The 134,355-nt window shown below is 37.0% G+C and overlaps 22 protein-coding genes and 2 pseudogenes across 36 annotated transcripts; 13 read left to right on the top strand and 11 right to left on the bottom strand.

Annotated features, from left to right (window-relative positions):
- The first annotated feature begins 677 nt into the window (after window positions 1-677).
- On the top strand, window positions 678-3,688 carry LOC133705906 (transcription elongation factor SPT4 homolog 2-like). Of its 2 annotated transcripts, none has more exons than XM_062131345.1 (5): window positions 678-825; window positions 955-1,041; window positions 1,181-1,236; window positions 2,428-2,489; window positions 3,456-3,688. In XM_062131345.1, exons 1-5 carry the CDS (start codon window positions 776-778, stop codon window positions 3,504-3,506), a joined length of 306 nt encoding a protein of 101 aa, XP_061987329.1. In that variant the 5' UTR covers window positions 678-775; the 3' UTR covers window positions 3,507-3,688. The 2 variants fall into 2 exon arrangements, with proteins under 2 accessions (XP_061987329.1, XP_061987328.1); XM_062131344.1 differs by having other exon boundaries at window positions 950-1,041.
- Window positions 3,689-4,439: 751 nt separating this feature from the next.
- LOC133705905 (pyruvate kinase, cytosolic isozyme-like) lies at window positions 4,440-7,266 on the top strand. Its single transcript, XM_062131343.1, has 4 exons — window positions 4,440-4,792; window positions 4,970-5,263; window positions 5,533-5,994; window positions 6,212-7,266. The coding sequence occupies exons 2-4, from the start codon at window positions 5,000-5,002 to the stop codon at window positions 7,022-7,024; spliced, it is 1,539 nt and encodes a 512-aa protein (XP_061987327.1). The 5' UTR covers window positions 4,440-4,792; window positions 4,970-4,999; the 3' UTR covers window positions 7,025-7,266.
- A 1,317-nt stretch (window positions 7,267-8,583) lies between these two features.
- LOC133705903 (transcriptional repressor ILP1) lies at window positions 8,584-14,807 on the bottom strand. 2 transcript variants are annotated; one of them, XM_062131337.1, is made up of 6 exons: window positions 13,423-14,807; window positions 12,787-12,954; window positions 11,042-11,730; window positions 10,546-10,828; window positions 10,147-10,436; window positions 8,584-9,243 (listed from the first exon to the last, which is right to left on the bottom strand). In XM_062131337.1, the coding sequence occupies exons 1-6, from the start codon at window positions 14,719-14,721 to the stop codon at window positions 9,048-9,050; spliced, it is 2,925 nt and encodes a 974-aa protein (XP_061987321.1). In that variant the 5' UTR covers window positions 14,722-14,807; the 3' UTR covers window positions 8,584-9,047. The 2 variants fall into 2 exon arrangements, with proteins under 2 accessions (XP_061987321.1, XP_061987322.1); XM_062131338.1 differs by having other exon boundaries at window positions 8,584-9,240.
- A 563-nt stretch (window positions 14,808-15,370) lies between these two features.
- LOC133705904 (WD repeat-containing protein 26 homolog) lies at window positions 15,371-19,676 on the bottom strand. Of its 2 annotated transcripts, none has more exons than XM_062131339.1 (5): window positions 18,675-19,676; window positions 17,570-18,320; window positions 16,857-16,958; window positions 15,951-16,580; window positions 15,371-15,779 (listed from the first exon to the last, which is right to left on the bottom strand). In XM_062131339.1, the coding sequence occupies exons 2-5, from the start codon at window positions 18,230-18,232 to the stop codon at window positions 15,585-15,587; spliced, it is 1,590 nt and encodes a 529-aa protein (XP_061987323.1). In that variant the 5' UTR covers window positions 18,233-18,320; window positions 18,675-19,676; the 3' UTR covers window positions 15,371-15,584. The 2 variants fall into 2 exon arrangements, with proteins under 2 accessions (XP_061987323.1, XP_061987326.1); XM_062131342.1 differs by having other exon boundaries at window positions 18,924-19,676.
- A 7,057-nt stretch (window positions 19,677-26,733) lies between these two features.
- On the top strand, window positions 26,734-32,538 carry LOC133705481 (serine hydroxymethyltransferase 1, mitochondrial). 4 transcript variants are annotated; one of them, XM_062130724.1, is made up of 16 exons: window positions 26,735-26,989; window positions 27,199-27,249; window positions 27,348-27,434; window positions 27,600-27,721; window positions 27,854-27,930; window positions 28,145-28,269; window positions 28,592-28,684; window positions 29,291-29,383; window positions 29,501-29,698; window positions 29,789-29,893; window positions 30,755-30,820; window positions 30,973-31,050; window positions 31,238-31,349; window positions 31,431-31,541; window positions 31,659-31,827; window positions 32,358-32,538. In XM_062130724.1, the coding sequence occupies exons 1-15, from the start codon at window positions 26,891-26,893 to the stop codon at window positions 31,802-31,804; spliced, it is 1,563 nt and encodes a 520-aa protein (XP_061986708.1). In that variant the 5' UTR covers window positions 26,735-26,890; the 3' UTR covers window positions 31,805-31,827; window positions 32,358-32,538. The 4 variants fall into 4 exon arrangements, with proteins under 4 accessions (XP_061986710.1, XP_061986708.1, XP_061986711.1 ...); XM_062130727.1 differs by having other exon boundaries at window positions 32,355-32,538; XM_062130725.1 differs by lacking the exon at window positions 32,358-32,538 and adding an exon at window positions 32,160-32,327.
- Window positions 32,539-37,274: 4,736 nt separating this feature from the next.
- Window positions 37,275-43,639, top strand: LOC133705053 (uncharacterized). 4 transcript variants are annotated; one of them, XM_062130147.1, is made up of 9 exons: window positions 37,275-37,699; window positions 37,962-38,208; window positions 38,327-38,586; window positions 38,798-38,937; window positions 39,688-39,865; window positions 39,991-40,573; window positions 41,133-41,245; window positions 41,608-41,851; window positions 42,205-43,639. In XM_062130147.1, the coding sequence occupies exons 1-9, from the start codon at window positions 37,524-37,526 to the stop codon at window positions 42,427-42,429; spliced, it is 2,166 nt and encodes a 721-aa protein (XP_061986131.1). In that variant the 5' UTR covers window positions 37,275-37,523; the 3' UTR covers window positions 42,430-43,639. The 4 variants fall into 4 exon arrangements, with proteins under 4 accessions (XP_061986131.1, XP_061986132.1, XP_061986133.1 ...); XM_062130149.1 differs by having other exon boundaries at window positions 37,559-37,699; window positions 37,816-38,208; XM_062130150.1 differs by having other exon boundaries at window positions 37,583-37,699; window positions 37,825-38,208.
- On the bottom strand, window positions 41,989-43,297 carry LOC133705055 (uncharacterized). The gene is made up of 2 exons (XM_062130152.1): window positions 43,025-43,297; window positions 41,989-42,865 (listed from the first exon to the last, which is right to left on the bottom strand). The coding sequence occupies exons 1-2, from the start codon at window positions 43,295-43,297 to the stop codon at window positions 42,734-42,736; spliced, it is 405 nt and encodes a 134-aa protein (XP_061986136.1). The 3' UTR covers window positions 41,989-42,733.
- Window positions 43,640-44,261: 622 nt separating the features above from the next.
- On the top strand, window positions 44,262-48,885 carry LOC133705054 (phytochrome-associated serine/threonine-protein phosphatase). Its single transcript, XM_062130151.1, has 10 exons — window positions 44,262-44,518; window positions 44,997-45,143; window positions 45,271-45,338; window positions 45,752-45,809; window positions 46,984-47,094; window positions 47,266-47,316; window positions 47,490-47,633; window positions 47,738-47,833; window positions 47,916-47,987; window positions 48,359-48,885. The coding sequence occupies exons 1-10, from the start codon at window positions 44,438-44,440 to the stop codon at window positions 48,440-48,442; spliced, it is 912 nt and encodes a 303-aa protein (XP_061986135.1). The 5' UTR covers window positions 44,262-44,437; the 3' UTR covers window positions 48,443-48,885.
- Window positions 48,886-49,807: 922 nt separating this feature from the next.
- Window positions 49,808-53,095, bottom strand: LOC133705052 (ABC transporter F family member 4-like). Of its 2 annotated transcripts, none has more exons than XM_062130145.1 (2): window positions 52,875-53,095; window positions 49,808-52,195 (listed from the first exon to the last, which is right to left on the bottom strand). In XM_062130145.1, the coding sequence occupies exon 2, from the start codon at window positions 52,176-52,178 to the stop codon at window positions 49,992-49,994; it is 2,187 nt and encodes a 728-aa protein (XP_061986129.1). In that variant the 5' UTR covers window positions 52,179-52,195; window positions 52,875-53,095; the 3' UTR covers window positions 49,808-49,991. The 2 variants fall into 2 exon arrangements, with proteins under 2 accessions (XP_061986129.1, XP_061986130.1); XM_062130146.1 differs by having other exon boundaries at window positions 52,948-53,084.
- Window positions 53,096-56,866: 3,771 nt separating this feature from the next.
- LOC133705811 (vacuolar-processing enzyme alpha-isozyme-like) lies at window positions 56,867-64,741 on the top strand. The gene is made up of 11 exons (XM_062131186.1): window positions 56,867-56,904; window positions 56,998-57,223; window positions 57,318-57,482; window positions 57,644-57,800; window positions 57,966-58,051; window positions 58,150-58,349; window positions 58,450-58,498; window positions 58,595-58,807; window positions 58,878-59,084; window positions 59,264-59,400; window positions 64,463-64,741. The coding sequence occupies exons 1-11, from the start codon at window positions 56,867-56,869 to the stop codon at window positions 64,596-64,598; spliced, it is 1,614 nt and encodes a 537-aa protein (XP_061987170.1). The 3' UTR covers window positions 64,599-64,741.
- LOC133705421 (pyrophosphate-energized membrane proton pump 2-like) lies at window positions 60,741-64,536 on the top strand (annotated as a pseudogene).
- A 209-nt stretch (window positions 64,742-64,950) lies between the features above and the next one.
- LOC133705810 (pentatricopeptide repeat-containing protein At3g29230-like) lies at window positions 64,951-66,327 on the top strand. The gene has a single exon (XM_062131185.1). The coding sequence runs from the start codon at window positions 64,951-64,953 to the stop codon at window positions 66,325-66,327; it is 1,377 nt and encodes a 458-aa protein (XP_061987169.1).
- A 2,751-nt stretch (window positions 66,328-69,078) lies between these two features.
- On the top strand, window positions 69,079-75,854 carry LOC133705419 (uncharacterized). Of its 2 annotated transcripts, XM_062130605.1 has the most exons (15): window positions 69,080-69,453; window positions 69,564-69,616; window positions 69,740-69,762; window positions 70,238-70,328; window positions 70,668-70,773; window positions 70,872-70,942; window positions 71,525-71,594; window positions 71,930-71,992; window positions 72,356-72,427; window positions 72,535-72,636; window positions 73,150-73,224; window positions 73,523-73,642; window positions 74,287-74,403; window positions 74,617-74,673; window positions 75,413-75,854. In XM_062130605.1, exons 1-15 carry the CDS (start codon window positions 69,316-69,318, stop codon window positions 75,470-75,472), a joined length of 1,218 nt encoding a protein of 405 aa, XP_061986589.1. In that variant the 5' UTR covers window positions 69,080-69,315; the 3' UTR covers window positions 75,473-75,854. The 2 variants fall into 2 exon arrangements, with proteins under 2 accessions (XP_061986590.1, XP_061986589.1); XM_062130606.1 differs by lacking the exon at window positions 69,740-69,762 and having other exon boundaries at window positions 69,079-69,453; window positions 69,564-69,597.
- A 1,395-nt stretch (window positions 75,855-77,249) lies between these two features.
- On the bottom strand, window positions 77,250-77,963 carry LOC133705420 (auxin-induced protein 6B-like). The gene has a single exon (XM_062130607.1). It carries the CDS (start codon window positions 77,897-77,899, stop codon window positions 77,498-77,500), a length of 402 nt encoding a protein of 133 aa, XP_061986591.1. The 5' UTR covers window positions 77,900-77,963; the 3' UTR covers window positions 77,250-77,497.
- A 4,731-nt stretch (window positions 77,964-82,694) lies between these two features.
- LOC133705507 (probable mitochondrial adenine nucleotide transporter BTL1) lies at window positions 82,695-85,756 on the bottom strand. The gene is made up of 6 exons (XM_062130760.1): window positions 85,560-85,756; window positions 85,267-85,461; window positions 84,843-84,937; window positions 84,012-84,345; window positions 83,452-83,689; window positions 82,695-83,218 (listed from the first exon to the last, which is right to left on the bottom strand). The coding sequence occupies exons 2-6, from the start codon at window positions 85,444-85,446 to the stop codon at window positions 82,968-82,970; spliced, it is 1,098 nt and encodes a 365-aa protein (XP_061986744.1). The 5' UTR covers window positions 85,447-85,461; window positions 85,560-85,756; the 3' UTR covers window positions 82,695-82,967.
- A 1,143-nt stretch (window positions 85,757-86,899) lies between these two features.
- Window positions 86,900-89,695, bottom strand: LOC133705508 (reticulon-like protein B22). The gene is made up of 4 exons (XM_062130761.1): window positions 89,292-89,695; window positions 89,001-89,142; window positions 88,275-88,344; window positions 86,900-87,198 (listed from the first exon to the last, which is right to left on the bottom strand). Exons 1-4 carry the CDS (start codon window positions 89,510-89,512, stop codon window positions 87,083-87,085), a joined length of 549 nt encoding a protein of 182 aa, XP_061986745.1. The 5' UTR covers window positions 89,513-89,695; the 3' UTR covers window positions 86,900-87,082.
- A 2,308-nt stretch (window positions 89,696-92,003) lies between these two features.
- On the bottom strand, window positions 92,004-98,308 carry LOC133704941 (pumilio homolog 5). The gene is made up of 10 exons (XM_062130007.1): window positions 98,104-98,308; window positions 96,827-97,539; window positions 94,996-96,392; window positions 94,749-94,890; window positions 94,517-94,624; window positions 94,216-94,428; window positions 94,021-94,131; window positions 93,338-93,532; window positions 92,431-92,602; window positions 92,004-92,306 (listed from the first exon to the last, which is right to left on the bottom strand). The coding sequence occupies exons 2-10, from the start codon at window positions 97,448-97,450 to the stop codon at window positions 92,284-92,286; spliced, it is 2,985 nt and encodes a 994-aa protein (XP_061985991.1). The 5' UTR covers window positions 97,451-97,539; window positions 98,104-98,308; the 3' UTR covers window positions 92,004-92,283.
- A 4,495-nt stretch (window positions 98,309-102,803) lies between these two features.
- LOC133704231 (uncharacterized) lies at window positions 102,804-107,285 on the bottom strand. 2 transcript variants are annotated; one of them, XM_062129008.1, is made up of 5 exons: window positions 106,791-107,285; window positions 105,581-106,301; window positions 104,535-104,939; window positions 104,164-104,369; window positions 102,804-103,376 (listed from the first exon to the last, which is right to left on the bottom strand). In XM_062129008.1, the coding sequence occupies exons 2-5, from the start codon at window positions 106,026-106,028 to the stop codon at window positions 103,131-103,133; spliced, it is 1,305 nt and encodes a 434-aa protein (XP_061984992.1). In that variant the 5' UTR covers window positions 106,029-106,301; window positions 106,791-107,285; the 3' UTR covers window positions 102,804-103,130. The 2 variants fall into 2 exon arrangements, with proteins under 2 accessions (XP_061984992.1, XP_061984991.1); XM_062129007.1 differs by having other exon boundaries at window positions 105,581-107,285.
- Window positions 107,286-108,684: 1,399 nt separating this feature from the next.
- On the bottom strand, window positions 108,685-111,304 carry LOC133705524 (uncharacterized). Its single transcript, XM_062130779.1, has 5 exons — window positions 111,145-111,304; window positions 109,939-110,196; window positions 109,485-109,636; window positions 109,196-109,332; window positions 108,685-109,050 (listed from the first exon to the last, which is right to left on the bottom strand). The coding sequence occupies exons 2-5, from the start codon at window positions 110,187-110,189 to the stop codon at window positions 108,883-108,885; spliced, it is 708 nt and encodes a 235-aa protein (XP_061986763.1). The 5' UTR covers window positions 110,190-110,196; window positions 111,145-111,304; the 3' UTR covers window positions 108,685-108,882.
- Window positions 111,305-111,553: 249 nt separating this feature from the next.
- LOC133705522 (two-pore potassium channel 1-like) lies at window positions 111,554-115,246 on the top strand. Of its 2 annotated transcripts, XM_062130778.1 has the most exons (4): window positions 111,554-111,963; window positions 112,109-112,150; window positions 113,264-114,221; window positions 114,379-115,246. In XM_062130778.1, exons 3-4 carry the CDS (start codon window positions 113,320-113,322, stop codon window positions 114,539-114,541), a joined length of 1,065 nt encoding a protein of 354 aa, XP_061986762.1. In that variant the 5' UTR covers window positions 111,554-111,963; window positions 112,109-112,150; window positions 113,264-113,319; the 3' UTR covers window positions 114,542-115,246. The 2 variants fall into 2 exon arrangements, with proteins under 2 accessions (XP_061986762.1, XP_061986761.1); XM_062130777.1 differs by lacking the exon at window positions 112,109-112,150 and having other exon boundaries at window positions 111,557-111,963.
- A 1,343-nt stretch (window positions 115,247-116,589) lies between these two features.
- Window positions 116,590-118,424, top strand: LOC133704534 (two-pore potassium channel 1-like). Of its 2 annotated transcripts, none has more exons than XM_062129381.1 (3): window positions 116,590-116,738; window positions 117,111-118,052; window positions 118,180-118,424. In XM_062129381.1, the coding sequence occupies exons 2-3, from the start codon at window positions 117,157-117,159 to the stop codon at window positions 118,271-118,273; spliced, it is 990 nt and encodes a 329-aa protein (XP_061985365.1). In that variant the 5' UTR covers window positions 116,590-116,738; window positions 117,111-117,156; the 3' UTR covers window positions 118,274-118,424. The 2 variants fall into 2 exon arrangements, with proteins under 2 accessions (XP_061985365.1, XP_061985366.1); XM_062129382.1 differs by having other exon boundaries at window positions 116,602-116,735.
- A 1,304-nt stretch (window positions 118,425-119,728) lies between these two features.
- Window positions 119,729-120,810, bottom strand: LOC133704718 (uncharacterized). Its single transcript, XM_062129644.1, has one exon. The coding sequence runs from the start codon at window positions 120,711-120,713 to the stop codon at window positions 119,886-119,888; it is 828 nt and encodes a 275-aa protein (XP_061985628.1). The 5' UTR covers window positions 120,714-120,810; the 3' UTR covers window positions 119,729-119,885.
- A 1,310-nt stretch (window positions 120,811-122,120) lies between these two features.
- LOC133705809 (GDSL esterase/lipase At1g29670-like) lies at window positions 122,121-123,947 on the top strand (annotated as a pseudogene).
- Window positions 123,948-125,984: 2,037 nt separating this feature from the next.
- Window positions 125,985-133,179, top strand: LOC133705401 (V-type proton ATPase catalytic subunit A). Its single transcript, XM_062130584.1, has 20 exons — window positions 125,985-126,307; window positions 126,961-127,087; window positions 127,291-127,346; window positions 127,433-127,489; window positions 127,697-127,808; window positions 127,901-127,938; window positions 128,068-128,169; window positions 128,500-128,556; window positions 128,651-128,722; window positions 128,814-128,915; window positions 129,008-129,070; window positions 129,151-129,283; window positions 129,859-129,965; window positions 130,469-130,663; window positions 131,175-131,261; window positions 131,404-131,508; window positions 131,982-132,079; window positions 132,201-132,279; window positions 132,564-132,652; window positions 132,756-133,179. The coding sequence occupies exons 1-20, from the start codon at window positions 126,230-126,232 to the stop codon at window positions 132,868-132,870; spliced, it is 1,872 nt and encodes a 623-aa protein (XP_061986568.1). The 5' UTR covers window positions 125,985-126,229; the 3' UTR covers window positions 132,871-133,179.
- Window positions 133,180-134,355: the final 1,176 nt, after the last annotated feature.

The raw sequence follows: 134,355 nt of genomic DNA, 5'->3' as shown, positions 1-134,355 counted from the left end.
TTTATCTCTTAGAATTTAATTTTTATATTAATTTTGGTTCTTATTTTTATAGTTTTTATTTACTTTTTCCTTGTCATTTTTTAATTGAAATTTTTTATCTATCAAATTTGGTTCTCACTCTTTTATTTGTTACTTATTTTATTTAAAATAATTTATGAAATGTTAATTATTATTATTTTAATTTCTTCATCTTTTAATTTTTTTTATTTTTTAGATTTGATCTTTATTATTTTTATTATTATTTATTTTATTTGAGATAATTTATGAAATTATATTTTTTTTAATTTTATTTGAATCAATATTTTAATTTAAAATTTTAATTTGTAAGATTTATTTTTTATTATTTTAATAAACTTGAAAAATTTATTATTTTTTAATTTATTTGGTATGATATAAATATGTGATCGGTTTCCCTCTGAATTCAATACAGTCAGACTATCGAGCAGCACATCAAAGACACTCTAGTTATCAACGAATCCTACTGTGGTCTGTGGGTTGGCACTTGGCACCATGCTGAAAGCAATATTGCAAGTCGAGACCATTTGGATTGCAGGCCGGGCAGGCCCAAATTAATCATTGAGCGTGAGGCACGCTTTCCATTCACTGGAAGAAGGACGACGTGTCTTTCAGTTCTAGATCGACGACATGTCTTGTCTCCGCGGCCGCCCCCCCCCCCCCCCCCCCCGCGTGACCACACACACAACACCTTAGAGAAGCGGAGAAGGAGGGAAGAGAATGGGAAGTGCAGCCGCGCAAATTCCGACGAGCTTTGGACATGAGCTCAGAGCCTGTCTTCGTTGCCGCCTTGTCAAAACTTATGATCAGGTTTTCTTCTTTGTTTCCGCACTTCTTTCCCTCCTCCCCCTCCTCTTCTTTTTCTCTGTTGTTGCACTTAAGGTTTTTGGGCCTATTATTTGTCGGTAAAAAAATAATAATAATAATTGTGCAGTTCAGAGAGTCGGGATGCGAGAATTGTTCCTTTTTTAAGATGGACGAGGATCATGAGCGTGTAGTTGATTGCACAACTCCTAACTTTACTGGGTAGGCTAGACACCCTCTTTTCTTCTCCTTTTCTATTAATCTCAACAACACTTCCCTTTTCTAATAATTATTTTTCTTCTGTTTTGTAATTCCTACCCCCTTTTCCTTCCCTGTCTTACTTTTCTTGACGTTGTTGTAGGATTATTTCTGTCATGGATCCGAGTAGAAGCTGGGCTGCTCGCTGGTTGAGAATCGGTACGTGGAACTATCATTTCTGACCGTTCTGCTCTTTTCTCTCTTTTTTTTCTTTTCAGATGCTTAAAACCGTTAATCATCCAATCTTCTGTTCTTTTTTCCGCGAAAGAATACATGGATTCATAAGAGTTCCTCCCGTGTTTTGTTTTTTTTCCCCTTACTTCTTTGTAGTGTTAGCTCATGTGATTTTTTGGAGCTGTTTCCAACCTTCCAAACATATAATTTTGAATAATTACAGGATTGAGGCTAGGAAGTATCCTTCCAATTTGCCCAGCACATGAATTCTTGAACGTGAGAAAGTTTAGGATATCTGAGGGTGATTTTCTCTTTAGCCACTATCTGTTCCACTAACTCCAATCGTTAATTATCACAAGAAATGTTTTCTTTAGGCACAAGTGGTCTTGATGGTCTGTATACTCGTTAAATCGAGAATCATGTGCCCAGCTTTGGTACTTGGTGAATTTCATACTCCATTAGAAACCAAAACAAAAAGATTCCATGGTTGTAAGTATTTTTCCTTCCTATCTACTTGATTTAGATACTTGAGCACTAAATTGGACATTGAGTGGCAAGAGCCACAATGCCTGATCTGTACCTGGCATTCACATGTTGATTCCAACACATATTGAGGGTGGAGGGAAGCTTTTTTATATAATGAAAGTCATTTTTTGTTGGTGTGGATTAAGAGTTGTTAGGATGGTTATAGCTCCTAATCAACACAGCATGTGTAAATGTGCAACACAAATAAGCTATTAGCTGAAGCATCTTTATTTGTGTAGCAGGTTCCACATACTAATACAAGTGGAGGATTCGGGAATCTTGATATTCTGTACATTGTTCTGTTAAGACTACCATAATTCCATTCATTTCTTTTGCTTAGAATATTTCCCCAAATTAATCTTCTATAAAACTGTCATTACTATGGACGATTTTGGGGTTTCCATCTCTAGGCTTAGATCGACTGGATGTCTAGATGCAGCAAGCATGGCTACACACACAATTCCTGTTCCTTCCAAGCCATCATTTGATACCCAAAATGGTTATCGATATTTTAGCACCTCAATATATTGCTCCTCCAATTCTTTAGGCTGTTTTGTTTATTTTTTTTGTGCCCATTTTCAATTTCTGATCTGAATATGTTATTGGAAAAGCAGTTCTTTTTGCTTAATTCTTCTTTTAAATCTGTTCCAGGAAGATTTGTACCTGGTTGTTACACACTTGCTGTTTCAGAGGCACTTCCAGAGGACTTACAGGTATAATTCATCATACCAAGTGCTATATAGATGCATTGTTTAAGCTTCACTTATATATACATCAATTTTGCATCTTATGCAACGATAACCCTTTCCAGTTAAGATAAAGTGTTAATAACTTTGTGCTTCATTTGCATGCTAATGGCACACACAATCTATCTATCTATCCTTATTAGTTGTTTGTGGACATCATGTGTTGATACGATGTTAAATGTTAAAGTGTTTTTAGTCGGTGTGAACTACTACTTGTTGCTACTCTTTGCTGTGGGAACCTGCAAAACTTCATAGAGACCATTTATGTTGAATATAAGTCAAGAAGTTGAAAATTTTATGGGTTCATTATAGCATCATCCACTCTCTTGTTTTACTGGTCATGCCATCTTGTGCATGTTAAACAGTTTGTTTTATAGCATCATCCAATCTCTTGTTCTACTGGTCATGTCATCTTTTGCATGTTAAATTGTTTGTTCCCGGACAATGAGCAGTTGAAATCTCTTTCTCCTCCTCATCTTCTTGGTTGCAACTTGGATCTGACAGCATATTTTGTTTCTCGTACCACCCGAAGTTAAAAGCCCATGATGCACTCATTCCCTGAACTGGGATTATTTAAAAAAAGGACTTCGCACTATATCCATTGGATTTCATGAGATGATGGTAATTGAAAAGGTAGCTGTCATCTTCTATTGGTGGTTAACTTTTTGAAATGGTCTTGGTTGTGATGAGATATAGATAGAAGATCGATGAATAGACTTCATGGGGATTTCGGAGATTTTAGTTTATGATTATTGTCTCTATACATGCTTATGATTTTTTTTCACCCTCATCAGCTGGTCTTGCATGATTTGCGTATCAAGAATAGAATGCGACACCACTGTTCATTATCTGCTGTACCTAATGAGTTGTTACATTCTTCGATTTGTATATTCTGCTCCACCTGGACTGACCATTATACTGGCTTTTTTTCAGAATTTATGTGAAGATGAGCGTGTGCCCTACATTCCTCCCAAACGTGTGTAAATGAATTGGTGAAGTTATCCTGCCTATCACTTTGTAACGTCTCAAACGATGAAGAATTTGCGTAGCTAGATCCATGAGACTCCTTAGCACAAGTATCGTACGGCTTTATTATCTACTCATGCAGTGTACCAACTATGTATAAAAAAGAGGTGGTGTACTGAAGCCATCATTTTACTCTTTCATTCGATGCTGCTGTGACTATGAGTGGAGACTACTTTTCTGAGAAATGGGCTCAACACTGCTATCGAGGTGAGAGTCTGGTGGGTGATGGGAAAGATGGATTTCAAGAAATTTCAATAGCTAAGGAGTCGCATGCTTATAGGATGTGGATTCGCAGAGTATATGCTTTGTTGGGCTATGGTGAGACCCATGCATTGGAAATTCTAGGCCTGATATTTCTATCCAATTAAAATAAAAAAAAGATTTAATTTCATGAGCAAAAAACGAATGCGAGGAATCACTGAAAAGCGATCATGGGCCACGTTTCTATTGTGAGCGTTTGGGAAAAGAAAAGGAAAAAGAAAAGGAAAAAGGCGAGAGGGACAGGGCGGTATTTATATGGGCAACGTTTGTTTTTTACAGAGAGAAAACCAAACGGTGGGCCGTTGCGAACCCGGTAATTGGAAAGCGATAGGACAAGGGAACATTACTATTTACTAGCTGGCACTTGCTTCATAATCCAAACATGCAATGCGAATATGCTTTGTTCATCTAAATCCACCACGTGTTTTTTTAAAATAAAAATGTATTGTTTTAATATATTTCTAAATAAAAAATAGTTTAAAGACGTGTTTATTTTTATTTTAAAAGCATTTTAAAAAAAATTATTTTTTTATAACATTTTAATACACTAATATTAAAAATAAAAAAATAGTATCTGAATATACATTATTATAAAATATCAACGATGCTATAAATCGTGTATGTGACCAGCCAGCGGCGGAGTGGTGAGAGGAAAGAAAACCAGCGGCAGTAGCAGAAGCAAGCGCGGTATTTTGTTTTCAAGTGGTGTGAGTTACATCACAATTACTGTTGGCGTTTGTTTAGTTTGGGGTTTTAGAAACAGAAAACTAGATATTTTTCCATCCATCCATAGACTTAGACTGAGGTAGTGAAATTAAATAATAAACATAGAGAAAGAGAGAGAGAGGTAGAGAGAGAGTAGAGAAGAGGCAGCCAGCAGCCACCTACCCACTCCGCACGAGCACCTTTTACTTCACCATTTCTTGTCAATCTCCTTCTTTTTTTCATAATTCATACTGCTACTTCGTTGTTGTTTTTTCACTGTAAGTTGTTGAACCTCAATCAATTATATTTGTTCTTCTTTTACTACTTTTGTTGTTGGATCTGTTGGTTTCCAACAAGGAATGAAATGGATCTATAAACTTGCATAGATGATAAATAGATAGAAGTCTTTTAATGTTGACTGTTTTTTTCCATCGAATTTTTTTTTTTTTTTGCAGAAATCAAATTAAAAAAGAAAATCAAATCGTATGGCCAACATAGACATAGAAGGACTCCTAAAGGAGCACCAGGATGATGAAGAGGGGCGTGTCCCCAGGACTAAGATCGTTTGCACTCTAGGACCCTCTTCTCGATCCGTTCCCATGCTGGAGAAGCTTCTCAGGGCTGGCATGAACGTGGCTCGCTTCAATTTCTCCCATGGCACCCACGAGTACCACCAGGAGACCTTGAACAATCTCAGGATTGCCATGCAAAACACCAACATCCTCGCTGCTGTCATGCTCGATACCAAGGTCTGCTCTTTCCTCCTCCTCTTTCTAATTATAATCTCTCGTTCTCCTCCTTATTTAAACCACCATTTATTTATTGAAATATCCTCTTTTCTTTCTATTTTTGTTAGATATTGAAGCATAAAATCTTTATTAGAAATGAATCAATCAGTGCATTGTTTTCCTGATAAAACACAACTTTCCCACTCCCTAATTTTTCCTGTCTTTCTTGTTCCTTGTAGTTGTACTGACAGTCCCAAGTTTGTGTTTACCTCTTAAACTTTTTGTCTCAGGGACCTGAAATTCGTACCGGTTTCCTAAAGGATGGAAACCCAATTCAACTGAAGGAAGGTCAGGAAATCACCATCACGACTGATTACAGCATCAAGGGTGACACAGACATGATCTCCATGAGCTACAAAAAACTGCCCGTGGACATCAAGCCTAGAAATACCATCTTATGTGCAGATGGCACCATCACCCTCACTGTTTTATCTTGTGATCCACAGGCTGGAACTGTCAGGTGCCGTTGTGAGAACACTGCAATGCTTGGTGAGAGAAAAAATGTTAATCTTCCTGGTGTTGTTGTGGATCTTCCCACGCTGACTGATAAGGATAAGGAAGACATCTTGAGATGGGGTGTTCCCAACAACATTGATATGATTGCCCTTTCTTTTGTACGCAAGGGCTCCGATCTTGTTAACGTGCGTAAGGTTCTTGGGCCCCATGCCAAGCACATTCAGTTAATGTCAAAGGTAGAATGCCCCCTTTTTGTATTCAGCTTGAAGACATAACAGAGCCCATACATGTGTGTTGAGGCATAATTGAGTTTATATATTCCTGAAACTGCATGTCTATATCGAGGATGTTAGTTTATGTAATTGTTTTCGCAAGTTCTTTTCTTCTTTCTCTATCATGCTTGTTTTACTATGGATCAAGTAATAAATAATCTAACCCTTCTGGTTTTGTCAGGTGGAGAACCAGGAGGGAGTGATTAACTTTGATGAGATCTTGCGTGAGACAGACTCCTTCATGGTTGCTCGTGGTGATCTTGGAATGGAGATTCCAGTTGAGAAGATTTTCCTAGCACAGAAGATGATGATATACAAGTGCAATATTGTGGGAAAGCCTGTTGTTACTGCTACTCAGATGCTTGAGTCCATGATCAAGTCTCCTCGGCCAACCCGCGCTGAAGCAACTGATGTTGCCAACGCTGTCCTTGATGGTACTGATTGTGTTATGCTCAGTGGCGAGAGCGCAGCTGGGGCCTATCCAGAGCTTGCAGTCAAGACCATGCGCCGGATTTGTATCGAAGCAGAATCTTCCCTTGACTATGCTGCCATCTTCAAGGAGATGATAAGATCAACTCCACTTCCTATGAGCCCATTGGAGAGCCTTGCATCCTCGGCTGTGCGTACCGCCAACAAAGCCAGAGCAAAGCTCATTGTGGTGTTGACACGGGGCGGGACCACAGCCAAATTGGTTGCCAAGTACAGGCCAGCTGTTCCAATCCTTTCCGTGGTTGTTCCTGTACTGACAACTGACTCATTTGACTGGACCTGCAGTGATGAGACCCCTGCAAGGCATAGTCTGATATACAGGGGCTTGATTCCCCTTTTGGCAGAAGGATCTGCCAAGGCCACAGATGCAGAATCTACCGAGGTGATTTTGGAAGCTGCTCTAAAATCAGCAACGAAGAGAGGATTGTGCAAGCCTGGTGATGCAGTTGTTGCACTTCATCGCATTGGAGCTGCCTCTGTTATAAAAATATGTTTAGTGAAATGAGGTGGACATGGTCAGAGAGGGCAGCAAGATGGAAGTTTATTCGTATCGGATAGTATCTTCTTATGCTTATAAATCCGTGTGAACAATTATTTGAGGACCGGATCATTTTCCTTTTTATCTTTCCCGAGTCATGTTATATGTACTCTTTTTTTATCTTCGTTTTGATCGGGTGGTGAGCTCATAAAATAAGGCGCGGAACCTTTCCATTTGCTTATAAAAAAAAGCATTTAGCTTTTTATTGAGTTGTTCATGCTCAAAATTATGATTGGAGCAAGCCAGAAGAATTCAGAAATGATATTTCAATAGCTCATAAAATAAGGCATGGAGCCCTTCCAGCCTAACTTGTTATTGAGGAGTTCATGCTCAAAATTATAATTGGAGCAAGCGATAACACTCCTTCCAGCAGAATTCAGAAATGATATCCCAAGAGCCCATAAAATAAGGCGCAGAGCCCCTTCCATCTGCTTATAAAGACAAGCGCCTAGCTTATTATTGAGTTGTTCATGCCCAAAATTATAATTGGAGCAAGCGATAACACTCTTCCGGACAAATTCAAAAAAGATAACCCTAGTCTTTTGATTACCTCACCATACTAAATGACTTCACCAGGTAGAGAGATAATCGAGCAAGGCATAAAATGTATTTCGTTAATACAAAAACCATCAAATTATGCGCAAGGAGAAAAGGCAAAACGATGCTACTTAAGATCATTCGCTGAAATTATCTTCAAGTAGATGATAAGGTAAAGTATCAACTCCACTGCCTACGATCCCATTGGAGAGCCTTGCTTACACTATCAAGGCTGACGGCAGTCAGCCCATTGACAAGCAGCTGTTCTATCGCATCTATGGTTGTTCTGTACTGCAGTGTACTACTGGGTACTGATTCATTCGATTGCTCCTGTGGTGATGAGACCATCCCGGCAAGGCATAGTCTGTCATGTAAGGGATTGATTCCCTCCTTGCAGAAGCATCAGCCAAGGCCAGGGATGCAGAATCTGCTGAGGTGGCTTTTGAAGCTGCTATAAAATCAGCAACAGTGTGTTACCTTGCAAACCTGGCATCGCGCATTGTAGAGGCCTCTATTATTAGAAAGTGGACAATGAAAAGAGCGCGTGTATGCAAAATGCCTTGGGGGCTTGGCTGGAGAGAGGGAGGGAGCAGTATCTTTTTGTGAACAGTATTCGAGGGTTTGATTGTTTTCTTGATCTGTCGGCGCAGTCTTATCGGGTAATTTTTTTTTTATATATAACATTTTTACCTCTTTGATTCGGCAATGCTGATGGTGGCTGGCATATGAAATAACAAGCAGCCCTCCATGTACCTGTAATGACTAGCTCTTGCTATAATAATAAAAAAGTGCGAGTAAAACGGGGCAGCTCTAAGCCTCTACTATGTCGAGCATTTCCAGGCCTGGAGAGCCAAAAGAAGAATCGCTACCTATTCCCCAGTCACATCTGAAAAGTGCAAGTTGACAGGATGTTATCTGATGATTGATTTCTTAAACATCTTGCATTCCAATCTGTGAAACATCACCTTACTCTACGTTGATGTATGAAATAACCCAAAATTATAAAGTCTTCGATTTTAACTGTAAGCATCGACATTTAGGACTCGTAGAATTCATGAGACATTAACAGTAAATCATGCTTAAATTTGTGATTTGAATCAAGAACACTTTCTTCCAGCAGAAATCACGTAATGGTCGCAAAAACTTGCAACATTTTCCAGAACAACCCAACGAGAGTTTCCAGTTAGAAAAGCATTTGACAGCAAACCGCTTCAAAAGCAGTTAAAATGCCAGAGCTCACTGTCTCTTCCTGCCATTAGAGATCCGCATAATTCCCTAGAAGTCCCCAGTTCCTCTAAATACAAAGCACAAGCCAAGTCACAGCATCTTCTTCTAGTTAGCTAATTCAAATTATGATCCTGACTGACCTGTTTGATCCATGTCTCCTCCAAATGGAAGGCAACTTCCAAATATGGATCACCTTTGCAAGTCTTGGTCACCAATTGCACCTGATTCACAACGCCTCCTTCAGATGGAAGGTTCTAGCCATGTCCCGAGCATTGTCATAATCATTCAGCTCAACGAGCATCTTCTTCAATCGACGAGCAAGTCCACTAGTCTCAGTCTCGGTGACACCTGATACATGTCTTTTCTCCAGTGTCCTTCCTATTGATAAAATGAAATCCACCAGTGGCTGCAACTTGTGGCTGCTGATTCATAAACAGGTAAATGTTAGACATTGAATCTACAAAAACATAAAACAAGAGGGTAAGGAAAAATTGGGAAAAGAAGCAGCACGTCAAAAAGAAAAAAACTTGAAACATAGTGTGTACTACTTTGTTGGGGCTGTAAAGCTCAAAAAGTTGACCAACTTGGACCTATATTTCCCATATATCATCTTTGTTTTGCTAGATTCTACTCCCCCACTTTTCCAAATAAGCTAAATTGACTTAATAATATAGACTTTTGAGTCTTTAAGCAAAGACAAAAGGTTCCCCCCAGAATCTTGGGCTTTGACAACACAACACAGATAAAGGCAAGAAAATGCTCTTGCTGATGGTACAGCCCCATCACCAAACTAACTGTTTGAACAGCCAGGACAAGGAAAGATAAGAAAACCGAAGAAAAATAAGAACACCATATCATCAATGCCAAAATCTTTTAATGGATGGGAAAAACAAAGGAGAAGATGACAAAAGAAGGGGAATATGACAAGCAACGGGATGGACCATGTCTGATGAAGGTACTTCTTAATTCACAAATTGCCAAAGCCCAAAATTCATCATCATACCATAATAAAAAAAAAACATCAGGCACCATAGTCAGGAATATTAAGAAACATCATAGAGAAAGGTATAATTCATCACCATTTATCTTAAACCCTAAAACAACTCGTAAATGGAAATATCTATTCTTGAAACCTGTGTCTGAAACTAGAAACCAGTGTTTTCATTAAATTAATTCTAATAAATACAGCAGCAAGGCAAACAGACCATACCATAATAATACATACTCAGTCAAATCAATGAATGTTGTGAAAGAAATTCATACAAATAGCAAATGCACCCAGTTAAAGTTCAATACAAGATAAGTTTTATGAATGTTCTGGGTACCTGTGATCACTGGTGGCACTTGGACCTGCCCAAGCCCCAGATAAAGAAGCAACGATTCTTTCAGTTCTTGTGACTGCATCATGAACATTTGATGCAATGCTTCGAACATGAGGCAGTACTTTCCCACACAAAAGCTCATCAAGGACAAGCTTCTCAAGAACTGGCAATGCCAGGATATCTTTCCACAAGCAGATATTCCTAATCAAACGAACAGACATTCCAAACCGGTATGCTGCAACTTGTGCAGCACTCGGCACAGCCTTCAGCACAAGCAGGCTCCATGTTGGGACCTGTGATACAGAAAATGAGTAACAGAAGTGCAATGAGAGTAATAGGGAGTGTGTCTGTGTGTGCAAGTCGGCGGTGTTCGAAAATGACTTCCAGGTTAAAGTTGTGTACCACTATACTAGCAACTGCATCAGCTAGACGGGTGCGGATTGCAGCTAGTAGCTCTGATAGAGCCTCACTAGCAGCCGGAACATAATTTATTACCAAGCTTGTGGCAGAAATGGCATTTTTCGTCTCTTGAGTGCTAAGCATGTCCCAACAATGGGCAATCTCATGATGCAAAATAGGAATTGCAATCTTCTCCACTAGTCCAGGTACAAGGTTAGCATCAACATCATCTGGATTGAGATCACTTCCATCTTCTGGCAGACCATAATTAAATAGTAGAGAGTGCCTGAATAGGAGGAAATAAAGAACAGTTAGTGCTAATTGAAAACAAAAAAGATGAATCTAAAGTATGTCTGTGGCATTGTCAAATTATTGGGAGCAGAATTCTATGCAAGTAGAATGAATTTACAACTCTGAGAATCAAGAAAAAAAAAACCTACATATAAGGTTGTAAAAATTCAGTATTTGAATGGAATTATTAGCAACACTAGAAGTATACCATTTCATATCAAAAAAATCTGAATCCTCATGAAGCGGGTCCCATTTTAGGAGTTCTAGTCTCACATAAGGAGAAAAAATAGCAGGTGCACTGAGTGACATGTATGCATCTCTATAGCTTGCAAAATATTCTTTCTTCCATGTTTCAAATCTTTCTTTCACCACTGAAAGTTGGGAATATTCTTCAGAAGCATCACTGAAGATCTCCTCAGCAGTCCGGAGCAACAAATCACGGGTTGACTGGTAAGCAGCATTTTTTTCACTGTCACTGTCACTCTCATCCGTGCTCAATTCTCCCTCGATTTTCTGGTCAGAACTATCCACCTCCATGTATGACAATCTCTTCGAATCAAAACGAGCTTTCCTGCGTTGACGAGCCTTAGCCCTTTTCTCCATATCCATCCGTTTCTGTAAGTTGATATCTCTGCCAAATTCATCTAACTTCACTGGCAGATTTGCTTGATCTTTCAAGGCAACTAATGCAGCTGCTGCAGCACTTTTGGCAGCATCAATTGTTGCTGCAGAATTACCTCTTGCACTGAAAACTGACATCGCTGCTTTCACTGCTGCTTCTACCTCCATCATTTCATCCTCATTATCAGCAGTTCTTCTTTCTAAGATAAGTGATGCCTGTTCTTCATGAAGCTTCTGCATCCTCTCTTCAAGTTCCTCAATTAAAGTAGCTTTATGCTGCAAGGAGAACAAAATTACATCAACCAGAAATTTCCTGCTTGCGGGAACCTAAAAATCAATATCATCAACTTATGCAGTTTCTAATGTTAACGATGTAGGAAGAATCTAAAGCTTGCGTTTGAGATTGGCACTAATAATTAACATGCAGGTTTAGATGTTAGCTGAAGTTCTGGTTCACTTAATTTAGTGGAAGAAGTGCACTGTAAATGTAACTCCCAAGTTTCAACGACCTGGCTCTACATGCTTTTACCTGGTTTTGTTGAATGGAAAAGATGGTGTAATCGCTAAGGTCTTACAGATGAAAATGAGATAAAACCTGTGCGCTAACCTAGACAGCATAGAACAAGTTTTTCAAAATGTAATGTAAATTGATTCCAAGAAAAACATGCAACAGGAAAGGTCTGCAAAAAGCACTACGCCTATAAACTTGCAATGGTTCAATTGATTAGAAATTGTAGGTGCAAAAATGACATATGCACAAAATATCAGCATTAATGTATATGTGACATGGCATTTTTTATTCTGATTGCTATAATATATTATTGAAAAATAAAGTAAATTAAAATATGCCTCCACTACTTTAAAATGGATTACAAGACAGTGCCATAAACCAATTTTTGGTATGCTCAAAGAACCAAGAAAATTGGAACAGGTTCTTCAAAATGTAATGTAAATTGATTCCAAGAAAAGTATGCAACAGAAAAGGTCTGCAAAAAGCACTATGCCTATAAACTTGCAATGGTTCAATTGATTAGAAATTGTAGGTGCAAAAATGACATATGCACAAAATATCAGCATTAATGTATATGTGACATGGCATTTTTTATTCTGATTGCTATAATATATTATTGAAAAATAAAGTAAATTAAAATATGCCTCCACTACTTTAAAATGGATTACAAGACAAGGTACCATAAACCAATTTTCGGTATGCTCAAAGAAACAAGAAAAATTGAACTGTTATGCAGGACGAATTCTTTCCTTCTTTCTTTCTTTCTTTTTTACTGGCAAACAAATACACATGCAGGACAGAAAATTAAATAAAACTCGTACCTGCAAAAATTCACATATAACAGAAACAAAGTCACGAAGCTTTTGCATAAAGATGAACTTCTCACCAGCAGCAGATATAGACTTTTCAAGAGCAGTAACATTCATTAGCGAGGCAGATAAATTCTCATCAGTCTTTGACAGCAATGACATCGTTCTACCATGAGATTCCTATAGAAAAAGTAATGACTTAGTTATACATATATTAATCCAGGTGAATATCATCTATATTAATCCTATAAACAAGTATGAATATGAATTTAAGCAATGCCTCTGTAGTGAAGTTGGAATTCAAGAATATTGAGTGATAGCCAAGGTGAGCTACAGAGTAAGACTATAATGACACTTGAGTAACTAGTGTGGCGTGGCTTCTCTTCGATCCAACTAGCCATTGCAATCTGTGTTTATATTAACACAAAATCTCCAATTCAGCCACTTCTGATCACAATAGGGATCAATTGACAGAAATATTACGTGGCAATATTACTATGATATGCAATTCTAGGACCCTGAATTTCATTATCAAGAACCTTAGCGTTAACTTTTGTATGGTTAAAATTACAAATGATTCTATTCTGCCATTAAGTTTGGCAAATTGTAAAATTAGCTAACACATTATGAAGTTGGAAATCGCATTACCTTAAGCCTCCTGAGGTTGTCTTGCAAAGCTTTCTTAGCAATATCAGCTTGTTGTGGAATAGATAAGACATCCAATCCTTGAGAAGATCCAAATGCCCCTCCAATGCTTGGAATTGAACCATAGGCTGGCGTCGGCCTCTGCTGAGGTTGCATAGGAATAGTACTAGAAGCAACAGCACCAGCAGTGCTGGCAAGAGCCCTATTAGCAACAGGAGCAGAAGCATCATCCATCCTCTTTCCTAATCCCTTCCTAAATTGTTCTTCCTCCCAAATCCTGTCCTCCTCATCCTCCTCATCATGAACAACAGAAGCAGCAGCAGCAACATTCCCATCATCCACAACAGCATGATGCTGATGAGTACCCATCATTGCCAATGCTTTTGCCTTGATGGAGCGATCATCATCGTCATCTTCATCGTCATCAGCAGCTGCATCAAAAACTCCTCCATGAGTAGCAGTGTCCTTGGTCATGGTGCCAATCATGGCAATCCTAGTCCTAAACTCAGGCTCCTCGTCACTGAATCCGCCTTGATGATTACTCCCAGAATCCAATGATATATAATCAGGAGCGGCGGCCCTTGATTGCCTCAACCGCTCTCTCTTGGCCCTAATCTTCTTAATAGTATCCTCGTCGGGAAAGCAGGAATAATCATCAGAAGTGGATTTCCCCAATCCCATAGAAGCCAATCGATTCTGTGCGTCGTCGGCACCGTTATCTTTATCCTCGTTCTCATCTTCCGACTGGTCGTCGGCATCGTCTTGTTGTTGATGATTAGAAGAATAATTAGGGTTAGGGTTAGGGCTAGGGCTAGGGCTAAACGAGGGTTTAAGGAGACCTTTGAGGATAATTTTAGGTTCAGACGCGGAGGCAGGGGTGGTGGTCTTTGTGGATTTAGCGAGGGTGCGGGTGTTTCTCTGGAGCTCAAGAAGGGCTTCCTTAGTGTAAGTACCTGCTTGGGGTTGGACATTGGATGCTGTCGTTAAGTAGGAGGTTGTTGGAGGAAGTCTATCTTGGGATACGGTCAATTTGTGAGAGGAAGAGGAGCTTGGTTTAGGTTTAGGTTTTGGTTTGGATTTGGAGGAGGGAATACGGGTGACAGCTTGTTCATCTTCTTCATCTTCGGCAAAACTTAGGAGCTTCTTTGGTTTTGGCTTTGTAGATTGGGGTGGTGGTGGCTTCCGGGTGGTGGAGAGGGTGGCTTTGGCGTTGGTGTCAGTGTTATTGGTGTTGGCGTCGGTCTTTTCATCGTCAACGTCGCCTCGCCGCCGGAAGTTTCTGGACTTGGAGGAGCTGCTCATTATTGACGGCCTCAGCTAACTGATTCTCTTTCTCTCTCTCTCTCAAATAATACATTTGTTGAATTTTTTTCCATTCCTTTTGCCTTTTTATGATTTATATATGTCGATCCGGTTAAGGATTCTAATACGTCCTCATAAATATGAAATTTTTTTTTTTTACAGTAACTGATTTGAAGTTTTTATTTTATAGAAGGATCTCTAAGTAAATAAAAATGAGACGATTGATATTTATAAAAAAAATTAATCTTTTTTTTTAATTATAAATTAGATGGGTTGATTTTTTATTAGAGTTCCATTAAAAACACGAATTTTATATACATACATACATACATATATACATATATATATAACATGTTGTTTGTTATTTATTTATTTTTGGATTCATTTAGAAAAACATACTGGCCAGAGAACGCATTGCTTTGCCACCGTGGTGTATCTGACTGATAAGTGTTTTAAAAATATTTTTAAAAGAATTTAAAAAACGTTTTAAAAAAGCAATGTTTTGCTGCCAATAAAGAAAAAGGTATTTTAATACAACGCAAAGATGATGATGTTGTTAAGAAGCAAGTTTCCTGTAGCGGCACAAAGAGATGATGTTGTCTGACATGTTAAACGGTGGAGGGAGACCACTTGAACAGTTCAGACAGAATAATCTCAAAGAGAGCATCAAAATTCCATGATAGAAGAACAAAATTACAATACAGTACGTATGTTGCTCCTACAAACAAGGGTAGTACTTTACCAGGAAGCAATCAGCTTGAAACAACATTTAACTGTCAGGACTTGAATTGTTTCAGTTTCCCATTCTGCTCGTCAATGACTTTGTGCCATCGCTCTCATCTCCCTGCAGCTTCGCTTCGCCTTCATGTGCATGATTTGAAACCCAGACCATATTGGTCCATCCTGGGATCTGGACCCCATATTCGAATTGCTCCATCATCGCTAGCTGAGGCCAGCATGTAAATATTTACCGGGTTCCAGCTCACACAGTTCACAGCTCCAGAATGCCCATCCAGTGCCTGAATTAGTTTCCCTGACCCTCTGTGCCATACATACACCTGCAATATGATATTATCACGCATGATCATCTTCTTACAATAATGAGCAGATATAGATAATCTGGGAAACAGTGTCTCATGCTAGCTATCTATTCTTCGATTGCATTATTTGTTATGGCAAAGATCCTTCATTCTTGTGATTTAACTCCGACTTCTTGAAAATAACAGTACCTGAGTATCCTCACTGCCACTTGCGATAAATGCTTCTTCACACCCACCAAAACAAGATCTGATGATAAACCGTGAGCGTGTGTGACCCTTATACCTGGCCACAACCTGGGGATAACCCTCTAAGCTCCACAGATGGATTTCTTGGTTTGTAAGATTAACTAGAAGGAATTTGTTGTCTTTTGACAACGAGAACGAAGTAATCACTTCCTCTTCCTGAATCAGTTTCCGACATCTTTTCTCTTCCCAGTCTAGGAATACTATTGTATCACCTCTGCATATGCTTACTATCATATCCCTCGTATCAGTTATGGCCATCTCAGATATCCTGAGTGTATTCTCTTCCCAACAGTCCAGCTCCGCTCCATTGACATCCCACAGGCTAAAGCTCTTGTTAGTCATACCGGCAAGTATAACCTGACCGTCAGGGGACCATGCACAGGAAATGAAACCGGCACCAATTTTTTCGTAAACATGGAGGCATTGTCCCAAATTGGCATCCCATCGTCTGATAATCTCATCTTCGCCACAGGTAAGTAGCTGGTTATCGTCAGGGCTCCATGAAACTGTCAAAACTGGTTTCTGGTGACCTATGAGTGTATGCTTCCATGACACTTTACCTCCATCCATAACCTGAATCAGATTGGTTAATTTAATCTCTTATTCAAAGGGGGAAGATTAAAGTTAAATTTAAATTAAAACTCCAGTAAGGGCAGTGGTATTTAAAAATAGAAAATAAAAGAAATAATCCGAGAAGAAGATGATGGTGATGATGAACCATGTGGCAGGAGATGAGCATTAGATCACCTTCAAAGGCATGCTTACGTCAAATGTCCATGTGCTATGCAAACACTCAACATAGGCAAGCATATATTCTTTTATTTAAAAAACATAAAGAGAGACACTTACCTGCCATATGATTGCTGACTGATCCTTGGATGATGATGCCAAATACTTCCCGTCATGTGAAAATTGCAGAAACCAAACTTCATCAGTGTGCACTTGCAGAATCTGCCCAATTAGCATAAAATTAGAGTATTCATGCAGCAAATTCACAGCAATGTGCAGTATATTCATGGGAAGATGTTGTGAAAAGCAGTAACAATGAATGCAAAAGCGGCACAGAATAAGCACACCACAAAGTTTTTATTGGCGATAGTGATGATGTGAACACTGTGAAAACGGCAATTTTAGTCTGAGAAAGAAATGTATGACATTGAAATATGAAAACAATAACAACGATGAAAGCAAGGGCATTAAAAATTATTACCTAACCTAAGATTCTTCCATGCACATACTGGAAAAAATTAAACCATGGAAGCTTTATAAGTAATATTTCAAGGCAAAGAAACATGAAATTGTTACCAACAACACACTACAGTCCAAAGTTTAATTTTTACCCTCGTGGCTCTTTCTTTAAACAAAAAGAAAGAAGAAAAAATACAGTTTGCAGCACCAAAAAAGAATTCAGATGAATCACTTACAATGAAAATCACAACCTATCAGTAACGATGATTAGATTCTAAATAAATATTTTGTTGGCCAGTCAAATGCCAAAGAAAACAGATATAGGACCAAAAAAGGCGTTAAAGAAAGGACCATCAACCTACAAGACATCTAACCTGCTTTATTGAAGAAGGAAGCCGACCTCTTCCGCACTGATGATCCGGGTACAAAGAGAGATTACTATCAAAAACATTGTGAAACAGGCAAGCACCACGTTGCAGATGAAGAGCCTCCTCGACAATACTTTCTAACCTTGTTGGAGGAATCACGAGTGAAGGGGGAAGCAAGTTCAGCAGTTTCTTCAGAATCTCTGACTTTGCACTCTCGGTGTCCTGATCAGTATTTCGATACCCTGAAGGAGAGATGATCCAGGAAGCAAGCTCATGAACACGGTTCAAATTGATTCCAAGAGGCACGATTTCTTTCCTCAGAACATTTAAGGCATCAAGCACATTGTTATCCATTCTCAGAAATTTGAGGAACTTCTGCTCCAATATCAAGAATGATGCCAGGGACCGAGTTGCTTTGTCCAGAAGACTGATTGTACACAACGTTTTCACACTTTCTTCCCAGTTCCCATCCAACACTTGCTTCTGAAGCAATTTAACCTCTGAGGAGTCCAATGGTATTCTTGATTCTTCCTGCAAAAGGTCTGCGGTCATATTATAATTGAGTGAGTACAGTGCCCTTGTTATGATTCTGACGTATTCATTTCTTTTTATGACTCCTTTTGAGCCAACTGTCTCCACATCCCTTCGGGACGTAAGAGACTGAGCCATCAGGTAACGAAGAGCAAGCAAGCTATAGAAATTGTAACGGGTGAGTTTTCCAAGAAGCTTTTCTATTCTCCCAAAAGCCACGTGTGATCTGTGATGAAAAGCAGACCAAGAATTAAAGAATTGAATCTTCTTAATTAGAGGCATTTATAACAAACAAGAAAAACGAACATAAATATGCATCAACCTAAAACTTGAACGTGAAGGTAAACAACAAGAAGAGACACATGCATGTTCAATTCAAGAAAGAAAGAGAACACCTAAACCAAACTAAACTAAAGATGCACTCAAACAGAGCAAGAATTCAAATAAAGCACCCAAACTGAAAAGAGTAAAGAAAACAATTTAAAAGAAAGAGGGGGAATTCAAGAAACTAAAACGATATCTGCTAATAAGAGGGGGATCAAGAAAGTCATGGAAACGGGAATTGATCAAGGTTTCTTACCAGAAAGAAATTACCCAGAGAGACAAGAGTGCGTTTCTCCAAATCTAATGGAAATGGGGAGGAAGAGAAGACAATGCGCACAAACAAGGAGAAGAAATAAGAAGACGCAAAAGAAGAACAGAAAAACGCAGCCAACACCAAAAGCTACGTGGAGGGGAAGGAAGAGTGCTGCTGTTTCTGCTAATTCTTTATTTTATGGAGTAGCATCTTTATCTTTTACTAGAGAGAGTAAAAAGATATTATATATACCAGTAGTAGGAGCAGTGTATGAGGAATGAGCAAGAAGATGATACACAGGGTGCCGCGCTCTCATTTGATTTCTTGCTATCCCTCTGTGATGTGAAACACATGTGGCCCTTCCCCTCCCTTCCATCCAATCTGTTTGCGTTGCTCGATAAAGAACCAGACAGATTGTCATTGGAGGTGGGCTATAAGCCTATAACTAACAAACAAACACACACACAGAGAAGCCCTCTACTTAACCGGCAACTAGAAGTCTAGAACTGCAAACGGCTTTTTGATTGGCGAAAAAGAAACAGAGAAAACCAACTACAATCGGCCACTGTCTTCCACCAACAAATGAATCAAGTGAAGAGGAAACGACAGGAAAAGGAGGCGTGCGCCTAAAATTAGAAAGAAAGGGTAGTTTGGGAATCCCGGGGCATTGACATTGAGAACAGGAACAAGCAGCAGTGGCAGTGGCAGCGGCAAGGGAAGCCATGAGCAAAATAAAGACCTCAGGCAAAATAAACGGTCTTTCTTTCTCCTCTCCAATTATCGCCTTCTCAGGTACCAAAACCACTTCCTCCAATTGGCATTAGGACATCCTATCTTTCTTATATTAAGCATGTTCTTTCTGAATTTCATTTAAACATATCATCTCCTCTGTCCAAAAAATTAGTATGTAATGCCTGCTACTGCAATAAGAGCCATAAACTCCCCTTCTCTAACTCATCCTTCCAATCCTCACAACCTCTTGAAATCATATTTTTTGATGTGTGGACTTTTTTTATTCTCTCACATGAGGGTTCAGATATTATATTATTTTTATCGATTATTTTATAAAATGTATCTGTTTTATCCATTACAAAAAAAAAATTAAAAATATTTTTATACGTTTTAAAACCATTATAAAAAATCATTTCAAAACAAAGATTATCATATTGTATTCAAATAATGGGAGAGAATATGTAGGTCTTTGAAATCTTCTAGCAACAAATGGCATCTCTCATCTCACCACCCCTCCACGTACATCTGAACACATTGGCTATTCTGAAAGAAGACATTGTCATATAGTTGAGACGGGACTCACATTACTTTCACATGCCTCTATCCCATTAATCTTTTGATCTCAAACATTTGCAACAGTATTATATTTAATTAACATAATGCCCACCAACTCTCTTGGTCTTTCCTCACCGTATAAATCAATTTTTGATATTGCTCCTAACTACTCCAAACTTAAGATTTTTAGGTGTCTGTTATTCTTGGCTTCGACCATATTCATTTCATAAACTTGATGCTCGTTCTAAACTATGTATTTTTCTTGGATTTCATTATCACAAAATGCTTACTTGTGTTTTGACTCAACCTCCACAAAAATATTCATTTCTCGTTATGTCAAATTTGTCGAATCTGTCTTCCCTCACAAGTCACTACATCATCAATTACCACGTCCTGACTCCACCACTATTGATTCCTGGGTTCCTCCAATACTTCATGTTTCAGTTCCTAATCCTACTCTGTTGGTGCAACATACCCCATCTACTGAATGCCTACAAGAGCTTCCACCGTGTGCTGGGTCCTCATCATCTTCCACTCCACATAGTTTACAACCAATCCCTCCGTCTTTACCAACCCCACCACAGCACCACCAAACAACCCAACATCTATACACCAAACTTTCCAACCTACTATATCTTATCGCATGACTACCCGCTCTCAAAACAACATCCACAAACCACAAAGAAAGCTTAACCTTCACACTCAACTTAACCCCAACTCTGTCACTAAACCTGCAATTGTGACCCAAGCTCTCAAAATTTCTCATTGGCGTAAAGCCATGTCCGAAGAGTATGATGCCTTAGTCCGTAATGAGACATGGGAACTTGTTCCACCAGCTTCTGCCTCTAACATTGTTGGTTGTAAATGGATTTTTTGTATTAAACGACATTATAATGGTTCCATTGATAGGTTTAAAACTTGACTAGTAGCCAAAGGATTTCATCAAAGACTTGGTGTTAACTACTATGAAACATTCATTCCAGTCGTTAAACCTACCACTGTGAAACTTATCCTTAGTATTATTGTCAACTGTGGGTGGCCTCTTTGCCAACTCGATGTCAATAATGCTTTTTTACAAGGTCATCTATCGAAAGATGTTTATATGTCTCAGCCTCTAGGTTTCATTGATTCTGATCATCCAACATTCGTTTGCAAGCTTCGTAAAGCCATATATGGCCTTAAACAGGCACCAAGGGCGTGGTACCATGAGCTACGCCAATTCCTCATTGCTAATGGGTTTCAGAATTCCCATGCGGATAATTCACTATTTGTCCTTAACACTGGCACCACCAGTCTTTACCTTTTAGTATATGTGGATGATATCATTCTCATCGATAATCAACCTGCTCTTATTAATCAGTTCATTACTCGGCTTGCTCAACAATTTTCTCTCAAAGATCTCGAGTCTCTCACATATTTTCTTGGCATTGAAGTGGTTCCTCACAGTCAAGGTATTTTACTTTCTCAGCGCCGGTATATTCAGGATCTTCTTGCTCGGACAAATATGACAGTTGCTAAACCTGTTTCCACCCCACTGCCTACCAATCCTTCTATTAGTATACACTCCAGAACAACTCTCTCTGATCCTCCAGAATACCGCACAATTATGAGAAGTCTGCAATACTTGTCCATAACACGTCCAGAAATCACTTACGCGGCCAACAAGTTATCACAATATATGCATCAACCATCAACTAAGTATTGGGCTCTTGTCAAGCATATCTTGCACTATTTATGCAGTACATTAGAAGAAGGGATTATCATTCATAGTAATTCTTCAATCTCTCTTCATGCCTTCTCTTATGCAGACTGGATTGGTGACAAAGATGACTACTCCTCGCCTATATTGTGTACTTAGACCATTATCTTATCTCTTGGAATTCAAAGAAACAAAAGATTGTTGCACGTTCTTCAACAAAAGTTGAGTATCGATCTGTTGTAGCTCCGGTGATCAGATCGGAAGTGGTGGAAGCGTATGGATAGTGGATGGTGGCAAAAAAGGTAGGGAGAAAAATCGGCAAAAGATCGGATTCTGGAGAGATTAGCAGGACGAGAAATCTGAGGAGATTTCCTCAGAAAGCCAGATCACAATCGGATTTGATGGAGGGAAATAAGGAGATAAATGGGGCAAAGTGATCTCGTTTTAATTTCTTACGAGAAGACAATGTGGAAATTATCATGGCTGAGAAAGCGAATAATAAGTATCAGGGAGTCGACATGAATTCAGGGAAGTAAGTCACGATTCAAAGGTTGACAAGGAGGCAATTGGCATTATAAGTCAGGTCAAGGCAGCAAGCAGGCTGATAGAGGAACCTTGGGCCACGGGCCACTAGCCCAAAAGAACATTAAAGGGGACTCTAATGGGAATGCTGTTGCAAACAAGAAAGAAGAGTTACTTACGCTCATTAGTCAGGCCTAACATCAAGCCCAAATCAATAAAATGAATACTGGAACTATCATTAGCAAGGAGACGTTTAGCCCTAATCATCTGCAGTTTGATACTTTATTCAGTTAGCAGAATGCAGGCAGAAGAAGCTCAGAGCTCCAGTCAATTTCAAGCTCCGAGACCTCCAGACGAACAAGGTAGAAATATGGTGATAGTAAAGAAGGTCCATGGTGATTAGGTTAATATTTCAACAGAATCAATGGATGACATTCATTGGGAGGATACAGATATGGTAGAAGGAGATGCTGTTACCAAGGAAACCGTAACTTTATCATGAAGTGGAACGGGCTGTTTCGTTTCTATCCTATATTTATGTTAATGATGAATATTTGTTTTTGGAATTGTAGGGGGTAGGGAGCAGCCGATTTTGCTCCATAGATGACCTTAAAAGAGTACGCAGATTTAATACCTTGGCTTTAACTGATCCAACGATATGTGGGCGATCAGGTGGCATTTGGATTCTTTGGAATGATTCGAGGGTAAGCTTGAAAATTATAAAGTCCCCTAGACACCTCACTCACACTCAAATTGATGATGGAGGCGGAAGGGTATGGTTTTGTACCATTGTGTATGAAGTTTTGTCGTGGAAATAAGAAGTATTCCTGTTAAAGGATTATAAATTTATAATCTTATTCTGAGTCAGGAAAAAGTATTATGGTGTCAGAAGTCCTGGTGTCAATGGATAACACATGGCGACAGGAATACTTCTTATTTCCACGCCAAAACTCTAATTCGAAGACAGAAGAACAAGATTCATTGTCTAAAAGATGCAAATAATAACTGGGTGTGGGAGGAAGATAAATTGAAACAGATGGCGATTGAGTACTACCGGAAGCTGTTCACAAGGGAGGAGAGTTCAGCTAATAATACTCCACAATCTCTTTTGAATTTTCCAGTGCTTGACGAATGGGATAGACACAAGTTGATGAAGCCAGTTACAGACGAGAAGGTGCAAAGGACGGTATTTGACATGAAGCCCTTAAAAGCCCCGGGTCCAGATGGCTTTCAAGCTCACTTTTAACAAAAACACTGGTTAGTGGTGGGGGATGATGTTAGTGAAATCATAAAAGAGATGTTCACAAACAGCAGGGATATTCCAGCAGTTAACCATTCTTATTTGGTACTGCTACCAAAGGTGCCTAAACTGGAATATTTTAGTGACTCAAGAGGTAGTTCATTCGATGAGGAACAGGATGGGCAGAAAAGGTATCATGACCATCAAAGTGGACTTAGAGAAAGCGTATATATGGCCGTCTCAGATGGGACTTTATTCGAGAAACTCTTATCCTGGCAGGCTTTCCAAGTTGCATGACAGAGCTAATTAATTATGAATTGTGCGGAGACAGGTTCTTTGAGTGTTTTGTGGAATGGGCAAGCTTCTGATCAGTTTGTTCCTGCGAGGGGAATCAGGCAAGGAGACCTTCTTTCACCATACTTGTTTGTTTTATGTCTGGAGAGGTTATCTTAGAGTATCCTCAAGGAAGTTTAGGCAGGTACTTGGCAACCATTCAGAGGCAGAAAGGGACCATCAATCTCTCATTTGTTCTTTGCAGACGATAAGCTTCTTTTCAATGAGGCTAGTGAACAACGGATGAGGAGAGTAATGGATTGTCTGAATTCGTTTTGTGAGGCTTCTGGTCAGAAGGTCAGCATCAACAAAACTAAAATATACTTATAATTATATCATTGAGAAGATGCCGCAGAGGTTAGCTAATTGGAAAGCCAAGATTCTATCGCTAGCGGGTAGAATTACATTATGTAAATCGGTGCTTGCTACAGTGCCACTTTACCCGATGCAATCTGCTCTGCTACCGGAATCTATTTGCAATGAAATAGAGAGGATTGTCAGAAGATTTATTTGGGCTGATAGTACAGAGAAAAAGGCAATCCACTTGATCAAATGGAGTACTCTTTGCCAACCGAAATTGGATGGAGGCATCGGGACGAGGAACATGCAGTCTATGAATAAAGCCTTTGTGATGAAGCTTGGATGGGGTATTTTACATGACTCCGATAGCTTATGGGCTAGTGTCTTGAGGAGCAAGTATATTAGAACTCAAGAGGGCACGGACCAAGTCCATGCTAAAGGTAGGGATTCTCCTTTGTGGAAAGCCATTTGTAAGGTTTTGCCAGATGTAATTACAGGAACGGCTTGGTCGGTTCGTAATGGCAGGAATGTAAAGTTTTGGAGTGACAAGTGGCTGGAGAACTTCGGTCCTCTTATTCAGTATGTTCCTCAGGTATCTTCGGTTAACAATATCAATGCAGCTGTCATGGATATGGTATCACCTCATAATCAGTGGTGCTGGGAGGCTTTCGCACATCTTCTACATGTGCAAGTAGTAATGGGAATAGCCAGTTACCAACCTCCAGCTACTGATATGAAGGAGGATACGAGGTTTTGGGGCAGTTCAGCTAGTGGTAAGTTTACAGTACTGAAGTCGGCATATCAGATGCAAGAACAGCCCTCTAGTAACCCGCGCCGCAAAGATCCAACTTAGAAATTTATTTGGGGATGGAGAGGACCTGAGAGAATCAAGAGCTTCCTTTGGATTGTTGATCATAATAGAGCAATGACGAACGAGATGGGAATGAAGAGGCATTTAACAGATAACCCGTGTTGCCCATCTTGCCAGTCTTCAATCGAAACAATTTTACACGTGGTTAGGGACTGTCCAGCAGCTCGAAACATTTGGAGAAGGCTGGTGGAACCTCAACATCACAGTACTTTTTTCAACGCCAACATTACACAATTTAGCTAATACGGCTGTCATGCGAGATGGAAGTCAGCGGGCTACAATTCTTGGTGTTACTATTTGGATGGTGTGGAAAGCACGCAATCAGAAGGCGTTTGGACAAGTGGAGGAACAGGGGGCTGACACTCTCAATGCAATCAGGTACATGGTAGCTGACATCAGGCGTGGTTACTCAGTGACAGATCAGGCCAGTGTTCGGAATAAAAGGGTTCACATTGTGGAATGGTTACATCCCCCACTGGAATGTTGATGGATGTAGCAGAGGTAATCCTGGAGCTGCCAGGCTGCAGGAGCTGGGGGTCTCATTTGGGATAGCACGGGCTCTTGGATTAAGGGATTTGCAATTAACATTAACACGGGCTGTGCACTTCGGTCTTGGCGGAGTTGTGGGCTGCGATTACTGGATTGGAACTTGTTTGGTTCCTTGGGTTGCGACGGTTAATATTTGAGTCAGATTCGGTGGTGACAGTCAACCTGATTACAAGACACAATGTCAAGGTAGATGCCAACTATGCACCGGTGGTTAGAGCCAAAGAAATCCTGGTGAGGGAATGGGAAGTTAAAGTCCAATATACTTCAGAGAGGCTAATGTTGCAGCTGTCTGGTTTGACAAAAAATCTTTTTAGCAGATGGGGTTATATTCTATTGATCTTATTAGATCAATATTACCTCGTTTAATCTAGTTCTTGTGCGTTAAGCCCAGAAATCAATAATAATTTTGTGATTTGTTTTTTCGTAAATGATTGGTCGAAACCTTGAGGTCAGATTTGTAATCTAATTTGCTTGTCACCTCTTACTATATTTCATAGATAATTATTCCCAACATGGCTTGTATTTTTCTTTTCCAAAGAAAAGCTGAGAAGGAAATGATGGCACGTACATGGAAATTAAGAAGAACCAGATCTAAAACCTCAATCATCAATTTTATATATTGCAGCTAGAACCAAGTTCTTCAGTCAGAGCAGAAATTGCAAATTTACATGTAGCCTCTTCTCTTTTTTTTCTTACCATTCATTGAGAAAACGACGTAACCTGACCGAGTCTTGCGGAGATGGGAGGAACCTTACAATGACAGTTATGACTACGAACAATTAATTTCCCTGTTTTTTTTTTTTTTTCCTTCTAGTGGATAAGAGCAACGTTTTGAGTGGAAGGGAAAGGAGAGGGAACAAGAGCCACTGGGAATTCCATCACTTTAGAGTTTCTTAGCATGACACTTGAAATGGAAAAGGGAAGGAAATATTAATTATATTGCTCTAGTTAAAATAAAAATACAAGTCACAAACCGAAAGCAATCCATGATGTTCGGTTGCAAGACGACTAGGTGCTTGCACTGGGGGAATACTTTTTTTTTCTTTTTTAACTTCATGCTGCTGCTTCATCTGTTTCTCTAATAATTCAATCATTTAATTTCAAGTATTTGATGAGTTATTAGTTTTGTGGGGATTTATTTTATTTATTGTTGTGGATGATATTGCATAAATAAATAAATAAATAAAACAGGGTAGGAAGGTGAGTGCCAGTGGGGTCCATGAGAAGGGAGCGAATGGCACAGATAGGTGTTGAGATTTGAGACACACACCAAGTGAACAAAGTGAAGATGAAGGGATAAAGTGATAACTAAAGAAGCCACCAAGAGGAGAGGAGAGGCGACAGAAGACAATCAAAATTCGAAAGAAAAGAAAACACTACTCCTAGCTAGCTTTGCATTCATTAATCAAGAACCAGAAATGGCAATGGCAATAGCCATGGCCCTTCGCAGGCTCCCCTCTTCCTTTGACAAGCCCCTTCGCCCCGCTCTCTTCAAAGCCACCTCCCTCTATTATATGGTGATCTCCTTCTCCCTCCCTCCCTCCCTCCCTCTCTCTTTATTTATGATTCTTTTTTTAAACTTACTCCTTTCTCTTTTCTTCACATAACTAAAGTTCATTTTTACATGTAAATCCATGTAGTTTTCCTTCTTCTTCTTCTTTCCTGGAAATTAATCAGGCCGCGAAAGCTCGAGAAAATATTGAAATGCTGGTTTTCTGTTTTGCAGTCTTCCTTGCCGGATGAAGCTGTATACGAGAAGGAGAAACCTGGTGTCACTGTACGTAAGATATTACTAATATATATACAAACTTTATATTTTTTCCATATCCTTTGATGACGAGTTAAGCTGCTCCTATTTAATTGTGCATTTAACAGTGGCCAAAGCAGCTAAATGCACCCTTAGAGGTTGTTGACCCACAAATTGCTGATATTATTGAGCTCGAGAAAGCTAGGCAATGGAAGGTACCTCCCTACCTTGCTATATAATAATTAAGTTCAACTCAATAATATATTTACTTTCCTTCCGACTCTATTAAATTACTGCTAATTTAAGATTTATCTTAAATCAAATTAATCACTGTTTATTTTAATTGTGATTATATATACGTATCCAATTGTGTGAAAAAGGGGCTTGAGCTTATACCCTCAGAGAACTTCACCTCCGTATCAGTGATGCAAGCCGTGGGTTCTGTCATGACCAACAAGTACAGTGAAGGATATCCAGGTGCAAGATACTACGGTGGAAACGAGTACGTCAAACTCAAACTACTTTCACCCCTACATCTTTTCATTCTCCTGTTTCTGCTGCAGGAGGATTTACTGCCTGCTCTGCTCACGATCGTCTCATTGTTTTTTAATGCTCTGTTTCCTTTCTTTTCCAGGTATATTGACATGGCAGAATCATTATGTCAGAAGCGTGCTCTGGAAGCATTTCGCCTGGATCCTGCTAAATGGGGAGGTACATTCATCTACTTTATCTATGCCAATAGAAACTTCAGATAATGCATTCTTCTGTTTTCTTTTCAACTATTAATTCTTACGAGAGATTGCTGGTAATTGAGTTGAGCTTGATTTTTGCAAAATTAATTCTCTCTGCTTTCACCTTCCTTTCTGCTTGTTTGTCATATGATCGAGCTTTTCTCTAATTCTATTCCCTCTTGTGCTGGCTGCAGTCAACGTGCAATCTTTATCTGGATCTCCATCTAATTTTCAAGTCTACACTGCATTGTTAAAACCTCATGAAAGAATCATGGCACTTGATCTTCCTCACGGAGGCCATCTTTCTCATGGCTATCAGGTGCTTCATGTTTTCTTCTTTATTCACTTTGCTTATTCAAATGCTCCCCTGCTAATTTATTGTAAGATTTGTATTTAAGAATGTATACTTCTCAGATGATATATTGAAACTTTTATAATTTAGATACTCTTATAAGTATTGAAAGGGTTTTTACTTGAAAGAGTGTATTAGAGAATAATATAAATCATATCTTAGAATCTCATCTAACAGCTTAAACTATTAGGTTGAAATGATTCTTTTGACATGTTATTAAAACTTTAATGACCAAATAGTTATGAATTCAAAACTCACCATGGAAATTGTTTCTTTTCCTATTCTGCAGACAGACACCAAAAAAATATCTGCAGTGTCAATATTTTTTGAGACAATGCCATACAGATTGAATGAGAGCACTGGCTATATTGACTATGATCAGGTAACTTATTCCTTTTCTTTTTCACACTGAACTTTTGTAGAAAATAATGGAAGACCGGAAGAAGTTGTTGAAAGTAAACAGTACTTCGTTGTCCAACCTAAAACTAAATTGGATTAATATCTTATGGCTTCGAAGCATCATTCTTTCTCCACTTTACTCAATAATTTCATGACACATGCTTATTTGTATAATTTGGAAGTCAGAATGATACGTACCGTCTACTACTACACAATGAATCCATGAAGCATGATCGTGTTCTCTCTCTCTGCTTTTTTTTTCCAGCAGTTAAAAACAAACCATGACTGATGAAATTGTCTTTCAGCTTCACAAAAATCTATCCTGCAACTGAAATAATCAGGGTAGATTTTGATGATCTTTGTTTCCTGTGTTCGCTTTCAACTTTTTGCTGTTTCTAAACCCCATTTATGCAAACAGCAGCTATGTTTCAAATAAATACGGCAGTTTAATGTGTATAAAGAACTACGTCATGAATCACTACGATTCCATGTTCTTTTGTGCATATGTGATTGCATATATATTATCCATGCATATCCCTATCTAGGCGGAACAGGATGAGTATCTGATGTGAAAACTATGATATTGCAGCTGGAGAAAAGTGCCACTCTTTTCAGACCAAAATTAATAGTAGCTGGTGCTAGTGCTTATGCACGTCTATATGATTATGCACGCATTCGCAAGGTAACATCCTTTACATTGATACCAATCCAGTTAACAAACTTATGGATCAGGGTTTCTTTAGTTTTAAACTCATTTGGTGGTTTATAGAATTTAAGTCTCTGTGTTGATCTTTAACAGGTTTGCGACAAACAAAAAGCTATACTGTTGGCCGATATGGCACACATTAGTGGATTGGTTGCAGCTGGTGTCATCCCATCGCCTTTTGAGTATGCAGATGTAGTGACCACCACAACTCACAAGTCACTTCGTGGGCCACGTGGGGCCATGATTTTCTTCAGGAAGGGGCTAAAAGAGGTTAACAAACAAGGGAAAGAGGTAAGATACTGACTGAAAACTCACATTTCATGATTATAGATTTGTATCTTTGAAGTGGAACTAAGATTGTCTTTTGAGTTCTTCCTATAGGTCTTTTATGACTATGAGGACAAAATCAATCAAGCTGTCTTTCCTGGGCTTCAAGGTGGTCCACACAACCACACAATTGCTGGTTTAGCAGTTGCTTTGAAACAGGTCAGTTTGCTTATAAGATTTCCCGTCAGTTATAAACTCCTTCCTTCTGAAATAATAGTCACATTTTGCGTTTTGTTTCCTGCATGTTGAGTAAATTAAATCCCCCAAAATCCTCCTAGATTGCTGTACATGCTAGAAACGGTTAGCAGTCTCCAACAGGGTGAATTCATCACTCCAAGTTATCCATATGCAAGCCAAATTTCGTGAAGTTTATAGTATAAGAAGCACTCTTTAAAATAGGTCAGCAAGTATAAGGGAGAGTGCACATTTAGGTGATATATTAGGCTCGTGGCTGTTGGCCTCTGAGGTCTACAGTAACCACTAAGCAGGTTTTCAAAGTGTTTGATACTGGTACGACACAGGCAGGAAGTGTTTAAGAGGCAGTCCGGGGGAAATTATTTCTCACGATGGCCCTAGCCTAATTTTTATCTTGTTAAAAGTAAGGTCTTTTCCACCGAGAGCATATTTTTCACGAAGAGAACCATTGTGCAGATGCTTGAATTGGCTAATATTGGAGTGGCTGGTGGTGTGAGACCAGGTTGCTTAGGTTTTCCTCTCGTTGATTAGGTGTTTTGCTTGATATTGCAGGGCTCGGTTACCCCGCATTTCTGTTGTATTTGTTTTGTGGGCTTTTAGCCCCATATTTTACACCCCCCCCCCCCCCCCACCCCCACCAACCCCCCAAAAAAAAAAAAAAAAAAAAAACAAGAAGAAGAAAGCTAAGTCTATGGTTACTGCAGTCACGCATTCCCTTTTCTACTCCTCTTATGCTAAAATAACAAGATTGTAGCAGGGAGTTTATTCATACTTTTCATTTACATTTAAAAGTTTTTCTTATATATCCCTACACTATACATGCAGGCTACAACTCTGGAGTACAAAGCGTATCAAGAGCAGGTTCTTAGTAATTGCTCAAAATTTGCTCAGGTATCAGATTATGAGATATAACAAAAAAGAAAAGGCATATCAAAACTTTCTCACTCACCCAAATGACAATTTTGAATGATTAAACTTCTTCTCGTCAGACTGTAGATCAAATAGTTTTACTTTAATTGCTTGGAATGTTATTGATATTGCAGAGTCTAGTTGAGAAAGGCTATGAACTTGTTTCTGGTGGAACTGAGAACCATTTAGTTTTGGTGAACCTGAAGAACAAGGTAAGAGGATGTTCAATTTGAAAGAATTTCCCTTGTACGTTATCCCAAATGGTAAAAAGTGCATTAAGACGATACTAACTGAGCCAATAGGACATTGGTTGTGAAGTTATTAGTTTCAAACGTGAAAAAAAAAATTCAGCGTTTTCTTTTCACTTTATTTTTTTTACAAATATTTGTTTTCATGCAGGGTATTGATGGCTCCAGAGTTGAAAAGGTGCTCGAATCTGTTCACATTGCTGCAAACAAAAACACTGTTCCTGGTGATGTGTCTGCCATGGTTCCTGGTGGCATCAGGATGGGTAAGGGCCTTTACTTGACACGACAATGCTCTTTGATTTTATTTACAGCGAATTTTCTTGATGAATGCAATTGCACGTCAGGAACACCGGCTCTTACTTCTAGGGGGTTCGTGGAAGAGGATTTTGCTAAGGTGGCAGATTTCTTTGATGCTTCGGTGAAGTTGGCAGTGAAGATGAAGGCTGAAACCAAAGGTTTGTAGATCTTCAATATCTTTCCTTGCTCTCTCAGAGCTTCTTTATATCTTGCTACATCATGGTTGGTTTTATTAAGGCTCTTGAGTCCACTGATTCACACTGCTTGCAAACCAGGGACAAAGTTGAAGGATTTCTTGGTTACAATGCAGTCCGCTCACTTTCAATCTGAGATTTCAAAACTCCGTCATGAAGTGGAAGAATATGCTAAGCAATTCCCAACAATTGGATTTAACAAAGAAACCATGAAGTACAAGAATTGAGCAACTGATTCTCTCTACATAAGGTATACGATAGCCCTTAGTGTTGCTGGAGTACTGCTGTGGATGAGGCTAAAATTATGGAGGATCAAAGACTGCTTTAATTTCTGTCTTTTTGGCAAGATAATGTTCAAAGGTTGAATTTTATCTTTCATATGAAGGGAGTAACCTTGACAAATATATGACATTCAGCACATGTGCTGATTGCTTGTCCCCGAAACTCTGCATCTTCTCATTTAGAACACTGCTTTCCTGATATGCTTTTTAAATTTGTTCATAAAAATGTTTTTTTCCTGTAGATGTGTAGTAGAACTATAGAAATCAATGCATCTTTAAGGTTTTTATTTGAACATTTCAGGTATCAAGGTGCCATAAATAATTAAACATACTGCCGAGACGAAATGCTTATCCCCTCAACTGAAAGATACACCTGCAATTGTGCTGAATCTTTTGTTACTGCCTAGTATTTGGTTAAATGTGCACGTTAAATCATATTATTTATTATCTTATCCATGTCTTGTAATTACCCGTGTGCTTCTTTGATTTTATGGAGTAGGTAAGCAGATTCCAGATGAGTTTTTCTACTTGTTGGAGGTGGATGGATGATAGATGGCAGTAACTGATGTCTTGTTGCCTATTAATCCAGCAAACCTTGATCTGTGTCTTCATTAGATGTATATATGTACACACAGCTGCCAATGCTAAGGAAAGCAATAAAGAAATTCCGTCTTCATATATTGACATAAAGTAAGGCAATGAAGAACAGAAAAATCAGTAACGAACTGAGTTATATTGACCCCTTGTGGGAATGCCTGTGGTATAGGCTGGCCTGGCATGTATACCTAATCTCCTATCATCCATCAGAGTATCAGCATCCGTTGACCATGCTGTGGGAAGGGAACTGTCTCCCTGCAGCAGCTCCATTATATCCATGAGAGAACCATCTTTCTTGTCCGCGGATGCTTCAGCTACAACTTAGACTTCATCGTTTTCGAAATTTTCAATATATAGCACGCAGATCAAAACCAATTAAGAGTATCCATGAATAACTTTCTTCGAAACCCAAACCAGTAACCTCGATTCCGAACTAAAATATCAAGAAAGAAGATGAGTGTGGCACTCGAGGGCTCAAGCCTACGTTATGTATATCAGTAAATACCATGATGATTTTCTTCTCGACGAATTAGCGTACTCAATCAGACCACAAGATCAATAGGGCCTCTAGTCTCCGCCGGCAAACAAAGCAGCGACTTTGTATGTACACCCAGTAGATTCCTCGCCGGCCCATGCATCCAACATTATGGTAAACACCAGCCATTACCTTAGTCAACTCTAACCGGCTACTGTACTGGTGCTGTTACTAGAAGAAAGAACAGAAACACAGCTTCAATTGACCAAGTTCACATTGATCCGATCCATGCTTGCTTTAAAAAATGTTCATATGCGTTGCCAAAAAAAAAAAAAAAGTTATCCTCCGTCGTGGGAAGTTGCTTGTACTATAATTTAATATTAAGCTTCATGTTTCACTCTTCACTATTAATTAATAAATGTATATGTAAACGAGTAATGGAACGATTTGTTATTCCTTATTTTTTATTATTATTTTAAAAATTAATATAAATTATATCTTGAAATCTTATCTAATAATTTAAACTTTTAGATTGAATTAGTTTTTTAATATAGTATCAAAGTCTTGATGACTATATTAACTCGTCACCTAACTCGATATTTATTTTTTGAACTTTTTAATCTACTATCATATATAATATCTATATTGACATATTATATTAGATAAGATATAAAATAGCTAACAATTCAAAAACTCATATTAATCATATGGCTTTTCTAAATAACTTTTGTTATTAAAAATGCTTTTATACCAAGAATTTTATAAAATACAAGGTTATACTGTTAATGAGTTATACAAGTTAAATTAAATGGATAGTATTGCCTAACTTGATATTTATTTTTTAGATTTTTTAACCTACTATCTTATATATTATCTATAAATCACCTACGTCATCAAATTCAACCACTAATTATTATTTTATCTATGTCCCACCCCTGACCACTGCTTTCCAATTCTTCTAAACCGCTCTCAACTCAAGCAACCTCATCCTATGATGTATTTGGAATTGTACTAATAGTTATAATTTAAAATATTTTTTATTTAAAAATATATCAAATTAATATTATTTTTATTCTTTAAAAATTATTTTTTATATTAACATATCAAAATAATCTGAAAATATAAAAAAAATTTAAAAAAAAATTCAAAATTTTAAAAAATACGGTTTGCACCACGTTTTCAAACAAACTTTTAGTCTCCAGCACACAGAAATTATCCCTCTCTCATATCCATGATAGACCTCACCCCCCTCTCTCTCTCACTTGTCGCTTCTCTCAGTAGCCATCTACCCATGACTACCACAAATCTCTCTCAATCTTCAATGTTACTGATGCCACCACCACCTATAAGCTCTCTATTTAACCAATTTAAGGTATATTTACCTTCTTTTATATTAATTAGTTAATTAACTTAGTTAAATTTTTAAATTTTTTAGGATAAAAATTTCAGGGTTTAAGTTTGGGTTTTTATTGATTTTGTCTAATTAAAGATTAGTTATGTATGAAATTAGTTAAGTAAATTTTGTTAATGTGTTGATATCATTAGTCAACCATGACATGGTAGGCTAATTAAGTCCTTGTTAATACTGATATAAACACAACTATGTTGATATCATTAGCCGACCATGACCTTGTAGACTAATAAAGTCTTTGTTAATGCCGATATCAACATAACCCTGTTGATATCATTAGCCGATTATGACCGGGTAGGTTAATCAAGTTCATCCTATATATACTTCATCCTTTATTTTCACAAGGTTAAATGTCGATGTTAATAAAATCTTATTCACATAATTAGCATTCAAAATCTTTGAATGGCTAATTAGCTTTTTGGTTTTTTTTTTTAAAAAATAAATCTTCATGTTTTTTTCTTTCCTACATGCTCCGGAATAATATCTTTAACACACACACCCCTACATCCCTTTTTTCCACATAAACATGCCATTAAATTAAATCATTTCATTAAAAAAAATAATAGAAAGGAAATCATGCATGTTTGGCGTGCTGACCGTGATCCTCTTGTGTCCCGAGATCTTATCGAAACAATATTTCATGTCACAACTTGAATATTATATTATTATCTTTTATATAAATTCTACATTCTTTTCACTCATTTTCATATAAACATCATATTTTTATGTAACATATCAATAGAATTTTCATTACTACCTTTCTTACTTATGAATCGGTTCAAACAATTATTTACATAGGATCCTAAGATTCATTTTTTTTTAATTTTATTTCGACACACTTATCCCGTGTAAACATTCACTGCATCTACAATTTAACGCAATAACACCTGGAAAAATGAAACTAAATCCATTCTGTCTCAATGGCTTTTTGGTCGACACTTAATTTCTAAGAAATTAATTCCTTGTTGTTTTTCTTTTAAATTTCACATTCAATCATAATTATAGACTTTCAACCTAATCTTCCACATCCTATAACAAAACAATTCAAAGAAATTATCCCTCCTTGAATGGCAACCAAACCTTGGCAAAAGGGTCATCATTTTTAATTAACGTGTGTAGTTTTTAATTGGTCATCATTTTTAATTAACGTGTGTAGTTTTGAATTGATATGTATGTGCTTCTGATGGTACAGGTCTATCAACCGGTCATTTATTATATGTTTAACTATTTAATTTAATTACTATTTAATTTAATTAATTTTTAATTGAATTGATATTATTTATTGCAATTAATTATTTTGGTGTCATTATTAATCTTTACAATTATAAATTTACTTATTTTTATTAATATGGATGTTCGGGTCAGCTTGCGCGTATCCTGACTAATCTCAAGGGCCATGAAGTTAACGACCATGTAAACCTCCAGTGGCCATCATATTAGTAACTATATGGCTTGAATCTGAAACCATAGGAAAACAAACTCTTAATCCCAAGCTCTTGCTACTAGGCCATCATAATAGGTAAATTTACCTATTATTAATTCTATTGGTTGTTGGCTATTATTGATGTTTTTTGTGATCATGTTAAATATTGACTTGAACTATTATTGCTGGACAAAAAGCTAAAATAGTTGAGACTAAGAGAGACTAGCGTTTTAAGAGGTCACACATGTAATATATACGTGATTTAGTGGTCGCTCTAATACTATATTAAATATTACTTTAAAAGATGTAGGTTTTTCAGTGTGTAATGCTCCACTGTTCATTATTTTATACATTATTGTGGACGGACTATGCAAAATTTTGCCTTTTTTTTTTAATTTGATCCTCAAACCTTTTTTCTTAGTGATTTAGTCATAATTGAAGACCAATTGATTTTGATTTCTTATGTAAAGGTGGAATTGAAAAAAGAATGACAAAAATGAAAAAAACACAAAACATGGGTGGCATGCCATAAGTCTCGCAAAAGATGCACTTTGGTCTTTGAACTTTACAAATCATGCAAGTTGTGCAATTTCAGTACCTCAATATTTTTCCGATTTAATTTTGTTACGAAAGTTTATTTTTGTTATTTTTTTTATCCCTAGTTGAGGGAGGAGAGAGAGAAAGGTCACTAGATTTTGGTGGTAGAGATAGGAAAGTATCATTGATACTGATTTAGACCACTGAAATAGATGATTTTTGTATCAAATGGTTTTATTTGATGAGGAAAGTTTATATTAAATGTTTTTTATCTTTAAAGTTTATAAAAAACCAGATCTAAACTCAAGTTGATTGTGGTTGTTGTGGCGGTTTTTGAGACCATATATAAGTTTATCATGGTCCTTACAATGTTTGGATCAAAAGGAGGTTGAAAAACAAGTTTTTGAGGAAAATTTTTTAAGTATGATGTGGGTGGAATCTAAACAAATCAGACGACGCGTCGTTTAATTTTTTTATTCAAAATTTTTTTGTCATTCACCCTAGTTGTAAACAAAAAAAATCAAGGGCTCAATCGGGTGTAGGTCTTGACAAAATGGGTCAAGCAGGCTAGCTTAGTTTATCAGCATCTGACCTTTGTTTTTAAATTAATGATTATATATATATATATATATATATATATTTATCTATATTATCGTTTACTTAAATAAAAAAATATAGTAAACATAACCAGATGAATGTCTCGTCAGATTAAATATTTTGATTTATATCTGTTTTTTAATTTTTAATTTTTATTTTTAGATATATTTAATAACTTTTTATTTATTTATTTACAGACATAATTCTTGATTTATTTGGTTAACATAAATTTTTTAATTTAAATTCAATTTTTTTAAACTATTAAAAAAACTTATATATATAATTTTTTTATATAGAAAATAAAAATATTTTACACGAGTCACATATATATTTCACAACCTATAATTTGTAATAATGCTATATGCGAACTACTAGAGTGAAAATTATTTTCTCAATTCTGGAAAGTAAATTTCCCACTCCATAACCCGCAAGAAAGAATAGAGGAGAAAAAAGGCGTGGAGGAGCCGGAGGGAGATGTATAACGTTGATCTGGTCCATCGTGTTCGTGATCGTGTTCGTAATCGTGCCCGTGCCCGCCAAAACACTGGTGACTAGTAAGTTAAATGGCGCGGATGATAGGATTACAATACATTGGAGTGTAATTTTAGTAAGGAGCTGAGGAGAAATGGAGACGATGATGAAGAACTTCATGAAAAGCCATCAAACCCTCTTTCACCCAACCAAATCCTCTAATACAAATAATAAAAATAATTATCAATACGACGGCGACGGAGACGGCGACGATTCAACCATTCCCCACCTCTCTCCTCTCGCTCATTCCGTACTCTCTCGCTCTTCCAAGTAATTAATCATTTCTTTATTTACATCTTTATTTCCTTCCATTCTCCATTCACTATTCTCCGTTTTCTTTCTTTACTTATTTATTTATTTTAGGCTAATTGGATTCTTTTCTTAAGTCAATTCAGCCTCGTTGATTACATACATTCTTGAATTTATTGCTGGGATTATCTATTTATTTTCAAACAAAAAAAGAAGATACCGAACAAGCATGGCATTTAATTGATGAGACATGAACCACCTGTTGTTGATGATGGTACTCCAGAATCCTTGCAGTCTCAGTGCAAGAGCTACAGCGTCGTTTTAATGTTGAGCATGAGGCTGATAGTCAGCAACTGGTCAAACATGCAAGGATTTTCCTTGAGTTTTGTTGCTATCAAGCTCTCCATCATATTATCACAACCCGTTCTGATTATTTGAGTGACAAGGACTTCCGTCGCTTCACCTATGACACGATGCTTGCTTGGGACTCGCCTACTCGTGCCCTTCCCGTTAACGATTCACCACAGAATGTGAGACGCACCCCAACCCCAACCCCTTACTTTTTGGCTGCATAGCTTTTCTTATTTCTTCTTTTTATTATTATTCAAACGCTCCATAAATTTTTTCTATTCTATTCATCAATTGTAGGAAACCAGCATCTCTTCCGGTGAACGACAAGAGGAGGATGAGGATGGCTGGTCCCTTTTTTACTCCACTAGCACTAGTATGGCTGTTCAGGTTGATGACACAACAACTGTTGGCCGAGAGGCTTTTGCCCGTATTGCTCCTGCCTGTCCTGCTGTTGCTGACGTAATAACCGTCCACAATCTTTTTGATTCGCTCACTACCTCCTCAGACAGCAGACTTCACTTTCTCATTTACGACAAATACCTTCGCAGCCTTGACAAGTATCCATTGTTCTCTTTTCATTTTATTTTTCCATTTCCTAATGGCATTGTATCGGAAATACAACAAGTTCTGTTATAAATCTCCATAAACTTTTTTACCTACCTGTCCTTGTTCCGCATCTGCCTTTCCATTTCTCTCTGTGGTTTGACTATGCAAGATGGAAGAAAATCTCAGTGTTCACTTACATTGTGGCTCCTTCTATTTCTGCAGGATTATTAGGAGCGCAAAGAACACACCAGGACCCTTGATTTCCAACCATCAGCTTGCTGAAGGAGAGGTCATCCTTGATGTTGACGGTACAGTTCCCATTCAACCTGTTCTACAGCATATTGGAATCTCAGCATGGCCAGGTGAGTTGCCAAGTGCAGAGCAAGATATCAAGGGATCAGATCAACCTCGTCATCTTTGTTGATTTTGATCTGTTAACCCTTTAATTGCATCATTTGTTGATTTTGACATGTTAATAAGCCTCAAACTGCATTTTGGATAATAATAGTGGCTTATTGTGTTGATTGTGTATGTTGTGGACACTGGTTTGTGAATGTGCCCTTTTCCACTTTCATTGATTGATAACATTTGATTACTCTATGAACATGTCCTCTTTTTAGGTCAAGTTTTTTTTACTGTTGGCTGGATCTGTTGGCAAATGTAGGTGTGACATTGACCTTGGTCATTTAAAGTTCATATTTTCAGGAAATAACACGTCTCAAATGAAAAAAAATCATGTCAATTCTCTCTCTCTCTCTCTATCTCTTTTTGACGAATTGATGATCTTGTGTATGCAAGCACAAGACTGGTTGGCATTCATCTGTGGTGACCTATTCTATTAAAGATGTCTTCACTGGCATTTCAAAGGTATTTGTATGGCTTGCCAGAGTTACACAGCTCAAATTTGTGTGAACTATAATGAATGGTTGGAGGGTTTTCTTTTGGTACCTTTTGATGCTTATATGTAGATCCTGTTACTTACAAGAACAATGTAGAGGTAGAACTTTTTGGTTTTGGGTCCGTGTGCCCTGTTCATGGATTGATTTTTTAGTTAAAATTTGTCAAGGACTCTGTTAATGCATGTCAATTTGTTTACTTTCTGTGTTGCGTAGGCCGATTGACACTGACTAATCATGCTATCTACTTTGAGTCATTGGGAGTTGGTCTATATGATAAAGCTGTTAGATATGATCTGGCATCTGATATGAAGCAGGTCATAAAACCTGAATTAACCGGACCGTTGGGTGCTCGTCTCTTTGATAAAGCTGTGATGTACAAATCAACATCTGTGTATGTTATTTGATAACCTTGCAGATTGAATTTTGATATTTTGAATAATTGACGAGCTTACATAGTAGACATGTCAAGTGTTCAACTGTCTTTAACTTTCTCTTCCTCCCTTTCTTTTGCTTCAGAGCAGAGCCTGTTTATTTTGAGTTTCCTGAATTCAAAGGCAATTCTCGACGGGACTATTGGTTGGATGTGTGTCTTGAGATCCTGCATGCGCACAGATTCATTCAAAGAAACAACTTCAATGAGACTCAGCGGTTGGAGGTACTTGCAAGGGCTATCCTGGGCATCTTTCGATGTTGTGGAGTTAGAGAAGCTCTCTGCTGCTTTTCATCTCATTACAAAACCTTGCTTGCTTTTAAACTGGCTGAAAGTCTTCCCCGGGGAGATATGATCTTGGAAACTCTGTCCAGTCGCCTGGCACTTCTGAATGCAACTCCTGTTAGTGGATCTCCACATGCAAAACAGCAATTGAGACTTTCACCGGTTGCACTTCTGACACTTTGTCAACTTGGATTTATCTTACAAAAAGAAGCAAATCTAGATGTAGAAGTTATAGCATTTGGGGATCTTTGGGCTGGTGAGACAAATCCTTTGGAAATATCTGTGAAACAGTCAATGTCAGATACTGGGAAAGCTGAAGCTGCACGGGCAACAGTGGACAAAGTGAAGGTTGAAGGGATTGATACAAATGTTGCAGTAATGAAGGTTATTATAATAGTTCCTTTAAATTCAGCTTACTAGGACAAAGTCACATATAGAATAACTGAGTTTCTAAGGTAGTAAATCTAATTGCACCACTGCTTTTATCATCATGAAAGTAGGGTTTCTTACGCTCTCCAAAAGTTTTGGTGGGCTACTTCCTCCACGCTTCTTTGGACAGGAAGCTTGATTGATCAATCAGATCTTCAGTTCGCTAGACTCCCAGGCAAAAAGAACTTTTTGAACCATTACCATGTCAAATATTACTACTTGGCTGCGATGATTTCAATCATTGTGCAGCTCTCTCTCTCTCTCTATCTCTAATTTAAGTTTCTATACTGCTGATCTTTTCAAGTGAGATAGCCTTGAAGTAAAGTATCATTTGCAGGATATTTATATGCCCCGTCCCTTGAATAGACAGTCATCTAGGTTTTATTTTTTCTGGCATTGAAGATTTTTATGATTGTGGATTTTTTCTCTGGAATTGCCATAAATATAAAGCTTATATCATCAAATTTTGCTCATTCCATTTATAATTTCTTTGTTTTTTCCTACTCCATTATAGGAATTGCTATTCCCGGTTATAGAATCAGCTGGCCGTCTCCATCATTTGGCCTCTTGGGAAGATCCTTTCAAATCGATGGTGTTTCTGGTGTTAAGCTGCTGTGCTATTTTATGGTAGTTTTTCTTAAGCAATGCTAATTGGATTATTGGTTCTTATAGAAGGATGACATAAATGTTATTCTGGAGATAATGATTTGATGGTCTGATAGTCTATGATTTTAGCATGTTGATACATTAGCGAACTAATTATTGGTACTGAATTTTATTAATTTGAAGCCTAGCATCTGCCAAACTGGATTTCTTCATGTTTTGGAGTTGTCTTATATATCCATTGATTTCTCCGCTTTTCTCATATTTCAACGAACTGCAAGTTGACATCCTTCAATGCTCATTTCTGCCATGCCATGCACATTTTCAATTCATCACAAGTGAATGGAGAAACCAACTGAAACAAAATGATTCATGATTATTTATAGGGGTTGGACCAGGTATATATTGCCATCCATTTTTGTGTGGTGTGCGGTTCTAATGTTGGTACGAAGGTATGTCAGCAAAAAGATGCCCTTAGAAGCCTTCAGGGTTACAGCTCCCCCAAATAAAAATGCTGTAGAGCGGCTGTTGACATTGCAAGAAGCCATCACAGAAGTTGAAGGACTAATTCAGACAGCAAACATTGTTCTTCTGAAGTTAAGAGCTATCTTGCTTGCAGTACTTCCCCAGGTATATGTCCTAATGGAGCTCAATCCAATCTATGTAGCATAAACTTTCTGCAATGGAGCATTTACATATTGGATGAAAGAGCTTCTGATGTGTTTCCTTAAACGTGTGTGGAATGCTTCTGTGAATAACACTTTGAGTTGAAAATCCATATACTAATAGGATAATGCATTTATTTAATAGCATAAGCATAGATGAATTACAAAATGGTCAGTTGGTAGTCAATACCTATGAAATCAGAAGCTGCAAAACAAAGCTTTTCTCATTTGAAAGTGTACATGTGGACAGGAAGTCTGAGAATAGCCAAGTCCTGTTTCATGATAAACTTGCTAATTGATGCCTCCCCTTTATGCCAGGCCACAGAAAGGGTTGCTCTATTGCTGGTTTTCGTAGCTGCTGTGCTTGCATTTGTGCCTCTGCAGCATCTGATTCTCTTGGTATTTCTAGAAGCTTTCACAAGGGAAATGCCTTACAGAAAAGAAAGCAGTGATAGGTGGCTGAGACGATTAAGAGAATGGTGGGTCAGGATACCAGTCGCTCCTGTTCAGCTCATCAAACAGGATGACAAGAAATGGAAATGAATTATCCAAGACCGATTCTTCTGCAAGTTGTAAATGCTGAAGCACATAGATGTTTTGCTAAAGGAATTACATACTGTATAGAAAGGAAGCAGAGGTCCTCCTCCTTTAAAAGGCCTGGAAAGTAAAAAGGCCATTGCATGATGGTATGATTTTGAACACCATACGTTTAACATTTAAAATTTGAGTTACAGAAAGAAACAAGGACCCGTCCTGCCTGCAAATTTTGGCATGAAATAATTCCAGAGTTGCTGTACAAAACCTAGGCCGAGGCATTCTAAAAGGGATGGATGATCTATTTCCATCGTCAAACATTATCAGGCCAAAACTCGCGAAAGAAACCCCGCTCAAATTCCTTATCCTGTAAACGCTTCTCCAGCTCCTGCATCTTCCTTTGTTTCTTAGACAGTGCCTTGGATTTCCTTGAAGAAGAGCGATCCTGCAATTCACAAAAACGGGATGACATCATTGTTAGTTGTTGTTATCAAGATAAAAGAGTTGATCAATCCAAAAAGACCACAAACTAGTAGAGTGATGGTGAAAGTCGGGATAGCAACAGCTAATTTTTATTTTGTTAGAAAGAGAAAAGAACCCTAACCTGGCTGGTTTTGTCCTTGGAGGAAGAGGAAGAAGAAGAAGCCGGGGCAGAAGAAGACTCGGTCGTGTTATTCTTCTTCACAAGTAATTTCTTATTATGATCAGCCCCAAGTCCACGCTTGTTATTCTTCAAATATGTTTGCACAGGCTCCAATCTCCCCTGCTCAGAAATCCCAAGGCCAGTTCCTTCCTTCCACCCGTGCTTCTTCAAGAGCTGAAAGCCAATGTTAGAGGAATCAATGGCTGTTGTTGAACCCCTAAATTGATCTCCCATCTTTTTTCAAAAAAGAAAAAAATCAACCCAAACCCAGATCCGATTGACACTGCAATCAAGAGTGGTGGTATCGGTTAAGAAGTAAGAATACGACGTGAAGACCCACGCCCAACACAAGAGAAATAACAAGGAAAGATTTCAGGATGGTCGGTTCCCCTCTTCTCTGGTGGATTTGTTGATCTGAGGCGGCTCCGCATCGCGTGTCCGGACCTTTTAAGGCCCAACCCACTCTCGGGCCAACTCAAGTATTATTTCTTTTTCACATCGAATACATGTTTATTGTAGCCATGCAAGTATTTATTTTGAAAGAGTCTTTGATATGGGGTTTGATTCGAGGACAAATTAATGCTTTTGATTTCAAAATATACTTACTCTCTTAAAAAAAAAAAAGAATGGACTCAAAATTGTGTTTGAATTTACAAGTTCAAAAAATAATAATAAAAATCTAAGTTTACAGTTCATTCATTTGGTTAACTTGTTATTGAAATTTTTCGGTGATTAATGAATATTATAAAATGAATTTAATTTTTAATTATTAACATAAAAATATAAAATTTAAATGAGCATTTATAAACTAACTAGATGGATCAAAGCTTTTATTGAGCAGAAATACTCTTTGGAGTATTTGCTAGTGAAATTTATATGGGCAGAAAGAATGGTTTTCATTTTCCCTATTTGGAAGTAAATAATAATAATAAAAATATATATATTAAAGGGATTAACCGTCCGGGAACATGTTTGGAATAATATTTTTTTTATAATTTTAAATTATATAATAATCCCTGCCACTCTTAATCACCCTCTAAAAAATACCATCCCACCACCACGTATATGGCTGTACGGGACGGTATGGTATAGTATAGTAGGAGCCTAGGAGGGCCTCCGCCTCCACTCTTGTCATGCTCCGATAAAAATAAATAAATAAATAAATTTAAAAAAGAAAAGAAAAGAAAGAAATAGAAAAAACTATTGTGGAAATCAAAAATAGTATTTGGAGCAGGCGAAGAAATAGATCTATTCAACTTGTATTCAGAGGAGACCACCCCTTCCCCTCTGTAGTAGTGGATTGATTGAACTATTAGAAGGAGAGAGAGAAAAAAGAGAAGGGGAAGATCAGCATCAGCGTCATCGTCAGTAGTGATGGATTTGGATCAATGGATAGCGAAGGTTAAAGAAGGACAGCATCTTTTGGAAGACGAGCTCCAGCTTCTCTGCGAATACGTATATTCTTTATACTCTCTCTCTCTCTCTCTCTCTTCTAGGGTTTCTTTCTTTCTTTCTTTCCGATATGCACATGCATCTATGCTTTTAGTAACTAAGGAAGTAGTTGAATTCAATTAGGGTTTATCCGCCGCACCCTTCTTCACGGATTGATTCATTTTGTTCCAACCCTACTACTCTTGCTTTGTCTTTTCGTGCTTTCAATACTTTCGTTTTCTTGGCTAGCCAATTAATTCTAGACTAGCGCCTCCTCACACTAGGGCTTTTCATCTCTCAAGATGATCGAAACCCTTCCTGCAATTGATGCTACTCTTTGCTTTTTCAATAAATTTCATGTCAAGGCGCTTACTTAGTTCAATTCTTTCATTTCGTGTTATTCTTTGGTATTCAGAATGCATTCATTTTGATTGTTTTCCTTTTACTGTATATAATAGTATTTCTTCTTCTTCTTTTTATATATAAATAATTAAATACACAGGTAAAAGAGATCCTCATTGAGGAGTCCAATGTGCAGCCCGTTAACAGCCCTGTCACTGTCTGTGGTGATATTCATGGCCAGTTTCATGATCTTATGAAACTTTTCCAGACTGGGGGTCATGTACCCGAGACTAATTACATTTTTATGGTAACTAACTTGTATACTCTCCGTATGATAAATCCCACTTTAATGTCATTTTTGTGCCATATTATTGCTTCTTTTTAATGTCATTTTTTTTTTGGAGTTCACTTAAATATTCCCGATGCTTTGGCAGGGCGATTTTGTTGATCGAGGTTATAATAGTCTTGAAGTATTCACTATTCTTTTGCTTCTCAAAGCAAGGTACATTCTTGTTTCTGTGCTTGTCATGCCTTTGTTCCATGTTGCTGCTGCATTGATATACCATTATGTGATTCAATGCATACCCTTCTTCCTGCCAAAACAACTACTTAGCTTTTACAATAAAAAAAATTTGGTCCCATTAGATTAGGCCAAATTATTACAAGGCCTCCAAAGGCCATATGGGAATTTGTCATCTCGATCTTTGTTAACTTTGCAACTTGAAATCCATTAGAAGTTGCCACCTGGTCTCCTTAGTAGCTCAAATTCTGAAGACCAGAAGCTGGTCAGGCTATTTCCAGCTGCTATATCATTCACCCACTAAGTTGTGATGAATGAATCTTAGATTTTTTGCTTATGTTTTTGATGAACCTAGTTAATTTTGCTATTTTCTATATCTTTGGTTGTGTTTGTAGATACCCAGCTAATATTACACTTTTGCGTGGAAATCATGAAAGCAGGCAACTAACACAGGTATGTTTTAAGTTGGACAACAACCATTATCATGTGCAAGAAAGTGATGTGTAATACTCCACCATTATTTGTCTAAGATAATGTGAATTCTGGCTTTAGTAGCTATCATTATTCATAAGAAACCTGACAGAGCTTTTGATTTCCATGAGCAGAGTTAAGTTACAAATGGCCATGCCCGTTGGGCATGATGGTTACTCAATGGCTAAGAACTGTCCCTATAAGTTTAATTTAATACTGGAATAACCAAATGTTATTGGGGGAGAAGGGAGGTACATTCTTCCAGGATTACACTCTCATTTGCACTAGCCTATGATAACAAGAAAATGGTAATTAAGGGGTCATTAGTGCACTCTTTAAACTTAATCAAGTATGATAATGAGATGCCCAAGAAGGGAAGTGGACTATCAATTTGGGATAGAGGGTTTGCCACACTGCTGTTGGACATTGTAAAGCATGAACACTTTGGAATTCCTTTTAGTTAATGGAAGTATTTAAAAACTTTCAGGTGTAGAAACATGATATGGTTTTAATAACTTGCAAGTTAAATTTAGAATGTTGCTCAGATACCAAATATATTTGTTAGGCCGCCAAAATTACTTTAGTTTCAAGGCAATCCATTTAGGTTGACTTATTTGGTTAATTTATGAAGAATACTGTAATTCATGCATATTTTGGTTGCTCAAATGGTCAAACTAATTCATCCAAACTTAGGTTTGAGGTTCACATATGTCCATTCTTTTGTGCTAATAGATACAGGAACTTTGAGAACACGAGTCTGAAATGTTGTGGGATATCCTCAGTGCTGGTGTCAAATCTGTTTGGGTTTTAAGGCATGTTGTTGAGTATTGCCAAAAGTGATAACAAGCTTGGAAAAGCTCCAGTTCTGCTAGTTCTGGGTGCCATCATTAAAATAATAAAATCACTTTACAGTCATAAAGAATTATTTATAAATTAGATTTCCACTGATCTTTATGATGATATGCTGATGTGGAGGTTTCTTATGGAATCCAGCCCCAATCTTGTGTATCTAAACTGCTATGATGAAAAGAAACGTGTAAATTGTTGTGTTTCATTCCAAATGTTCTCAATTTTCCAAGAGGGAAATTCTGCTTTCTTGACAATTTCCCTTTGGATTGTAATCTATGCTATAAGGTATAACTTTTATCCCTGTCAGGTATATGGTTTCTATGATGAGTGCCAGAGGAAGTATGGGAATGCCAATGCATGGCGGTATTGTACTGATGTTTTTGATTATCTGACACTATCAGCAATTATAGATGGCACTGTAAGTGTAATCACCCTGCGGCAACCCATCTCTCTCTCTCTCTCTCTCTCTCTCTGTCTCTGAATACTGCAGTCCTTTTCCTCTCTAGATCTCTGTTTATTTATGTAGATGGGTCTGTATTTGCATCTGCTTCATTAACGGTGAAACTTGATGTTGTTTTTAATCCTCTAGGTGCTTTGCGTCCATGGTGGTCTTTCTCCTGACATCCGAACTATCGATCAGGTGTTTTTCTTTTCTTTGTAGTAGTTTAGCTGAAGAATCGTGCATTTCGGCAATACACAATGTAGAGAGAGAGGGAGTCTCCATTGGGGTGCAGTATGTTGGACTATAATTTCCTGCTGCTTTTTTTCCTCATGGTTTGTACTGATACATTTGTTTTCCCTATCACATGGCAGATAAGAGTAATTGAACGGAATTGTGAGATTCCACATGAAGGGCCATTCTGTGATCTCATGTGGAGTGATCCTGAAGATATAGAGACATGGGCAGTTAGCCCCCGAGGAGCAGGTTGGCTTTTTGGGTCTAGGGTCACTTCTGAGGTAATGAACCTGACCTCTCATAGGAACATGTCCCATTCACTGTAAACAAATTTCATATTGATCTGACAGTTGGTTTTTCTTTTTTTCTTTTTTTTTCCCCGTAGTTCAATCACATTAACAATCTTGATCTGGTATGTCGAGCGCACCAACTTGTACAAGAAGGTCTCAAGTACATGTTTCAAGATAAAGGCTTAGTCACTGTATGTACTCTGAAACTTAAATTCATATGCTGTCAAACATATCCAAGCCAGCTTGGTAATTTTTGGTCTGTAAAATTTTCAGGTCTGGTCTGCACCAAATTACTGTTACCGTTGTGGAAATGTAGCTTCTATATTGAGCTTCAATGAGAATATGGTGAGTATAAGAGACCAGTATACTGCCTATGTTTTTTTGTTTGATCAAGGGAGGCATGCTATTATTGGTTGCATGGAAAACATTTTCATTGCAAGTGAGAAAAAAGAGAGCTTATCGCATTTGTTGCCTTCTTTTATTCAATGATGCATGATATTTAGTAGTCTGTTCTTGGTAATTTTTTTAATTTAGAGATGATTTATGTGCATGCTTAATAAGGTCATTGCTAAGTTATGAAGTTACTATTCTAAAGAATTATGTTGCACTGCTGCACCTTCATGTTTTCAAACCCAATATACCCTTGTCAGTGTCCTTGTTTTCTGCTTGTGAATTCAGTTGGTTCATATGTATTCATATTTTGTGTCGTTTCATAGGAGAGGGAAGTGAAGTTTTTTACAGAAACGGAGGAAAACAACCAGATGAGAGGGCCCAGGACAGGAGTTCCATATTTCTTATGATTGGGGAGAATAAGTTGCTGCATTACTTGTAAGATCATGGAAGCACCGTTGCTGCTTATCTTGGAAGACATTTATTTAATGTTGGGGGACTGGAGAGTACGTCATTGTTTACATGCTCGCAGATGGACCTTCCATTTGGGCTTGGGGTGGAGCCTCTCCCATTCTCCCAAGGCTTCTACTGGGGATTTGTTGCCTGTGTATTAGAGTTTTCTTTCTTCTTTCTTCTCTTTTTTTTTTTTTTTTCTAATTTATGCATGGGTTATTTGTTAGATAGCGTCGTTTTATTCCAGGATGTTGAATTTCGTTGTGTACCAGTCTACTGTTTTACCAAAGCTTCTTTCACTAAGTTGGATTTCTGCGGAGTACCTTGATTGGTTGGAAGTGAAGAAGCAATATGTTTCTTCAAAATTTCCAAATTAAAGTTTCCATGGCAAGTTGACTTATGAGGAGGGGGGGGGGGGGGGATAAAGCGATTATGATGAGGTATCATAAATTTCTCTCTTATTTTTTCCCCGTCCGTTATCTAATTCAAATAATGCGTGTTCCCTCCTGAGAATTCCTTTTCCTGCTTCTGGAGATCAATTTCTTAGTGGTCATTGTACATTTTACTTTTCTATGCTTTTTATCTGGAATTAAAACTTAATTCTAAGTAATTGGCATAGAAGCTTTTCCACAAGCTGTTCAGTATCATCAACATAGCCAACTGAGCTAGGTTGTGAGAAGCTATGTTAAATTGCTATCGAGCTGCAATAACCGTTCTTGGGAAAGGCGAGGGTGCATCTTCAGTCTTCATGCTCAGGATACTAGCAAACCAGAAGCTGCGTGCTCTCGAGAAATTGCAACACAATGTTCTATAGAAAATGCTTGGTTTGGGGTGGCAGGTCAAGTTTCCACATTCTCTTCCTGTTAATGTCAATGGCAGGGTATCATCTCTCGAGCTAGAGGCGAGGAATTTAATAGGCAAAGCATGTCAACAGACGAACGTGGAAAGCGCATCCTAATAATCAGTGCGCAGGAAGGCAAGTCACCAATAAGCTTTCATCACAGAAGAAAAATAGCAAGCCTCAAATAAAAGCAAAAACCGCAAACTGGAATAATTTATTCGAAGGAAAGTCGAAAGCGAGAGGGAAACCATTGCAAGATGAAAATTGATATCAACATGCCGGTTCATGCCACCATTCCCCTGCACAAAACATCATGCGGGCGCCGCCCAGAGCACAAACCCCATTAAAGCTTATGCCTAGTTGCAGGAGGTACGTAAATAAAAGGCCAACAATGATAATATGGTATTCTTACCATGCATGCAGGCATATGAGAAAATAGCTGAAGCAAACTGGTTTCGTTCGCCTTCCCAAGAAAAAAAAATGTATGAAACAGGGATAAGAACTTTATTTCCTACATCTCTGCCACACAAGCAATTACATAAAATGACGAAAGATGCATTGTTAGTATTCATGTAATGTATACTAGCCGAATCCAAATGCAGTGATTGCAAGCAAAATCTCATCAAGTAATTGATGCAAAGAATTAAGTACTCTTGACTGCAACCTTAATCATCATCAACCTCAGCCTTAATCTCCCTTTGTAGCTCCTCTTTGTACTCTTCAAATGTTCCAGGGTAACTAGTCACAGTTCCATCTTCCACCACCCAAATCTCACTCTTCTCTTCATCCTCACATACACGCGATATCAACCTAGAGTCATGACTGACCAGGACAACTCCACCAGTGAATTCATCTAGAGCATCGCCCAAGGCATCAATGCTCTGCATATCAAGATGATTTGTGGGCTCATCCAAGAGTAAGATATGGGGCTTGGACATCGATATCGACGTGAAGACAACCCGAGCTTTCTGCCCGCCTGATAACTTTGCGATAGGGGTAAGATGATTATGACTTGGCAGTCCAAATTTGCCAAGCTTCCCCCGGACAGCCTCCTGTTTGCTAAGCCCCTCTTGGTCTGGATGCAGATAGAGAAGGTATTGTACAGGTGTTTCATCCATTGTAAGAAGATCCACAAAGTGCTGCGAGTACCTTCCAATCCTCAACTTCTGACTCCGCCTCACTTCACCTTCACTCGGTACCAAATCACCTGCAAGAAGATTCAGGAGAGTGGATTTGCCAGCTCCATTGGGCCCAACAATAGCAACACGGGTCCCCATGTCAATACCCACATCAACATTTGACAGCTTGAAATCATCCCGATTTGGATAACTAAAGCTCACTTCAATGAGCTGCAAGAGTGGTGGTGTAAGCTCAGTAGGTTCAGGAAAGTGAAACTCAACGCTGTAATCTCTCCATTTCTTCGGAGCTTCAGGTGGGGCTTGATCCTCATCAACCTTGCCCTTGCCCTTATTCTTTGCTGTTTCCTTGGCTGCAGCAAACTTTGCTCGATCCTTGACCTTTTCCTGCTGAACCCGACTCCCGCTCCTCTTGGCAGCTTTCATCTGCTTGTTATAAATCTCAAACTTCTTGTTTGTCTCCTTCCGCCTCTGTTCATACCCAACTTCAAAGTCATTGAAATTTCCACGATAGGAGTCGAGTTTCTGATCATGTAGATGAATAACGTCATTGCAAACCGTGTTGAGGAAATCTCGGTCATGAGAGACAACAACCACAGTTTTCTTCCAGCGGCACAGATACTCCTCCAACCAGAGAACAGCCCTTAAGTCAAGATGGTTGGTAGGCTCATCAAGCAATAAGAGGGTTGGCTGCACAAAAAGTGCCCTGGCCAGAGAAATTCGCATCCTCCAGCCACCACTAAATGACCTAGTTGGACGGCCCTGCATATCCTTGGTAAAACCCAATCCAGCAAGAATCTTTGATGCCTGAGATTCGGCAGCATCTGATCCCATCAACTGCAATTTATCATACAATTCAGCAAGCCTCTCTCCAGCATCATCTTCATCATCACCACCATTGTTTTCACCCTCAGCAGCAAAAGTGGATTTCTGCAGCAAGGAAACCTCTTCTCGGAGTTTCACGAGTTCTTCATTGGCAGAAACAACTGCTTGCAAAGCTGTTTTATCATCACCAATTACCTCCTGTTCAACCAAAAGCACATCAATATTCTTGGGCACAGGAATCTTCCTCCAAGCAAGGAGCTTCAATAGCGTAGACTTGCCCATTCCGTTGGGTCCTACCAAACCATATCTTCTTCCATGAGCTATCTTCACAGATGCATTTTTAAGTAGTTCATTTCCCCGAGCAGAGACAGAAAAATTCTCTATTGTTATATCTTTGACATTAGCATCCCCTTCATCTTCCCCATCAAGGACAGAAGCCCGGCTCCCAATGACAACCGTGAAAGCATCATGATCATCTTTAAGGGCTTCCTGCTTCGCATGCTTAATGGCATGGGCAGTGAGAAGTTCCTTCTTTTCACGCTTTTTTAACTCTTTATCTGACAAGGCTACATCAAGGGGCTTCAATTCAGACCTCCGCTGATTGGTTCTCTTGTTTGTACCATCCTGTTGTTGCTCTTCTTCCAAGCCCTGCCCCTCTTCTTCATCATCAGACGGGGGAAGATCAATGCCGTCAGTGTAAGAAGGAGCTGACCTTGGCTTGGGCTTACTAGATGTTAAGGTTGAGGAAGAGCCCTTCTTAGGTTTGTCAGGTTTCTGGTCCATACTGGCCAACATGGCAGTGACTGATAGTTTCTCTTTCTTCCCATCTTTATTGCTAGCCTTAGCCTTTGAGGGTGCACCGCTAGCGTCCTCCTTTGGCTTCTTTCCCATTGCAGCAGCGGGTTAGCCTGGTAAGAAAAGCAATGAATAATTTAGAACTATTTCAAAATCTCTACCATAAAAGCTAAATGGCATCATGAAGAACGAAGCCAAAATGAAGAACGAAAACATCTGAGCACATAAATCATTGATAAAAGAAACATAGTACAGACTGACAGTATGTTCAGAGAAGAACTTTAAAATAGAAAGGAAAGAAACAATGAATTACAAGAAAACATTCATTAAGGGGAGACAAGGACTGACTAGGGTTTTAAGGGCATATTAATGATAAGTTAATTGTAAACTTGTTAATTAGTTATTTGCTAATACAACACAACAGCAGCATGATGACAAAAGGATTATAGTTCTATCCTACTACAGGATTACTATTATCAAATCAAATCTTAATCATTGTTATTGTTATCAACAGATTAATTCAATAAACAGAAACCAAACGAGATTTGTTAAGGGAATAACAATGTTAAAATAGATCTAATCTACTGATTAATTGGTAAAGGTAAAGACTTGAAATTTCCTGGAACGAAAGAAGCAAAGAAAGAATCACCGCATCCGTAATTCGATTCCATATTTAAAAAAAAAAATTAAAGAATTTTGTTAACCTGATTGATTACTACCGTGAAGCTAATTAATTGATGAAGAAACAATAATAATAATAATAATAATAATAATAAAGGAATCGCTACCTACCTATCTATCTATCTATCTATAGATAGCTTTATCTCTCTCTCTCTCTCTCTCAAAGTAGAACGAACACACGCACGCAGTAGACACAAAAACGGAGTTTTCTCCTTCCAGTAGCGTGCATATATGTAGAGCCGTGGGGAACAGAAATGGGGGGCGAGCAGAGCAGAGCAGAGTTTTTGGGTTTTAAGACAAGATGACCCGAAGACAAATCAAACAACGTTTAGAAGTCGGTTTTCCCTTTCTCCCACTTTCTATTCTATGTATGTATGTATGTATGTATTATAATAATAATCTATTGTATTGTCGGCTGTATTCTATTCTATGTATTTGTCTTGCTTTCCTTTGGGCCTTGTTCTTTCCTTTTTAATTGTACCCATGGGCCATTTCCCACCCCAATTCATTTTTCTTTCTTGTCGTTGGGTTTGGGCCTCGTCTTTCCTAATTGGTTCTAAGCTTCTTCTTGGTATCCATCGCCCTCCTTTGTTAGAGATTATTATTAGTACTTCAGTCGTAGGGGTTATTACAGATAAATAAGCTTTTTTTTTTTTTTTTTTTGGTGTGGTATACAACTTCCTCCTTTGTTAGAGATTATTATTGGTAGTTGGGATTATTACATATAAAAAAACAAAAAAAGGCATGAGTGATTTATGTCATCCTGGAAATAAGTTTTTATTCATTGAAGTAGTGTAAATATGTTTTTATCCTTGATAAAAAAAAACTGATTTGCCCTGTCATTGGAGTTAGATTTGTCTTTTTCAAATGATAATTGATTGGGGATAAATTGATTAGGTCACCTTTTTTAAAACAATAAAATAACTACTTTTTCCTTAAAAGCAAAAAGAAGTTGAGTTTCTGCGAGGGGCTCTTGATCTTTTCAAAAAAAAGTACAGTAAAATTACGATTATGTCATCTGGAGGGGGGGGGGAAAATGAACATGTACATAGGAGCTTCTCCGTCTTTTTTAGTTTTAAAAACAATGAGATGTCAGGATTACCCTGGAATAATAATAATAATAATAATAATAATAATAAAATTAGTTTCAAGGGTGTTTTAGTATTTTTTTTCTATGTGTTTTTTTGTTATTTTTCAATTTGGTTAGAGTGTTGTTTGGTAATTTTTAGTTTTTAAATATTATCAAAAAATTGCTAACGCGTGCAAGCATGAGACGAGTCCTTGCACCATTTAAGTGTCGCATGAGGGCCCATCCAATTACCAAAATCCTGCTTTCGTTGCAGTATTGGAAGAGGTAAGTCGTCCCCTTTTAGACGAAGTAGTGCATGCTCACGGAGAAGGTCTGGTTGGGCTGCAATGAAGTTCTTTTCTTTCTTATCTCTCATGCCCTCAAAATTCACGTCTGACCTTCGAATAAACAATTGTGTCCTCAGGTTTGTGGTTTTATTGACTTTGGCAATTCTTCTTTTAATTACTATTTATTTGACTTTTAATGCCTTATGAAGTTTAGTTTTTTTTTCGATTTCATCCTAGGCATTTTATTCAATTTGATTTTTTTATCTGATTTAGTCCTTCTACTTTTGATTTCTCTATTTCTGTTTTTTATACATTTCTTGATTTTTTTTTGCAATCTCATCCTTTATCATTTTATTGCATTTGTTTTTTTAATTTATTTTTTGTCTTCATTCTTTTGATTGCTATATTTTTATCTTTTTCTTGATTATTTTTTTAATTTTATCCCTCAACATTTAATTTCATTTGATTTTTTTACCTAGTTTTTGTCCTTATTTTTTTATTACCTTTTCTTATCCTTTTTCTAGTTTTTTTTAATTTAGCCCCTAATTATTTTGTTTTTATATTGTTTTAGTTTGTATGAGTTCAACAAAAAAAAATAAAGTAAAATAAGATTTTACTATGTTTTCCTTTTTTTTTATGATTGATGTGTTGGTTTCGGAAATGAGGATGTTACAATGTTTGGTTTGCATTGTTTGAATTTTAAATTGTTTTACGTTTTGATATTTTACTTTGTTATTTTTTTTGTGGTTATCTTCTAATAGAGCAATCTTTTATATTATTTGATATTTGGTTATTAGACCATTAGCTTCATTATTTGTTTTACTTTTTTATTTATTTTAAGTTATCATAATCTTATATCCCGGTTTATATAGGTTAGTGAGGTTAATTTATATATTGTTATTATTATTATATGAAATGGGGGAGCTACTTTGATATGCCTGGATGGAATATCAGATAACTTCTCTGACTCAAGTAATTTATTTTTTGAAACCAATAATTATAAAAATATATGTCCTCTTTAATTTAGTCATGATTAACGAGAGAAAAAAACCATGTCAAATAGTAATTGTTTTTAATAGCTATGGATTTTTCGTTTTGAAACCACTTCTTAATTAAGATGTGATTATTATGTACCAGATAAGGCCTGTTATAACAAGTTCACACTACTAGTTTAAATCATATTAGAAAATAATTATAAATCTTGGATGATTAATGGTTCAGTAAATTACTAGTAATTGAGTAGCTTTTTAATTTAATGGTTAATAATTCAGTTATTTAAATCTAAACACTCTATAATTTCTCAAAATAGGTTATGAGATTTTTAAATGGAGATTGTAAAATCACTAATCAAATAAAACATCAATTTGAAGAAGAGTATTGTATTTTAACAAAAGATATATTTCTAAAAAATTTAATTTTATTTTTGCTAAAAATTTAATTTTTTTATGTTTTTAAATTATTTTAATATATTAATTTTAAATAAAAAATATTTTAAATCACAATCACTATCACAATTCTAAACGGCTAATAAAACTAAAAGAGCAAAAAGGCTAAAACAAATGACGTCCCTACATGCATGCAAGATATATTCAAGCTAGCATTTTACTTTGCTAGTACAATAACAAAGCGTGTAATGTGGAGTATTTATTGAACAAGAGAGATGAAAAGTTATAATGCATGGAGGATTAATTTGGAATTGAAGTTAGATTCTTATGAACGAAATTAATGGGAGGAGTGTTTATTCAGCACACTGTACAAACTAGAATTAATGAAGAATTTGGATCGAAATTAATGAAGCTAGACGAAAAGAAAAGACGATTGCAAAGGAAAGGCATGGTGTATATATATATATATACACAGCATCCTACAGCATGTGGAGATGTGATCAGCATGCATAACCAAAGGGAATCCAAGATTTGAAGCAGATGATGAGATTTCTGGTGTCCATGACTCAAAAGTAACGTCGAGCTGAGAGGACGTCAGACAAGAATATATATCAACTCAATCCATGATCATGGTGGTAGGTTTATGGACCAATGACTTAGCTCCTTTTGGGATAATTATATATCACAAAAAGGCTGATTGATGCTACGTAGTGATGAAAGTAGGTAGTGATGATCAAGAGCGAGTCACTTAGCTTAATTCACTCATAAACCACGTTAAAAACATTCCATTTTCAAGTCACGTTTGTCTACCACCACTCAAAGCAACTTTTATCCCCGCAAGCTATAGCTGTAACCGTAGCTTCAAATGGCAAAGACAGGGTTTTTAGATTTTCTATTTTGCATGTATGAACATGACATATAACTTAATCCTAAAATAAATTAATTAATATGATTCTTCTTGTCCTTTATCGGTCATATCGAAGATTTGATCCAAACCATCCGTTACTTTAGCTTAAAAATGATCATAAATAAGCTAGCAATCAATCAGCCCCTTCTCCTCATTTCATTTATAAGAAACCCATGTTGAGTCTTGGAAGTTGGAACCTCTCTGTATATTGCATGCCCCTATATACTAATTTCTTTCTAGTCGTCAGAAAGCTGGTAATGTTTAAAATTCATTAGCAGCACTAGTGCTTGTAATTGCTTATAGAATCTTGCTATACATGTTGTCCTAATTATTAACCCTTAACAACTACTCCAATAATCCAATTAGAATATCAGTAGTATCTCTTTTTGTAACAGTAAGGTTGGAATCCATGATTGTTTTTACTGTTAAGCTAATTATATGTAGATGGTACTGACATGGTATTGAAGCTAGCTGGCTATCCAAGCATTAAAATGTACAATGTATCTCCATTTCCCCTGGCTTAATTACAAACTAACATCAGTAGTACCATGGGATTTGCACTATAGGTTGATTACTTGAATTGCAGTATGAGCAGCAGCTCCTATCTGTGTGGCTATGGCTATGGCTATGGCACATTTCTTTTCCTAATCGCATTGTTAAGTTCCATAGCTCAAAGTCAGGGAGTGATCATCAACAGTACTAGTGCGTCAAGCTTGCCATCGAGTGTTAGAAGAGACTCCACTACCGCTGAAGGAAAACAATGGGCCGTTTTGGTTGCCGGATCGGCTGGTTATGAAAATTATAGGCATCAGGTATCGCTATATCTTGAGTTATACCTTCGGCATGGATAAGATATACTCTCATGTCCCTGTTGGATCAATTAGCTTTTGAATTTTAATTTAATAGGCTGATGTATGCCATGCATACCAAATACTGAAGAAAGGTGGGTTGAAAGATGAAAACATCATTGTTTTCATGTATGACGACATTGCGTTCCATGTTGATAATCCGAGGCCCGGCATCATCATCAACAAACCTTTTGGCCATGATGTTTATGCAGGAGTCCCCAAGGTTTGATTATATTTTTTAATATTCACATATTCATAGGTTATAAACTCCATTGAAGTTACACGTGTGTGTGTGTGTGTGTTGGTTTTACTTCCTATCTATTTATTTATCTTGAAAACGAAAATCAAATTCTGATGTGATCTTCTCTTTTCTCCCTTTTTAAGGATTATACTGGAGATAACTGTACAGTGGACAACTTATTTGCTGTACTTCTGGGAAACAAATCTGCTCTTACTGGAGGGAGTGGCAAGGTTGTGGATAGTGGTCCAAATGACAACATTTTCATATACTATGCTGATCATGGTGCTCCAGGTTTAGTCGGTAAGCATTAGCTAATTTGTTTAATCACTTTGGAATTAGAAATCTTCATCTTTTCGTATTTGAAAAATTTAAAATACATGATATCTGTTCGTTCAGCCCCATTTATTTTATCAATGGAAAGACTAATTTTAAGAGTACAAATTATCTTGCGGGTGAAATCATCAGGTATGCCTATTGGGAAAGACCTGTATGCCAAAGACCTCATACAAGTGTTGAAGAAGCAGCAGGAAGCTAATTCGTATAAAAGCATGGTGAGTAACTACTAGTTTTGTATGTTAATTAATTGTCTTGCAGAAATTAAAATGGGATTACACAGTTAATGTATTCCTTGATTAATTATTAATTACAGGTATTCTACCTTGAAGCTTGTGAGTCTGGGAGCATGTTCGAAGGTCTTCTTCCAAGTAACTGGAGCATATATGCAATTACTGCTGCAAATGGAGAGGAGAGTAGCTATGGAATATATTGCCCAGGATACTACCCTGCTCCTCCCCCAGAATTTCTTACTTGCTTGGGAGATGTATTTAGCATTTCTTGGATGGAGGATAGGTTCATTATTAGTTTTATACTAACATTTCAAGTTAATTAAGCTGACTATTAATTTTATTTAACATTCTGTTTACACATGTGCATGCATATATAAACACAGTGATTTGCACGACATGAGCCAGGAAACTCTGCAGCAGCAATATGAAGTGGTATAATATGTGTGTGTGTGAAATTAATGATTCTAAAAACAAATTGCTCAATGATTTTTTCTTATTCTTAACATTTAAGTAATATTTTACCTGTAGGTTCGGAGAAGGACAGGATTTGATTATGAAGATAGGTCTCATGTCATGCAATATGGAAACATGGAGCTTAGTAAGGAGCTGCTCTCTTCTTACTTGGGCACAAACGCTGCAAACGATGACTACGCTACCAACATTAATATCGAAGAATACCCTTCTATGATCCCAAGAGCTTTTGACCAACGCGAAGCAACTCTTCTTCATTTCTGGCACAAGGTGATTTAATTTGAATTGCTACCGTAATTAAAAGGGAATTAATGCAATGTAAAGTTGTTTCATTTCTCAGTATCAAAAAGCCCCCGATGGATCTGATAAGAAGGTCGAGGCTCACAAGGACCTACTTCGCATGCATTCTCATATAAGGCATGTGGATCGTAGCCTAAACCATATTGCTTCAACTCTGTTTGGGGATGAAAACGCAGCAAATGCAATGAAGCATGTTAGACCTTCTGGGCAACCTCTTGTTGATGACTGGGATTGCTTGAAGGGCCTTGTAAGTCTACGTATATATTAATTCATAACTACATGTTTGTACTGATCCGGCTCAAGAAACATCCTCCACTAGTAAAATTACATCATGGGGGAAGGAGAAGAAGGGATCTTTCTTTGTGCAGCCAACCATTCACTGATCTTATGCTAGCTACCTCCTTGTTTGTAAATTGCAATATGCAGGTGGAAGCTTATGAGAAACAGTGTGGAGGTCTGTCATGGTATGGAAAGAAGTACACGAGAGTGATAGCAAACATGTGCAATGCTGGGATAAATGTGGAGCAAATGATCGGTGCATCCACCAGAGCATGCTCATCAAGGACCACCACCACCACTCCTACTAGAGGCTCCCTTCAAAACGAATTAGACAAATAGATAGAAAGTAGTACGCTAGTATATGAATGTTTAAAATGAAGCTCTCTGATCTCTCTACAGATACATAGTCACGGTGATCAAGCATAATGTTAATCTTCCATCTAAATAATTATAACACATGCAGGATGTGATTTACTAATTATTTCCGTGCTGATTGTTTTTACAATTGCCATGTTTCTGTTCACAACTAAAATGTAATGAATCAAAAGCATACGAGTTGAGCAAAACGTTAAAAATTTATCGGATAATATTTGTTAGTGCTAAAGTTATCAATCATCATGATTTATTAGACACCATTTATTATTATAACAGCTATCAATCACTTAACTTACTAGATATCATCTGTTATTATTATAATTACCGGTCACTTTACTTATCAAGTATCACCTGTTATTATTCCTATAAATTTTTTATATCTAGTCACCAAATGTTTTAATTAAAAAAAATAGATTATATTGTTTAAATTAAAAAATTAATTAATTATTTAACACTTCAGTTTTATTTTTAAAAATCTTTATATCAATCATTATCTTTTTCCTCATCCTAATTTCCAATAAACCTCTCTCTTATATATATATATATAGACACTTTACAATTGTACTTGTAAAATTTTTACAAGTACAATTGCATTTTACATGACAGTTTTTTACATACTAAGCTGTAAGCCGAGCACAATAAGCTGGGTCAAACACGGTGCTTGCACAGGTACCTAATGCCCTCTAAAAGATAGTTCATTTGTTTTTGTTTTCAAAAAAACAATGCAATATTCGGTTTTTTTCTTTCTAGTTTTTTCCTAGGGTCTTTTTTAGTTGTTTTGGATTCTTGAGAGGTCGATTTAATTATTTTTATTCTATTCTAACTATAAGAAACTAAATGTAAATAAAAGAAGGAAGGAACTGGAAAAGTGGTGTGGAGTTTATAAAGTTGATGAACATCAAGCGATGTGAAAATATGTAGTGTTTTTATTTATGTTAATGGGTTATCTTTCAAATTTATTTTGAAGTGATAAATAAATTTATATGAATATTATCATTTTGAATTTGAATTCAAGAAGAGAATCTAAAAAAATAAACCCTATAATCCGTTGGTGAGAAAGCTAATGCTCCAGTCTCCACCTCCTTTTTCGTTTCTTTGATAATTGTTATGGCTTTGTTTTGAGAGGACATGGATTTGAGCATGCACACGTGTCTTTTTGGGTGCAACTTACTTTTTTCATTTAGTATTTTTCCACTTGTTTCATTGTCGCACACCCTAATTTATTTCATGTGGTGTTGATTTCTGATTCTTTTAAATCCATTGTAGAACAGGATTGCATATCCTTACCTGGTTTTCATGTGGTTCACCATGCTATTTCTTGAGATATTGTTATCGTGTCCTCCTATGGTGGACTCAAGTAACCTTTGTTTTGTGCAGATATTTCGAGTACTCAAGCAAATAAATGTCCGTGTTCTACTTGTGCTTTTGCTTTTGCTCTTAGGTTTTGGAGTGATCTTTTACATTGGAGCAAGTACTTCTCCAATTATTGTGTTTGTCTTCACAGTTTGTATCATCAGCTTCCTTTTTTCAGTTTATCTCACCGAATGGGTACTCTCAAAGGACGAGGGACCTCCTGAAATGATTCAGGTAACCTTATGCTCTGTATTTAGCTAGAAATGTCAATTCCACTCTGTGCGCATAGTCAATTATTCTGATTTTTATGTATCAGCTTCATGTCTTGATATTATTATCGTACTTTATAGATATCAGATGCAATACGTGATGGAGCACAAGGCTTCTTCAGGACCCAGTATGGTACTATTTCTAAGATGGCAATGCTACTAGCACTGGTGATCCTCTGTATATATTTGTTCCGCAGCACAACTCCTCAACAAGAATCTTCTGGCCTTGGAAGGTGATTACATGTGTAAAGTTTGTTGAGGCATTGCGTCCATAATTTTGTCGCGTGATGACAAATGACCAGTTTTTTTGTGGTTGTATCCTTCTGATACAGGTCAACATCTGCATATATCACTGTTGCTGCATTCCTTTTGGGAGCTTTGTGTTCGGGTGTTGCAGGTTATGATGGGATGTGGGTGTCAGTACGTGCAAATGTTAGAGTTTCTAGTGCTGCGAAGCGGTCAGCTAGAGAGGCATTGCAGGTTGTCTCTTTTATAGTCCATTCTCTGTTGAATAATTGGTGATTTTTCCCTTAACTGGAAAATATATTATGCAGATAGCTGACTGTATGTAACTTGTCTTTCTAAGTTATTTATATGATTTATATATAGTCCATCCCCTGGTTCAATGAAGGTCACTGATTGTATGTAACTTGTCTTTCTAAGTTATATTTATGATTTATAGCAAATGGCAACAATTTCACCTTCTTAAATGTTTTTGTGAACGCTGAAGTTTATTGCTGTGTGTCATTCAACTAAAATGGCAATGTTTTATGTTCTTTCCCAGTGCCTCTTATCCTTGTGGGATATGGATTTGGAGCTTCATTTGTTGCACTGTTTGCTCAGTTGGGTGGTGGAATATACACAAAAGCTGCGGATGTTGGGGCTGACCTTGTTGGAAAAGTAGAGCAGGGAATACCAGAAGATGATCCTAGAAATCCTGCAGTGATTGCAGATTTGGTATATGCTCTTAAAATTTGCAGCTTCCTTATGTGAAGAAGTATATATTAAATACACATCTTGGTTTTGACATTCAGTTTAATTATAATTTGCTATTTCAAGGTACATGATTTAGGATAAAGTCTGTCTGGAAGTTCAAATTAGTAATAAGTTGCATATATTTATCCTTTTGTTGTTAAATTTATGTGGTTTTTTCCTTAGCTGCTTTCTTGTTTTCTCTTCCATGATGTACACTATGCATAAATCTAAACTTGCTCTGTAACTAATAAATTGTTGTGTGAAAGGTTGGAGATAATGTGGGTGATTGTGCTGCTCGAGGTGCTGATCTTTTCGAAAGTATTGCTGCTGAAATAATTAGTGCCATGATACTTTGGGGAACCATGGCCCAGCGTTGTAAAATTGAGGGTAAGTATCTTCATTTTTGTTCATACAGATTCTTCACAAGCATGTCACTGGTTTTGTCCAATAATGAAATTTACAAAAGTATGAAATTCATAATGTTTTCATTGGTGATATGGTTAAATGGTCTGATGGCTAGAGTCACGCATGCTCAGCTAATTGGGTTTTATATCAGTATTATACTTACGAGAGAGTGATAGCATAATCAGAGCCTTCATTATGCAATGAGATGTCTAATTACATGCATTTTGTGAGGCTTTACCTATTCAGGAATTCATTAATGTTTTTCTTTTTTAAAAGTTAGGCCATTCCTCTTCTTTTGTAACTCGTATTCTTTTTTAGTGCAGAGCCATCTGGCTTCATCTTGTTTCCTCTTGTCGTTCATTCATTTGACCTGGTCATATCTTCAATTGGAATTCTTTCAATCAGGAGTACTCGTGATTCTAGTGTGAAGTCTCCCATAGAGGATCCAATGGCAATCCTTCAGAAAGGATACTCGGTTACAATATTTCTGGCAGTTCTTACATTCGTTGCGGTAAGATAAGTTTTTAGAATTGAAACACGTCCATGTTTTACTTAATTATTTATCTGCTACAATCTTGCAATTTTACAGTTTGTTTGCAATAACTCTGCTTTTGATAGTTTATTTTAATATCCAGATTTGATCTAGCATCAAAAGCCTGCACTTTCTGTTTTGTATTTGTGCGAGTTATTTGCAGTCTACCTATTGGATGCTTTATACAGAGCAAGCACCTTCAGCATGGGTTCACTTTGCGTTATGTGGATTGGTTGTCATCATCACAGCTTATATTTTTGTCTGGATCACCAAGTACTATACTGACTACAAGCATGGTCCTGTACGCACATTGGCTCTTGCTAGCTCCACCGGTCATGGGATTAACATAATTGCAGGAGTTAGTCTGGGGCTGGAATCTACAGCCCTTCCTGTTCTTGTCATTAGTGTATCCATAGTTTCATCTTTCTGGCTGGGTCACATTGCAGGACTGGTTGATGGGGCTGGAAACGCCACAGGTGGGCTGTTTGGTACAGCTGTGGCCACAATGGGAATGCTCAGCACCGCATAATGCTGTTTGGGGTGCTCTCCTTGGTGGTTGCAGGTTTTATCGCAACGCTGAGCTTGCTTCTCTCGTGTCTCAAAAATTGGTTGCGGAACCTGACCCTGACAAAGCTGCTGGTTATCTTTCTCTTTTGGCACATGTGTATGCGACTGCTGAAAGTGGCAGGATGTTGCTACTGTGAGACAGAAGATGGTCGCGATGGGTGTGAAAAAGCCTGCTGATCGAAGCTGGGTTTAAATAAATGAAGTGTTTCATGATTCTGTGGCAGGTGATAGGACTCATGAAAATACATCTTCAATTTATAAGATGCTTGGAAAGATCCGCCAGCCATGCAAAGTTGGAAGGCTATAACTATAAACCAGACATATCAAAGGTGTTCCCAGATGTTTATGAGTAAGTCAAGCAGAGTACCAACATTTTATGTTGTTTTCAATTCATATTTCATGTTTTTTTCAATTAGTCATTGGCTTTTTTGAGTTTTTTTTGTTGGTTTGTTTTTTAATTATATTGTTAAATTAACTAAAATTATTAAATTCATTCGGATAAATAATTCAAATCTTGTAATTTTCTTGCTTTTCAAAAAATATTATTATTGTCTGAATTTTTTTTATTTTGTTAATTTTTTTTTTTTTTGGCATGGCTTAAGATGTAACACGTACAGTAAAACACGGGAGAAATTAAAGAATTTGGACCTATTGACAATGGTGCACCGGTTAGAACTGAAAACAAGGCAATTGGACTTGGCACTAAGACTAAGGTACAACTCCTACAATCTGCATTTCCATATTGGAATCATACGCAGCAATCTCCTTCAGTTATGCTGACACGACTGATTTCTACTCTGGAAATGAATAGATTGGAGCGGCAGTAGCTTTTCTGGTCTTCGGCTTGGTTTTTGCTCTTGGAGACTTTCTTCCTTCAGGAAGGTATGCTATGGTGCTCTTGAATTTTGGTTCAGCCCGCAGCGATAGCGCGGGCAATAAACTAGCATACACACATGCAATCTCGTTTAGAAGAAGGGGAAGAGAACAACGTACAGATGTTAGTTGATGAAAAAGGAGTCAATAATCCCACCACCGGCACCGGCACCGGCACCGGCACCGACTTGACAAGAACTTCTTCCCCTTCCACTTGTACTACTGCTACTGCTACTTGCACTACTACATCTTCGAGAGCTCTACAGCAACGCTTATTCTCTCTATTACAAAGAAAACAACAACCAACCCTTAAACATGTCACTCAGATTCATGCCCAGATTCTCATCAACGGCTTTTCCCGCACTAAAAACTTCCTTCTTGTCCACCTTCTCTCCTTCTACAGCAACTCCTCTGCTCACCATCTCCTCTCTGCCCACTATGTCTTTAAAGATATTCAAAGCCCCAGCACTATCCTCTGGAACCAGATGATTAGGGCTCATGCTCGGAGCCAAACCCCTGCCAAATCTATTCAGTTCTTCAATCAAATGTTGCTCACCGATGCCCGCCCTGATGCCTACACCTATTCCTTTCTTTTGGCTGCTTGTACGTCTTCTTTGTCTTTGAGGGAGGGACAGCAGGTTCACTCCAAAGTCTTGACTAATGGCTATTATTCCTCAAATGTCTTTCTCATGTCCAAGTTGGTTAATTTCTATGCTGCTGTTGTTGGCGGCGATTGCGCTGCTCTAGCGTACGCACGCAAAGTGTTTGATGATATGTCTGAAAGAAATGTTGTCTGCTGGAATTCCATGCTCGCGGGGTATATGAGGCGTGGAAATCTTGACGGGGCAAGGAGGATTTTTTATGAGATGCCAGAGAGGAACGTCGTCTCGTGGACTACTATGATTTCAGGGTATGCGAAAAATGGCAAGTGCAAGCAGGCATTGAATTTGTTCGATCAAATGAGGAAAGCCGGAGTGGAATTGGACCAGGTGGTATTATTGGCAGCCTTGACAGCGTGTGCAGAACTGGGGGATTTAAAAATGGGGATGTGGATTCACTCGTATATCCAAGATACCTTTGTTGGGTCAAACCAGCGAGTGGTGGTTTCTTTGAACAATGCACTTATACACATGTATGCTAGCTGCGGTATGATTGATGAAGCTTATGAAGTATTTAGGTGGATGCCAGAGAGAAGTGCGGTTTCCTGGACAAGCTTGATCACTGCTTTTGCAAAACAGGGCTATGCGCAAGCAGTTCTTGAAATATTTCGCTCGATGCAAAGATTGGGCACTTCGGAAGCAAGGCCCGATGGCATAACCTTTATTGGGGTTCTCTGTGCGTGCAGTCATGCTGGACTTGTTGACGAGGGCCGTCAACTCTTCAAGGACATGATTCAGCGTTGGGGTATTAAGCCTAGGATTGAGCACTATGGGTGCATGGTTGATTTATTGAGTCGTGCTGGTTTCTTGGATGAGGCACAAGAACTCATTGCGACCATGCCTGTAAAACCAAATAATGCTGTTTGGGGTGCTCTCCTTGGTGGTTGCAGGTTTTATCACAATGCTGAGCTCGCTTCTCTCGTGTCTCAAAAATTGGTTGCGGAACCTGACCCTGACAAAGCTGCTGGTTATCTTTCTCTGTTGGCACATGTGTATGCGACTGCTGAAAAGTGGCAGGATGTTGCTACTGTGAGACAGAAGATGGTCGCGATGGGTGTGAAAAAGCCTGCTGGGCAAAGCTGGGTTCAAATAAATGAGGTGGTTCATGATTCTGTGGCAGGTGATAAGACTCATAAAAATACATCTTCAATTTATGAGATGCTTGGAAAGATCCACCAGGCAAGCAAAGTTGGAAGGCTATAAACCAGACATATCAAAGGTGTTACCAGATGTGTATGAGTAAGTCAAGCAGAATGTTCATTTTATCCGTTTCCATCACCTTGCCACAATTGTTTCTGCTGCAACCTTTCTTTTTCCACATATTCTGCCACCTACGTAGTTCTGTTTGACTGCTTGCTGTTTGCTTAACAATTTGATGCATACACTCGCAGAACACAACAAGGAATCCAAACTTTTGTTTTGGCCAAAAAAAGAAGAAAAATGAGAATGAATGCGATGATGTTATTTTTGAAATACTTCTTCACCTACCCTTAAAGCCCTCGCTGACATCCAAGCGTGTCTGTGTGTGAATGGTGGAATTTCCTGAATAGATTGATGTTGCAGAAAGATCAAGAACGCTTGAAAATATATTATATTTATCGGTTACGTATGACTTTTATAATACTAAGCACCCTTGAAAATTCATTTGTACAAACTATTACTTACATGTGTAAAAGTCATCTAGAGATATATATGATCATTACCTCCAAACTATCATTTAATCAAACTAAGCATTCAAAATTAAAGCTTCTACTGATTCATCTTGCAAGAATTAAGAAGTTGACTAAGCATACACACATTAAGAAAATATATTCTAGGAAGATTATGAGTTTTCTGAATCTTGGGAAGGCTACTGCTCCTTTCCTATTTCGTGATAAATTAAGAAAATCTTAAACAATGCTGCAATTTTCTTATATATATATATATATATATATATATATATATATATATATATATATATATATATATCTTACTAATTGGTTAATTTTATGATAGCAGGTTCCTCTCAAATTCCGATGTCAAAAGGGAAATGTTTTTAATTTCGGTCATCGTTGTAATTTAACTTTCTTCTTTTGTTTCAATGCCAATCGTCAAATATCGTTTATTTGTTTCCTTTTTTAATAAAAGGAATGTCCTGATGTGCTTTTTTTATGTCCTAATACTACCGTTTCCGTTCCCTAGTATTACTATATATAGATTTCAGTTCGTATGTTTCTTTTTCTTCTTTTCGAGCCTTGTGAGCTAGCCTGCTGCTCCTGTCTTTTTCCGTCTTCTGCTTTGGTTTTTTTTCTTTTTCTTTGTAATTTACTTCCAAGATATTTGAATACCAAAAGATAAAAGAAAAGAAGTTGGAAGAGAAGGTGACAAGAGAAATCAAAATCTTGAAATCATTAAGGTGATAAAGTCACCAACTGGTAATGTGTATATATAGTGATAGAGTAGTTAAAATCTGGCTAACTCTTATCATCTTGAGCAGGAGAGTGGGAGGTTAGGGGAAGATGAGACGCGCAAGTTTTTTCAATATATTATTTATGCTGCGGAACACTGCCATTGGAAGAAGCTTGCTCGCAGAGACCTTAAGCTTGAGAACTTATTATTGGGCTAGTCTAAAACCAAGGTAAAAATAGCTGATTTTGGGTTGAGAAACGTATTGCCTGATGACCATCTTTTTGAGGCTATGTTGCCCCTGAGGTTTTATCTGGGAAGCCATATGCTGGGCCTCCAGCAGATGTATGGAGTTGTGGTGTTGTATTGCATGCTATGCTCTACGATTGCCTACCTATGGATAATAATGAAGGCAATGACAGTACTGATCTCATCCAGGGGGTGGGATGCACACTCTTCCTGGTCATGTATCAGATGATGCAAAAGATCTGATTACAAGAATTCAATCTCTGAATAATGGGGATGGGGTTTGGATTTGTCATCAAAACTCGCTCTTTTTTTTATTATTTTTATGGATGGTCTGTTAAAAACCAACACGTTTTTAATAATCAAAGATTCATCTTTATGTTACTTGTAATGGATTTTTCAGGCTAATTCGTTACTGGAGAATCGACCGTGTTTCCAATTGCCATGGCTATAGAAAAGCAAAGTTGCAAGGAACTACATGCTGAATGCGGCTTCTATCTGGCTAACGCATTCAAATTAATCAATGATCTTGTGTGGGGTAAGAAGAATAATGAGCACATCTTCTTTTTGTCCATGGCTCATAATAAATAGGATTTAATTACAGGAAGAACTCCTTGGTAATATGTCTTCGTATATGCAAGTTTTCAGTTAGTCTGAGCCTCTTACCGTATTAATCCCTTGGTTTTTTGTTATTAGAAGCCATTGCTGTCTGATCCAGTATCAATTGCAGGAAGCTGTTGGCAAAGGTCAACTGCATTCTTGTTTATTAATAGAATCAGTGTACTAAAAATCAATAAAAGACCCCGTAAGCCTTGTCTCCACCAGCAAACGAAGCGGCTTAGATTGTATGTACACTCAACAGTTTCCTCGCACAAGGGACAAGGGACATCGGACTTTCTTCAAAAAGAGAGAGGCTGCCACCAAAACATTATGAACTTGTTGATCATGTACTGCATGTATGTACATTGCTTGCAGCCTTAAGTGAAAGTGAAGATGATTTGCAAAATAGAGGGATTGGTTTCAGAGTGGAAATGAAGATCCATATGAAGAATTAGAATCAATTTCTGATGTCTGATCGTAATATTTTGTTTTAAAGAGTTGGTTGGGTGTTTTTATATATATACCATCAAAATCTAATAAGATTTTGAACTAAGAAAAAAAAAAACAAATGTACTTAGTTCAAAATATAATCTTATTAGATTTTGATGGGAGGTAATTTTTTAAAATTGCTTGAAAAAATAATCTGATTTTGATAGGTGTGTGTAAAAAGCTAATCCAATACACCTTTAACCGCTAAAAATAAAATGATAACCAACCAACAAAAGGCAGACCCAATGGTCAATTAGTGAGCGACAACATTTTACGACAGAGACACGGGAGAGAAACACCTTATCGTCTCCCTCCTCTCTCGTCTGACGTCTCTCTTCCCTTGTTCATTAACTAACTAACTACTGACATACACACACATTCAAAAGAATATAAATTAATTAATTATAAACAGGACACAAGAAAAACTGAAAAAGCCCACCATATCAGACCACCAGTCGAGCCGGTTCCCTAATGGCGATAGCGGCGGCGGCGGCAGCCACAATGATCACAAGTAGCAGTAAGTTTTTGAGGTTCGGAGTTCAATGCTCTGATAATTCTAGCCCAAGGCGTGGTTTTGGTTCCAAATCTGACACCAACACCAACAACAAAGTAAGCATCCCATGCTTTTCTTTTCAATTCACTCACTTTGGTCACACTCGCAATTTAATTAATTATTCTCTTTGTCTTCCTTCCTTCCTTGCCTCCTTTCTAAACAAAAGAAAGTGCGCAGCAGCAGCTCAAGGGAGGAAAAGGGTATGGCGTTACAACAAAGGTGAGGTTTCCTATCCCATCCCATCCCACCCAACCCAAGTTAACTACTTGTTGATTTCTTTTCTGTTTCTATCCATACCTTTCTTACTGTCTCTTATCATTGCTGCTTCTGTTTTTGTTGCAGAAAATCAACTACTAAACAATCTGGTGCCTCGTTACCTTCTCGTTTGTGAATTATTATTACCATCTTGTTTTCTCATCTCTTCTTGCTTTTTTTTCACAAGTAAACTTCTTCAGCTATGTAAATTCTAATGTCCCTTTGTCTATCAACTCAGCTGCTATGCTAATTGCTGTAATTGAGATTGCAAGGTCTAATCATTGTTTTTTTATAACATCCCTCCTTTTTAATTACTGCTGTACAGCACTAGTGTTGGAATTAAAGCCTGATTTTTTTCTTATTTGATAACTAAATAAGCACCTCTTACCCATATTAATCAGTCAAAAGCTGAATGGGGACTATCAGATTACTTCCATGTTAGAGCACCAACATTTTATTTTGATTTCCCACCTTTTCTCCGTGAAAAAAAAAATGTTGCCCCATTCTGCTTCGAAAATTTTGTTCAATCTAGTAGAAAATGCTCTTCTAATAATACCCTTCAGCTAATATGTGTGTTCCTTGTAGAGGCACCTGGTTTAAGTTCTCGTTTTGATAGAAAGTCTAGCAGGAATTCTGCAGACACTGATTTTGAGCAACGGCTGCAAGCAGTTAGAAGGTGATCAATTCGTAATCTTTCACATTATTAGAAAGAATGCATGCTTTTTATAATTGCTTCTCATCAAAGTACTTAAAATATTCACCTCAACTGGCATTATAGTCACTCGGTGATTGTTCAGAATACTATTACTCTGTCCATTATGTAAATTACTTTGTATTAAAAAAAAAATCTTCATATCGATCACTACATATATTCAAAAAGTTTTCAAGGTTTTCCTCTCTCTTTTCTTTTTCCATTCAATATCACAGTAGAATAATTAATTGCCAAGCCTCTCTCTTTCTTTTTATCATTTTTGCAGTTCTTTTGCTGAGGATCATTCATTCTGTAACTAATCAGGTCAGCACTTGAACAGAAAAAGACAGAAGTAATTAAAGAGTTTGGACCCATTGACTATGATGCACCAGTTAAAACTGAAAACAAGACAATTGGACTTGGAACTAAGGTACTACTCCTACAATGTGCATTTCCATTTTGAAATCATATGCAGCAATCTTCTTCAGTTATGCTGACATGACTGATTTCTACTCTGGAAATGAATAGATTGGAGTAGGAGTAGCTGTTCTGGTCTTTGGCTTGGTTTTTGCTCTTGGAGACTTTCTTCCTTCAGGAAGGTATGTTATGGTGCCTTTGAGTTTTTCTTGCTCTGTTACTTTTTTGTCAGATCAGTTGTTCTTTGCTTTATACATTCCTGCATAGCTGCTTGATTTGTGACTGACCTCTCCGCCATACCAAAAAAATAGAAGAGAAAATGGAAGAGAGTCTACTTTGTTTGGATTTTGGTAGAGTTTAGCCCTTAAATTTCATGAAAGGAGATTCACATCCTTTTTGCTTGTGTTTTTTTTATGAATTTTATCTCTTCAGCCAGGATAAGTTGTTTCTCTGTTCTTTTCTAAAGCCTGAAGCAGTGATGCCAATTAGTGCACCAGCTTCCTTGATGATCTCATAATTTGTGGATAGTCATAACTATGATTAATTCTTGTTAGAAGTCAAAATTGAATGAATATGGATTGAATGGCCTGATACAAATAAAAGCAGAAGGTTGAACGGTCCAATTAAAACATTCTGTAGTTGAAGGACCTTTTTCAGAATTAGGTACCAGCTGAGAGACCACCATTTCAAGCAACCCTACAATATATCTGTATTTTCATTTTTGGAGGACTTGCCTCATGTTAATCTGAACTGTTACATTTCAGTGATGGTCCAACAGAAGAAGCTACAGTGGTCAATAAAAAGCTATCAGAAGAAGAGCAGAATACTCTTCGGGTAATTTTCTTGAAGATGGCTATGTGTTTGTACGTGCAATTTTTTTACTAGGATGTATTTGCAGGTTTTCATAACCCTCTCCTGACCTATGTGATATGTCACATGCATCACTGTTTCTTCATCACCCTGTAAAGCTTAATTATCTGTCCATCCTTTTCTTGTTGAAAAGAGTATTGACTTATGTTCAGATTATCTTCTACTGGGACGCAAGTTTCCCTTCAACTTTACAGTGAATCCCTGTCAACCCTCTGATGGATTTCGTCTGATAAGTTGCATGATAGTTTACATATAGTAGAACAAGTTCGTCACTCCTTGTACTGTCTTTTGTGTTGCAGGCTAGGTTGAAACAATATGAATTGACACTCAGCACTGCCCCTAAGGATTCAATTGCACTTGAAGTGAGTCAAGGAACATGATATACATATACAAATACATATAGTTAAGCATTATTCTTACTAATGTTGATTTATAATTGTGCTCTTGATGTTTAGCTTTATTTTTTCACTTCTAATTTATGGTTGTGCTCAAAATACTTAAATATTATGATCCATATCTGTTTAGCTTTGACACCATGTTAAACAAATCCCCTTCCCCATTTGTGGTTATGACTAAATCAGCTTAGTGTTTGGTTTGTGAAGAATTGAAATTTATCTCCACAAGGAAGATTAAATATTTTAATGGCACCCATTTCTCAATAACTTCATCAACTGCGTGTTTTTTCTTTTTCAAAAATGTTTGAATTTATTCAAGAAGGCTTGCAGGGAGCTGCAGTAACATTGGTTGAATTAGGAGAATATACTCGGGCTGCCTCTCTGCTTCAGGACTTGGCAAAGGTTTATCCTACTGTATATCACAAGTATGCCATGTATGATGGCATTATACGTGCCTAATACTGTATTGCAAGTTTATTTATCCAAATTAAATCTTAAATAATCTGCAGGAGAAACCAGGCGATCCTGATGTTTTTCGTTTGCTTGGAGAAATTAAATATGAACTCAAAGATTATGATGGGAGTGCTGCTGCATATAGGATTTCTGCAGCGGTCAGTTTTCCCTGATTTTTCATTTATTACCTATTGTTGTTGATGAAACATTGTGAACACTGGGTTTGCCGGACTCGGTTTGAATAGGGTAGAAGAGTCCATTTTTACTCTCATCAAATGGCAGAATATGAGCGCAGTGTAAATTCTAAATAAAATTACTTAATGTTTTATGTTGTTCTTCATTTAGCTGCATGTGTTAGCATAACTATGCACCATTGGCAGAGTGCTTCCTTTCACAAATTGAACAGATCCATTCATTTTCTTTCTGTCCTGTACTTGTTCCCATTCTCAGAAGTATTCCCATAAAGAATAAAAGAAAAGGAGGTTCTCACTTTTTGCCCTCCAGATGCTTAAAGCTTAGACCTGTCTATGTCATGTGGATGCAAAGTGGTATTGTATAGGACTCTAGAAGATTGGTGTAGAAGTGTAGGCATAAATATTATTTATATTTCTTGGTTGATGTTTATCGTTATTCCCATATGCTCAATGGTGCTATCTGCTCTTAAAAAACAGGTATCAAAAAATGTTGATTTTGAAGTTCTGCGTGGTCACGCTAATGCATTGCTTGCTGCTAAGAAACCAGATGAGGTATGTCATATGTCATCAGGCTTGCCGATTGAGATTAGAATGATATCTTTATTCATCATTATTTGAAAATGTTTTGTACCCAGAGTATGTGCTCATTTACATAGTTAGTTTCCACATGCTATATAGTATTTCGAATTTGGCTGCTGATATGGATTTGGCTGAAAATGAAAATTGGATCTTCTTTTTTTCATTTATATATGCACATATATAGGAATACATGGATTTCTGGTTAGAAAAATATATCTTTCCGCAATAAAAATGTTTTAACTTACAAACTCTTTTTCTGTCATTCATGAAGGCTGTTCAAGTCCTCTTGGCTTCTCGTGCTAAGCTAAATTCTGGAAAATCAAGCAGTGTTGATATTAATGTCGACGGGAATGGTATGGAAATTGAATCACAGGAGGTGGACCCTATTCAAGTAAGTTTTTTTCGCAGTAGCAGATCAAAGATCCTATTGAGGATGGTTGTCCTTGTAGATTGAGTAGCATCTATACATGCCTCTTCTTCTTGTATTAACCATGTTCATGCATAAATGATGAACTCTCCTACTTCAGTTACAAAGTAAAAATCTCAGAAACTGAGTTTTGATTTTTTAGATGGTCTTCATGCTTCAAGTTTATGTTAGGAGCTGTATGACTGCACTTTGTAAAATTATCTGTGTGTTTGTGTTTGTGCGCTTTTGGGCTGTTCATCTCATGGGTAGCTGAAATAAAATAAAAATAAATGCATCTGGTACAGAGTGAGCTTATGAAAAGGGAAGGGAAAGCGATGGCCAAAATTATAAGTAAAGGAAAACAAACAAAATGAAAATTTGAGGTAATATAAAGAACGCTGGAAAACATTTTAACATGTGAAGCTGGAAATGTTAGGCAATGACTGAATTTACTGAATTCTGAAAAGACTTTGAAGTATGCTTACTGATGTGGTAAATTTGTTTCATGTTTTTCTCCTTTTCTTGATGTGAATTCTCATTGGTTCTCTGTACCCTGATCTGAGTATCATTTTTCAAATTGTTTTCTTTGCTGTATTTTTTCTTTGGTTTTTAATGAAATGCACTTTCAGGTTGACTTGCTTCTTGGGAAGGCTTATTCAGATTGGGGACATGTAAGTGATGCCGTGTCAGTTTATGATCAGCTTATTTCTAGTCACCCTGATGACTTCCGTGGTTACCTGGCAAAGGTTAGATTCCCTTCTGTTCCCTAAAATTGGGTGTTGAGTACTTGAGGGGTTTTTTGGCTGTTTGTAACTGATGATCATGATTATGTATTACCAGTAAACACTGGAAAATGTCCCAGAGAAAAAAGCTGCAGATTCTCTTGGTGTCTTCATCTTCTTGTGAGTGACGGTGACCAATCATTGCATATAATTTTTGTTTTTCTGATCTATCTGCAGGGAATTATATTAAAAGAAAACGGAAATGTTGGAGATGCAGAGAGGATGTTTATCCAGGTGAGTATATGAGCATATGACCATCTAATTGCATGGCTTCAGATGAACATATTTAAATGCACATCGGCTCAATTTCTCCCACACACTGTTCATGCGGGCATATGCATTGAATGGTGCACGTGGGTTCAGAGAGCCTCATGAGACATGTACAGCTGCTCTTGAGCCGAGGTGGCATGCTTCATGCCACCCATGGAAAAATGTATATAGGTTCCAAAACATTTACGAGTGATTCACTGGCTTTGAGTAAACATGTGTCCCTACACTCTATGTTACAAAAAACTGTTTTGGAACAGAAACAAAAAGCGAGTTGGTTTAGAGGCATGGATTTGTTTTGTATTTATTAAGTTTCGAGTGCCATCTTTATATCTATATAATAGCATTAGAAAAACCCGTTAGAAGAGTCCATTCACCATGGCTTTAACTTAATTTACTACACAATAAAAACCAACACTTGTAAACTCTGAGTGTGGAGTTTTTGTTTCCAATATGAGATAGACATTTTTATTCATTTACAAACTACTCCAGCACCCTATACTTTTATCCAACTTCTTACAAAGATAATATGCCAGTCTGTCTGAACTAGCACCGATCTTTTGTGAATGAAACAGCATAACATCTGTCTTTGGTTTGAGGTTGTTCAACAGCTACCTCTAAAGTTAATTGAATTTTCATGTAACGTTGTAATCAGGGTTTCTTAAGTTCCATCTTTCTATTGCTTATTTCCAATGGTTATGTACAGGCACGATTTTTTGCACCAGAGAAGGCCAAGGCGCTCGTAGATCGTTATGCAAGAAAATGAACAGTTAATTGTTTATTTGCATGTTCCAAGCCTGAGCATTCTCAACGGGGCCAGACGCATCTGGTGTATACAGCATGATAATCAAGACTCCAGTTTTTCGAAGGATACACACAGCATGATAAGTCGAACTTGACTGGCCTCTATTTAACTCCGCTGCTGCCTGTTTGGACTGTATATAGTAGTCAAGGGTGTTCTGAAACCTGAAGGAGAGAGGGGGAGTGCATGTGCTTCCTTTATACTCATTATTATTATTTAAAGGTGTAAATCTCGGACAATGTGCTTTCAGGCTGAAGCCTAAAGCATATGAGAGAGACATCATAAGCTGCTAAATGCTCAGAAACCAACAAGGAGAAGGATGCAATTTGAACAGTCGTTTTTATAATTAGAACAGTGCAAAATGGACCGCATCCTGTAGTGATTATTTAGTATGATCCATAGTATAAAATATCCTTAATGACTTTATATTATTGAATGATAAATAATATCCCATTAATTAAATCAAGACCTTAGTAATTCCGAAACAAAATCCAATCGCTAGCTCTTATATAAGACACTTGATGACAAGAGAATTATCTATTTTCTTGTAAATCTCACTGATTAATTAATACATGAAATAATAAAAGTAACTAATGCCTTACTGCTTCTTAATGTGTACAATGTGCAGGTATTATAGTTGAAAAACATTTCTGGTGCTATGATGTTAATGAGAATATTAGCCAGTTTCTGGTAGTTACATAATTAATTAAATTATTTCCCAACGAGTTATTAGTAATTATTTTGAGTCAATTAATTTTCAGCCAAGATGGATCGTACTTAATTAATTTGGAGAGAAGATCATGGAGTCAAATCCAGGTTAATTTGTCTCTGTTCGTTGTCTCCTCCGATCGAACATTTCATGGTAATTTTCAATAAAATTAATTAAACAAAGACAATTGGATTCAAAAGAGCAGAGGAGAGTAATTGAGTTGCTTATCATGATGTATGGCAGAAAGCCTTATCAGTTAAATAATCCTAATCTCTCTTTATCAAGATCGATCGATTTTTTTTTTTTTTTTTTGGGGGGGGGGGGGGGGATAAAAGATAAGAGAGGTAAGAGAAAGGAGAGATTTTAATTACTTAATTACAATTTAAGCATTATCAATTACATAACAAAAGGAGAAAAAAAAAGGAAACGAAGCTAATGTAAATGTGTATATATTACAAAGACTCTAAATGTTGTGGTATAAATAATGTGCATCTATACAATATTCACCTTTTCATATTTTACCATAAATTTATTGTTTAAAATTTTTATTTTTTATTTTGATTTTCAAACTTTTATTCTTCATGATTATATCTTTTTTGGATACAATTAAAGAACAATAGAATCAAATTTATTGATTAAGAACAAAATTGCAAGATGAAGGCTAAAGTAGAAAAAAAGCTATAAATGAGTTATGTTTTCAAAGTTATCGCAAAAAAAAAAATTATTAATGATAATTCTTCAATCCCTCAATAGTTTCTCAATTTATTTTTTATATAAAAATTTATTTATTTTTATTTTTTAGTTTCTAGTTTGAAAAAAAAAAAGGATACTAGATTCAAGCATTAACACTAATTTCAGCCACTAAAATAATTAATTATGATAAAATGTTTTATTTGAGGTCTGGCCTGCCTTTCTCCTTTTCTTTTTCTTTTTTCCCTTTGATTTGTGGCTTTAAAAATTAAGATATAATAATAATATGTATCAAGAAAAACAATTTACATTTTATCAAAGTCAACCTCATGATCCTTCGTCTTAAAAAAACGAAATACTAGCTTAGATAGCTATATTAATTTGATATATCCTCTCTAGCTAATTAATCAAAGCGTAGATGTTATTGATCATGCATGTACACATTTGAGGATGGTGATCAGAAGGTGTTAGCTCACGATCTGGTGAGTAACAGCCAATCATCTCCTTGGTCGATCGTCGACTACTCTGCATTAACTAGCAAACCCTAACTAAATCATGCAAAATTAAGGTAAACATCTTTTTTTTGTCTCTTAAACCACCTTTAAGATCTTCTCAAAGACAGGAACTTCACATGGTATCTTCAAGACTCCCTCTTGTTGAAACCCAAACTCCTCTTCGGCCTCTCGCAACAGTATTCCAAAAGCTTGGTGACCCAAGTACTCCGTGGGGATGATATACCTCTTCAACTCCTTGCCAACGCAAATAGCAAGGTACCCTTTGGGGACAACATCATTTGATGCAGCTGCTGCTGCTGATGAAGAATCTGTGAAGGAGAGTGTTCTCTTTATGAACTTGATGCTCTTGCTGGCATTGCTGCTGATGCTAGTGTTGTGGTTGTTCTTTGGTGCATTTGCTGCCCTTTTCCATTTCTTGAGGATTTGCTGAAGCCGAACAATGTCGCTGATCTTGCTACAGTTTTTTGGATGATCCATGACAAAATAACTTTATTTGCTTCTGCTTGCTTGAGGGAATATGTGCTCACAGCTGTGGTGGGATTTAAAGAAGTTATAGATGCTTGGTGTAATGATTTTGCACAGTATTTAATTAAATATATATATATATATAACGACTAATATATTTAATTAAAAAAGCGAGAAATGAAAGAAGAGCATAAGATTTAACTAAGAAGGTGCTGCATGGGGGATCATCGAGGGTGTCAGGCTCCTCGATAGATGGTCCTCCCAGTATGATGATCAGGCAGCAGCTAGAAAGCAGAATATATATATATATATATATATATATATATATATATATATATATATATATATATATATATATAGCTGTGAGCAAGCGACGGACGGTAATTGCAGGAGGCAAGTGAAGTGAATGGGGTCGATGTTATACGTGCAGCAAATAATGCAAGTTAAGGGCGGTTTCTGCTCAGAACTGCTGCAAGCAAGCCAGAGACCAACAAATAACTCCTTTTCGACCTTGTAATTGTAACTGATCAGAGAAGTCCCCACGCATGCATGCAGTCCAGAAGATCTCCATGGGCCATTCCCAATCATGCATTGCGCGCGTCGTGTTGCAAATTAATAATAATATATTGCCTCATAAATCCATGCATGCATGATTGCATCTGGTCCTACCATTTTCTGTACCTGCATGTGTGGGGATCATAATATAATATCCATTTCACGGATCAGGTGAGGATTTAATTTTACCCCAAGCTAAGAGGATAAAATAATAATACTATTATTATTAATATTACTAGCAGTAATTAAGAGCAGAGCCAGTAACATATATTTTATGGTCGGGAGAGGCCAATGGGTAAGTTTTCAAAGAGGAGCTAGGGCTTGCATGATATATACTAGCTACATCGATCAATATTGGACCGTGTGTATATTTTTCCATGATCCATAAGACAAGAGAAGGGGTCACATGCCAAATCATGGTCATTAATTGTCATTATATACTTACATATTGAAGAAGATTCACATCATTAATAAATCTTAAAATCGATAAAAACAACTAAAGTTAGTTTTTAGGGATTTTTTAATGAATTAACTTGTTCATAATTGCAAAAAAAAAAAAAAGGGGGAAAGATGTAGAGATATGATCAGAGGAGGATGAGATCAGGAGAGGAGAGATTAATATTGTAGGATTAATTTCTATAGTGAAAGTGCAGGGCTTCACTCGTGATCGATGTTGCAAATCCTTCAATAAGATTATTAATTCTCCTTTAATTTCCACCATCGATCTATTGCATATATATATGCATGTGGTGTGTCTGCATGCAGCAGCAGCAAGTTACACTACTTGAATTATTATTATTAGATCTCAATCTAACAAAAAAACAAAAGTAAATATTCCAATTGTTTAGTATTTAACCAATCCCTTTTCACCGGAGGCGGCGGCTATGGAAATTTACAGGTCTTGTTGAGACAGCCGACCCTGATTTATTGGTTGGTGTGGAAACATGTAGGGAAGGGTTAGAGTATGGAGCTTAAGGATCTTCTGCAACTTAAACGTAATCCATCTTATCTGACCCAATTGATTGATCCAGGTGAATTTACATGTCAACAAGTCAATTAGGTTTATCCGAATACAATATTGTTTTTTTTTTAATGAAACTATGTCAAGGGAAAGGGAAGAAAAAGAAGAAGAAGAAGAAACAAAATTATGAAACTATGTCCAAAACAAAATTGAAACAAAATTATTTTAGAAAAAAAAATTAAAAATTATTTTAGTTAATCCATTCGGATATCATTTTAATTTAATCAGGTTAATCAGATGATAAATTTAATTGGATCAACTTCCATCTATTTCAAAAACAAACTTGGTTGAGATCAATTAGTGAAAGTTAAGATTAATAACTAAGACAAAATCATGCATTTGGTCAGATGCTTCATGTTATTACTGTATACAGCTGCATCAAATGTAACGAACAAAATCTAATATGAAAGGAGTTGCCATCATATTCAAACCCCATGTCTCGTACCTGACCAGAGCTTTGATGATGAGATCCAGTGAGCGGCGGTGCCCTTAGAAAAGATCCAAGGTGCCCAAGAAAGCACTGTTGTTTAAATATGCCTCCCACACTACACTGAAACGTAGTCGGCTAACATTTAAGATCAAATCTGCAAGAGCATGCTGGTACATGGAAAAACAACAAACATAAACGAGAAGGAAAGACCAAAAATGTATGGAACAGGGGAACCAAGACTTATGCTCGCGCATATATCAAGGGCATTAGAAGCTGAAACTGACCAAATCCCGCATCATCCTCCTGCACTTTGAACTTTGAAGCTACACCAATACATATTGCAATTTTTGCATACATTTAGGGTAATTAGCATGGAAAAGGACAGAGAGCAAACTTATGAGAAAACTGAGGTATAACGTTAGGGATCACTGAAAATCCAAGTATTTACAAGAACCGATATGTGCAGGGTTTTGGTAGCTTAGTACTAGGTATCACCAGAGAGACATTATAAACTAGATTTCCCAGGCAAAACTCATTGGCAAGAATATAAATCTGCAGGGGTATGCACTATGCAGTGTTGAACCAAAAAATGAAACTTATCCGCCATGATATGTCATGCTGGTAGTATTTCTATATTTTCAAGACCAATGCTGTATTGCCTCGAGGGTCTGCAACAATGAGCCACGGGATGTAAACCAAGCTCATCCAATCCATGGTTTATCTCGGCATTCAAGTTCAAGTATGGCTGCAGCCAGCTGCTTCACTCTTGGTACAAGTGATCCCCTATCTTCTTTGCAGCTTCCAAAAATTTACAGGGAGGATCAAAAGGCTTCACTGAAATCTCAAAATGGAATTCAACTTCACCATAATGTACTGGGATCTCAAAGATTTTCTCTCTTACAGCAGTGCTGATGGCTCTGATTTTACATCGAGCTTTTCTGAGGTTTCTGGTGAAACTGTCAGGAGTGAAATACGAATGCAGATGAGGAAATATCAAGTATCTGAACAAGAAAGCCAAATCGAACCAACGTTTCAGGAAAATATCATGTAAATGATGGCATTGTGTTGGTTTCGGTCAGATATTTTAAAGTGATATCCACCGTCCTTACCATTTCCATGAAAATGCATTCTAGGACAGGACTAGTGATTTTTCCCACAGAACCATCAGTAAAAAACTGCCATTCAACATCGTTACTCCTAATTAAAACAACGGGGAGAAAAAACAAACAAGAAGAGGTGCAAAATATCTAAGGTGGAAATGCATTTTCTGTCTCCTGAAGAAATACTAAATCAAAAACGCTACTCGTACTTCAACAGGAGGTTGGAAAGGATTTCCAGTGCTTAATACAGAAATAAGGCAGAGTTTTTTACCTTTTCTTGTCTCTGACTTCTTGGAGGAAATGAGAGATGAGTTTAGAATGGCGTCAACGGCTTCACATTGTTCTTTCCTTTTTTTCTAATTAAGTCTACAGGAATACGATCACTACCATCATTGACCTCCCTGGTCTTGAGGCTGCCTTCAGCTGAGGAGGTAGAATCCAATTTCTTTTGATTTCTGTTACATTCAATAGATTTCCTTGGTCCTCTCAACATGTTCAATTTCATTTTTTTATGGCGACCACTCATTTCATGTTCAGAACAGTCCCTAGTACTCTTCGAATTATCACATTTATCTTTCTTCTTACTCGTACAAGAATTCGAGTCACGTTTCTTCTCGCTTCCCTCTTTGCCCTTGCTCTCACCATCAGTAACAGGTTCCTCTGTATTTACAGACTTGACATTTTTGGGAAGACCATGTTCATCTCTTGATTTTCTGTTGCTACTTTGGATATCTCCCCTTTTAGATGAAAAATTCTTACCATCTCCAGCAACAGTCCTATCGTATTGAGTTGCAGAACTGATAGACTTTTTATCCTTGTGCATAGCTCTGTGCAGTTTCTGCTTGTTTTGTTTGCCAAGAGTTTTTATCCCTGTGCATAGCTCTCTGCAGTTTCTGCTCGTTTTGTTTGCCACGATTGCCATTGCCTTCAGCATGCTTTGCCTGCCTCAAATGATTATTAATACTTTCTTCCCTGCAAGTATCCCTAGGAGCTGTTTTGAACAAGGATTCATATGGCTGTTTTCCTGAGATGACCAAATCTCTCTTTACTATCGCCCAATCATGGTTTGTCTGCAAGGTCCTCGCATTACCCAAAATCCAAAGATAGAGCTTGGCTCTTGTCAGGGAAACATTCATCCGTTTAACATCAGCGACAAATCCAATACTGCCGGGATTCGATCCATTTGTAGAGGAACTTGAATTAGATGCTCTAATAGTGGAAAGTATCAGTATACCAACCTCTCGATCCTGAAATGAAATCCATCAACAGTATTGAACACAATATCAGCTACACCAGATGATCCAAACGCCCTAGAAAAACGAGCGCAGAGGTGAGATACGGCTCTTTTATGGAGTAATGGTGCCAATTCTACCACCAACAAGCTCGGATTAGTCTACTGATCAAGAAGATTTGCTTCATCTCTTGATTTGAGTTTAAATCTTAAAACAACACTTAAAAATAATTATTTTTAAAAAATATACCAAGTTCATATAAAAAACACATGACCCACGAAAAAGACTCATCTCAATTGACACAATCAGCCCCTTAAATTGAATATCTTACAGATAAATTATATACACTTTAGCACAGACCAACCCATTTTGGATTTGAATAAATGGAACCAAATTTATTAGTGCTGAGAATTATCAGTGACAAAATTGTTAATGACAGAACGAAAATCTGTTTGGTACATATCAAAGATTATGAGACGCCAAAACTTTTTTTTTTTTTTATTCTGAAGCTCGGCTGATAAATTTAGCTTAGGTCAGAAATTGAAATGGGCATTACATAAAAGGATAGCCCAATCATATAATGATGATATCCATGAACCTCTTATATCCAAAGATTCAATCCTGGGTCACCGGAACAGTCACCAGCAGGCCCAGCTGCCACCTTCCGCCTTGTGATTATGATATGACAATCCCAACATTGTCCTCCGAAGGAACATGATGCAGCATTTTTTTGCCAAAGCTGTTATAAAAGCCGTTTCTCAACAAGTAGTATATCTTTCCAAGCTTCATAAAACATCCAAGTGATGCCTGAGGAAGGCATCACTTTCAAACAACTTGCACCCCACCCTCTGTAAAGTCCCATCAATCCCTCCTCCCTGATTACTTCTGAAAGTGCTGCTGCCATGTGGGGTGGACATTTACCTTGCAGAGCTCCCACCATTAGCCGTTTCCTGGCCACCTCTAATGGAAAGCTAAGGGTGCTAGCAGTAAAACCTGTATATCCAAAATATAAATGAATTATTACCAACTAGCTGACCGAGAAGGTGTTGTAACAACAGTTATCAGTTAGAATGCAGGTCTATCTAATCATTTATGCTCTACTAGCCATATGATTGCAATGTATGATAAATCTCCACACTTTAACTTAGAAATAAGAAGCAAGTAAACAGTTTCTCTAATACTACTCTGAAAACTAATGTTTATTTGAAATATACTTGGTTTCTCACCAGAAAAGGCTCCAATTAGGAGCATCTCTGGACGGTTTAGTGACTTCTTATTTTTTCCCTTACAATAAGATGTCTTCATCGTGTCATACATGAAATAGTAGCATGTACTGTATGGAAGCATGCCAATCAGTGTAGGTGAAATCCCGGCATAGAAGGCACCAATCCCTCCATCCTTGTAAATCTTGCTAATTGCAATGCTTAAAGTAGGGTATATATCACGGCTCACAGTCAATCTATCCTGTAAGAAATACAAGTGTCACGATCAGTTTTAACTAGAAAACAGAGATAAACAGATGTCTCAACTCTCAAAGATTTTCAGACTTGATTCTGTAGAAGGAAAAGGTTGTGACCCAATATCACATCTAATTTTCATTAATTAAAACAAAACATAATATGATATACCATTGCACCATATTATCCAAGTCAGAGCAGGATCCCAGGAGGGATATGAACATATATAATCATGATGAATATGCAGTAAAACAACAGATAGCTACTTAATGCTAATGAAGTTTGATCTGATTTTCCATTTTTGATATTAAAGCTTGTAGTGCAAATACCTTCAAAACTTCGAGAGGATGGCATGCAAGTGTGCTAAAAATCCCAGCAGCGGCACCACCCACAGCAACTGGAGAAATCCAGGAGAGAGAAAAGCTCAAACTAAGAGGACCAAGTTGCACCCTTGGACATTCACTCTGATTCCATTTCTCTTGTGCTGATGTCATCGCTCGCTTGACACACTCGAATGTTCCAAGTTCAATTGCCTGAGTAGGAATTATACGAAGCATATTGATTCCATTTCCAGCCCACAGTCCCTGCCAACCCTGCTGCTCAATCACCTCCAAGAAACTACCAGAAATGTTTTTGGATCCAACACCAACCACCATTCTTGTTCTGCATTTTAAAAGGTAAAAAATCAGGGAAGATGTTTGGCTGTTCATGAGTTAGTGGTCAAGACGAATAAAAATAGTTAACAACAAATCGAACATTTCAAAATATCTAGCATGTGTAAGTAAAACTTTGGAAGCTCTCATAACCTGGTTGGTTTCATGATACAAATGCTGATTTATGCTATAGCAAAGCTGGTAGGAGTGTACGGAAATTTTCCAAATAGAATCAATCAAGAAACTCCTCTTCTTTCTTCTGAGATCTCGGAATTTAATAACTTACATTGATTTATTCGACCAAATTTCTAGAGCTCTTTCACTTTCAAATTTTACTTCATAGAATAGATTTACTTCGATAACAGACTAGATCTCAAACTCAGTTTGCACTAACCGATAGAAACTGACTTCAATAGCAACTAACAATAGCAAATACTAATCTGATGGTTATATAAAAGCAGTAACACAAGTGCTATAGAAACAAGAAGACACAGAACAAATCTTAACCTGATGGTTTCTAAAGGCGCAAGCACAGCTTTCGTCATAGCCCCTGCTAAAGCCCCACTGAGAAACTCACCGGCTTCTCTACTCCTCATGAAATCCTGAATTTTTCATCATATTCAATTCAAAATATTTTTTATTTAAAAAAAAAGGCAAAAAAGGAACATTCAACTCACCCAATTGAAAAAAAAAAGATATGGGCTTTACTTTTATTCTGAATGTAAACCAACTTGGTTCTTTATTAAAGAGAGAAATAAAAGGCAGATTCAGAATATTCCATCCACAATTCATTTATTTACTGAATAACTTTCCTTTTCCTTCATTACTCTCGGTCTCGACGCAAGCAAAAAAATAAATAAATGACAAAGAATTGCTTTAATTCCAAAGGGGAGTAAAAAATGGTGATGAGGAGTAAGCAGGAGGCACATACGCTAACAGCAAGCTTGAGATCAGGGAGTTGAAATCGAAGCTCAAAAGGAACAGCAAGAGTAGGAGGAGAAGGTAGAGGGATAGGTTCGTCTAGCTCCTTGGGAAGCACCATGGTGACCCCACCGAGCACGTCTCCAAGAACCCCGCACTTCTTCTTCTGCGATTCAGTTTCAAAATCCATCGTCGGTTTTTTTTTCTTTTTTGAAAAAACAAGAAAAAAAGAGCTTATTTTTTAAAAAGAGTAGTATGAAGCTATATAGTAGTTGGTGTTAATAGAGGGAGAGAGGGACGTACCAGAGAGTGGGACTTTTGGGTTCGAAGAGATATTTTCCCTTTCCCTCTCGATAGAGTTTTTGTTTGCTTGCTTGCTTCCTTTTGTTTTGAAAGAGAGTCGAGAGGGGAGGGGGTATTTCTTGGGTTTTTAGGGCTTTTTGTTTTTGGTGACTCCTTCTTTCCTAGGGTTTTTGAAAGGCGCAATTTTGAGCGCTTTTTCTCCTCTTGCTAGAGGCTGTGTCTGTCTGTGTCAGAAACAGATGCCCTACCAACTACAGCATAAATATTCGATTGCTTTTAAAGAATTTTAAATATATTTAAATTATTTTTAATATTAATAAATCAAAACAATTTAAAAATAAAAAAATACTTTTAAACATCGATCAACCACATTTCAAACATTTTCAGTAAGTGATGTATTTTGCTTGGAATATATTAAAATAATATTTTTTATTTTGAAAAAATTATTTTTGATATTAATATATTCAAACGATGTAAAAATATATAAAAAATTAATTTAAAATAAAAAAAACTTATTTTTAAAAATACAAAAACAAACAAACACTTCAAATAAATAAATAAATAAAGAGAAGGAATGAGTTTGCGGTGAGAGTAATCTGAGTATGTAGTATGCACTTAAAATATTAGAAAACAAAAAAGAAAATAATGGAAAATGAAAGAGAGATTCATGAATGTATTCATAGTGTTATTGTTGTTCCCCCATAATAGTTTTTATAAATCCAAGTTGTAATTTCCAACACCAAATTGTAGTTTGATAATTAATGATTGGAGTGCCCCCGCTGACTCTGTTCTTTTTCAAATAAACAATTAGCAGAATACTCTTGTTTTCCTTGTTGAATGGCCGACCCTTTCCAAAGTCCATAGAAACTAAAAGATTTCTTTTCATGGAAAACAAAAAAATTGAGAATTTGGAGATGGAAAGGGAAAGAATTGTCGAAGCACAGGAATTGGTGGGGGCCACCTGCCATGTGATTTACCCTTCTTTTTTTCTTTTTTTTTTTCTCATTGGGATACTCGTCCACAAATGACCAGGGACCATTTAAAGAGACTTCTGTAGACAAGGAATGGGATAGGAAAGCGAAGCTGTGAACATCCTCCAAAAGGCATTTGCCACTTGTGTTATTGGACCTTTGGCATTAACACAAGTTCACAAAATTCACAACAATCATTTACACGCTCTTGGTTCCTGATGTTTTGGATCTTACTGTCCCTGAAAATCACATCCAAAGGGCACAAAAAAATTTGTGGACGGACAGAGCAATCGAAGTTCCCCGCATGCTTAAAAAACAAAATGCTTCAAGCAAATTCGCAATGGATTTCTCAAATGAAAAATGTTGCAATGATAAGACAAGTACTTGCTCATCATATTATCAATCTGTCCGAAGAATCTGTTTAATATGAAAAAATCATAAGACTTCACGGATGGGCAGAATACAAGACTATATTTAAATCAACAAGAGTTCCTTCCAGCTATGGATGTAATGAGACCACAGAACACTAAAAAATGGCAGTACATGTACAATTTACAGAGCATCTGAATCTACAGAAATGCCGTTACCTCGCCCAAGAAATCGAGAGATGCAGGCACTGCCTGATTGTGAGTTCTCAGCGAGCATGTAAAGACAGAATAAGCATAATGCTGTGCCAGCAAAATCCAAACATAAATGTGTTAAAAAAAAAAAAAGATGATTAGTTATTGATAAATAAAGATTTTCCATGAAATATTCAAATAACAAGCAGTCAATATTGTGCATAGACAAATGCAGCCAGGCCACCATCTTAGAGCAAAAAGAAAGCACTGTCAAGATAAAGAACTCTGCCAACAAAAGAATTGACTCCTTCCAAACCCCATATGCTTCTAGTGATTTTGCTTGATTGTGCCCTATGTATTGACAATTCAACATATTGACTCGAAACTACAATCGTCATTTAAATCACATATCCACCTTGATCTGAGCCTTTCACTATTGTGCCTCAACAAAGAGTTCCATATGCAGTATTAATGAATGACAATGACACAGAACAATAGGGAGAATAAAGTCGATTCAAACAAGACAAGTCATGAAAAGTATGAATCTACCATAAGAGTGTGTGCGCCATTTAGCCACATAAGGATTTCTTCAGTAGATTAGTTAATGTAGCCAAAAAGCAAAGGCAATGAGTAATCATAGAAGGACTTTAAGCATGATTCCAACATAAAACTGCCAAGTCAACAGGTTTTTGTATTCTTTTCTCACTCTTTTTTTAATAAATTTATTGGAAAAAAAAAGATATCCATACAAAAGCGAGGATAAAGATCCTCCTACAATTGAGAGACATGGACAGCAACCAAGGAAAACAAGATCCCTCCAATCCCACTGCATATCAGATAGGGATACCACAGTAAAACCCCAAATTTTTCTATCCACATTTTTTTTCCTCCAGAGGAGAGAATTGTGGGAGTAGGTATTGGATTTGGATCTTATGAGCACGCATTAACTATTTTTAACCCATTCATCAAAGAAACTTGATTAATATTAACTCTCATTCTCTACAAAACAATAGATGTAATGAAACAGAAACTGAAGATCTAAAAAGAGAAACTTGATTGATATGAACAGAAGAAGAACAAGCATATTGAAAAAAAAAAAACAATACAGATTTCTTATTGCAGTTTTATACATAAGAACAAAACCAATAATAATGTCATTTGCAAACAAATTATGGCCCACATACCAGCATAAGCAATTGTAACCCCTGAGACCAGTCGGCCCAAAGATGATAGTATGTAAAGACAAACGATGACCTGAGGAAAGAAAAAGACAAGATTAACTTCCTGTTACATTTGATAAAATCTGTAAAGAAAAATGTTGTGGCCATTGTGAAGGCATGCCAGTAAAAACCAGAAAGCTTTTCTACAAGACTCTTCAAGAGGTTCCCGAATGAGCAATGAATCTCGGTCCAGGCAGGTTAATTTGTAGAAAATCACATGATTTAGCTAAGACTGCTAATTCTAGACAATAAATGGGACTGGGAGAGGGGGGGCAGCATCTGCCGATCAAGGCAATGAGAAAATCAAAAGATACCACAGACAAACCCCATCTGTTAAGATATAAAATGCAGAGGCTCAGTCCTATTTATTGCAGAGATCATGATGATGGATTTTAAGATTCAAGAAGCATGCCTACATCAACAGTAGAAGATTATCTGAGGATAAAGAAACATAACTCATCCCTAGTCTTCACTTGCATTAATTAACAATTTTCCCGCGTCCAAAATCAAGTGAATAATAGCATTGGAAATGGACCTAAAAAGATAGTTATATTCAGAAGCAACAACTTGTTTTGGATAAAGTCGTACAAAGAATCCTAATTACACCTTGTTGCAGTTGCATTAGCATGATGAAGTCAAATTGAAACCCGACTAAGCAGTAGTGAAGTAAGAAATGGAGGGATGGATAACCTTGAAGAAAAGGCGCTTGTCGTGGCCAGTAGCAGCAACCCTGAGGACAGATTCAGCAGCTCCAATGGTATTAGCAAACCATGCTACTATACTGTTAGCTGTGTCCTGTGATATCTGCCACTCCAATGGATCCACTGGTACCCTATTTTTATTATTTTTAATTGCAATTCCATCATCATAATTATTATTATTATTATGACCAAAATGCAATTCAAAGGAAGGAAAAGAAAAACCCTAAAATTGGAATTGGGGAAAAGGAAAGGAAAGGAAAGGGAAAAGAGAGAGAAGTACGAGATGTTTAATTGGCGGAAGAGAAGGCCGAGAATAGCGAGGGAGCAGAGGAGGACGATGAGGACATCGGACATCAAAGAGAAGAGGCTAGAATTCCGATAGGCACAGTGGTAGTAAACCAAGGTTCCACTCACTAATCCAATCAAAGCCTTCCCTATTTCACCACCACCACCTTCTAGCTTTCCCTTGATGTTGCTTATGCTATCTCTATCTGCCATCATCTTCTTCTTCGTTTTCAATCTTCCATTTCTTCCTTGCTCTTGTTGGATGGATCCCCACTGCAGATTCACGAGCCTTTGACCTTTCTTTTCAACTCTAGTTTTAACTTTAAACTAATCTAACCATCTCTTTTCTTCTCTCTCTCTCTCTCTCTCTCTCTCTCTCTCTCTCTCTTTTATTCGAGTATTTTATTTAACAAAACTCCATCTGGCCTCAATTAATATTTTTTTAAAATTACGTATTTTCATAACACGTGTTGTGTTTATATAATATCATCTACGGTGAGAGTTAATAAAAAAAAAACCTTTTTTACAAATAATATACTCATATACAAAAATTAAAAATCAGAAGTTTAGTTCAGTTTCATGCAAAATTGAAGATGCTTTTATATTATTTGTTTGTTTTTTAAAATTGATATAAAAATTAAATTAAATTAAAAAAATTTACAAATAATGTGATATTTTAAATTGATATAAAATTGAAGATGTTTTTATATTATTTCTTTGTTTTCATATATAAAAATTAAATCAAATCAAATTAAAAAAATTTACAAATAATATAATATTTTAAAATTTTTTGTAACTTCTAAAAACCAAGTCTAGAAAACCACTTTACATGTTATTGAGAAACTCCAGTAATATCTTATGAGTTTTTTTATTTTTAGAAATATAAATATAGATATACAGTAAAATGTGGGTGTATATATATATATATTAACAATATCTAAATGGCATGGGGAATCATTATTCCTCATACCTAAAACACTGTGGATTACAACAATAATTTACATTGATTTTCCCCCTCTTTTTTTTTTTTGCTAACTTTTCCTTTTTAAAAAAAAATTATTTTTGTTGATTTTACTTTTTAAATATTGACCTGGTTAAAATTTTTTCTTTGTAATTTTTTTCTTTAAAATACTGTAAATTGCTGCGATATTTTTCCACATAGTTTTTCTATTTTATTTTTTTATTCTTCAAAATTATATTTGTCAATTTTTTTTAATATTGAGTTAATTGAGAATTTTTTTTATAATTTTTTTTCTTTAAAACATTTTTTATTGTTACAGTGTTTCTCCACATGGTTTTTTTATGATTTTCTCTGAAATTATCTTTTTTAATTTTATTTTTTAATATTGAGCTGGTTAAAAATTACAGTTACAATATGTGAAGAAAGCACTGTAATTTTCCTCGAAAATTACTGTTGATTGCTACTGTGTTTTTTCCCACGTGGTTTTTTTCTGTTTTTGTTATGTTTTTCTCTAAAATTATCTTTATTAATTTTATTTTTTAAATATTAAGCTGGTTAATAATTGCAATTACAAGTAAATACAAGTTTTTTCTCACAAAAAACTATGGATTGATATAGTTTTTCCTCACATGGTTTTTTTCTAGTTTCTTTTATGTTTTTTTTTTTGTGATTTTTTTTCAAAATTATCTTCGTCGATTTTAATTTTTTTAATATTGAGTTGGTTAGAATTTAACTTTGTAATAAAGTTTAATCATCTGGGGAAAGTATTGTAACTTCGCTCATAAAACATTGTGGATTGCTACAGTGTCTCTCCGCATGGTTTTTTTTTGTTATAATTTTTTTCAAATTATCTTTTTCAATTTTATTTTTTTTAATATTGAGTTGTTTGTGAATTACAATTACAAGTCATTACAAATAAGGCTAAATCATGTGGGGAAGCACTGTAGCTTTCATCACAAAACACTGTGAATAGCTACAATGTTTCCAACATGATTTTTTTTTTGGTGTTTGTTTTGTTATTTTTTTTCTAAAATTGTCTCTGTTGATTTTTTTTTAATATTGAGCTAATTAAGAATTTAACTTTGTAATTTTTTTCTTTAAAACATTGTGAATTGTTGCAGTGTTTTCCCATGTGATTTTTTTATAATTGTTTTTTTAATATTGAGTTGGTTAAGAATTATAACTACAATAAAACTAAATCATATGAGAAAAGCGTTGTAGTTTTTCTCACAAAACACTGTGGATTGCTACAATATTTTTCTAAATGGTTTTTTATTTTATTTTATTGGAAAAAATACTATAGTTTTCCTCACAAAACATTGTCAATTACTACAACGTTTTTTTCTCATGAGTTTTTTTCCTTCCAAAATTATCTTTGTTGGTTTTTTTTTAATATTAAGTTGGTAAAGAATTTAGCTTTGTAATTTTTTTTATTAACTGAAAAGCTAAATCACGCAATGAAAACACTGTATCTTTCCTCACAAAACACTGTAAATTGCTACAAATCATTTTGTTCAGTATCTAAGTTTTTAATCATCAACACAAACTTTTTTTTTCGTCATGAAATATTTATTCCATCATACCTTTAATTTATATTATTTATCTAGCGTTGATTCACAATTATAACACTATCAAGTGCATTTATTTTATAAACCCACAACAATGCGCAGACATGTCATCTAGTGTATATATAAAGGGGAAAAAAGAAAGAAGAAAGAAAGAAGAAGACAAGCTCAGCTTAATCAATGAAATAAAAAAGACACCAATCACCATTACTTAATTCTATACATAAAATATACAAATCAAAGGAGTATATTTATAATACATTATAATTCTGTTTTATTAAATTCTGCAATCTCAACAAGCACCTACAAATGGCACGACACCCCTCATTCCTGCCATTTCTCCGAGTTTCAGCTGTCCATCCCATGTTCTCTTCTCTTCTCTTCTCCTGCCCCCCCATGTTTCCATGCCTGCAACGATCAGCATTCCCAGTCAGTTCGCCCCTGTGTCTTCTTCTAACCGATCAAGTTTCCAGCACTTGCCCTTCTGCATCATAAATCAAGCATTACCATCATTGCCACAGCTCTAGCACTAAAATCACAAGGCTCGTTTTTTCAGGTGCAAAAATGAAACTCGTGCTTTATTTTAGGATTCAAAAAGGTTGGCGCACCTTCACCGCATAGTTGCTCGAACCGGGCAACAATGTGCTTCCCGTAAGTGTACTTCTTCAGAGCATTAAGGTGGGCATTGATACGACTGAGCAATATTTCCTTCTGTTTATCATTGCTTGTTTCAAGTATCTTTTGGACAACATAATTGGCAAATTGGTCCTTCATCATTATCTGACATTCAAGGCCAAAAGAAGATGCAATTAGCAAGCAGAAAACAGTCTATAGAGTCCTATCATACAGTATCACTGGCGCGTATTGCCAAGAATCTGTGCATTGTCAACATTCAGACAAATTCTTGAATGGTACCAATTTGAAGAAATCAGTTTGACTATATCTCAGTTCATAACAATCTTATTCATTTGCAATTCTATTTGAGGACAAATAGTAGTGATTCAACCTCTGATACTTCTTTTCTTTTAAATAACCTCTGCTCAAGAAGAGTTTATAATCACCTTACAGAGAGTTTATTAATCTCAAGGAAGAAACAGAGCCTACCATTAGAATATCCAACAGCACCAAATTCTAAATCCAGTTCAAAAACTTCACTTTAATGAGCAGATGATTAATTAAACATGTTGCTTTAACTAAACTTTGGCTATGGTAGATTTGGGTTTGAAGTGCTTCCAGCATAGCTGGTTCCGAAATCAACACAGAAGATGGTTGCGCTAAGCTGGCAGCTAAAATGGAACTCATCATATCAATAATGAAATTGATCAAGATAAGAGGAAAACAATGCAGTATCCAACCCCAACTGAGAAAGGTAAAAAAGAAAAAGGCTTCCACGAGCTCAATAAATAAAACTGAAAGCCCCTTCTAGTAGTAGTAATCAGGGGATAAAATAACTCAAAACAATGAAGGGCAGTGGTTTTCAAGTTACAGTGTTACTTATTTCTCCTTTTAACTTACCAGCAAGTTGTCATTTTCCTCAGACTGCCCAATAATCTCCCCAATCATGAGCTCCCTTTCAGCAGCATCAGCATGCTTCAAACACTTCTCGACAACATTTGATGCATACTTATGCTGACTCATTTGTACAATTTTCCCAGTCAACTTGCTGATAATTTGGCTCCTCTCATGGGGCTTTCCCCTCTCCAAAACATGCTGCAAGCAGCAAAGCAAATCTTAAGAGGAAAACAAATTGGAAATACTCAATAGATGTGGAGGCGAAGGGCAAAACATGAAATACAGGAGCACACAAATTCCTAACAAAATATGGTAATATGAAAACAAATTAAAACTTGGACCAACTGCACCAGCAAGGCACGGTAAATACTGGCTCAAACTAATAAGCTAGCCCACAAAGTAAATCTACAATTAGCCAAACCTAACAAAAATTTAGTAGCAGTTTTTCAAAAATGAAAAAAAAAAAAAAAACTTGCTATAAAACCAAAAATCAATATAATTGTCCACTTGTTAATTTGAGACTAAAATCCCTTCTACACACCAAAAAAAAAAAGATACCAATCTGCAAGGGGCGGTTGTGCCCTAACTTTTGTTGGGGCAAACTGTTCATATTAGTGATCAACACTTCACATGCAAAACGTTGATACTCGTATCATAAAGTATATTGTGCTGTGGAAAAAACAAACCTGGGTAACATAGTTGCCATACTGGTCTTGAGCAAGAAGGTAGGAAGATTCTAAGATCTCATCAACTATACATTGACTTTGCAGCTCATCAGAACAATGCTCCAAAACTCTCTATCACAAACCAAAAGCATAGAGTTGAAGTATGGTAGAGAAAATGATAAAGAAGATTGTGTCCCCATTAAACAGTTGCATTACCTGAATGACACGGCAACCATAGGGATGAGTTGACAGTGTGACAACTTGGCCTCGAAACGCAGATATAATAAATTCAATATGCTCCGCGGGTACACATTCTATACACTTCTGTATTACATGGTTTCCATTTTGATCATGTACGCATCTCATAACATGCCCATCAAGCTCTTGAGCAAGTTTTGCTTTCTGATCAAGCTCAATCACTTCGAGGGCCTTGAGAAAGAAAATATATGATTATCTTTATCAACTAAAGTACTGTATTTGGGACGGCAAGACTATTCATGTAGGATACATAACATACCTTCTGAATTACACGACAACCATACATTTGCAAACTTAACTGCAACATTTGTCCAGAAAGTTTTTCTGCAAGCTCTATTCTCTGTTCAGGACTTCCATGTTCAAAAAACTGTAGTACAGAATACCAGGTTAAATAATCAATAACAATTGGTTTTTATGAAAATCAAGGATGGTGAGACAATTGCAAGGAGAAGAAAAAAAAAGGTCAAAGCAAGAAAAACATGATAACATACTTTTTGAATAACATAATTTCCAAAAACATCTGTCATTAGTTTTGGAGCATGAGGAAGAACTTCTTTAAATACAGACTCCTTTTCCTCAACATTGCAATTTTCCAGTTTTTGCTGAATAAATCGACTGCCATGTTGGTCAACACTGCAGTTAAGCGTACAACAAAAATTATTCTCGGTATTAATTTTTTATGCTTGGAATGACATGGCAATCAAAAAGAGATGCAAAAAACATGCAGTTTAGACACACCTGAATTCAACTATGCGCCCTGCTACATCAGAGAGTTCAAATTTCCGGGCATTGTTTGATTTTAGTTCTTCAAGAAAGTAATGCCTTTTGGGGTCATCAGCGCTGTTAACTGCTCTCTGTTCTTGACCTCTGAAATATAATCCTGAATTTCTACTGGAACCTTGGGGAAATCTCAAGTCAGTTCGCCGACTTAGATGATTGACTCCGCCTACTGGAGATGATGGAAGCACTGGACTGGTAAGAGGTGAGGCTGGGAAATGGGTTATGACACCCATGCCTGGGGGACCTCCATAATAGCTACCACCAGAAATTCCTATTTTTCCTGGAACGGGAATGCTTAAACCTCCATTTGTTGAAGTTAGAACTTTCTGATTGGCCATATGAGCAGCAGCTGCCAAATCTTTCTGTGGAATGAAAGAATCAATCTGAGGCCCAGTAGTTCCGCTTGATGCCAAACGATTATGAGGAGTAGCAGCACTATATACATCCCCGAAAGGATGTTGAAAGAGTTGTGCGTGAAGAGGGTCCACAAAAGAAGGTTGTAGCATTAATCCATGTTGTCCATAAAACTTGGCCAGATGTTGCAAGCTACCTATTTGTTGAACTGCTGAAGCATCAGCAGTTCGACCATCATTGCTTGGACCAGGAGCACCACCAAATGACACGGGAATAGTGCTGTGAGATGGAAATCCAGGCATATATGGGGAAATAAACGCGGAACCAACAGCATATCCACCCATATTATACTGTGGGGGGTATACACTAGATGGCTGGTAAAAGGGAGCCCCTGCAGTCATAAAAGCTCCTTGTGGTGCATAGAAAGGAGGGCTCATCGCAGGGGAATGCGATGATGGAAGTACCTCAGTGGAGGAGAATTTAGGATAACCATGAGAAGGTTTTCCCATGCTACTGTGAGATGGATTTGTACCTTGAGAAATCACTTGAACCTGATGTGGAATGCCTTGCTGGCTGTGTGAATGATGCTGTGGTATATTCCTTCCATAAGTTTGCTGATCTTGTTTGTTTTTTGTTCTCAACTCCATTCTGGCAGAGCCTGATTGATGGGAACCTCTAATCGAGGCATCAACCTCAAATCCAGTACCTTTAGTGCTGGATTCACCTTTTTGCTGGGTTGGAGTCCCAGCACGACATGGTGAAGTTGGCAAATCAGCACTTGGAGGATCATTGATGGATACCAACCTCAAAGCATCAACCTCCAGTGCATACGTATCAACACAAACATCAGAACCAGCATTTGATTCTGATATTTTGGACATGCTGGCAGAAGAAACATTTGATGAAATTGCATGGACATCATGATCAATCCCTACTTCTGCTGCATGGCTTGAGGAACGGGACTGGCTGTATACAGGAGAAGGGGTCCGAGGGAAGTCTTCCTACAAATTCATCAAAGAGAATGTAGGGGGTTTGAGGGCAATGGTTAGAGCAAAGCCACACATATCAAAAAGCGAGAAATTAGTTGATGAAATTTATATGATCTGGAAAAAGCTACACGTACAAATATACATGCAATATCCTTTGATATATTAAATGCTATACAACATATAAAATGTGACAGAAATTAAAAGGAAGAGACGAACAAATTTCAAGAGCATGAAATGAACCAAGCACGAAAAGTTAACGTGTCCCAGAAATTGAGACTCCCCACTGTTAATTCTAGACCAGCATCAGACCTCAGAAGAAACCAACTAAACCAGCAGCAAAAAATCACCAAAAATGTATAAGAGAGATGGCTAATAACATATCATGCTTATCATGCCAATTCACTAAACTCCAAGTGTTACTTTCCTGAAAGAAGAAAGCCACATACCTGAATGAGATCCACCAAACTCTTATGTCGACCTGCCAAAGAAGTTGTGTTCTGTCCAGATATATACACGCCACTATTTTCTGAAGCTCCTCTAGGTGATCTATCTTCATTTGGCTCCTCCTTGTGAGTTGAAAGGGAACTTTTGGGAAGTTGCAGGGATCCATTGCCACTTTCAGGTCTCCAATTATTCCCAAAACCACCAATATGGTGCACCAGGCGCCGATTCTCCCGTGACAATAGTGGTGGAGGAAGCCTTGGATTCAAGTTGACATTGGAGCAGTAGTATGCAAAGTAGGCTGGATCAGAGCGGAGTTGTTCTTCTGACTCACAATTTTCAATAACACTGCCTAAACTTTCCAAGCTAGAACTCATGCCTGAGTTGTGTTGAGCTAAAAGGTTTCCAATAGCAGCAAATGACCCCTCCATACTTGGTGGTGCACTGCCACTTCGACTGGGAATCGTGTCAGTTTCATCGCCACGGAATCCCTGCCTCTTCAGAAGCAATCCTAATTCCTCTGCTGCCATACTTCTTAAGGGTGATCCAAGTACAGCAGAATCCTTAGAACTGGACCACTTTCTAGCACCACCACTCTCCACCATTCTCATGGGGCTTTCAGTAGCCATCCTGCTTAGACTTACAACCAACTCTTTTCTGTTCAGAGAAGAAACTTACATTGTTTCCAGCAATGCATCAAAGCCATGACGGTCCAGTTCTGCAATTCAAGAAGTAAAAATTACTAACCATTATAGAGATGACACAGGCAGGCTGCAGGCTGCAGGCACCTGACCTGTGACTAGGTACAGCTGAACAGAGTACTCCATGCTTTAAAATTGATAAATTTATGCAACTCCAAAACATTGATAACTTGTATAATTCTACTATCTGAAATATTTTCCTCTAAAAAGTCCATACCTGGTGCTTCAAAAATACCCAATTTCAAACAGAATTATGACAAAATATTTAAACCAAACACGAACAGCAAAAGTTTATTCTTCTGGTCAGCCTCTGTATATGTGGCTACACCATTAAAAACGATGAAAGCTCGATTTTTTTTTTCTCTTTGTAACCCCGACTGAAAACTTGGGAAATCCACTAAACCCCAACAGACAATTAAGACTCCACCGTCGAACAAAATCGCCAAATTAAAGGAAATAAAAGAAACCCTTTTATTCTTAAAGCCACAGACTCCCTCTACATGAAACCAAACCACTCAACAATCAAATTCACTGATCACAAACCATAGATGAGAAAAGCACTTAGGAAGAGAGAGCCTTACCAGCTGATAAAAAAAAAGACCTGGGGAGTCTGAAACAAACCCTGCCCCCGAGTCTGTTGGAGAGTTCTGGAGTAAGCACACAGATGTTAGAGAGAGAGAGAGTTTAGGGTTGAAAACTACAAATGGCAGTTTGCAAAGAAACCTCAGAGTTAACCCCGAAGCCAGGGTGAATTTCAAGTCTTCCTTTGGACTTTGTCTGTCCCCTCCACATTAATTAATTAATTAATTACAGCTTTTCATTTAATTAAGCATAATTAGGCACCTTGTTTTCTAGTGTTGTTATGTCGAAGGACGAGAATGCCACTATCTGCCCTCTTTGTGGGGGCTGGGTGGCGCTGTGACTTTGTGGCGGGACTTGGGGTGGTTTGGTCTTATGGGAGACACGGTTCAGGACCTCGGGTGATGCATGGACACGTGTTTGCTCAGGATCTTTCAAGAGAGACATGTTGGTGACACGTGGCTTCTTCAAGTTGCAGCTTGTCATGGAGGGCGTGTTTGGAGTGATTACACTCTTGCGTGTCTCTCCATTTTGGGATTTGATATATTCTGCAGGACTTGCAGGAAAGAAATCTCCCAAATATATGTTTAGGAAATTGGTCACATGGAATCAATGTCTCCTCGTGATTTTCCTTTATCTTGTGATCATAGGAATAGCTTCTAGTTTTTCCACCACTTTCTTCTTTTATATTTAGATTAAATTCTTTTTAGAAATATTTCAGTAGAGCTGTTCTTGTTTATATAAATTGTTGATGATTTTCTACAAGTCTTTCTGAATTTAGAAAGCAATGTGAAATGAAAAATCTCTTCTTTTTTTTTCATTTTGACACAAATAAAATATATTTTGATAATTGTCCATGAATTCCGTTTTTCTACGAGTAGATGGTATGCTGATATATATTTTGCACGAGTGCATTTGGCGTAAAAACTTTCCTTTTTATATTCAATTTTCATATAACAACCTGAGAAATAATCTATTTAGAATAGATTCATAATTATATTAATTATGGTGTTGGTTTTTGGGTTCAAAAATTAATTTTGAAGATTTTTATTTTTTTATTTAAATAAATATGATTTTTTTTGTTCTTGATAATTATTTAAATTAAAATAAAGAATAGCTTGAAATTCCATGGTCTTTACCATATGAAATACTATTTTAATCCACGCGTCAAGAAGAAAGGACAAGATGTCAAATATAATTTGATTTGCAGCAGATTATCAGTTGCACGATCTAAACAAACACTCGATTTGAACCACTATTCCTCTCTCTATCCACTTCTAATTGACACGTGGCATGCAAGCCAGGTGGCTAGCCTATCATTTACGCGTAAGTGCCAAAACCCTCTCTCCTGCAATTTCTTTACAGCCTGGTATAACTGCTTTAATTTAATTACATGGATGCCCCCTGTACCACCACGACCACAGTGCATTTATCAGATATTCAAGTACGGTTTGAAATCGTAATAATAATTATTTTTTAAAGTCTTGTTTTTAAATAATATTTTTTACATTAAAATGAAATGGAAAAACCCAAAAATTAAAAATAAATTTAAAAAAGCAATTATTTGAAGGAAGATAAACACGCTTTAAAAAACCCACGGATGGATAAGGTTGCAGGCCCGGAGAAAGCTTCCGGTTGAAGCCTGAGCAAGATAGATAGAGAGAGGCACAGGTGTACGTACCTCCGAGTCTGGGATATATAATATAATTATTAAAAGCGTATCTCCAAAGTAATAAAGAAACCTCTGACGTGACGAAATTTATATAATAAAGCATGAACCATCTCTTCACTTCCATGGAATCATCAATATTCTACTCTGGTTCTTGTAGTTTCAAATATCTCAACGTCAGCCTCAGTGTTTCCAAAACTTTCCCACGTCGTCCCTGTCCGCTGGATTTCAAGAGGAAAGAACCTAACATTTGGAATCAATTATACATTTTAATTGAATTCAATTACGGCGGTCCACTTAAATTCAAATCGATAAATAAATTGAATTTACATATTTATTTAAATGAGATAGAGTTTATATAACTATGCTTCAAATTGATATTTTTTGGTGTTTTCAGATCATTTTGATACGCCGATATGAAAAATAATTTTTAAAAAATAAAAAGATATTATTTTAATGCATTTCCAAACAGGGTTGTAACGGGAAGCTGCATGGGGATAGTTTCTGTCTTGGAAACATTAGGGACGGGATTGAGAAATTTGAAGCTATAGGAGCTGAAATAAATCTCTACCAAACCCCATAGAGAGAGAGAGAGAGAGAGGAAATAGTTTGTTGCATGTGATAGACTACAAAGGGCACGAAAAATCACACTGTATGGTGATTCGGTGACCGGCTTTTTAGTCAACGACCCGTTTTCTTTTTTTCTTCCTCTCGAATTTCTTATATGCTGTAAACACACTCGCACTTGTTTTTATTAAAAGCCATCGTCCATTCGTTTACATGTAAAATTTTACATATTAAAAATACATGATTAAATTATAATAATAGATTTAATTACGTATATATTTCTTTGAGATACTCTTCATGTGCATGAATTTTTTTATTAATGTCCAGCTCCTAATTTTGTTTTGGACGAGAAGATAGTCACTCGAGTCTGAAAACTTTAATAGTAAAATATCTTAACTTGATTTTAATTTAATGAATGAAAGGATTTTCATTATTTTGTTTTTAGTTTGATTTGACAAAAAAAAAAGACTTTGATACTCTATTTCCTTGATGGACCTGGATTTTTTTTAGAGAACTTTCAAGTATGTGTACGTGGTATTTAATTTTAGCTCGTTGTGTTTTATCTGATAATTTTATTGTTTATTTATAAATAGGCTATGTGCAATTTACCTTGAATATTTTTTTATGTAAATTATTTTAAAAAAAAATTGATATAAAAAGTACTTAAAATACCCTTAGTTATAAAGATATTAAAGTAAAGATCATGAAATGTATTTGGACTTGTTTTTTTAACTTAATATGGGCCAAAGCCCAACTAATATGAATCAAATTAGGTCTAGATTTTGCCTTAAAATCTCGACTAACTAATTTTACGAGATCAGTCATATCTCTCAAACCATATATTGTATCAAGTTGAATTTTTATAAGAAAATACTAGACACATGAAAATATATTATGATAAAATTTTAGGTCAATCAGGGTTCGAAAACATATTATTTAAATCAGTCAAAGTTGATATTACTGTTTTGGCATATTTGTCGACAAAATATTATTTACTAACTATTTTCGGGCCATTCAAATGAGGTTTTTTTTGTCCATAAATTTGTGCTCGGACTTGGGTTACAAGGGTTTCTGATGTGGTTTGAATTCATTGGAGTGCATACTTTATAGGGATTTCAAGTCCCACACGGACTTGATGCGATGGCATCTAGAGGGATCTTTCTCTCTCCCTTTCCCTTTGTTTTGCATGTATTCTTGGCACATCAAGAATATTAGGAGGATGCAATACAAGGAAGGAGATTTTAACAATTAAAACAAAGTTTTATAGTTGAATTCATGCCTTAGTTGTTAGGTGCATGGTTGTTTTTGGGTCAGGGTTCTATAGAACATGTTTTTCGACTTTCCGGGTTGTATTTCAACTTCGTTAGGGATTGCTTGACCACGTGATTAAGAGAGTTATATCACCAATAAATATAATTCACGATCAGACATAATAAATTTATTTTTCTGGTCACATAGAACTTGAGTAATGGGTTGGGCTTGTAGAGATTTCAAGACCTGTTATAGAAGTGGCATTTTAAATTTTTTTTACTTGGAAATAAATTAAAATAATTTTTTTAAAAAAATATTATAACACTAGGACATCAAAATAATAAAAAACACAAAGAAAATAACTTTAATATATTTTTTAAAAATTCTGGACAAACAATATTTTGCGCGGACGGCCAAATACCTCCGAATGTGCTTATAAAAAAAGAGTCACGGTCTCTTTTTCCATCATATTTATTTATTGCTTCGATGAGTTATTTCCCGCACACAACACTTAATAAATGTACTTGACATTCCACTCATTTAATTGTAATTTGTTTCCATGGCAAGCAAGATTCCCCCCCCCCCCGGGGCCCCCCGGCGGTATAATGGTGGAGTTTTTTCTTGGCGGTCACGTGGGTTGTGGAAGACACTCATAGCTCAGCAAGAGGAAGCTGACAATGCCCTTTAGCTAATAATAAAAAAGGACACGAACAAAGTGATATATTGGCAGAAAGGGGAGGTCCGAGACTCTGATAAGCAGAGTCAAAGCCGCCGCCGCCGCCTCCTCCTCCCTCGTGGAACCCCACAACAAGGGGAGGCTTTTCTTTTAAGGGACTGAATTGAAACTAACGAAACTACAAGTACCGAGTTTAACTATTTTAAATCTATAAGGACTGGATTGTAAGCTTAGCTGTTGAAAACCCGGCAGCTTCCTCCCCCCCGCACTCCCCTCAGTCCACCCCCGGGTCTCCTCCGCTCAAGCTATCAAATCGCCCCACTTAATCATCACACGACCATCCCACTTTCATTTGGTGGTACTTTCGCCGGCAGATGGTGGCTGGACGCCAAAGATCCACCCTTTCTCCCTTATTTCCCCGGCAGATGACAGCATTTGAGTTTCATGTGTTTTAATATATATGATTTTAGCACTTCCACTTCAAAAACACTATCACAATCAGTCTAAGGAGAACCCAGGGCAATTGCAGAAGTGTAGAATAAACTCAAAGGACAGCAATTTTTAATCACAAAATAGAGTGCTAATCTGCACTCCAATATGGCTAAAGCCGATGCAACATCACTTCTACCTTCTTGACCGTTTCAATCTTCAGATTAACAAGTGCAAGATATTACAGAAATCCCCTTCTGCATAACATATCTGGAGGGGAAAAAAACCTGTGCAGATCCGTAGATAGCAAGTAGTCTGATCAAGGTACCATTACCACAAGCAAACTACATGCTATCTACTGATCTGAACATGAAATAGGGGCTTTCTGCTGCTAACCAACTAACGGATTTGTTTCCCTCGTCTTTCCCTTACAGCTATTAACAAGGGAAAAGGATGGGGCGGGGGTCTCTCTGCAGCTTCCCATTTGGCAAGTTTATCTTCTTCATCTTTTCTTCACACCAAAGTAACTGCTCTTTACTGATTCTTACCATCCCGATAACCCTGGATAAGATTTTGATATCAATGAGGCTAAACAACAGTTGAACGTTCTCGTAGCTTTGAGGCCAACATTTCTTTTTCCATCCTTTACTCTTCTTGCACAGATCCTTAAGTTTTATCCTTTTCTGCAAACTCATAGGGAAGGAAGAAGTTAGCCATCAACAGTATGAAAAATAATCTGTTTTAGTAACTGAAGGTATAGGTTCCTTTTTCTGTGATCTAATGCACTGAAAACACTCTTTCAATAAATAGGTTATTCTTTTCCTCCTGTAATACCCCTCTATAATTCAAATATATACAGACCAATTCTCTATCTATGCCTTTGCAAACAAACCAACCCCATCATCCCTGGAAATTAAAACGATGTATAGGTATGATAACAGGTAAAAAAAGTTGATATTTCCCAAAGCTAATTTTCCCGTGCCACCAATATAACTTGACTAGAACAATGATGGGTGGTCGGAAGACTTGACACATCCACCAATGGCATTTTACCAGAAAGCCAGCAGCTATCAACTCCAAGATATATATGAGAGATTAACGAGAAGAAATCCACTGCTCTCGTTTCCTGTTTGGCTATTAATTTTGGTATCAGGTGTAAAAAAAGTCATCACAGCCAACCATGAAAATCCCTTTTGAAATTTCTATTTAAGCAGTCAGCATTGGTGGTGAATCAATCCTTTTCAAGTTCCTATATATAACAAAAGATCCATTCACAAAGAAGCAGCATCAATGACAACTCTCAATCAAAGGAACAACAATCAAACCAATAAAATGTATTGCAGTGAACAAGCTACAACTTTCTGTGCTGAACTCCAGCCAAAATTTGCTCATTCTTTATAATAAACAATCAAAGAAATTAACTAGTAATCTTGAACACTAATATAAGAGATAGAATGGTACAAACGTTACCTTCTCAAGCGAAGATTGAATTAGTTGAAGAGGGGTGGCAATCTGGTTCTGATTTCCAAACAAGTTACGGACATTACTTTGTTTTTTCTTGTCCATCTTCAGGAAAAGGTGAAAATTAAGGATTGAACTCTCAATTATCTTGAGAAGATCAGGGGCAAGGACCACATAATCAGATTCTGTTTCTTCTGTATCCTTTTTATCCAAACCTAAACAGATTAGGATATTAAGAAATGATCGAGGCACAAACTCCAAGAACTACTTTGGTGTTCTTTAAACAATGAATAAGTTGGTTAATGGAACTAGATAAACTGAATTGTAGTTTTGGCATTTAAACTAAACCCATATGAACAATTGAATTACTCAGATATTACCTTTTGCATTTGGAACCTGGAGCAGTTTAGGCAAGGCATTCCTTGCACGAGCATATATTTCTGCTCTGAGACCCTGCTCAAAAGGCTCATTTTCAATAAACCTTTGCAATAAAACTTGGAATTGCTGAAACAGCTGGGCACTGTAATTGAAACAGGCAGGGTTTTCAGGTTGGCAAGTGATTTTCTGACTCATTTGAGTGTATTGGCAGTGAAGCACCTCCCAAGTTAAGCAAAGTTGAGCAACATATGCAGTTTCAATATCTTGATATGGGCCATTCTGTACCTGCTGCAGATGCTCAGTTTCATCTTCAGGTTCTTCTATCTTTTTCAAAGAGAGGCAGCGGAAGGGGGATGCCAGCTTTTTGGATGCAGACCTTGGGGAGGGAGTTGTGGGAGTGTAGCAGCCTGCAATACAATAGAACATTTGTTTCTGATGAAAACTAGAAGATTGTTTCACTGTACAAGAATTACCCTCAAGTACAACAAACTAATCTCAACAAATTGGAAAAGAGAGCGATTCTGAAAAAAGGAAAAGGAAAGCAAGCAAACACTGCAAAATCCTATAGTTAGGAGTTTATTGGACAACCACACTTTTAGAACCTCGGTCTGAAAAAGAAAAGGCACGAGAAAGGACTTGAGCAGGATATGGTATGGTAGTGTTATTTATAGGCTTCATAGAGGCAAATTTTAAATACAGCTGGAACACGGCTCCATTCAGAAATCCAGAAAATCCATGTCGTCAATTCTCATAATCTCAGTAAGGTTTCAGGTAGACTAATTCTAAATCAGACAAGATGGACATATGCCAAACAATTCGAAACTTATAGGAACAGATAACATAAAAAAAAATCACCGCATGGCAAGTAAGCATGAGGAAGAAGGGACAGAAAAGACCTCAAACAATTTTGTCACAACACAAGTCTCTAAGTGAATGCAGCAAGCTAAATTTCATGACTACCAAAGCATGCTGAGTATCAAACAATTGCAATCCAAAGAGCGTACAAATCAATCAAGAAAGAGCTGGATCAAAGTTTAGCAAGACTTACCAGATTCAGCGAGCTGCTGAACACTCATCCGATCAAAGAATAACATCCGCTCACAGTACTGGTCATACAGAGCATCAAACCCACCCCACCATTGCCTTCCTTCTGCTTCGACATCCCTCCACTCATTCGGGCTTGTCTCACCTTCACCTTCACCTTCTTCATCTTCCTCCTCTTCTGCACATGACTCTTCTTCAGGAATCAATACCATAAAACTGTTCCTTCTCAGTTCTTTCAACCTTCTCTTTACCTCATTGGTTATAAAATCGTCATCGTCATCCTCAGCTTCAGCTACAGGATCAGTGTTGGCTGATTTGCTAGTTACACTTTCACCACCTCCACCATTCTCATTCCTTGGCTCCTCTGGATGTGGCACAGGCTTATCTTCTAAATCCTTTTCCGGGCCTGGTTTGTGGGCTTTCCTAAACTTCTTAGCTTTAAAGAAATCCATCTTCAACAAACCGCTAACCTCTTCTTTCTTCAAAATCACACAAGAAATAGAGAAGCTTCCGATGGATAAAAACGTTCTGATTCCAGGACCTTTTACGTATCTTCTATTATCTCAAATCTTAAAACGCACCAAAGTTAGATCCTCAGGTCAAAATGTTCCAAGCAGAATCAGATAAGCTAGATTCCCCAAAGATCTCAACAAACTTTCCAGAATCTAAACTGCTTGCTTAAAAAACCAGCGATCTAAAACCCAAGTGACCCCATCAGCTCCAAACTCTGTGTCCCTCGTAAAAAAATAACCACTTTGAAGAAACGTAAAAATAACCCAGAAATTTTAAACGGCAACAACGGTAAAGCTTTTCACTCCAAGAACCCTACTATCACCAGATTTCTAGCAATCAACCCTAATCAGTAAACACACTCTCTTCACTAATAACCAAGTTGAAAGCTTTCAAGTTTTGATATTTTTTGAAGCTTGAAATAGTAACATTTATTGGTATCCACAAAAATAAATCAGCATTAGCAGAGACAGAAAAATCCCAAAACCCTCTCCAAAATCGGTGCTTAAAACATATGTTAATGAAGCAAGACCCCTACAACATGCCAATCAAGACACCAACTTTTAAGCAAAAGTAGAAGTATTTTTACCATTTCACAGCTAAAAAATCACAAATATTAACCAGCATTATACTCATCAGCAATACATCACTAAAGAAAGATAAAAAAAAAAAAAAAACCGGAAGCAGAGCACCAAAAGACACACCTTCAAGTGCAGATCACAGTAAAAGTAAGAAATCAAGCCATTTAAAGACAATGTAGAACCCCAACCGCCTCAGAATTGGAAACAAGGAATAGGGTTTTTTTCCTTTAATAAAACCCTAAACAACTGTACAACAATCAGAGAGAGAAAGGGTTGAAAAAATCAAAAGGTTTAACAATAAGAGCAAAAGCAATAAATGGAGTCATAAATGGTTTTGATGAAATATTTAAAAAGAAAAAAAAAGAAGAAAAGAAATCATTAATAAAAGAAATACAGTGAATTTATAGCAAATTAGTAACAACAGATCGCTGAAACTCTCATCATGAGTGTTACTTTATGTCTTTTGTACAAAAATGACAAAAGAAAATCTGGTAATAAAATTGAATCGTGCTCAAAACCCAAGATGGAGAGAAAGGAAAAATATAGTTAAAATGGTTTGCAATTTTCAATGAAAAATAAAATAATATGGTACAGTGCAGAAGTGAGAGAGAGAGAGAGAGAAGAAGACACTGTACAGAGAATATTGTCAGAATCCATGCCTAAGTACATGGCAGAAAAAGCCGCGCTTTTCCCTGCATTACTGTTTTTTGATTTGGGAGTCCTTCTCTCTATTCATATTTACTTATTCGTCCCTCTTCATTTTCCAAATCCACTCTCATCTCTCCCAGCTGCTTTTGTTTATTTTATGAATCTATCCATGGCATACGATATTTAATTTTATAGACTTCAATGATGCTTTTGAGAGTACTTTTATGAACTTGTTCAGCTCTTTTTCATATATAAACATGTTTGATTTTTTTAAAAAATTAAAAATATGTTCATGTTAATTAGTTTTTTTAGATGGTTTTAATGTTAAGTTATTAAAAATGTTGAAAAACGTTTTAAAAAGTGTCTTTAAATACATGTTCATATAAACATCTACAACACATTATCAAATATGCATTCATTATTTCTTACCATTCAACAATAATTTCTTTATTAAATTTATAAGTTTAACATGATATTCAATTTTTAACCATCTAAAAAATGAATTTATTCTTTGAGCTTTATGTGTTAAAAAGCTTGCAAGAGGGATAGAAACTGATGACTCTACATAGGAAGAAGAAGAAGAAGAAGAAGGAAGAAGTATTCACTAATGGTAAAGTGATAGTCAAATTCAAGCAATGCATGCATCTCGAGGAGGATCCAAGTATCATGCTCCATTGCCACGCACACATGTTTATTACATGAGACAAGACATGATACACGCATGATGTTTCTTTAGGGCAAAAAAAAACAAAATCACAAGCAAACTTTATTTGATTTTTTGTTCTATTTAAGCATTTTTTTTCTATAATTGGCAAGCACCCAGTATATGACTTCTGAGGGGAGATGAAACAGAATCACACGGTCCAACCTAACCACACACCTTGGACCTTTTAACAAACCGGGCCCGAACGGCAGTATCCTGCAAGCTATAAACTGATCCACCAAGTCAAGTCATCAGCTGTCAGCGTGTACACTCAGGCCAGGCCACTGCTTCTAGTCCTGATGCTGGCAGCCTAGACACGTATATCTCTTCCTTACAAACGCTTCAAGTGCAGGGAAGTTTTGTGCAATCAGAGAGGCAGTTTGGGAGCTTACGTACGGTTAGACAGAGTATGAATATCCTAACCGATGGAGAGGAGGCTGTAGAAACATGGGAGATCAGCCGACAGTTCTATTTATATCATGCTAGATTGGATTGATGTTTCTTTTAGTCATTACACCCAAATACGTTATATTTTATGCTCCATGGGCCTATTGGTTTGGACCATGCTGTTAACAAAACGAAGGCATGGTTTCCTGGCCTGTGTTCAGGGTGTTGCAGTGACTTGTGCAGCTAGCTGCTAGTGACAAAATCAGAGGACACCGCATCAAGTAGAATATGCACTTTTGCAGTGTCTTTCCATCAAATGGCGGAGCATATTTTCATCCTCCGTTCGTGCGCGACTGTGCTGCACTAAACAAGACAAATGACAGCACTTCGCTGCCATATATAGTCGCATATGACATCCCTAAATACATACAGTACTGACATACATGGACACAGTAGAGACGGAGTGAGCTGCTAGTTCTAGTAACCCAACCAGGCAGATGGTATTGGTTGAAACTTGTTCTTAGCACAACCCAGCACATCATAATAATCCACATGATTGAAACAATCACGGAAATCAGTGAAGAGCTTTTCAAACACCTTCCATTGCACTTTAATGGATTTTGTATATGGGTATGGAAGAAAAACCTGCATAATAATACAAATTGGAACCAATCAAACTAGAACTGATAGCACACACGTGCATGTATGCAATAGTTTCGATTATTTGGGAAGTAATCTTAACAGTTTGCTTGTAAGGTCAATTAACAGAATGTTCAGAGCTGCAACTTACATCACCCTCTAGCGCAAGACGTTTCAGTATGAGAAATGTATGCTCGTTGTCCTCCAAATTGTCAAGAACAGCAAGCCAGATTTGTGAAGCAAGCTCATGGGCAATATCCCTGGATTTCCCGCAAGCAATAAACTGATCTGCTAAAACAAAGTCCTCAATCAAAGTGTGTCCTCAGGACTTGGCTTCTAGTACTAGGAAGATAGCGTATCATATCCTCTCAACTTATAAATGAAAGACATTTGATAGTTGAAAAGGTTTACAACGACAAAGATACCAGTAGAGAGCACACCTATTATGGTTCCATGAAGTATGCTAGAAGTTGATGGCATGTCAGAAAATTCAAGTTGCTCTTTGAGAAACAAATAAGCATGGCCAACAATCTCATCCATCTCACCATCCAGAGCAAAGATGCGTTTACTGACATATAAAGCAGTGTATCTCCTGAAAAAACATATTTCAGAGTTAGAACAGCATGCAACTCAGACTTAGCAGCCAGCCAGACCCCTAATATCATGCCAAGAAAGCATTAAGTTAGGTAATGACAAATTTGACATCAGTCATGGATCATTAATTTCTCAAGGGTGTTATAAGCAATAAACTACAGATTTCAACAGAATCCCAATTATATGATCACTTTATTAAGACAAGAAAGAATAACATAACCAAGAATGAAAGAAAAAAGAAAGCAACATTAACAGAAGAAAGAAAAACAGCAAACTGGTTTTAGAGATGTTCGAACTTGCCTTCTGCTCAGCCCTCGCGGTATAGGCCCTGGCCATCTTTTAGTTTGGTGAGCAAGTGGATAGGTTCTGGTGAGAGCAGCTTGCCACAAGCATTCTCCACGAAACACATTAGCCCATTGCCTTTTAACGCAAGATATTTGAGCCCACTCTGATACAGGGACTCTGACAAAAATCTCGACGAGCAGATGATCAGGAAGCTTTCCAAATGGAGTGTAATCTAGTTTAGTGCTATTATCAACATTATCTGACATTAGAAGTCTGCAAACAACGGCCCAGATATTGAGTTTAATACAGGAATTAAACGAGAAGAGACATTGTGCAGGAAAATCGTCAAATGAAGAAATCCTCTCGTCATTTCCACTACTTGTCTATGATGAGGAAAATACTGCTAGCTGAATCGATCTTTTACCAAAAACACTGAAATATTGACATCATAATTGCTGGAAAAAGTCAGTTTGCTTCGGTTATTGACACTTTTAATTTCAAAAACGTTCCAAATTGGATGGAAGATTAACAGTTAACCGTTGATGTGGACAAGTAGAGGAAACTGCAAACAGTCTGCTAATGTCATGCTTCAATTTTAGACTTCATTTTATGGCTCCAGTTCAGTTTAAGCAGTCATTAGCGCTGACTGTTTTCCTTTTTTCTGAAATTCCCCTATGATAGATTCAAAAATACTATTTGAATCGGGACATTCACAACACTTTTGATTCAACTTAAGTGATCACAAAACATTGATGCTATGACAAAGTCAGCTTTGCGAAACTGGGAAAATTTAAGGAAGATTTCTATTATCAATAGCATCCAGCTACAACACATAGCTTATCCAATATGCCCTCTATGCTGTCTCAATTTGATTGAGCTTGAGTAACATTAAGATGATACTTTTAAAGATTAACACGAATATTAACATTGGGGAATAGCTTGAACAAGAGCCAACATAAAGTACACAACATTTTATAGCAAAAGGCAGACTTTTGCTCAACAATTCAATAAACTAGATGATTTAGTAATGACAAGACAATAAATACTAAACCAACGATAAAGCCCAGGTGAGATTAGTTCAAATCATTTCAAAAATTGGTGAATTTACACAGTACAGAATTCAGAAGAAAAGGAGATGGATGGAAAGTTTAGTTCTTTTCAAGCTGGAGCATATAAAGGATAGAACTTGTATGTCGATAAGAAAAGAAGACAAGGAATTACCAGAGAGAGAGGGCAGAGGAGAGAGAGATGCCTCCTTTAGCTTTGTTCAACCGCAACAACACAAACACAGAAGAAGAAGGAAGACAGGAAAAAAAGACAAGGCAACTATGTTTGATGTGGTTATGTGAGGCCTTTGTTGTTTCCACCAATAAAAGATTAAAACTTTAAAGAGAAAAAAATATGTGTAATGTTATAGTAATGCTGATGCAGTTACTCTTTTTTTATTTTTTCCAAGAAAATTAATGATTCGGTAACCATTTTCAATTTAAAATTTCCATAATTATTTAATAGATTGATGATCTAAATTTTCATGCCGGTCTAAGGTCACTCCGCAATGTCAAAGCTCCCAAGGATGACAAAAATTGCAGTGGCATGACCATCACAAAAATTGCAATGCCCAAATGCAACATAATATTGGAAAAATATTCTCAAAATTACAAAAATTTTATTTTTCTTCAAGAGTGATTCTGGTCAAAGGAATGGACTAATATTTATCCATCTTGATGCTCAGCACGCCCTGGTTTTCAATTTGATCCCTCAAAGCAAACCCACCTTCCATCAACCCCATTTACAGAACCATCCTCACTCTTCAGTACAATGCCAATCTTATCCTTCCTCATTCTAGTTGAGTCTTCAACCTTCTCTCCCTCCTCCTCTCTGATAAAGAAGTATTTTTCTTTAACACCATCACTAAAGGAAGTCGATCTTCTTGGTATCTTGCCACCTTTACTAGTACCCTCTATATACCCAACCTTGACACTGCACTATTATTGCCACCATCATCATTTCTTGACGGAGAAGAAGAACCACTGATAGTAGGTAATATCTCTCTCTCTCTGAACTATCTTATCTTGTTTGGTAATAAAGCTTCGTTTAACTGATATTTACGAGAACCCCATTAGATGTATTGTGTCAATGAGGTTTTAGTTCTCTTTGAATCCTTTTGCTTTTTTTTCCTTCACAGATTTCATTTGGCTCAACAACAAATCTTGATAGAACCAATTATGTGAGCAATTTGGATCCAGACCCTTTCTTCTTTTTATAAGCTAATCTTACAAAGAAAATAGTAAATTCGAGTGGAGCTTGTCGTTGAAAAATACCAAGAAGCTCTAACTAAGCTTCTTCATTTTTTGGACTGATACAAGCAACTTCCGACTCACATGTTCCCTTTGCACTCCTTCAATTGTTATGCTCTGGCCAAAAAGAGATGAGAGGGGCACTCCCATTTCACTTGTTAGGGACTAAGCTGCATAGGACAAGAATGACAATAAATTCTGTAGTAGCATAGATCTTAGAGGAATTTTTTAGGAAATTTCGGTGAAGTGGAGTTAGAATTGGTAGCGAGGCTTCTGGACTTATCTCCTAAGTTTTATGAGAATCCTTTTCTGTTTGCTAAATGCTTGTACTCGTTTAAATCATTTAGAATAGACTCCATTAGTTCTATAAATCATTTAGTTTGGTATAATCTTGATATCCAAACTGTTTTTCTTTTGTTCTTTACTTGTCTCGATAATTATGTGGCTATACGTGGTGATATAAATTTATGCATGCTGGAGCTGCATTTTTTTTCATATCGACTTTAATTAGATCACGAGCCTTTCCTTACATAGCCTGCCCCTTAATGAAATTATGCTGTAGAGTTTCAATCACTATTTTTCCACTCATAATATGGGACAGAAAAGTCAGTGACCATAGAAAAGTGGGAAGTGTGTGTGTGTTTGTTTAGTACTTTGGATGAAATAACATAGCCGAGAACTCTATGATCTGAATAATTAGAGAGAAACATTGTTAGAAATTAGTTATTTATGCAAAGTTTGATTATGCTTTGATGCTGTAAATGTGCTATTTTTATTCTGAGCATGCATCCTTCTCTATTCTCTCTAGATGTTATCATACATGTGTCTCCCTTTCTGTCTCAATGAGATGCTAGTTTCATCTTCATTTGTACAAGATGAATGACATGGAATCTGATTGATGGACTTTCTGGCAAATATCTTCATCCCTTATTGTGAAGAGAATGGCTTCTATCTACATTTATAGTTGCAGGCTGAACTTTTTATCTTAGTGAACTATTTGTTGTTAATTTTGTTCTCTAAACAATATCTTTCACAATTTGCAGATTTTCTAAGAGCCCAATACGCATCTGCTTTTACAGCCCAATACGAAGCTGCCTAAATGGCTTCCAATGGTGCAAAACAGCCCTTGCTGTCAGGATTGGTGGATCCCACCTCTCAAAGAATCAATGAATGTCATCGCAACAGAAGAAGGATTCGCCATGTTAAAAGTGCTTCCCAAGCAGAATCTGTTCCTTCAGATACTAGTGGCAATGTGCCAATTCCATGTTGTGGTTCCTTTTGGGGGGGACTACACCAGAGCCTGAAGAAAGTAGCCGTGTTATTGGCTGTCTACTTAGGTCTTGGCACAATATGCTTTTATGCTGTCAGGGATGATATCAAAGGGAAGAAAACCAATCCGATTCTTGATTCTGTATATTTTTGTATTGTGACGATGACCACAGTAGGATATGGGGACCTGGTGCCCAATAGTGCCTTTGTGAAGTTACTTGCCTGTGTTTTTGTCTTCGTAGGGATGGCTCTTGTTGGATTGATACTGAGCAAAGCAGCAGACTATTTGGTAGACAAGCAGGAAATATTACTGATTAAAGCTCTACACAAGCATGAAAAACCTGGTCCAGCTGCGTCTCTAAAGGAAATTGAAACCAGCAAAGTGAAATACAAATGTTATTTGGCCCTGGCTATCCTTTCAGTGCTCATGCTGGTCGGAACTGTTTTCCTGTATATGGTTGAGGATTTGGACATCATTGATGCTTTCTACTGTGTCTGCTGTACCATTACAACTCTCGGTTATGGAGACAAGAGCTTCTCAACTGGAGGTGGTCGTTTCTTTGCTTTATTTTGGATGCTGACGGGTACTATTGGTTTAGGTCTGTTATTTCTATACATTGCAGAGCTATTCACTGAAAGCAGACAGAGGACACTGGTGCACTGGGTTCTTACTAGAAAGACGACCAATTTAGATCTGGAGGCAGCAGACATCGATGATGATGGTGTTGTTGGGTAAGTTAGTGATGTTGTGATGTTCCCTTTGGACTTTGTTGCAAGTTGTTTCCCATCGGTTTCTTTTTATTTGGTCATATTCAAGGGTGTAGTTTATTGTCTCACTTTTTAGGTTGTTGGCTATGTCTCTGATTCTCTACTTCCTCCTTTTACCTAGGGCCGCGGAGTTCATCCTATATAAGCTTAAAGAGATGGGGAAGATTAGCCAAGAAGATATTGCACTTGTAATGGAGGAGTTTGAGGATCTTGATGTTGATCAATCTGGAACCTTGTCAGATTCTGATATCACGCCTGCACAGTCAACTCAGATGAAGAAATGACTTCACCATCAGCGAGTAGTCCTTGGCTAATACAATTAAGTGATATTGATATCATAGAAGATATGGTTTCCTGTATCAAGTTTACCCTAGTCTGTTCATTAAGGCCACTGAGCTTTATGGAGAAAAAAAAATACTGATAGATCTTGAATTGAAAAGTTTTGAAAGGACAAAGATGCAAGTAGAAGGCTGGCATACTTATTATGGTTCCATGAGTTATGCCAGAAGGAAGCGGCATTGCAGAAAGTTCAAGTTGCTCTTTGAGAAACAAATAAGCATTGCCCGCAATCTCACCTGTTTCAACATCCAGATCCAAGCTGTGTACCTCCTGAAAAAAATGTTTCAGAGATAGAAAAGCATACAGCTCGAACTTGACAGGCAGGCATCTGATATTATGCTCAACCCACGGGGTACAGGCCCAGGCTATCTTTTAGTTCGGTGAGCTAGAGGATCTGTTCCGCTAAGAGGAGCTTGCCTTGCCACAAGCGTTCTCCATGAAACACATTAAGCTTATTGCCTTTCACCGCAAGATTTTTGAGCCTCTGGCGACAAAAATCTCTATGAGCAGATGATCAGGAAACTTCCAAATGGAGTATAGCCTCTAACAATGTTATCTTGAACGTCGTCTGTTATACAAAAATCAAATGAGAAGAGACATTCCTTAATGTTTTAGAAATAAAACACCAAGAAGAGATATTTTTATATAAATATGTTTGTAAAAAAAAAACTTTGGTTTTATTATAATAAATAGTATAACATAGAAAAAAAAAGAATATTTTTAGATTTATATAAATAAAAAAAAACCTTAATATTCTGTTTAGAATTACTATCAGTTAAATTGATTATAAATGGAAAGCCTCAGATTCAATATTTGATTTCCATTCCAATCCTTCAAACAAGATTATGAAATATGCTAACAATCAATATGGAATTTACTAACAAAAAATGGCCAATTGAAAAGAGCCGAACGAACAATTGTTTCATTTCCCAGAAGGGATTGATCTTTCAAAGCAGCTTTAAGAGTCTACACTGATTTTCTTGGACGCTATTCATTGCCATCGATGTAATCTATGCTAATTAACACAAGTGTTTTGTATAATAGGTCTTTTTACAATGAGAAAAATATCTTAATCCGAATATTTGATATTTGCGTAATCTAATTTGTATGAAAAATAAAAACAATTCTAAAATATAGTTTTTGTTGTGAGTATTCATCCTCTGTTTATTTCCGTGATGCTTTTGCTTCAATCAACATTTGGCTTGAAGTTTTGTTCACTAAAGAATTATAATATACATTTTTTTTTAAACTTCACAACTACAAAACTACGCAAAAAACAGTAAAACACACGCTTATATTTAGGTTGGAGCGTGGACTTATAAAACAACAAGGGAAGCCGAAGCATGCAGGACCATGGGATAACTGAGAGAGGACCTCCGTTCTGGGCTCTGCTTGTTCACCGTGTCATAACTGAAATGCAATTCTATCCAAGGATAGTTTTTGCTAATCAAAACTGAAATGCAATTCTGCCTCCTTAGATAATCTCTCTCCCCCTAGATCTCCCTGGAACCTGCTTATCTTGTCTGGAAATTAAGCTTTGTTTTGGTTTGCGAAGAGTCCAGCTTTAACTTCGATTTTACGACAACCCATCGATCGTTTGTATTGTTTCAGTGAGGTTCTTAGCTCTCTTTGGATCCCACTGCTTTGTTTTTATGAATCCCATTTATAGATTTTATTTGGCTCAACAACAAATCTTGATGGAACCGATTATTTGGGCAGGTTGGATCCATCTTACGAAGCCACACTTCCTACCCATGCATGCCAGACAAGGCTGAAGTGAACAATACATTCTAGGGCTTTCATTGAAAAATTCCAAGCTCTAAGTAAGTTTCCTCCATTTTTTGGAATGGAATAAGCAACTTCCTACTCGCATGTTCCCTACACGCACTCTTTCAGTTCTTGGGCTCTGTCCAAAACCAGATGAGAAAGGACGCTCACATTACACTTGTAGAGAAGGAGACTAGCCGCTTAGGACAAGACTGGCAAAAAATTCTGTAGCAGCATATAGATCTTACAGAGTACGGTGAGGAATTTTCTAGGAAATTTCGTACCCGGAGCACTTTAAATTAGACGCAAACCTGCTTTCACTGGTCAAACTAGTAGCTCGGTTTCGGTGAAGTGGAGTTGTAGCTGGAATTGGTAGTGAGACTTCTTCTGAACTTATCTCATAAGTTTTAGGAGAATTCTTTTTTCTGTTTGCCAAGTGCTTTTACTTCTTTACATAATTTTGTTTGGTATAATCATGATATCAAATTTAAATCTTTTTTTTTTTTTGTTCTTGCTGTAATAATTTATACGGCTTCATGGTATGGCATATCCTTGTATATCAATCGAGATCAAGTCTCCTCTCCAAGGGCTATACATAGTTATGCATGTTGGAGCTGCATTTAATTTCTTGATACTGCCTTTAATTAACTAGCTCACGAGCTTTTCCTTAGCTTGCCCTTGGTTAAATTGTAGCCAATTATTTGTTGTTGAATTTGATCTCTAAACAGTATCTTTAACAATTTGCAGATTTTCTAAGAGCCCGTTAAGCATCCGTGTTTGCTAAACTACGTCGATGGCTTCCAATGGTGCAAAGCAGTCCTTTCTGTCAGGATTGGTGGATCCCACCTCTCAACGAATTGATGATTGTTCTCCCAACAGAAAAAGGTTTCGCAGTCTTCAAAGTACTCTAGCAGAGTTTGTTCCTTCAGATGTTGGTGGCAAATGGCCAATTCCAAGTTATGAATTCCTTTTTGGAGGACTTCACCAGAGCCTGAAGACACTAGCTATGATCTTGGCCGTCTACGTGTCTGCTGGCACTATGTGCTTTTATGCTGTCAGGGATGATATCAAAGGGAAGACATCAAATCCGATTCTTGATTCTCTGTACTTCTGTATTGTGACGATGACCACAGTGGGATACGGGGACCTTGTGCCCAATAGTGCCTCCGTGAAGTTAGCTGTCTGTGTTTTTGTCTTCATAGGGATGGCTCTTGTTGGACTGATACTGAGCAAAGCAGGAGATTATTTGGTAGAGAAGCAGGAAATATTACTGGTTGAAGCCCTTCACATGCATCAAAAACTCGGTCCAGCTGCATTTCTAAAGGAAACTGATATTTACAAAGTCAAATACAAATGCTATTTGGCTGTAGCTATTCTTTCAGGGCTTATGATGATCGGATCAGTTTTCCTATACATGATTGAGGATCTGGACGTTGTTGATTCTTTCTACTGTGTCTGTTCTACCATTTCAACTCTCGGTTATGGAGATAAGAGCTTCTCAACTGGATATGGCCGTATGTTCGCTGTAGTTTGGATAATGACGGGCACTGTTGGTTTAGGTCAGTTATATATGTACATTGTTGAGCTATTCACTGAGAGCAGACAGAGGAAGCTGGTGAACTGGGTTCTCACCAAAATGATGGCCAATTCAGATTTCGAAGCAGCAAGCATAGATGATGATGCTGTTGGGTAAGTTGATGGTTGCCACTCGTTTCCCATCGGTTTTGTTTTTGGTCAAATTTGTGGATGTAGTTTATTGTCTCAGTTTATTAGTTGTTAGCTATGCCCTGACCATATTCTTCCTTCTTTTGCCTAGCACTGCCGAGCTCATCCTATATAAGCTTAAAGAGACGGGGAAGATCAGCCAAGAAGACATCATGCTTGCACAGACAACTCCAATGAAGAAGTGACTGATCAACCATCAGCTAGTAGTCCCTGAGCAGTAAAGCTGAGTGATATTGGGAGAGTTTATTGTACCAAGTTTACCTTCAGTTTGTTCATTATGTTTGGAAATTTAAGATTTGAACAGAAATAAAATAATTCCAATAATGGTTTGGAAAACTTTTAGCAAAATAAATAAATTCTACAATAAGATTTTTATAAGACATGTTGCCTTATTTATTTGTCTGCTAGAAAATAAAATAATTTTTCTTTGAAAAGTGGTTTTTTAAAAAGGTTAATTCTTGAAAAGTAAATTATTTTATAATGTTTGTTAGTGTAATGAAAAATAAGTTAAAAAATAATTTTTAGTGTTTAGTTATATCATGAAAAATGACATGAAAAATAACTTATTAATATTTATTTTTCAAGTTGATTAAAATAATAAGTAACACATATTACAAATTAAAAACTTAAATGAGAATGAAATTGAAAAAAAATATAATTTCATAAATTATCTCAAATAAAATAAATAACAATTAAAATAATAGAGAACAAATCTAAAAATAAAAAAATAAAATTAAAATAGTAATAATTACAATTTCATAAATTATTTCAAATAAAATAAGTAACAATCAAAAGAATGATGATCAAATTTAATAGATAATAAATTTCAATTAAAAAAATAAAAAACAAGTATAAAAATAAAGATCAAAGTTAATATAAAAATCAAATTAAATTAAATTTTAAGGGGTGAAATTGAAAAAAAAATTCAAAATAAAATATATAATAATTAAAAGTTTGAGAATCAAATTTATTATAATTAGTAAATAATATGATATTTTTAAACTTTTCATAATTTCTTAAAAATATTTTCTGTTTAAAAAAAAAAAAATACTTTCCTGAAAATTAAATCAAATTTATTTTGAATTGGAAAATTTTTGTTGTTAATTAATTTTTTTAATAGTAAATAAATAAAGAAAATTTGGAAAGTTATTTTCAGAAGTTTCCGCCTGAAGAGTTCTTGGAATTGGTTTCAAATAAGCTGAAAGTTTCTACCACAGTACAATACCAGATGAAATAAACTTGATAGTCACTGAAATTGAAAAGGTTTACTAGGGCAGAAATGCAAGTAGCTAGAGTGCTAGCATAGCTATTATATTTCCATGAAGCATGCCAGAAGGAGTCGGCATTGCAGAAAGCAAAAGTTGGTCTTTGAGAAACAAATAAGCACGTCCCACAATCTCACCTATATACCTCAACAGAGTTCCAATTATGTGATCATTGAATTCTATAAAGACAATAAAGAATAACATAATCAAGAATAAAAGGAAAAGAAAGTGATGTTAACAGAAGAAATGAGAGCAAAAGGGTGTTATCAGTGATTTCTGAACCTGCTCTTCTGCCCAATCCTCGGGGTATAGTCTCAGGCCATCTTGTAGTTCGGGGAGCAACATGTTAGGTTCTGCTAGGAGGGCCAAGATCACTTTATTTAATCTGAGTTCTTATGCCATTAAAAGATCAATTTGCACAGTCAAAGATCCCAAGAGGCCATGATGAAAAGGATTACAATGGCATTAGAGGTACAATTCATATTGACCCTCGTGAGAATTCTAATGCCTAACTGAAAAAATAATATTCAGATTACAAGACATTTTTTCTATTGAGCACTTTCTTCAGGAGTGATTCTCTTCCAGGAAATCGACTGCTATTCTCCACCTTGCAATCTTGTTGATGATCAACCCTCCCTGGTTTTGATCCCTCAAGCCTGACCCCACCATCACCATCGACCCTATTTCCAAAACCATCCTTACTCTTCATTACAATCTCAATCTTATCCTTCCTCTTCTCCACTTGTTTCTTCAACTTGGCCCTTTCTCTTCTCTCCCTCCTCCTCTCTTCACTTTCTGATAAAACCTTATCATTCTCCACTCTCGATAAATCTTTCTCTTCTTCCACACCACTAGAGGAAGATGATCTTCTTGGTATTTTGCCACCTTTACTAGTACCCAAGAGCTCAAAGTTGACTCGACTCCACCCAACTTTATCTTCATTGTCCCAGCCAAACCTCTCACTAATCTCCAACAATCTTGACACTGCACTATCATCATTTCTTGCCAAAGAAGAAGAACCGCTGATACTCCTATTATTGTTTCCATTTAGGGCAGTATCAGCAAATTCCCACTCCAATCTGTCCTTGTAAACTGGGTCTTGGAGCACTTGGTCGGCTAACTTAGCCCAGTGCTCAAAGTCACCAGCACGAAGATTCTTGGAAACCCATTTCAAGTAAGTAGATGGGAGAGAGCCAAGCATCTTGCCCTTGTACTTGCCAAAGTCTATTACTCGGTCTGTTATCGGAGTTGTGGTGATTTTGAGTGGTTTACTGGGTGGCCAACTAGTACTGTGTGGTTTGTTGGGCTTGAAAGAGCATGTGAAGTTAGGAAGTGTGGAGGAGAACTGGGTTAAGGTCATGGTGGAGACTGTAAAGAAAGATTCAAACTTTAGGTTAGAAGAGATAAGAAGCAATTGAACAGCCAGAGACAGAATAATAGATTATGCTTTTGTTGTGGACCTATATTTATTAATTAAGATTTTTATTTATTATAAAGCTTATTTGTAAATAAAGATTAAATCTTGGTTTTGAATTAAAATCATTAATTCGGGTCGACCCATCCAATTCATAACCCAAATTCATCGATCAAAGTTTTGGGGCCATTCCCGCAAGGGCGATGGCCTCCTTATCTGGGTTCTGCAGAGCTAGGACTGTGGGCTATTTTTCAAGAGCTAAGAAACTAAGACATCATCAGCATCAGCTTGCTAATTGAGACAGGTCCCCTGTTCTGCGCTCTTGTACTCTGTAACAGACATGATATACTGAACTCTTTGGAGCCTTGGAGGATGGAAAGCAAAGTAAATAAAGGCATACTAGCAATATCCCAACATATCATAACGTTCATTCTCCATTAACCATAGCATGGCAGAGGATGATGATGTATACTGTACAATGTATACTACTGGATCAGATTCTACGAACTGCTAACATGGCATAACATCACTGATTCACTGAATTTCTTTCACCATATCCCAGATTTTAAGCAGCATCACATGATACTGCTTCTGCAGTCTCAAACCGTTACTGAACATGGCATCATTCTTTGACAAAAAACAATTTTCAAGGCAGCCAGCCAGACAGTTATCTCTCATCTTCTTGACATTCAAACCAAAATAATTTGACCCATTAATCTAGCTCCAGTGAAAGAAGAAGAAGAGAAAATGACCCTTTTTGGTGACCCAATCGACCCATTAGTCTAGCTCCAGTGAAGCTTATCTTGTACCCCACTCTCCTTCCTACCTACCCATGGCAAGTTCAAAGGGGGAGTCCATTGAGGCACTCCAGGAAATTAAAAAAAAAAAAAGTTGATTAACTAAATTTAGCGGGGATGAACAAATTTGGAATGAGTTGTAATTTAATTGACATTAGTGCCCTTTTCAGAAGGTTTTCAATTCTTTCCCAAAAAAGAACAATAATTTAGTTGGTAAGCCATGAAATAAAAAGAAAAAAAGAATATGGATCTTCTCTAGTCTCTCCTCTCTACCCCTATCTGGCTCTGCCCATAAAGAAAAGTTAATCCACTTGTTTGCAAGACTCAAAATTGCTTCTTCGTTTTGTATTCAATCTCTCTCTCTCTCTCTCTCTCTCTCTCTCTCTCTCTCTATATATATATATATATATATATATATATATATATATATAAAGAAGGAAGCAATTGACTCCTACACACACGCTCATCCCCTTGATCAGATGCATTCCTCTGCCATCATTTTCTTTTGCATCACACTTCTTCATTTTGTTTTATCAGTATATATCTATCTTGATCAATGGCTTGCAGATACAAGCCTAAAATGTTTTGGTACAATGTTTTGTCGATGGTTGTGTACTTGTCACCTTGTGTTCTTGGAGGGTATTTACCACCGGTGCCATGTTACTTCATTTTTGGAGCTTCCTCGTCCGATAATGGCAATAATAATGACCTTTCAACAACGGCCAAAGCCAATTTATCCACCTTACGGGATTGATTTTCCTCAAGGAGCCACAGGAAGGTTCTGCAATGGTCGCACCACAACTGATATTCTAGGTCCCCTCTTAACTCCTCTATATACATCATTAGCTTGGCATTCATGATGATAATTTACTATTTCTTCCTGATCATGAGCGAATTTTGGGATTTCAAAGAAGAGAATTTCACTGGAATTTTATACCCCAGTATAGTTTTTGTTAAACCAATTTCAGTCCAAAAGACCTGAAAATATAGCGGTCTTACCTTTTTTACATTAATTTTTTCACACATAAAGGTTGCAAGATAAATTTGATTAGCCTTCTTCTTGCAGCTGAATTTCTAGGATTCAAAAATTACATGCCATCCTGCAAGAGGTTGCAGGGGCATACTTACAGGTGTTAACTATGCGTCTGCTGCTTCTGGGATTAGAAATGAAACTGGACAGAATCTGGTAATTTCTTGTACATTTCACAAACATAGCAAATTCCTGATTTAATTTCAACGAGCGCGCGCGCTCGAGTTATGATTACTTAGAACAAGTAATAGTAATTAACAATTTTTATTGAACAATTGTCACGTACAGGGAGAACGAATAAGCATGGATGGTCAACTACAACATCACCAAATTACAGTGTCGAGGATTAATGAGATTATAAGAGATAAAAACGTGGCTACAGAGTGCTTAAGCAAATGCCTATATTCAGTTGGAATGGGCACGAATGATTATATTAACAACTACTTCAGGCCACAGTTCTACCCCCCAAGCCGCCTATACACGCCTGAACAGCATGCCATAGCAGTATAGCACTTAACCAAGAACTTCCTCAGCAATTAACGGTAATAGTTGATATTGATCTCTTTTAATCTGTTGCTTAAATATCGAAGGTTTCTCAAGTAACCATATAATTTATTTTTTGTTTTTGTGTTCCTTTCTTGGTATTAGACTTTGTACGACTATGGAGCAAGGAAGGTAACCACCCTGTTTGGAATAACTCCAATAGGTTGTGCTCCCGCCATCTTAGCTGCAGCTGGCACAAATGGTTCTTCTTCTTCCTCATGTGTAGACCGTGTTAACAATGCAGTCCAGCTTTTCAACACTGGACTCCGTTCGCTAGTGGATGGGCTCAACAACAATCTAACCGGAGCAAATTTTATATACGTGAATACATACCAGATATATTCCACTTCTTCTTCAGGTAAATACATACAAATTAATGTATTCAGGAGAGGAATTAATAGTTGAAACGAATATTTAGACGACTAGTAAGTTTATAACGTGGTGATTAACCCAGGTTTTAGAGTCAGAAATGCTCCATGGTGTCCTGCATCACCGATTACAGCACTATGCATTCCATCAAGTAATCCACGTGGTAGTGGGAGTGAGTATACATGGTGGGATGCAATCCATCCATATAAGACCTCTAATATCATAACTGCAACCGGATCATATAATTGTCAATCTCCCTTTGATGCTTATCCCATGGATATTCGTCGTCTGGCTCGGCTTCGAGTTCATTTGTATGTAATCAGTAGAAGAAGACATGCGTGGAGCCGAGATGGGCCATTGAGACAGCAGAAACATTTTCAAGACGAGAGTTTCGAAGGCTTCAGGGAAATAATACATGCAAGCAGTAGCATTTTCCGTTGATTGTTGTCAGTGCCACAGAGGCATGCATGATTAATGTGGTTGGCTGTCTTATAGCAAGATGTTTTCCTCTGCGTGAGTATGTGAGGCCCATGGACTGTGAGAACATGGTAATAGAACAGAAAAACGGCCTTCTGCCCCTTTTACTCCGTGCGTGATTGTATGGCCGAAGCCCGACTAATCTCTATCTTGCCCGCCTAGCTGTCGTGATCCGTGCAGTCATTTACAATTGCCGTTTCGATTCATAAGCTCAGGAAACGGCACATCTCACCCTCACTTTCGCAATATTATTTGTATTAAATGATAATGATGTGTATGTCGACAAACTAAACCCGTACGTGTCGCCCTCGCCTTGGCTTTGTCTAGGGACCTTCTTGTCCATTCATCTATTTCGCGAAATGGCCTCGAAGTTTCCTTTCGATCTTAATTTGTTTTGTGCCGTTAAAATCATTTCTTTCGGGTAATCAACCCATTTACAACCACCTCGACTAGAGGTCTTGGAAGGCCACAAAACTATCATGATTTTGCATAATTTTGTAAAACTAATAGTACAACTTCTTTTCCTTTTTTTTTCCAGACCATTGTTATGAAATTTGCCCGGTTCAGTGTGGCTCAATCCGGTGAATTATTGATTAGAGATTTGATTCAAGCTATATTTTGTATTCAATCAGGCTATAAATTGGCCTGTTATAAGGGGACCTCGTTAACACTTGCCTCGAGCAAGACATGGCTTGAATTCTATTTTTTTCAATATAAAATTGTTTTAACTTTTTCTTTAAAAATCTTAAAACGAGAAGATGTAAATTGGTTTGGATCGATCAGGGTTGACCCAACCCACTTAATGCATGTGCAAAGCGATTCTCCATTTATGATTAAGACTAAGAGTTTTTTTTTCTTTCAAAGCAGCACAGTAAAAACTGAGAGAAATAACACAATTCAAAATTTATATCAAAAGATAATATGGTTTGACGAGCCGATTCAAGCCTATAATTTTAGGCTGGGTTGTTTTAGTGGCATCTCTGCTCATCGCTATAAAAAAAACAACCCACCAATACTCAACTTACTTAATAATTAACACTCAATCATAATTCACATTATATTTTAATTAAATTTAACCCAAACTAAATTTATAATTACTGTAGCATTAAAGTATATCATTTAATTATTTAACCATAAAGAATTGTGTGAATTCAAGTGTATCTGACGAAATGAGAAATAGTACTGGCCACGACAAGTCTTGTCTCGTTGACTTGAATATCATGGGAATTATGAATTCAATTTAAATTAAAATATTATGTGAATTATAATTGTATTCAATTATAAACTATGAGTTGTGTTGATTTGTGAATAAATAACTGTGTTGGATTATGAATTTTGTCGATTATCAAGCTATAAGAATTATAATTGTATTTTTTTTAAGAGAAAGTTAAGTTGAAAGATTTTAAAAATAATTATATTTCGAGAGTTATAAATATAACATATTGCTTGCTAAAATGTATTATTTTTTAAAATAAATCTTGAACCACGATGTTCTTTCTTTATCATGCTACTTAAGAAAACTCTAAAAACTAATATTCATTCAAATAATAAACAATCAATAATAAAATTATCATTATTTTCACTCATAAAAATAAGAAACTTACTGTTTTCGAGGAGTTAATTCATGTATATTCATTTTTTTAAAATAGATAAAAAAATTTATAATTAGAGATATTCTTATCATTTGTTTTATAAATTATAATTTAAAAAACTTTTTTTCAAGAAAAAAAAAGAAATAACCAATAAAATACTCCTAAATAGTCCCCTACCACCACAATTGTTTTTTTAAAAAACCAATAACTTTTGATTTTTTATATTTTTTTCAAAACCCATGCGATGTGATGACATCTCTGATCTGTTATAGTTTTTTAAACAAACAAATAAATAAATGTATCCAAAACAAAAAGGTAAGCATTAATGACTGTAGAGCCGCGTCCATCTCGGGTCCGCACTGACATGGCAATTAGCTAAACAGGTAGCACTACATTATTACAGTACAGCAAAAGCACCATATCATTGTCCGCCATCCCTTGCAATTAATTACAAATCCTGGTAGTCTTCTGCTGCGGTTGCCCTCTCTCTCCCTCTCTCCATCAAAAAATTAATCAATAAAAATTATAATCCAACCTTTCTTCTTCCCTCTCTGTCATCTGCTTTTACCAAATCAATTCGATTGAAACCTTAGGGTTTTGAATCGATACTTAGATTCTCTACACTCTCTCTGCATCATTTTTCTCCGAGAGAAAATGCCGTCAGTGTACGGAGCTCGATTGACCACGTTCGAAGATTCTGAGAAGGAGAGCGAGTATGGATACGTTCGTAAGGTAGACGATACCTTTCCATTTCTTTTTCTCATACAATAAGTATTAATTAATCATATAGATCGAATTTATTTTCTGATTTTGATTCAACTCATCTGATGATCTGTTTCTGTTGATTTACTGTCATCAGATCGAGTTCTTTGATTTATCTGAGATTGATATCGCCTTGAATTTTGATCCTTTTGATCTGTTTTTAATTCCTGTGATCCATTGAGATATGATAGCTATTGTGATTTTCTAGTGATCTTATTAGTCTAGTTGATGTTTTTAACATAATGGTAGAGAATTTGAAAAGCTCTGGAATGCCAAACAGGCCTGTGTAAGTGGTTGCCAGCATTTCAATGCTGTGCGTTTTGGACTTATAAAAACTGAATTTAACTGTTTGTGTTATTGCTCGACCAGTAAAATAAAGCTTATGCAGATAAAAAAATGGTTAGAAATAAGATAGGAATTGTTCTATTTGTACTGTGTGTCTGTTGGCTCATTTGTTTGGATTAGGATTTAGTTGTTATATTTCTAGGATTTGAGCAACTTATCACGATGCATGATTTTTAGTTCAACTTAGTTTGTTAATGAACCTAATCTAATTCTGATTTGGTTTTTTGGTTAAATGGTTTTCCTGGTTTTGTCTGACTAATTTGATATGGTTTTCATAGGTATCAGGGCCCGTTGTGGTTGCAGATGGTATGGCTGGTGCAGCTATGTATGAACTGGTCCGTGTTGGCCATGACAATCTAATTGGTGAAATTATTCGTTTGGAAGGACATTCTGCAACAATCCAAGGTTATTCACTAATGCGAGTTCTAGAATTCTTCTTTTCGTTCACCATCCTTGTCATTTTTTAGCATTTTAATTGATCGATGTTATTTATCTGCTCCGCTCACTCTTGATTCCCCTTTCTGTAAAACGGAAAAGAAATGTTTTTCTTTGTTTTTGTTCTGAGGTGCTTGAAATGGACATGAATGTTTCTGTTCTTTACGTGTCAGTGTATGAGGAAACAGCTGGTTTGATGGTGAACGACCCTGTTCTTCGGACGCACAAGGTGATATCACTATCTTGTCATGTAATTGTTTTTCTAGACGTGTATTGTGACTGCATCAGCTCATAAACTGTATGTTGATCTTACAGCCATTATCCGTAGAGCTGGGACCGGGAATACTGGGGAATATTTTTGATGGAATTCAGGTTTGACAGCACTTTCTTTATTGTCAATTTGTGATTAATTAGAATTACGTTTAGTTTTCTGTTAATCATAAGTTCTTTTTCTAAAGCCTTTAAGTTTAACTTTGCTCTTGCTTTATCAAAAAGAAAAAAATGAAGTTTATGGTTTGCTTTCTCGCTTGCATTATATATAGTGGTTAACCATTCACCAACGTTTTCTTATCTTAACAGAGGCCTCTAAAAACCATTGCAAGAATATCAGGTGATGTCTATATTCCTCGTGGTGTCTCTGTTCCAGCCCTTGATAAAGACACACTCTGGGAATTTCAGCCCAAGAAAATAGGTAATGGCTGGTATGTTGTTGACAAATGACAATGGTTGTTCCAATTTTTTATGTTGAATTCCACTAACTTCAGTTATACTTGATGTTGGCAGGCGAGGGAGATCTTGTGACTGGTGGAGATTTGTATGCTGTAAGCTTTATATTTTAACCTTTTTTTGCAGGTCTCCTTTAAAAATGTGTAGTTTTAACGTCTTGTTTATTATTTATCTACTTTTGTGTGGTCTAACATTGGAATTTGTCTGAATATTTTCCTATGCAGACTGTATACGAGAACACTCTAATGCAGCATCATGTTGCACTCCCTCCTGATGCCATGGGGAAAGTCACTTACATTGCACCTCCTGGTCAATATTCATTGAAAGTTCGTCTCTTTCCATTACATTAAAATGATAATTGCACAAGAATGCATCTGCTTTCCCTTTTTTTCCTGTTTGATACATATCATACTGCCCAGTTCTTGCTTGTTGCATATAACATTGGTACCGATTGAAATGAGTTTTTCTGTATGCTGAACTTGGGAAGCACTAGCAATAATCTGAATCTGGATTAATGGAATTATTATCATTCTTCAGTCTCCTTGGTTGTAGTTACCATTTAGTTGTGATTCATATTTCTGTGAATTCTTTGTTACATATAAACTGCACATTGATTTTTCTTATGGAGATCTGTATGTTGAATTGTGTTTTTGTAGGACACTGTGCTGGAGCTTGAGTTCCAGGGTGTCGTAAAGCAATTTACCATGCTTCAGGTTTGTAACTTGTAGCCAAACTTTCAGTGAATCAAGATGCTTTAATCCAAAGTTAATTTTTTTTTCGTTTGCTATGTGCTTCTTCTTTATGCAGACTTGGCCAGTACGTACACCAAGACCAGTTGCATCAAAGCTTGCTGCTGATACCCCTCTACTTACTGGGCAGGTGCTTGCTTACATTCTAAAAGCATTGGTTTTCATATCTATTGCTTTCGCACTTTGTAACTTGAGTTCCCAATGACCTTGTTGTGTTTCAGCGTGTCCTTGATGCCCTTTTCCCCTCAGTTCTTGGTGGGACTTGTGCCATACCTGGTGCATTTGGCTGTGGGAAGACTGTCATTAGTCAAGCTCTTTCCAAGGTGAAACTTGTCAATTCATTGTGGAGCTAACACTGATGGTTGTGATGTTGGGGTAGTTTGGATGATTCATTACTAAATGTTTGTTTGTGCAGTATTCTAACTCCGATACTGTTGTGTATGTGGGCTGTGGAGAAAGAGGAAATGAAATGGCAGAGGTATATGATTCTCTCAGTTTACTCATCAATCCTCTTTTATGGTTTTTGAGATTTTTAATCTAGAGTAATCTATTGCTCAGGTGCTCATGGATTTTCCACAATTGACCATGACTTTGCCTGATGGCCGTGAAGAGTCTGTCATGAAGCGTACAACCCTTGTAGCCAACACTTCTAACATGCCTGTCGCTGCTCGTGAGGCTTCAATTTATACAGGTAACTCCATTTCTTTTTAAGTAAATATTAAGCAGATTAGAGAATGATATGAAGAGTTATCTCCGAAGCGTAAAGTTTTATTTTTTGTTCCTATTCTTTCTTGTTGGTGTTTTAAGAATTTTAGAGTTACAGAAAATTTCTGTGTGGTTTTGTTAATTAAGAGCTGGTGCTTTTTGAAGGCACGCATCAGTTGATGGTAGTGATTTTTTGTAATTCATGAAAAGAGGGTAATTTTTATTATATCAGATGTACTGTCACATGCCCTCTGTTGGAGAAGGAGCTTCCTTTTGAAAGACATGTAATATTCTGAGGAAATAAATGGTTGCAATTTAGGGAATGCAACTCACCCTACCATGCATGTATGGGTTGCAGACTTAGGACTATTTAGACCATGTGCAATGGACCAAAGAAAAAATTTCAAACTGTTATTTTATTGCTTAAGCTAAAAGTTTCATGTTTGCAGTTGATTTGCTTGAATTTGAAAATTCTATATTTTAGATTCATTTAATGTTGATAATATTTTGTCTCATTGAATGCCTTGTGATGATGCTCTTCAACTTGTGGGCTGTTCTCAGGAATCACTATAGCTGAATACTTCCGAGATATGGGCTACAATGTGAGCATGATGGCAGATTCAACATCTCGTTGGGCAGAAGCATTGCGTGAAATTTCTGGACGGCTGGTTAGCCTCTACCAACATTTATCTCAATGCCTTGGAAGATTTTTCTAGTGCTTCATATATTAGTGTCTGATATATGATACTGGCAGTGTTGGTCTCTTTGTGTGGACTATCTCTTTTCTTGCTAGGATGCCTTAGCTTGCCTATCATCTGCAACCATCAATACCCAAAATATTATTTTTCTGTTTGCTAGATTTGTAGAAACTAGATATAGTTAGAGTACTTGACAGTTGGTTCTAATATCTTATCAGGCACCGGCTTCCAAAAAGATTGGTGACATCATCAGTTACTGTTGATATTGACTAGATATAATTAGAGTGCTTGACAGTTGGTCCTCATTATTGATTCTTTGGATGATGTTTTTCTTTAGATGATGTTTTTATTAGACAAATGGATTAGCATTGTTAATTATGATCTATTATGTTAATTCTTTCGTGCATACTGTGAAATTTATTTGTTTCCCACTCAGATGAACTCTAATTGCATGTTCTTAATTATATTTGCAGGCAGAAATGCCTGCTGATAGTGGATATCCTGCTTATCTGGCAGCACGTTTGGCCTCATTTTATGAACGTGCTGGAAAAGTAAAATGCCTTGGTTCACCAGAGCGTACAGGTAGTGTCACAATTGTTGGTGCAGTTTCCCCACCAGGAGGTGATTTCTCAGATCCTGTTACTTCTGCTACCCTCAGCATTGTCCAGGTAATTATAGACTATGTTTACTACCTTTCATACTAGAAGCAATTAGCAACATAGATTGCTGAGACAAAACAGAGAGTCAAGTCTTTTTTGCCTAGAGAGCGCTCTTCCACAGCCTGAGACCACAAGCTAAAATTTTTGAATTTGTTTTTAGAAGTTTGAAATAACCTGTTACAGTAAGCAGACTTTTTTTTCTTAATTGTTCCTGATTAATAATAGGACAAGAAAAATAAATTTCTACACTAAAAGGAAAAGCCATAGAAATACTAATGTTTAATTAATTAAGCCAACTTGATGGTGGCAAAATTACTGATCAACAAGCTGGAAAGCATATCCTAGGCCCAAAAATGATTCTGCTTCAGTAATCAGGGTAAATTTTAAGTCCAAGCACGTGTAACTTAAGTCAAGCAGTTTGGAAAATGAATCTGTTCTATCTTGATGTCATTTTGAGTTCTTTTTCCCCAAATGTTATATTTTGGTTAAAATGAGGTGTGATTCATTTGTACTTTTGCAGGTCTTCTGGGGTTTGGACAAGAAACTTGCACAAAGGAAACATTTCCCTTCTGTAAACTGGCTTATTTCCTACTCTAAGTACTCAGGGGTATGTTTGCAATTTTTCTACAAACTTCTTTTGTTTTTCTTTTGAAAGAAAAATTGTTGGATGCTTATTGGATCCTTCATTGCGTCGTATATTCTATGCAACCTGTTCTTGTTTTATTAGGCTGTTCTGCTTTTGTTGTCAGGCATTGGAGTCATTCTATGAGCGATTTGATCCAGATTTTATCAACATCAGGACAAAGGCACGTGAAGTACTCCAAAGAGAAGATGACTTGAACGAGATTGTCCAAGTATGTTTTCTTATTTCAAAAATTTCCTCCTGGTTCCCTTAGGTCCTAGAAATATAGAATATGCGATTTACCTGGTAACTGTTGAAGAAATATATGGATGAATTCTGTGAGCTATATGACGGGTTTGTTGTTTCAGCTTTACATTTGCTCTTGAACCTTAATTGTAAGAGTACTCGTCATCTCCTGTCCTTGATTGGTTGATATCGCAAATTTTAATTTGGCATAAAAGAATTTGGTGGCGATTGATCACCTTTGGCTTTTATGATACTGTAGATTCCCGTGGAATTATCTTGACTTTCACTATCATTGAACTGTTATTTGTTTCTCTACCCCACCCTTTGAGGTGCATTTTGTGCAACACTATGATCGTTTCTACCTCGCTTTTGTCTTGTAACTAGTTGTGAAGTTGAAAGTAAAATTGGTGTTTTTGCCTGCCTGTGAGTAAATATCCATGGCTTTCTGGATCATTGCAGCTTGTTGGAAAGGATGCTTTAGCTGAAGGAGATAAGATTACCCTGGAGACAGCAAAGCTTTTGAGGGAGGACTATCTTGCTCAGAATGCATTTACTCCGTATGCCCCAACCTCTTTACTTGATCTTTTCTATAATCCATCTTTTTTGGCCTTGAAGATTTTGATTAAACTCGTAGTTCTGCAGTCCTCATCCTTGAGTGTATGTTTGTGTGGCTTGCAGATATGACAAGTTCTGTCCTTTCTACAAGTCTGTTTGGATGATGCGCAACATAATTCATTTCTACAATTTGGCCAATCAGGTAATTTAACCCCCCTCTCCTCTGTTATTCTATGTCCTGTCCAGGGAATTTACTAGGGAGGGCTGTGAATCTCTGGCAGGTGTTGGCTGGACTTGAATCATGTACGAGTTGCTCATTGTCTTTAAGAGAGCAACTTGGGCATCCATCTTTTATCTCTTTTGTTACTCTTCATTTTCATTAAGTCGATAGCTGTAGTTTTGAAATTCAAAGTTCATTTCACAACCTGTGGAAGACTGTACGATTTGATATGGATCTTTGATGAACATTTTTGCAATTCAATACAGGCTGTTGAGAGAGGTGCAGGCATGGATGGTCAGAAGATAACATACAGCCTTATCAAGCATCGGTTGGGAGACCTCTTCTATCGTTTAGTGTAAGTGTACCATAGTTCTACCAATAATCCTCTATGCAAAGTCAATGCTTTATGGAAATCCACAATAATTGCTTTCTGATACTGTCATCTGTCAATGCTGCAGGTCTCAAAAATTCGAGGATCCAGCAGAAGGGGAAGCAGCACTTGTGGGAAAATTCAGCAAGTTGCATGAGGATTTGACTGGCGGTTTCCGTGCCTTGGAGGACGAGACTCGTTGATTTAGGTGTTCCAGATTTTGGTTATTTATTTATGGAGTCTGGCAGCTTGAAAACCAGCACTTGATCTTAGCCGTATTCGTTTGTCTTGTGAAGAATCAGTGTTGTCACATTCCTTCATCCCACTTTGCGGTGCTTGCCTTGCCTTTTGGGATGTGATGTGATAGCTAGTGTAATTTGTTATTCAAAGCGGAGAGAGGCAGGCTAAAACTGTGCCTTGTTTATTTATGCAATAAGGCTTGTTTGTGTTCAGGCAGTTTCAATTTGTATGATTTAATTTATCATAAATAAAAGAATCTTGTCTTATCCGAAGAGGAATTAATTTTTTGTTCTTGAAAGAGTTTAGAATCACAACATGTCAGGACACTCCGTTTCATCCCCGCAAAATCCCCCTTCCATCTATCAACCACCCATGAAAAACGAGGAGCGCACGCTGCTGCTTTTCTAGAGCGTGTTTGGCAGTGTGGTTGCGGGTGCTTTTCAAATAACTTTTCGTGCCAAAATGCATGCCAACGATGTTTTTTCATTTTTTAAAAATCATTTTTGACATCAGCACATCAAAACGATTCAAAACGTACAAACCATATTAAATTTTAACAAAAAAATAAAACAAAAAATTTTCAAATTTTTTGGGAACGCGGCCGCAGCCGCGTTCCCAAACGGTCCCCTAACCTTAGACCAAACCTCGTCGTCTAATAAACTGGATTTATGTCGGCAAGCCAACGACGAAATAAGACTCTCTGATGTAACTTGGATAGAGGGAATCTTCACCAATGCGTGAATTCATTGACATTTTGGAACATCTGGAAACACACTCTATTTCTGCGTGAATTCATTGATATTTTGGAACATCTGGAAACACACTCTATTTCTGCGTGAATTCATAACGTCTGGAAACACACTCGCTCTCTCTCTCTCTCTCTCTCTCTCTCTCTCTCTTCCCCTAAAAAAAGGGGTGCCTAGACAAAAAGAGTCATGGTATATACAATCTAAGATTCCAGAATTCTGTCATATGCATTTACAAGGACATCAGAGAGTAAGAGCCTGGGTGATGATATTCCATCTGTAATCCATACACTCACTCGAGCAGTCAGAACCCAACGACGAGCTACACTCTCATTTGACAGAAAATCCATATAACCAGCAGCTGCCTCCTTGCTTACTCCATGGTCATTGTAGCATCAGTGTTTTAACCAATCAGTGTTGTGCCCATTAATATCAATCCCTTCCTTCATCATCTCATAAAGGGGGCTCATTTCCCGCACAGTAAGCTAGCTCATTTGCCCTCCTGTCAATCCCAAACCTAATTGAAGTAGGCGCCATGTCCTCATCCACCCCCAATGCCCTCAACACATACGAAGGCTCTTCTAAACTAGCACTTGTACACGCGCTCCCACTCGACACAGCCACTTCCTTCAACCCCATCAACAAACTCTCCCCTTCCACGCACGCAAACGAAAGATTCAAATTCTCTGCATTCCTCCTCTC

This window comes from Populus nigra, chromosome 10 (genome assembly GCF_951802175.1).
Source record: "Populus nigra chromosome 10, ddPopNigr1.1, whole genome shotgun sequence".
NCBI classification, from domain to species: Eukaryota; Viridiplantae; Streptophyta; class Magnoliopsida; order Malpighiales; family Salicaceae; genus Populus; species Populus nigra.
Note: the sequence above shows the minus strand (reverse complement) of the source record. Positions and strands in the feature narration are given on the sequence as shown.

What these genes read in the sequence shown, in the direction of transcription:
- LOC133705906 (XM_062131344.1), top strand. Translation starts at nt 736, where the DNA reads ATGGGAAGTGCAGCCGCGCAAATTCCGACGAGCTTTGGACATGAGCTC. An exon ending in TTGTCAAAACTTATGATCAG is followed by an intron (nt 826 to 949) that starts GTTTTCTTCTTT and finishes ATAATTGTGCAG; the next exon opens with TTCAGAGAGTCGGGATGCGA. An exon ending in CACTTCCAGAGGACTTACAG is followed by an intron (nt 2,490 to 3,455) that starts GTATAATTCATC and finishes GCTTTTTTTCAG; the next exon opens with AATTTATGTGAAGATGAGCG.
- LOC133705905 (XM_062131343.1), top strand. Translation starts at nt 5,000, where the DNA reads ATGGCCAACATAGACATAGAAGGACTCCTAAAGGAGCACCAGGATGAT. An exon ending in CTGTCATGCTCGATACCAAG is followed by an intron (nt 5,264 to 5,532) that starts GTCTGCTCTTTC and finishes TTTTTGTCTCAG; the next exon opens with GGACCTGAAATTCGTACCGG. An exon ending in ACATTCAGTTAATGTCAAAG is followed by an intron (nt 5,995 to 6,211) that starts GTAGAATGCCCC and finishes TGGTTTTGTCAG; the next exon opens with GTGGAGAACCAGGAGGGAGT.
- LOC133705903 (XM_062131337.1), bottom strand. Translation starts at nt 14,721, where the DNA reads ATGAGCAGCTCCTCCAAGTCCAGAAACTTCCGGCGGCGAGGCGACGTT. An exon ending in ACAACCTCAGGAGGCTTAAG is followed by an intron (nt 12,955 to 13,422) that starts GTAATGCGATTT and finishes CTTTTTCTATAG; the next exon opens with GAATCTCATGGTAGAACGAT. An exon ending in GATTTTTTTGATATGAAATG is followed by an intron (nt 10,829 to 11,041) that starts GTATACTTCTAG and finishes CCTCCTATTCAG; the next exon opens with GCACTCTCTACTATTTAATT.
- LOC133705904 (XM_062131339.1), bottom strand. Translation starts at nt 18,232, where the DNA reads ATGGCTCAGTCTCTTACGTCCCGAAGGGATGTGGAGACAGTTGGCTCA. An exon ending in AGTCAGCAATCATATGGCAG is followed by an intron (nt 16,581 to 16,856) that starts GTAAGTGTCTCT and finishes AATCTGATTCAG; the next exon opens with GTTATGGATGGAGGTAAAGT. An exon ending in GTGGCAGTGAGGATACTCAG is followed by an intron (nt 15,780 to 15,950) that starts GTACTGTTATTT and finishes ATCATATTGCAG; the next exon opens with GTGTATGTATGGCACAGAGG.
- LOC133705481 (XM_062130724.1), top strand. Translation starts at nt 26,891, where the DNA reads ATGGCAATGGCAATAGCCATGGCCCTTCGCAGGCTCCCCTCTTCCTTT. An exon ending in TTAACAAACAAGGGAAAGAG is followed by an intron (nt 29,699 to 29,788) that starts GTAAGATACTGA and finishes TTCTTCCTATAG; the next exon opens with GTCTTTTATGACTATGAGGA. An exon ending in TAGCAGTTGCTTTGAAACAG is followed by an intron (nt 29,894 to 30,754) that starts GTCAGTTTGCTT and finishes CTATACATGCAG; the next exon opens with GCTACAACTCTGGAGTACAA.
- LOC133705053 (XM_062130147.1), top strand. Translation starts at nt 37,524, where the DNA reads ATGGAGACGATGATGAAGAACTTCATGAAAAGCCATCAAACCCTCTTT. An exon ending in TTAACGATTCACCACAGAAT is followed by an intron (nt 38,209 to 38,326) that starts GTGAGACGCACC and finishes CATCAATTGTAG; the next exon opens with GAAACCAGCATCTCTTCCGG. An exon ending in AGCTGCTGTGCTATTTTATG is followed by an intron (nt 41,246 to 41,607) that starts GTAGTTTTTCTT and finishes GATTATTTATAG; the next exon opens with GGGTTGGACCAGGTATATAT.
- LOC133705055 (XM_062130152.1), bottom strand. Translation starts at nt 43,297, where the DNA reads ATGGGAGATCAATTTAGGGGTTCAACAACAGCCATTGATTCCTCTAAC. An exon ending in CCAAGGACAAAACCAGCCAG is followed by an intron (nt 42,866 to 43,024) that starts GTTAGGGTTCTT and finishes TGTGAATTGCAG; the next exon opens with GATCGCTCTTCTTCAAGGAA.
- LOC133705054 (XM_062130151.1), top strand. Translation starts at nt 44,438, where the DNA reads ATGGATTTGGATCAATGGATAGCGAAGGTTAAAGAAGGACAGCATCTT. An exon ending in TCCAGCTTCTCTGCGAATAC is followed by an intron (nt 44,519 to 44,996) that starts GTATATTCTTTA and finishes TTAAATACACAG; the next exon opens with GTAAAAGAGATCCTCATTGA. An exon ending in CTTTTGCTTCTCAAAGCAAG is followed by an intron (nt 45,339 to 45,751) that starts GTACATTCTTGT and finishes TTGTGTTTGTAG; the next exon opens with ATACCCAGCTAATATTACAC.
- LOC133705052 (XM_062130145.1), bottom strand. Translation starts at nt 52,178, where the DNA reads ATGGGAAAGAAGCCAAAGGAGGACGCTAGCGGTGCACCCTCAAAGGCT.
- LOC133705811 (XM_062131186.1), top strand. Translation starts at nt 56,867, where the DNA reads ATGGTATTGAAGCTAGCTGGCTATCCAAGCATTAAAAT. An exon ending in GGCTATCCAAGCATTAAAAT is followed by an intron (nt 56,905 to 56,997) that starts GTACAATGTATC and finishes CTTGAATTGCAG; the next exon opens with TATGAGCAGCAGCTCCTATC. An exon ending in ATGAAAATTATAGGCATCAG is followed by an intron (nt 57,224 to 57,317) that starts GTATCGCTATAT and finishes TTAATTTAATAG; the next exon opens with GCTGATGTATGCCATGCATA.
- LOC133705810 (XM_062131185.1), top strand. Translation starts at nt 64,951, where the DNA reads ATGATTAGGGCTCATGCTCGGAGCCAAACCCCTGCCAAATCTATTCAG.
- LOC133705419 (XM_062130605.1), top strand. Translation starts at nt 69,316, where the DNA reads ATGGCGATAGCGGCGGCGGCGGCAGCCACAATGATCACAAGTAGCAGT. An exon ending in GACTTTCTTCCTTCAGGAAG is followed by an intron (nt 70,943 to 71,524) that starts GTATGTTATGGT and finishes GTTACATTTCAG; the next exon opens with TGATGGTCCAACAGAAGAAG. An exon ending in TCCGTGGTTACCTGGCAAAG is followed by an intron (nt 74,404 to 74,616) that starts GTTAGATTCCCT and finishes ATCTATCTGCAG; the next exon opens with GGAATTATATTAAAAGAAAA.
- LOC133705420 (XM_062130607.1), bottom strand. Translation starts at nt 77,899, where the DNA reads ATGGATCATCCAAAAAACTGTAGCAAGATCAGCGACATTGTTCGGCTT.
- LOC133705507 (XM_062130760.1), bottom strand. Translation starts at nt 85,446, where the DNA reads ATGGATTTTGAAACTGAATCGCAGAAGAAGAAGTGCGGGGTTCTTGGA. An exon ending in ATCTCAAGCTTGCTGTTAGC is followed by an intron (nt 84,938 to 85,266) that starts GTATGTGCCTCC and finishes TGAAAAATTCAG; the next exon opens with GATTTCATGAGGAGTAGAGA. An exon ending in GCGCCTTTAGAAACCATCAG is followed by an intron (nt 84,346 to 84,842) that starts GTTAAGATTTGT and finishes TTTAAAATGCAG; the next exon opens with AACAAGAATGGTGGTTGGTG.
- LOC133705508 (XM_062130761.1), bottom strand. Translation starts at nt 89,512, where the DNA reads ATGATGGCAGATAGAGATAGCATAAGCAACATCAAGGGAAAGCTAGAA. An exon ending in TTCCGCCAATTAAACATCTC is followed by an intron (nt 89,143 to 89,291) that starts GTACTTCTCTCT and finishes TAATAAAAATAG; the next exon opens with GGTACCAGTGGATCCATTGG. An exon ending in ACAAGCGCCTTTTCTTCAAG is followed by an intron (nt 88,345 to 89,000) that starts GTTATCCATCCC and finishes TTCTTTCCTCAG; the next exon opens with GTCATCGTTTGTCTTTACAT.
- LOC133704941 (XM_062130007.1), bottom strand. Translation starts at nt 97,450, where the DNA reads ATGGCTACTGAAAGCCCCATGAGAATGGTGGAGAGTGGTGGTGCTAGA. An exon ending in GTTGTCGTGTAATTCAGAAG is followed by an intron (nt 94,429 to 94,516) that starts GTATGTTATGTA and finishes TTCTTTCTCAAG; the next exon opens with GCCCTCGAAGTGATTGAGCT. An exon ending in AGGAAAATGACAACTTGCTG is followed by an intron (nt 92,603 to 93,337) that starts GTAAGTTAAAAG and finishes CTTGAATGTCAG; the next exon opens with ATAATGATGAAGGACCAATT.
- LOC133704231 (XM_062129007.1), bottom strand. Translation starts at nt 106,028, where the DNA reads ATGGATTTCTTTAAAGCTAAGAAGTTTAGGAAAGCCCACAAACCAGGC. An exon ending in TCAGCAGCTCGCTGAATCTG is followed by an intron (nt 104,940 to 105,580) that starts GTAAGTCTTGCT and finishes ATTGTATTGCAG; the next exon opens with GCTGCTACACTCCCACAACT. An exon ending in CCAGGTTCCAAATGCAAAAG is followed by an intron (nt 104,370 to 104,534) that starts GTAATATCTGAG and finishes TAATCTGTTTAG; the next exon opens with GTTTGGATAAAAAGGATACA.
- LOC133705524 (XM_062130779.1), bottom strand. Translation starts at nt 110,189, where the DNA reads ATGTCAGATAATGTTGATAATAGCACTAAACTAGATTACACTCCATTT. An exon ending in CCGCGAGGGCTGAGCAGAAG is followed by an intron (nt 109,637 to 109,938) that starts GCAAGTTCGAAC and finishes ATGTTTTTTCAG; the next exon opens with GAGATACACTGCTTTATATG. An exon ending in ACTTCATGGAACCATAATAG is followed by an intron (nt 109,333 to 109,484) that starts GTGTGCTCTCTA and finishes TTGTTTTAGCAG; the next exon opens with ATCAGTTTATTGCTTGCGGG.
- LOC133705522 (XM_062130778.1), top strand. Translation starts at nt 113,320, where the DNA reads ATGGCTTCCAATGGTGCAAAACAGCCCTTGCTGTCAGGATTGGTGGAT. An exon ending in GATGATGATGGTGTTGTTGG is followed by an intron (nt 114,222 to 114,378) that starts GTAAGTTAGTGA and finishes CCTTTTACCTAG; the next exon opens with GGCCGCGGAGTTCATCCTAT.
- LOC133704534 (XM_062129381.1), top strand. Translation starts at nt 117,157, where the DNA reads ATGGCTTCCAATGGTGCAAAGCAGTCCTTTCTGTCAGGATTGGTGGAT. An exon ending in ATAGATGATGATGCTGTTGG is followed by an intron (nt 118,053 to 118,179) that starts GTAAGTTGATGG and finishes TCTTTTGCCTAG; the next exon opens with CACTGCCGAGCTCATCCTAT.
- LOC133704718 (XM_062129644.1), bottom strand. Translation starts at nt 120,713, where the DNA reads ATGACCTTAACCCAGTTCTCCTCCACACTTCCTAACTTCACATGCTCT.
- LOC133705401 (XM_062130584.1), top strand. Translation starts at nt 126,230, where the DNA reads ATGCCGTCAGTGTACGGAGCTCGATTGACCACGTTCGAAGATTCTGAG. An exon ending in ATATTTTTGATGGAATTCAG is followed by an intron (nt 127,490 to 127,696) that starts GTTTGACAGCAC and finishes TTATCTTAACAG; the next exon opens with AGGCCTCTAAAAACCATTGC. An exon ending in TCTACAATTTGGCCAATCAG is followed by an intron (nt 132,280 to 132,563) that starts GTAATTTAACCC and finishes AATTCAATACAG; the next exon opens with GCTGTTGAGAGAGGTGCAGG.